Here is a 132,854-nt window from a genome sequence, read left to right as displayed (position 1 = left end):
AAATATTTCTTTTGTACTTTACTTTTTTTCCCCAAACATTTAATTTCAGCATATTTAGCATGTTCTTAGGAACAAAGTCTTTTTTAATAGGGAAGACAGGAAAACACTCAGGGAGTTTTGGGGTCTCTTTGTTGGATTTCTTGTTGGTTTGCGTTGTGGGTTTTGGTGGTTTTTAATCAGCTGTAATTAAGAATGTTACACTGGGTTAAAGAGCTCTAACACAGCGCTAAAGAGGATTAAATCTGATGGTTAAAAACTGATGTGGTGTGGATTACCACATGCCACTTGTGCTAGAACCATTTGGGTAAATTCAGGAGTTCACAGTTCGCTCAGCACAGGATGCTGGTTGTGGGAGCCCTCACAGAGCCATCACACAGGCCTAGCTACAAGGTGGTTATTTGTAATGAATGCACATAGAGTGGAAAGAAAGGACAAAAAGAAAAGGAAAAAACAAAAGACCATAAAGAAGTTTATACAAGCAGCTATAGATGCAGAACGCTGGCAAGCTGAGAGCTACGCTGCCACCAGTGAAGTTTGGCTTTTGCAATCCAAACAGCTGCTGCACCTAATGAAAGCACTCAAGTTTTAACTCTAATGAAAGCACTCAAGTTTTAACTCTAATGCAGTGGAATTACAGCAGTGCCTGTTCACCACGTGGTGAAAGGGTCTGTCAGAACTGCCAGTGCAAACCACTGTTGTCAGAGTTTTCTTTTCTGGAGACAGCCTCTGTTTTGGGTGCTGTGCTGCTCATCCAATTGGCTGACAAATGCATGTTTTTAAGCAAAGGAGTTCATCAGAGGGGCTAACTATTTCTGGAAGCTTTAAATACAAAGAGATGAAAAATGACCTTGTAATTAGCTGGAGAAATGAGAACGTCAGTGCACAGAAGATGCCTTTCTCAATATTACCTGACCAAGGAGAGCCTAGATTACCTTGGGAGATTAAGAAATACCCTTCTACAGAGGTTGTACCCAAAGGATATCTAGGATATTAGAAATCCTTGAAGAATACCTCAGAGGCACCAGGTTAGTCTCTCAAAAATCATTCTTTTGCAGGATTTTACTGACACTTTTGCTTGCAGGACCCTGGATAAAATGTGAGCTTGGCATTAGCAATTTGTGGAAACATGTCAGGGTGCAAGACCTTTGAAGCAGGTCCCAGAGGGACTGAGTCCCAGTCTGCTTAAGAAACATGGACATTCCTAAAAACAGGCTTGTAATTACCCAAAATTCCCAAGCCCAACTTGCTGGTGGTCAGGCTGCTTGGCTCACAGAGGATTCAAGGCACCATACTAGGGCTTAGGAACAGTATTTTTAGCCTCTGGCTCTGTCCAAGCTGTGTTACTTGTTGAGCCACAAGGGTACTTCAATATCACACAGGCAGCGTTAAATGAGAATGGACGTTTCTGAAACTGCCCCTATGAATGGGAAACCCTCCTGAATTAGTCAGAAGATAATGTTATGGCAAAGTACATCAGACCCTTTCTTTTAGAAAGGCTTAAGTCTTCACACCAGTGAATTATTTAGCAAGACTGATTTAGCCCAGTGGTTTGAGCAGTGACCTCTGATGCACAAAACTCAGCAGCAATGAACAGGAAGCTTGCAAGAGAGGTTCAGAAGAGCTCATCTGGTAACTCTTCTTGATCCCACAAAACTCAGTCCAGCCACTGGGTCTTAAGCAGATGGGGACACTACCATAACAGCTAGCCCTGGCCATACTGACTAGCTGGTTTATTGATAGAGTTGTAGATGATGGTGATGACACCTGGCATGAACATGGCTGCTGGGACTAGCAATAAAGCTTGACCCTGAATGACTCATGGAACCAGGTCTCTGCATGGCCGCTGCAGGACTTTATAGCAGCTGCAGAGAGGCAAAGGGGTTTGGAGTACCTCAGATCCATAAAAGGGCAGGAAAGCTCCCCTTTTGCTCCACAGGGCCTTTGCTTCTCTACAAGCTTGTAAGAGAGGAAAATAAAACAGTAAAAAAACCCCAGACACTACTTTCCTATCTCCTAAGAATCAATTCATTAATAAAGTTTCACAATGTTACAGTGAGAGGCATTTCATTAAATAATAGTCTAGAGCCTATCGACCAGAAATGTTTGACATCCATAGAGAGAGCTATGTAAGTGCAAGTGCCAGTATGGCTCTGCTTCCCCTTATGAAGACAATAATGTGGTTCTGCTTCTGCCCTCCGCTTAGCCCCTAAGGCTTCCATGGCAGTTTCTCAGGGTCCTCTTAACATCTGAACAGCCAAAGGAAAGACAGGAGTTGGCAAATAAACACTTTCCTACACTTCCACATGGGAAACACTTCAAAAGCCTTCACATTGGAGTTTACCTCAAGGGCATCACATACTTTGCAATTTAGATAAGTCATTATGCCCAGCCTTTGCTGAGCTCAGTGGAATGCCTGTTCATAAATCTGAAAGCAGAGCAAACATGGATGAGTGAATAAAAGAACAGATGTAACTTACCTAAGGATAGCTATGTAACAAAAGCTGCATTTATATATGTGAATATGAAATGAAGTAAAATTAGCCTGACACATTATATAATCTTTTAGCCAGGCACATAGATTTCCAGCAGTTCACCTCTGCTTACTACATCTCTGCCTTCTGCAGCGACAGGGGAACACTATCTGATGAGCTGTGCTCTTCCACTGGCATTATCTCTCAATTGAAAATCAAGCCATGGAAAAGGGCCATAGACTTGCTAGGCTTTCTGTCAGCCAGAGGAGCAAGGAGGGAGATTCATAGGATGTCGATGGAAAGTGGATGTGTTGCTGAGTAGTATTGTGCCGGCTGCTACAACAGTTATTTGATGTAAATGACTTTGTAAAGTCTTGTAAAGTCATCCAAGCCCATGCCACATGTGCTGGGTTGAGGCAGCCCCCTCTCTCCCCACCACGGGCAGGAATAAAACACTCAGACAAACGGATTGCAAAAGTGATGAAAGTTTAAATAGAAAGCAGTGAATATTACAGAAAACCCAAAGCGCAGTGACAAAGAAAGATCCCAAAGCAAACCCAGAGGCATCCCATTCCCACCTGAGGGTACACCCGAGACCCTCAGGGCTCCTTCTTCCCCCTCCCTCTGCTGGGCTAGTCTCAGCTGGCCAGGCCTGAGACTGCCCATCCCCCCGTGGCCTTGGGCCTAGCCAGGCCCAAAGCCAGGAGACATCTCCCCCAGTTACCGGCTGGCAGAGGAGGAAGAAAAGAGAGCGTGCTAGACTCCGCACTGGATCTTATAGTGGTGCAAAGAATTATGGTAGGAAATACACACTTTCCTGTGTCCATCCCTCTGGGCTGGACTTCTGGACACAGGAAGTGAACACACCAGGGGGGCACCCAGCTCAAACTGCAACATGCCACCCTTGTATTTCATACCATAATCTCTGCACCTAAACACATCATCAAATCAGAAATCTCCTGATGACATGTCCGGCGAAGTCCACATCTTCATCTGGGCGTCCTCTCAAACAGTCTTTCCTTCAAGCTCAAGTGTCAGTCCATTCCAGTTCTTCTCCTCTCATTTAATGGAGCCTCCCGCGATGCAGAGTTCACTCTTCTGTGGTGCAAGCTCTTCATGGATCCGTTGGACATCCTGGTCACCTGGAAAGAACCTCACAACTTCTCAACCAAACCTTTATTCCCATCTCTATCTACTCAGTGGCATATTTCCACCCCTGGGGCAAGCCAGTCAGAACAATCAGGGTCTGCTGCTTCTCCACCCCTCCAGGAAATAGCACGCTGAGCCTCTCTCAACAGTGCACGGACCTATCCAAGCCCAGTGCTGACCGCTTCCAGCCGCGGCCCGAGGCTCCACAGACGCATGCCACAGGTACACCGCCCCTCCACTGGGCGTTCGCGTACCGCAGATGTGGCAGCTCCAAGTACACAGCCCCACCCCGGGAGAGGAGGGGCTGCTCCACAACCTGCTGAGAAGAAGGGAGGTGGAGCCAGGTGCTAGGCGCCATTTTCGGAACTCGTCCGAAAACGTCGGGGAAGAGAACAGGGCTGGCCCCGCCGCCGCTCCGAGTGCACGGCCCGAGCCGCCGCCGCTGCCGCCGCTCCGAGCGCACGGCTCGGCCCTCAGCCGCCGCAGCCCGAGCATACAGCAGGGCTCCAGCCACCTCTACCGCCGCGGTACAGAATCAAAATCGCCTCCACCCCTCGGGCATTCAAACGGCTCCTCCAGCGAAAACCATAAACGCGTCCCCAGGGCCCTTGAGAACAGCTTTCGAACTGAGTTCCCGTTCGCCCTTCCTGGGTATCGGGAGCCGGGCTCGCCCGCTCCGCCGCGGCTGGCCCTACCCCGCAGCGAGAACGGACCTGACTTTGATCTGCTCGCCGCTGCCCCCTCCGCCACTTCACCCCCCGCCGCTTCTGCCGCTCCGCAGAGAGTAAAGGTGGAGGAGGGGCAGGTCCCGCATTCTTAAGCGATGCCCCAGTTCCGATGGTTAAGAGCCACCCCTGCTTGAAATAGCAGGAGGGGCTCCGTGCCACCGGCTACGCACCAGGTGCCCCCCCGCAATCCACGAGAACTCGCACAATCGCCCCAACAACAACAACACTTGAGCCCCAACTGCCAGAAAACCAGAACGACGCCCAGAACTAAATTTAAACTCTCTTATCTTTTGCAATCCGATCTGCAGAATGCACACAATAAACTCCTCTCCTGGCTGGCTCGCCAAGAATGTGGTGGGTTCAGAGGCAGACCCCCTCCCCACAACAACCATCCTCTGCTACCAAGAATGTGCTGGGTTGAGGCAGCCCCCTCTCTCCCCACCACGGGCAGGAATAAAACACTCAGACAAACGGATTGCAAAAGTGATGAAAGTTTAAATAGAAAGCAGTGAATATTTACAGAAAACCCAAAAGCGCAGTGACAAAGAAAGATCCCAAAGCAAACCCAGAGGCATCCCATTCCCACCTGAGGGTACACCCGAGACCCTCAGGGCTCCTTCTTCCCCCTCCCTCTGCTGGGCTAGTCTCAGCTGGCCAGGCCTGAGACTGCCCATCCCCCCGTGGCCTTGGGCCTAGCCAGGCCCAAAGCCAGGAGACATCTCCCCCAGTTACCGGCTGGCGGAGGAGGAAGAAAAGAGAGCGTGCTAGACTCCGCACTGGATCTTATAGTGGTGCAAAGAATTATGGTAGGAAATACACAATTTCCTGTGTCCATCCCTCTGGGCTGGACTTCTGGACACAGGAAGTGAACACAGCAGGGGGGCACCCAGCTCAAACTGCAACACCACAGCACTGGGAACTGCTCTTGTTCTCAGAGCATGCAGGCTCCCTTGTATCGATCTTGGCTATTCCTGAATTATTAGAAGGACACTGGCTCCTAACTTGTTCTCTTCCTGGGGCTGTGATGCAGATAGGTCCTTCGTGAATGCCTGGACCCGTTGTGAAAAAGGAAAGCAAAGGATGGGAAAGGAAGGGGAATTTTCTGGAACAGGGGTGGAAGTCTAACGTGCAACATCTAACATGCAATGGAGTCAGAAAAGCGCAGGTGCAAAAGGGAAATAGTATTAGTGGCCCTGATTCAGGCAGACTGAGAGTGAAGGAAACAAGAGCAACCAGATAGAAATGCAAAAAATGTTGTTACAGCTGGCCAAAGATTGGCTTCGTGCTGAGATTAGAGAAAATATAGTAAGACATTCTGGAAAGGATTAACCCAGAATCAGTGACAGCCTTGAAAGGGACAAGTAACTGTGGCAGAGGTTTCTAGCCTGGCACTGAATGAAGTTTTCAGACAGGGAGAGGAAGTTAGGAGAGTGAGCAGAAAATGAGATCTGCCCCATCAAATCCAAGGAGTCCCATTAATAAATTCAGCCCCACTGTAGGGACAAGAAAAACATGACAGCATTCACTAAACTCTTGGAGTAAGAGAGAGGTGACAGTGGGGGTTTGGTAGATATCAATACTTCTGCTCCCTAAAATCAGTCCCTCCCCTTGTGAGTCTCTGGTTCTTTATGCCTTACATACAGAAAAAAGAAAAGGTGCCCCAGGATCTTGGGGCATGAGGCCTGCATGGCTCTCAGCTACACTGGAAGGAGCAATTGCATCCTGCCCATTTCTCACCCTCCAGATACCAGCATCTAATATAAAGCTGAGCTCTTTAGTGACCACACACTACAGAGCTACACCTCTTGAACTCAGCTAGACCAGCCCTACAATATAAAACCAGAGGCTGTGTCTGAAGCAGACACAGAGTTTCAAGTTTGCTGTTCCACACCAGAAGGAAAGTTTCTGTACGTAAAGCGTGGGGTTTTCTCCCAGCTAAATCAGTTGCTCTAATAATAGATATCATCTATACACACAGTGCTTAGGCCACCACAGCTACAACAAAACTCTGCTAATGCTGTTGGAAAGGAGTGTTTTCTGATGGGAAAGGCTTTGGTCTATCCCACCAAGCTATAGGGTGTGATGAGTCACTGGAATCATTTTAAATAGCAACAAATCTGGCAACTGTGCAGTACATGTCCTAAACACTGGAATAATGTAGCAAGTTGGAGCTGCCTAGCAAAGGATTTTTCATTTGGAAAAAGAGTTGAGAGGTTGGACACAAAGAGCCAGAGACTTCATGGTTAAGGAGTCTAATGCTGCCTTTAGAGCGTTTGTGGAGTCAGACACTGATTGTGTTTCCAGCTTGTCCCAGAGCACAATCCCAAGATGGTTGGCAGAGACCATGCCTGGGTGTCTGGAGCCAGACCTCCTTCACCTTCTTTATTTCAAACTGCCTGAACCGTGATGCTGCAAAAGGGATTTTAAGGAGATAGACTCTAAAATGGTGTCTTTTACTGTGGCACAAGACTTTCAGCCGCTAGCAGCCATGGATGTTCTGGTTGTGCCAGCTGCTCCGGGCACTGTGGCACTGAACCTTTCTGCAATGCACATTTTGAAGGAGCCGCAGTGCATTTCACTGCAAGATGCCTATTTGGACTTAGCTCTGCCAAAGATCGCAGCTCCACCAGCTCTGTCCCCAGCCTGTCACTTGCCAAGCCCCTACAGGACACGGAAAACTGATTTTGGTTTGGCTGCTCAGCTCAGGACATCAGCTGCCTGTGCATTCAGCCCCTCCACCCGACAGGGAACGAGTGTGTCCGCAGCTCGTGTCTCAAAAGACAACCTGCAAGGAACAGGTTTTTCCTTTGGGGACTATAAACCATAGAAATGAGATTTTGACTCAGCACCACCATTTCAGTGAGTTCTTTTCAATGAGGAATTAATTAATGACACGTAGCACAGGTGCCAATAGCTATGGCTTTATTTATTTATTGTAAAGGCAGACAAGGTTGTGCCAGAGCACAAAACCTGGAAGCAAGGCACAACCCTGCAAGCTACCCACAACCCAAAAGCAGAGCCCAATCCCAAGCAGAGCGCAACTGACTTACCCTAAACACTCTATAGGAAACACAGTGGTACCGAAGATAGCAGAGTGGCAGAGCTGAGCCTCTCCCACCCGGGCAGGCGTCCCTGCAAGACCAAGTCTTGGTTTTGTGGGATCAGAGAAGCAGCAGCACTGCCAGTAGCGATCTTCAGTGTTTTTAAGAGTTCTGCATCCCAGGACGTGGGGCCAAGACATCACAGGAGCCTGGGGCTTGGAGCAGGAGCCCCTCCCATAGTTTGCAATTGTGTTTTGTAACTTCTCACCCTATTACTTCATGCGTGCAGCCCGCTCTGGGGGTCGTATGCCTCCTGCTCAGCAACATCATTCCTCATCTTCATCTTCCCCAGGTCCATTAGTAGTCAAACAAGGGCTTGAAGGTCTTTTGTGGTTAGCTCATGAAGCTGACACATTCAATACATTCCCATCCCTGCTCAGTTTTATAAACAGAGGAACCTACAGGTATGTGTTATGTGTTACTCTTAATTGTGCACCTGGGAGCTTCTGGTCAAACACCAGCATTCCCAGACACCCCCAGGCAGCTGGGTACAAACACCAGCATTCCCAGACACCCCCAAGCAGCTGGGTACTTCTAATCACACTCCAGTGAACTCTCTCCTGCTACAACTGCCAAGTGTAGCATGACATGTTTTGGTGCCAGCTGCCCATCCCGACTCTGCTCCACTGGCTCTTGAGCCTGCAGCCTGTCTGCCTTGAGGCAAGCCCAGCCAATTGCTGCAGCAAAAGACTGCAGACCCGAGACTGAAAAGGAACTCCCCTGCCCCCAGTGACATGGACTAGCTCTGCCAGGGAAATCTTCCTGCAGAGGCACGTGTGTCCCCTGATCAAACAAGAGATCACAGCTGGCCGCCATGGCCACAGGACCACTAAACCCCAGATTTGCCCTTGCTCTGCACAGAAGTTCAATGAATTCCAAGAAAACATTTCCCATGAGCCAGATTGTTTAGAGTCTTGGCAACAGGAGGTGATTTAAGTTCTGAAGAAGCTGATGCAGATTGGGGTCCTGATGTTTTCTTGAGCTTGGGCCTGGAGGAAGATTACTCCTTAACAGCCAGAATAGCCTTTTGGGCTGAGGGTCTGGATGCTCCAGAGAGGGCTGAACCAACTGAAGTGTGGGTACTTAGCCTAGCTGAACTGTCTGCAGCAGTTCAGGAGCTAGCCTGCGGTCAAGCCATGCATGAAAAGGGACTTTATGCTTTTCCTATGAACGCACCAATCAACCCTAAGAGACTTAACCCTGTCATTTGAGGCATGCCATCAGCTGTCAAAGAGCATAGGCTGAAACTGATGGGGCATGTTAAACAGGCAATAGCATGGAATAAGAAGTCAGAAGATTCCTGTGAGCAATTATAACCTGGAAAGAAATTTTGGTGGCCTCAGCTAGAACCAGGAGGGTCCTTGGCTCTCCGGACCGTGTGCTTTCTAGTGAGAAAAGCATTTTGGCATACACAAAGACAGCCATGTGGCAGCACCACATGGCAAGAAACAGAAGTGAGCCAAACAAAGGCATCCCCCCAAGCAAGCCTGTGCAGCAGCCTGGACCAGAATCGACAATACACTGGGGAAGCCTGGGAATACAATTAGTGCCAGAAACAAGACTCATCACCTGGGGACTGGTTCCAGCAAGCTCTTTCCTTAGGAATGCTGGAACACTTTTTGAGGTATATGACAAAGTGGGACATAAAATCCCTCATGCTAAAGGCCCTGAATAAGAGCCGTGAATGGAACTGAAATCACCATGGCAGCAGTGGAGACCACAGAAGCAAGAGTCCTCCTAAAGCAGCTCCACCCTCTGTTTGAAGCAGCCCATTCACACATCACCACCAGAGCCCCAAGGACAGTCCAAACTACTAAATAAAGCTGCTTCAGGCTGCTCTCATTGCCTTGCAATGGTCTGAAAATTTGGAGCCCTTTGTTTTAATCCCAACAGGACCAACCTAGACTGCCATTAAAATCCTCATTGATATTGGTGCACAAATCAGTGTTTTGAATATGCAGCAGGCAAAGAGAGTGGGAACACAGCCATCCTGCAGAATTAAAGTTAGTGGTGTAACAGGTACACCAATGTTTGCCATAAGGCTGTGGCTCGCAGGTGACAAGCATAGTACCATGGTGGACGTTACCTTGAGCCCTTACCCAGGAAAAAACTTAGGATTCAATGTTCTGGCCAGTAAAACGTGGTGTCTCCCTGATGGGTCTCTGTGGTCTTTTGGTTTCTCCAGCATGGGGGCAGAAGGGGCAAGGACACTTTGCAAATGTCTCCTGCTTTAGGCCAAGCTGGCATTATCTGCATTAACCAGTACCCCTCACCAGCAGCAGCCAGACAAGGCACCTTAGAAGTGAGTGCAGACCTGGGGCAGAAGCAGATTACCAGCAGGACACATTCATCTTGTGTCTCAGTCCGGAGAGGGAAAGAGACTCAAATTCTTTTGAATATTCCTGTGTTGTGAAATTAGAGGCACAAACGAGGCCAAAATATCAACAGCTAGACTATTGATTACATAAATGAAGTGGAAATGAGAAGGGGAGAGGAGAAAATAGAGAGGGAGAGAGAGAAGAGAGAGAGAAGAGGAAAGGAATTATATTACCACACCCCTCACCCCCCCCAAGGCAGTTTGAGTCTATGGAGGAAAGGTGCTGCAGGAGATGCTGGGTTTGTAGAGAAACAGTGCTGAGGCTTTGGCTGGAGAAGAGATGTGGGCCTCTAGGCAGCCTCTTCAGCTCCATGAGTTGCAGCAGGCAGAACTTAGGACACGGAGAGAGGGTTCAGTCTGCTTCTTCCAGGCTCCATGGCCTCTTTACTCTGGAGCAGCACTGTCCCAGGCTTTTCCTTCTCGTGCTTTCCTTCTCAGCGGCATGGTCCTTCTTCTGTGTTTTCCTTCATCTCCGTTTTTCTTCTGCGTTTTTCTTCTTCCAAGCCAGTAGTAGCTCAAGTCTTTTATACAGTTTTTAGTCCTTAAGTATGTGTCCAAGTATTGTCCCTCAGGCTGAGAGGGACCTGGGGGTGCTGGTCGACGGTAGACTGAACATGAGCCTGCAGTGTGCCCAGGCAGCTAAGAGGGCCAATGGCATCCTGGCCTGCATCAGGAACAGTGTGGCCAGCAGGAGCAGGGAGGTCATTCTGCCCCTGTACACTGCACTGGTTAGGCCGCACCTCGAGTACTGTGTCCAGTTCTGGGCCCCTCAGTTTAGGAAGGATGTTGACTTGCTGGAACGAGTCCAGAGAAGAGCAACAAAGTTGGTGAGGGGTTTGGAACATAAGCCCTATGAGGAGAGGCTGAGGGAGCTGGGGTTGCTTAGCCTGGAGAAGAGGAGACTGAGGGGTGACCTTATTACTCTCTACAACTACCTGAAGGGAGGTTGTAGACAGACGGATGTTGGTCTCTTCTCCCAGGCAAGCAGTACCAGAACAAGAGGACACAGTCTCAGGCTGCGCCAGGGGAGATACAGGCTGGATGTTAGAAAAAAGTTCTATACAGAAAGAGTGATTGCACATTGGAATGGGCTGCCTGGGGAGGTGGTGGAGTCGCCATCGCTGGAGGTTTTTAGGAGAAGACTTGACGGGGTGCTTGGTGCCGTGGGTTAGTTGCTTGGGCGGAGTTGGATTGGTTGATGGGTTGGACGCGATGATCTTGAAGGTCTCTTCCAACCTGGTTTATTCTATGTATTCTATGTATATTCTATGAATTCAGGGGCCAGGAAATCATCCTTAGGTAAATATCACAGTATCACAGTATAACTAAGGTTGGAAGAGACCCCAAGGATTATCAAGTCCAACCTGTTCCAACAGATCTCACGACTAGACCATGGCACCAAGTGCCACGTCCAATCTCCTCTTGAACACCTCCAGGGACGGTGACTCCACCACCTCCCTGGGCAGCACATTCCAATGACAAACGACTCGCTCCGTGAAGAACTTTCTCCTCACCTCAAGTCTAAACTTCCCCTGGCACAGCTTGAGACTGTGTCCTCTTGTTCTGGTGCTGGTTGCCTGGGAGAAGAGACCAACCCCTTCCTGGCTACAACCACCTTTCAGGTAGTTGTAGAGGGCAATGAGGTCACCCCTGAGCCTCCTCTTCTCCAGGCTAAACAATCCCAGCTCCCTCAGCCTCTCCTCACAGGGCTGTGCTCAAGGCCTCTCCCCAGCCTTGTTGCCCTTCTCTGGACATGTTCAAGTGTCTCGATGTCCTTCCTAAACTGAGGGGCCCAGAACTGGACACAGGACTCAAGGTGTAGCCTAACCAATGCAGAGTACAGGGGCACAATGACTTCCCTGCTCCTGCTGGCCACACTATTCCTAATACAGGCCAGGATGCCATTGGCCTTGTTGGCCACCTGGGCACACTGCTGGCTCATGTTTAGGCAGCTGTCAATCAGTACCCCCAGGTCCCTCTCTGTTTGGCAGCTCTCAGCCACTCTGACCCCAGCCTGTAGCTCTGCATGGGGTTGCTGTGGCCAAAGTGCAGCACCCAGCACTTGGACTTATTAAATGCCATCCCACTGGACTCTGCCCATCTGCCCAGTTGGTCGAGGTCCCTCTGCAGAGCCCTTCTACCCTCTAACAGACCAACATCTGTTCCTAACTTGGTGTCATCTGCAAACTTGCTGATGACTGAGTCAACCCCCTCATCCAGACTCAACCCCCGCATCCAGGTATCATTCCCCAGGAAATCTTTCTGTGCATTCCTGTGTGTTTGGGCAGGGGTCTGGAGGGGGGGGAGGAGGGTCTCCACCTCCTCCTTCTCCATCTACATGCCCCCACACTCATTACACATCAGGAAACAGGTGGTGAATCCATTGTCTCACCCTTTCCAGGGTACTTGATGGGTGGAGATAATCTTGTTTTAGGCATATTCCTGAAGGTGGCCTCGATCCATTGTTGTGAGGCCAGCTGTGGTCCAGTGATTGATGTGATCTTTGCACCTTCCAAGAGCCATTCCAGTGGCTCTGCCCAACATATAGCAGCTATTGTCTGGGCAAGCAGCAAGTGATTTTATCTTTGTTGAGTCACACAAGGAGAGACAAGCTTTTAGTCTCTCACACCTTGCAACTCACCAATGTGGCCAGTGTGAAAACATGATGGATGGTGGCGACTCACAGTTGATTAGCTACGGTTGAGTAACAAAGACAGCCTCTCTCACTGCAGCAGTCCCAAGCCTGACCTCTGTGTGACAGGCATTTTAGCTGCATCCCACACCTGGATGGCTGCAACGGACATCAAGGACACGTATGTCATGGTCCCACTGCGAGAGGAGGACAAGGCCCAGTTCGCCTTCATGCAGCAAGGTATTCAAGTCACATTCAATCGTTTGCTACAAGGCTACAAACATTCATCCACAATCACATAGTCTGCTCTAGCAGCTTTACTTGACACGGTCCCAAAGGTCAGTATTTATCAAGATATAGATGATATTCTGGTTGGGGGGAATGACAAGGCCCAGGTGGGCTCAGTAGCTGTAGCCACCTGGGAATTGTTAACCAACAGGGGGCTACACATTCCACCAGCTAAGTGTCAAGGCCCAGGCCAGGAGATTAAGTTTTGTGGCTCCTGGTGGGTAGCAGGTTCAGTAGCAGTGATGGAGGATACTCTGGAATCTCTTGTGAAGAATCAAACACCCAATGACAGAAAGGAGCTACCGAAACTATTGGGTACTTTGGGCCATTGGAGAAAGCATTTCCCAGGCTTCTCTGTAATAGCACGTCCCTTATATGACTTGCTGAAAAAGCATAAAGTCTGGGACTGGACCCCAAGGCATACTGAAAGCCTAAACATCTTAAAGGATGAGCTTCAGGCTTTTCAGAAGCTGGGCCCTTTGCATCCACAAGATGCCCTTTGGGCTGAATGGGACTTCTCTGAACATGCCTTTTGTTGTGGATATTCCAAAAGGGACCCAAGGGCCCGAATAGAGCCCTTCTATTCTCTTCAATGGCATTTAAAGACACTGAGAAAAGCTACTTGGAATGGGAGAGGAGACTCATTTCCCTTACTAGGGCTGTCAAAGAGGCAGAGAAGCTTCCTACTACACAAGATGTGGTAGTGCAAGGCCCTTTCCCTCTGCTCAAAGCAATCCTCAAGGGGACTCCTCCATCTGAGGGAATAGCCCAAAAGGCCAGTTTGAGGAAGTGGTGTGCCTGTTTGGCAGGGATTGGTCACCTCATGCTGTTGAGAGAAGGCCTGACCAAAGTATCCACATTACAACAACCAGAGAACTCAGACATAGCTCTGCTAGGCCAACCCTACAGGCCACTTGGACTTGTTGAATGCCATCCCATTGGACTCCACCCATCTGTCCAGTTGGTCAAGGTCCCTCTGCAGAGCCCTTCTACCCTCTAACTGACCAACATCTGCTCCCAGCTTGGTGTCATCTGCAAATTTGCTGATGACTGACTCAATCCCCTCATTCAGATCATCAATGAAGATAATAAAGAGGATGGGGCCCAGCACTGATCCCTGGGGGACACCACTGGTGCCTGGCCGCCAGCTGGCTGTGGCACCATTCACCACCACTCCCTGGGCTCAGCCTCCAGCCAGTTCCTAACCCAGCACAGAGTGCTGCTGTCCAAGCCACTAGCTGACAGCTTAGACAGCAGTTTGCTGTGGGGGACAGTGTCAAAGGCCTTGCTGAAGTCCAGGTAGACCACATCCACAGCCTGCCCCACATCCACCAGATGGGTCACCTGATCATAGAAGGAGATCAGGTTGGAGAGGCAGGACCTGCCCTTCCTAAATCCATGTTGGCTGGACCTGAGCCCTTGGCCATCCTTCAGGTGCAGTTATTGCCGCCAGGATAATGATGGAGAGCAGCTTGGCAGCTCCTCTGCCAGCTCTGTCAGCACCCTAGGATGGATCCCATCCGGTCCCCTGGACTTGTGAGTGTCCAAGTGGCTCAGCAGATCCCCAACTAATTCCTCATGGATTTCTGGGGCATCACACTGATCCCTGACCCCATTGCCCAGCTCAGGAGGCCACTGGTGCTGAACTCCTGCCCTGCTGTTAAACATTGAGGCAAAGAAGGTGTTCAGGACCTCAGCTTTTTCCTTTTCTCCACTCACAGTGTTCCCCTCCAGGTCCAATAAGGAGTGCAGGTTCTTCTTGCCCTTCTTTTTAGTGTTAATATATTTGTAAAAATGTTTTTTATAGTCTTTCACAGAGGTGTTCAGCTTCAGTTCCAGCTGGGACTTTGCCTCTCTTTTTTCCTACATAATCTAACATACCTGGAGAAGCCTTCCCCTCCTTCCAAAGGTGATACAGCCTCTTTTTTTCCCTTAAATCCTCCAGGAGCTGCTTGGTCATCCAGGCCCAGAGCCTTCCCCACCGGCTCATCTTTCGGCACATGGGAACTGCCAGTTCCTGTGCCTTCAAGGCTCCTGTTTGAAGGTTTGAAGCAGCTCCAACCCTCCTGGACCCCTCGGTTCATGAGGGTTGGTACCCAGGGAACTTTACAAATAAGTTTCTTAAAGAGGCTGAAGTTTGCCCTCCTGCAGTCCAAGGTGAAGGTTCTGTTGGTGCTCCTCCCTATCTCCCTGCATATTGAAAACTTCACTATCTCGTGGTCACTGCACCCTGGGCAGCCTCCCACGGTCACATCTCCCACCAGCCCTTCTCTATTGGAGAACAGCAGGTCAAGCAGAGCCTGACCCCTGGTAGGCTCGCTTAACAGCGTAACAGTCAGGAAGCTGTCCTCCATGCACTCCAGGAATCTTCTGGACTGCCTCCTCTCTGCTGATTCTTCTTTAACTCCTAATTCTCTTGCATCACTACAAATCACAACTCTAGAAATGCCCTATAAAGGGAAATTCTCCTGAATAACAGCACAGCAGTCTTCTTGAGTGGTGGCTTGGCCCTGGCCTGGAGGCCAGATGCCCATCAAAGCTGCTCTATCGCTCCCTCTCTTTAACGGACAGGTGATGCAGGGAATTAGGAATTAAGGAAGGATTGTTGATTAGGTGTAGCTGAGTGGGCAATATATATCCTTGACATTCATTGCTTGCAAAAACAGGATGAGAGGATGTGGTAGGCTATGCCCATCCTGGGGGTAGGGGGGGGTGGGGGTGTTTCCTCCCCTGGGAACCTGACTTGGTCTGTTCCACTTCCCCTCCTCCTTATCCAGCAGGGGTATAAGAGGGAGGAGAATTGCGGCCATTGGCCTCTTTCCTGCTGCTTTCACGCTTTGCAAAGGACTGGTTCTGTATCTCATAATTTTTTTTCCTTTTCCTTTCCTTCTCCCACCCTTCCTTGTTCCTTACCCTTGTGAACCCTGCCTGTCATTGTTACATAAATATATATATATTTTTTAAAGAAAAATTACTTGCCTCTCTACTTCCAAGCCAAACCCAAATTATTTCTTGGTGGATTTGCTCCCCTCCCTTCCTTCTCTCTCTCTGTTGGGGAAGGGGATTCTCAGCCTTGCCCCCATCTGAGCTTTTAAGCCCCAGTTAAGGCTCAAACCACCACAGAGGATATGAGATGCAAGGCCTCATTGTGAAAATGACGAGGCAAGGCTATCATCGCGATAAAGGAAGGAGAGGAAACAAGGTTACTGCGATAGGGGAGGAACTGCTTGCAAAATCAGCACGAGGAAGACCACCAAAAAGACCACCAGAGAACACTGCAAGTGCAAAGGGGCTTCAAGCTCATTAGAATATGAAGCAAGACCTGGCAGGGTTAAGAAATGAATATGCCTAGGCGGATTGTGACATTCACTGCAGAGGGAATAGGGTAATTGGTGTGACTGAAGTTGTGCATGCTGTGAAGGCACCATCCCCATGTGTCTCAGTGCTGAATAAAATCCAGACCTACTTTACAACTTTTGAGTTGTGAAGTTTTTCTGCAAATCGCAGGGCAGAGGGGAAAAATATAACAAAATCCAGGAATAAGACAGAATCAATTTAATAACAACAATAAGCAAAGGCAACAGACTGTGTGGAAGTGAAAGCAGAGAGAGATGTTGGCCTCTACTTCCCATCAACAGGACCATGGTTGGTCTTGGGCAGCAGGGCTCTCCAAGCTTGGTGGTTCCTTAGGAGGATAGATGCCAGGGACCAATCTCCCCCTTCCTTCTTTCACTTCATTCTCATATCTGAGCTGACCTCACATGGCATGGAACACCCCTTTGAGCAGGCTGGGTCAGCTGGCTCAGCCATGTCCCCTCTCAAGATCTTGACCACCCCACAGTGTACTCTTGGGGCAGGGAAATGTTGAAAGGACACAGCCTGGAGGCTTATTCACAGTAGCCAAAGCACTGCTGTTATCATCTGTTGCTGCAAAACACAGCAATAGAAGGCTGCTGTGAGGAGGATTAACTCCAGCTCAGCCAAATACGGAATGGATTTCCTTAATTTATAAACAATATGGCAAATATTAATAAAAATATTATTAGCCTTTTATTAATCTGAAAAATGCCAAAACATATACATAGAATACATAGAATAAACCAGGTTGGAAGAGACCTTCAAGATCATCGCGTCCAACCCATCACCAATCCAACACCGCCCAAGCAACTAACCCACAGCACCAAGCACCCTGTCAAGTCTTCTCCTAAAAACCTCCAGTGATGGCGACTCCACCACCTCCCCAGGCAGCCCATTCCAATGTGCAATCACTCTTTCTGTATAGAACTTTTTTCTAACATCCAGCCTGAACCTCCCCTGGCGCAGCCTGAGACTGTGTCCTCTTGTTCTGGTACTGCTTGCCTGGGAGAAGAGACCAACATCTGTCTGTCTACAACCTCCCTTCAGGTAGTTGTAGAGAGTAATAAGGTCACCCCTGAGTCTCCTCTTCTCCAGGCTAAGCAACCCCAGCTCCCTCAGCCTCTCCTCGTAGGGCTTATGTTCCAAACCCCTCACCAACTTTGTTGCTCTTCTCTGGACTCGTTCCAGCAAGTCAACATCCTTCCTAAACTGAGGGGCCCAGAACTGGACACAGTACTCGAGGTGCGGCCTAACCAGTGCAGTGTACAGGGGCAGAATGACCTCCCTGCTCCTGCTGGCCACACTGTTCCTGATGCAGGCCAGGATGCCATTGGCCCTCTTAGCTGCCTGGGCACACTGCAGGCTCATGTTCAGTCTACCGTCGACCAGCACCCCCAGGTCCCTCTCAGCCTGACTGCTCTCCAGCCACTCTGACCCCAGCCTGTAGCTCTGCATGGGGTTGCTGTGGCCAATGTGCAGAACCCGGCACTTGGATGTGTTAAATCTCATGCCGTTGGACTCTGCCCATCTGCCCAGCCTGTCGAGGTCCCTCTGCAGAGCCTCTCTACCCTCCAGCAGATCAACTCCTGCGCCCAGCTTGGTGTCGTCAGCAAATTTACTGATGATGGACTCGATGCCCTCGTCCAGATCATCAATAAAGATGTTAAAGAGCATGGGGCCCAGCACTGATCCCTGGGGCACACCACTGGTGACTGGCTGCCAGCTGGATGTGGCACCATTCACTACCACTCTCTGGGCTCGGCCCTCCAGCCAGTTCCTAACCCATCGCAGTGTGGTCCCATCCAAGCCATGGGCTGACAGCTTGGCCAGGAGCTTGCTATGGGGAACGGTGTCAAAGGCCTTGCTGAGGTCCAGGTAGACTACATCCACAGGCCTCCCCACATCCACCAGGCGGGTCACCTGATCATAGAAGGAGATCAGGTTGGTCAGGCAGGACCTGCCCTTCCTAAACCCATGCTGGCTGGGCCTGATCCCTTGGCCATCCTCTAAGTGTTGTGTGATTGCACTCAGGATGACCTGCTCCATAATCTTTCCTGGCACTGAGGTCAGGCTGACAGGCCTGTAATTCCCTGGCTCATCCAACCGGCCCTTCTTGTGGATGGGTACCACGTTGGCCAGCTTCCAGTCATGTGGGATCTCTCCAGTGAGCCAGGACTGATGAAAAATAATGGAGAGTGGTTTGGCCAGCTCATCTGCCAGCTCTCTCAGCACCCTAGGATGGATCCCATCTGGTCCCATGGACTTGTGGGGGTCCAAGCTGCTGAGGAGAGCTCCTATCACTTGCTCATGGAACAAAGGGAAACCATGCAGCTCCCTGGCTCCCTCTGCCAGCTCTGCAGGCCAGCTGTCTGGTAGACGTTCTTTCCAGCTAGTAAAAACTGAGGTAAAGAAGGTGTTAAGTACCTCTGCCTTTTCCTCATCCTGTGTTACAACATTTCCTTCTATGTCAACCAAGGAGTGGAGGTTGTCCCTGCCCTTCCTCTTGCTATTAATATATTTATAGAAGGACTTTTTGTTGTCCTTCACATCAGAGGCCAGTTTAACTTCCAAATATGCTTTTGCCTCCCTAATTTTCCTCCTACATGCCCTAGCAACCTCTTTAAACATTCCATGGGTTGCCTCACCTTTCTTCCAAAGATGATACACCCTCTTTTTTTCCCTTAGTTCAATTAAAAGTTCATTACACAGCCAGGCTGGCCGTCTGCCCCGGCGGCTCCTCTTCCGGCACATTGGCACAGCCTGCTCCTGAGCCTTCATCAGCTCTTTCTTGAAGCAGGTCCAGCCCTCCTGGACCCCTTTATTTTTAAGGGCTTTCTCCCAAGGAACCCTCTGAATTGTTTCCTTGAGCAACCTGAAGTCCGCCCTCCGGAAGTCCAGAGTGGAGGTCTTCTTGCTGGCCCTCTTAGCTTGACTGAATACTGAAAATTCTATTATTTCATGGTCACTGGCCCCTAAACAGCCTCCGACCACCACATCACCCACCAGCCCTTCCCTGTTGGTGAAGAGGAGGTCAAGCAAAGCCTTGCCCCTGGTAGGCTCACGCAGCACCTGGGATAAGAAGCTGTCCTCCATGCAGTCTAAGAACCTCCTAGACTGCCTCCTCTCTGCTGTGTTGAGATCCCAGCAGATGTCAGGCAGGTTGAAGTCGCCCATAAGGACAAGGTCAGGAGATCTTGAGACAGCCTTAAGCTGTCTATAGAATGCTTCGTCGACATCATCCTCCTGGTTGGGTGGTCTATAACAGACTCCAACCAGGATGTCTGCCCTACCGGTCTTCCCTCTAATTCTTGCCCACAAGCATTCAACCTGATTGTCCCTAATCTCTAGCTCAATGGCATCTAGTGCCTCCCTGATGTACATGGCCACCCCTCCACCCCTTTTTCCTTGTCTATCTCTCCTGAAAAGCCTGTAGCCATCAATTGCAGCACTCCAGTCATGTGAGCTATCCCACCACGTCTCCGTGATGGCAACTACGTCATAACTTTCCTGCTGCAACAAGGCTTCCAGCTCCTCTTGTTTGTTTCCCATGCTTCGTGCATTGGTGTACATGCACCTCAGCTGGGCTGCTGGTTTGGCCTCTGACCCTAGCTTACTGCCCCCAGACTCTTGCCTGAGGGGACTAGTTTCAGCCCCTCCCCCCTTCGAAACTAGTTTAAAGCCCTGTCGATGAGAGCTGCCAATTCCCTCCCCAGAATCTTTTTACCTTTGGGGGACAGGCCATTCTCATATACTGTGACCTTTCCCCTTCTTTGGGACAGATGTACTCCATCTGTTGCCAGGTGGCCTGGTGCAGTAGAAATTTTACCAAGATCAAAAAACCCAAAATTCTTTTGTCTGCACCAGCCTCTAAGCCACTTGTTGATTATGGCTGCTGTCCTGTTCCTTGTGGTATTCCCTCCTGCAACTAAGGGTATTGAGGAAAAAATTATTTGAGCACCTGTCCCCTCAACCAGATCTCCCAGGGCCCTGAAATCATTTTTGATAGCCCTGGGAGTTCTGACTACAACATCATCATTCCCTATCTGCATAAGTAGCAAAGGATAATAGTCAGAAGGCTGTACCAGCCTGGGTAGCCTTCTGGTAACATCATTAATTTGGGCTCCAGGGAGACAACAGAGTTCCCTATGAGATGGGTCTGGCCGACAAATGGGGCCCTCCATTCCCCTCAGAAGTGAGTCACCAATAACAATTACCCTCCTCTTTTTTTTGAGGGAGCAGGTCCTGATGCCAGGGGAGGGTTGTTTAACCTTAGGCTGTTTTGCCTTAGGCCGTTTAACCTTAGGTTGTTTACCCTTAGGCTCTTTAACCTCAGGGAGAACCCCAGATGGTGTGTCCTCTGGTAACAGGACCACCTCACCCTCGATCTCCAGTGCCCCATACCTGTTTTTCAAGAGCAGCGGGGAAGGTGTGGGAAGGCAAGGAGGTTTAACCTTGTGCCTTTTGAGAGGAACCTGTGTCCATTCCCCTCTGCTTTTTGGGTAATCAGCCTCTGCTGTGGGAGCCTGCAGAGCCTGCTTACTCACGTTCATATCTTTCCCCCTCTGGTTTATCTCTTTCCTCTTCATGTTCATCTCTTCCCTACATTCCCTTACACTTTTAAGACTAGCAACCTCATCCTTTAGTCTGGCCACCAGATTAAGTAGGTAGTCAATCTGCTCACACCTTATGCAAGAGTTACCCCTACTACTCTGCATCTCAAGAGCCAGGCTCCAGCACTCTCTACAGCCAGATACCTGGACAGCTACCTGCTTGTGTTCTTCCTCAGTCTGGGTCGACACTGACTTTTTTAGGGAGTTTTTGCTACGAGTTACTACCATGATTGTCCCTTACCACAGAACCCACTAGGAAAGAAAAAAAAAAAGAAAGAAAAAAAAAAAAAAAAAAAAAAAAAAAAAAAAAAAAAAAGCAAGCAGCGAAACCGTGACAATACGGGCTTCCCGACGAAAAGACCCTCGCGTGCGGCAGTAAAGCGCGTTTAAATCAGCCGGGGGTGACGTAGCAGTCACAGGCCCCAGCGGCGCGAAGAGCCGATTCCCGCCGACCTCGCGGCGTGTTCAAGGGACGTTCTCAGCTCCGGCGGCCCCAACAGGAGAGAGTCGGACGGTCCCCGGTGGCTGCAGGTCCCGGTGCGGTCCCGGCACGGCTTCCCGACGAAAAGACCCTCGCGTGCGGCAGTAAAGCGCGTTTAAATCAGCCGGGGGTGACGTAGCAGTCACAGGCCCCAGCGGCGCGAAGAGCCGATTCCCGCCGACCTCGCGGCGTGTTCAAGGGACGTTCTCAGCTCCGGCGGCCCCAACAGGAGAGAGTCGGACGGTCCCCGGTGGCTGCAGGTCCCGGTGCGGTCCCGGCACGGCTTCCCGACGAAAAGACCCTCGCGTGCGGCAGCAAAGCGCGTTTAAATCAGCCGGGGGTGACGTAGCAGTCACAGGCCCCAGCGGCGCGAAGAGCCGATTCCCGCCGACCTCGCGGCGTGTTCAAGGGACGTTCTCAGCTCCGGCGGCCCCAACAGGAGAGAGTCGGACGGTCCCCGGTGGCTGCAGGTCCCGGTGCGGTCCCGGCACGGCTTCCCGACGAAAAGACCCTCGCGTGCGGCAGTAAAGCGCGTTTAAATCAGCCGGGGGTGACGTAGCAGTCACAGGCCCCAGCGGCGCGAAGAGCCGATTCCCGCCGACCTCGCGGCGTGTTCAAGGGACGTTCTCAAAAGGTTCAATGTATGGTTCGAATATATTTGCAGTGGGAATGTGCAGGATTTGGGCAACTATAACAACTTAACAATTTTATACAAACCAGGAGGAATATAGCACAAAGAGAGAACCCCAGGGGGTCGACCACAATGCGGAGGGGGGACACACGACACACAGGACTCAACCAGAACCATTAAGCCAAAGAGGCAATGACCTAATTACTCACAGCTGGTTCCACCCAAGCAGGCAGTGCTGCTGCTGTGTATGAGAGGCTTTGGGGAGCTCTCCTGTGCCAGGCAGGGCAGGTTGCCAGCAGGAAGGCCACGCAGTCCCGGGGCTGCTCTGGCTTCAGCAGACAGCAGGCTGCTAATGACACTTCTCATGCTGGGCACTTGCTGTGTCCTGGGGAAACTGAGGCATGGCAAAATCCTGATTGCAAGGGGGAGCAGGCTTGGCTCTGACTCCTGAGCTCATGGCTTCTCTCCTGGCTTGTGGTGTTTAGGCTCCTGGCTTGTGGTGTTTAGGCTCCTGGCTTTAGCCCAGGCTCTGGACCAGGCACTTGAGGCAAAGCAACTTGAGGCAACTTCAAGACAGACAGGTCCAAGCAGGTTCAATTAAAGGAAGGCTTAAGCAAGGCCTGAGCAAGGCACAGTCAACTAGAAATCAGCCTGTATATAAATCTTGCTTGTGATTCAATTGGTCCAACAGGGCAACTGAAGCCAGCACACAGTTACCCAGTGAGAAGGGGTTCTGCCAGGCTGTGGCCATAAAAGGCAGAACCATAGGCCTGGAAGCTGTGGCCAGCACACTGCCCTTACCCCAGAAGCAGGGTTGTATACCAGACCTGCATGGTCCTGTCCCCTTTGTTCCTTTTCCTACGTTACCCTGACTTCTGCAGGAAGTAGGAAGAAAATTAGGGAGGCAAAAGCACATTTGGAGCTTAGACTGGCCTCTGCTGTGAAGGACAACAAAAAGTCCTTCTATAAATACATTAATAGCAAGAAGAAGGGCAGGGACAACCTCCACTCCTTGGTGGACACGGAGGGGAATGTTGTAACAAAGGATGAGGAGAAGGCAGAGTTACTTAATAACTTCTTTGCCTCAATTTTTTCTAGCAGGACAGAATGTCTTCCAGACAGCTGGCCTGCAGAGCTGGCAGAAGGAGTTAGGGAGCAGCATAGTCTTCCTCTGTTCCAGAATGGGGTAGTTGGTGATCTGCTTAGCCACTTGGATCCCCACAAGTCCATGGGACCAGACGGGATCCATCCTAGGGTGCTGAGAGAGCTGGCAGATGAGCTGGCCAAGCCGCTCTCCATCATTTTTCAGCAGTCCTGGCTCACTGGAGAGATCCCAGATGACTGGAAGCTGCCAAGGTGGTGCCCATCCACAAGAAGGGCCGGTTGGATGAGCCAGGGAATTACAGGCCTGTCAGCCTGACCTCAGTGCCAGGCAAGATTATGGAACAGGTCATCTTGAGTGCAGTCGCACAGAACTTAGAGGATGGCCAAGGGATCAGGCCCAGCCAGCATGGGTTTAGGAAGGGCAGGTCCTGCCTGACCAACCTGATCTCCTTCTATGATCAGGTGACTGCCTGGTGGATGTGGGGAGGCCTGTGGATGTAGTCTACCTGGACCTCAGCAAGGCCTTTGACACCGTCCCCCATGGCAGACTCCTGGCCAAGCTGTCAGCCCATGGCTTCGATGAGAGCACATTGCAATGGGTTAGGAACTGGCTGGAGGGCCGAGCCCAGAGAGTGGTGGTGAATGGTGCCACATCCAGCTGGCAGCCAGTCACTAGTGGTGTGCCCCAAGGATCAGTGCTGGGCCCCATGCTCTTTAACATCTTTATTGATGATCTGGATGAGGGCATCGAGTCCATCATCAGTAAATTTGCGGATGACACCAAGCTGGGGGCAGGAGTTGATCTGCTGGAGGGTAGAGAGGCTCTGCAGAGGGACCTCAACAGGCGGGGCAGATGGGCAGAGTCCAAGGGCAGGAGATTGAACACATCCAAGTGCCGGGTTCTGCACATTGGCCACAGCAACCCCATGCAGAGCTACAGGCTGGGGACAGAGTGGCTGAGAGCAGCCAGGCAGAGAGGGACCTGGGGGTGCTGGTTGATGGTAGACTGAACATGAGCCTGCAGTGCGCCCAGGCAGCCAGGAGGGCCAGTGGCATCCTGGCCTGCATCAGGAACAGTGTGGCCAGCAGGAGCAGGGAGGTCATTCTGCCCCTGTACACTGCACTGGTTAGGCCACACCTTGAGTACTGTGTCCAGTTCTGGGCCCCTCAGTTTAGGAAGGAGGTTGACTTGCTGGAGCATGTCCAGAAAAGGGCAATGAAGATGGTGAGGGGCTTGGAGCACAAGCCCTATGAGGAGAGATTGAGGGAGCTGGGGTTGCTTAGTCTGGAGAAGAGGAGACTCAGGGGTGACCTTATTGCTCTCTACAACTACCTGAAGGGGGGTTGTAGACAGGCAGAGGTCAGTCTCTTCTCCCAGGCAACCAGTACCAGAACAAGAGGACACAGTGTCAGGCTGCGTCAGGGGAGGTTAGGCTGGAGGTTAGGAGGAAGTTTTACACAGAGAGAGTGATTGCCCACTGGAATGGGCTGCCTGAGGAGGTGGTGGGGTCGCCGACGCTGGGGGTGTTCAGGGCGAGGCTTGACAGGATGCTTGGTTGTATGGTTTAGTTGATTAGGTGGTGTCGGATGACAGGTTGGACACGATGACCTCGAAGGTCTCTTCCAACCTGGTTAATTCTATTCTATTCTATTCTATTCTATTCTATTCTATTCTATTCTATTCTATTCTAAGTAGGAGGGAGAGGGGGCCCATGTCTAGACACCTCAGGGTCTGTCTGGGTTTGTGCTGAGGCTGTTTAGCCCTACCATGACACAAGGCCAATACAGTAATCTTTGCTAATTTTCCTATAAAGCACTGAAATTTGGTGGGTTTGTTTTCCCTGTTACTTTGCTTTATGAGTGAGTGTGGTAGGTTGAGAAGCTGATTCTCCCACCACAGGCAAAAATGAGACTCAGACGAACAGATTGCAAAAGTGGTGGAAAGTTTAAATGGAAAAGCAGTGAAAAATTTTACAGAGAACCACAAGCACAGAGACGAAAGAGAGATCCCAAAGCATACCCAAAACCATCCCATCCCCACCTGAGGGTACACCCAAAACCTCCCAGGGCTCTTTCTCCCCCTTTGGCCTTGGGCCTAGCAAGGCCCAAGAGAGGCCATGAGGCAGCTCACCCCATTACCAGGTAGTGGTGAAGGAAGAAAGAGGAAATGCAGGACCCCCCTCTGATGTCTTATAGGGGAGCAGGACATTATGGGATGAAATACCTGGCTTTCTGTGCCCACCCACTGGGCTGGACCCTCTGGGACATCACAGGTGTGGCTTGTGTGGCGGCATCCAGCCTGAACCACCACAGTAAGCCAAGCAGTTTATCTTGTGACCAAACCTGAGATTGCAGCTTTTCACTTTCCCAGCATTTTTGACTGTTTCCCTACTTCCCAAGTTTCTGACTTTCCTAAATTGTTTCCACTGTGTTGTGTATACCTTTTGTGTAAGTAATCAACCACCACTGAGTATGATGATAGGATCACAGAATGTTAGGGTTTGGAAGGAACCTTTGAAGATCAAGTCCAACCCCTGTGCCAGACCATAGAACCCAGCACAGGTTACACAGGAACACATCCAGATGGGTCTTGAAAGTCTCCAGAGAAGGAGACTCCACAACCTCTCTGGGCAGCCTGTTCCAGTGCTCTGGGAGCTTCACAGTGAAGAAGTTTCCCCTCATGTTGAGGTGGAACCTCCTGTACTGCAGTTTCTATCCATTGCCTCTTGTCCTGTCCCAGTGTGCAACTGAGCAGAGAGAGCCTGTCCCTGTCCCTTGCCTCTTGACACTATGCTCAGATATTTATAAACATTTATTAAATCCCCTATGTCTTCTCTTCTCCAGCCTCTCCTCATAGGACACATGCTCCAATCCTTTAATCATCCCTGGTAGCTCTCCCTTGGACTCTCTCCAGCAGATCTCTGTCCCTCTGGAACTGGGGAGCCCAGAACTTACCTTCCAGGTAAGGTCTCATGAGGGCGGAATAGAGTAGGAGGAGAACTTCCCTGGATCTGCTGCACACACTCCTCCTAATGCATCCCAGGATCCCATTGGCCTTCTTGGCCACAAGGGCACATTGCTGTCCCATGGATAACTTGTTATCCACCAGAATTCCCAGGTCCTTCTCCACAGGGCTGCTCTGAATCTGTAAATAAGTTCTGGTGAGATATTTTTTGTATTAGTAAATAATTTTTGTATTTCTGTTAATATCTTTGCCTGATTGTTAATATAAAATTAATAACTCGTAGCACCATGCAGAAACCAAGGGGATTCATCTCTGACCAAACTGATACTTCTCTAAACACACCTGAGGTGGTGAATTGGATTAATTCAGAAAAAATAAGGCTACTAATGCTTGATAAGTGGGATGATCAATTAATAAAAGGAATTAATTTATTTTATTAATAATAATTTTTCCGTGCCAAATGTTAATTGTTGAAGAACAGATCCAAACGGCGAGGCACGAAAGACTCGCAGCAATCAGTAGGATTGATAAGCAAGCTTCCCCTTTGTTGTTCCACACTTCATTATTTGTAGTCTTATCTTATACATAGCTAATTTTATTCTAATTTAACACATGCTATTGGTTTCTCTCTAAAAGGTTACATCATTGTTTTCACTACTCTGTGGAACTTTTCTACTCAGTCTAATTGCTCTTTTTCCCAGCTCTTGTATCCTCCTTATCTTGTTTGCCTCTTCTCAGAGGCAGCTTGACCTTAGCATACCAAGCAATTAGGACTTTCCCACAACTCCTACCCCATTGCTATGTTTTCAACAGAAAGTCCTTCAAGGCCTAACTTGCACAGGTGTTCCTGGGACTCATGTCCTTTTTGCTTAAACCAATCCCCAACAATTAATAAACTTATTTACAATTTGTTTAGGTTCAGATATCCAGTGGGGAATCACTTACACAAAGCGTTGGTAATACTAATGATGTGAACACTTTAGATAGAGGAAGGATTCGATCTAGAGTAACTACACTCCTGATATCAAACTCAAAGTTGAAGGGAGAGTGAGGAGCCACAATTCCTGATTCAATAACAAGGTGGGTCTCCTTGGCTCCCTGGTGGAGCAAAGGCAGAGGGTGAGAAGGAAATTAATGTCCAATATGCTTTATGAAGTCAATAATCAGAATCACTTACAAAGCAATATTCAGTCCAGAGATTCTGAATCAGTCCAAGACCTGGTGTTGAGAGCAGCGGGCAGGAAAGTTTATAATCCAGAATTCTGCTCTCAGTATAATTTTGAAAAGCCAAGGAAAAGTAAAAATAGGATCCAAGCACATTGCCCAACACTGAAAGCAAAACGAGTACGCGTGGTGGATGCTGGTGGAGGGGGATGGGCGAGTAGCACAAACCTCGCTGGCTGGAGACCAGAAACAAAGGAAAAAGGGCCAGGGTACTGAAGAACCCCTCTATTTAACTGTTTTTTTGAAACAAAACTGACTGGCAGAAAAGTGATTTGAAACTCAGCCAATCACCTTCTAGGCATCAGCACAGCGGTGAGTGGTCAGGATACCTGCCAAGCAGGTTTGGCTGGCTTTTTACTGGTACATGTTTCCTTTTGTCTATCTCCCCCAGCTTCTTAGGGATCTTACTGAAACCTGTTTTGGGCCTAGTCATGTCCAACCAGGACAGGTGGCCAGGGGCTGAGGTTCCCACAGGGGTTCAGGAAGCTGGTGTGGCCACAGGGGACAAAGGGCACCCCCTATTGAACCCCACCAGGGCATCCTAAATCCTTCTCACAGCCTGGTCCCACTCACCCACAGGTGCCCACTGTGCCATGTGTGGGCCATATGTGGGCCAGCAGGACAAGTGTCCTGGTTTGAGGCCAGACAGATGTTTTATCACCCCAAGAAAGGGGCAAAAGAATGAGACTCACACAAATGGATTGCAGAAGTGATGGAAAGTTTAAATGGAAAAGCAATTAGTGTTTTACAGAAGCTACAAAGCACAATGACAAAAGAATCCCAAAGCACACAGAGTCCCCTATAGCACACCCAAAGGCCTCCCAACCCCTCCCTTCTCCTCACCTCAGGGCATACCCAAAATCCCTAGGAATTCTTCCCCCCCATTGCTAGGCTGGTCTCAGGCTGGCCAGGTCTGAGACTGCCCGCCCTCCCCCCATGCCCCGGCATTAGGCCAAGCCAGGCCTAAGAGGCCTTGAGATACTGCCCAATAGGGAGCATCTCCCACGAGAGAAGAGAGGGAAGACAGAGGCAGAGAAAGACTTTGGGATGGATTTGTAGGGCACAGGATCTATGGGTAGAAATAGGCTGCTCTGGACACCAGAGGTGTAGCTTGTGTGGCAGTAACAGGAAGCACCTAAACTGCCACAGCAAGGAAGGGCATTGAAGTCCTTGCTGCCAACAGCATGTGGGTGCTGCAGGAACTGAGGGCTGGTCAGCAGCAGAGCAGCAGCTGCTGCAGTGCTCACAGGGCTCATATTGGTGTAGTGCCCTTGGGGCTGGTTCTAATGTCACAGAATTGCTGGTTCTGGGTCCTGGGCAAGGCAGCCTCTGGGAGAGGGGAGCAACATAATGTGCTGGGTTACACCATCCTTGATGGGGGCTCAAAAGAACCCAGCCCCCAGGTGGACAAAAGAAACTTGATCCCGGTGGGCAGAGGGAGAGATCTGGTTTTCCCCCTCCCAGGAGGAGAGGTCCCCTGGGTCAAAGGTGGTCTATTCCACTCCCCCTTCCTGTCCAGTAAGCCTATTTAAGGAGAAGACCTCTTGATTCTTCCTCTTTTCCTCTGCACATCAAATGTTTGGAAGATCTCTCTGCTGGTGCTGCTGCCCGACCTAGCACATGGCTGACTCCATTTTGGCTTCCAGAACTGTATCCACTCTTCCTAAAGAACTGAATCCATTTGCATCCAGGGACTCTAGTGCTAGATGGGCCTGGGTTTGTGTATTTTTTCTACTTACCCTTTTCCTAATACCTTTGTAACTTTCCCTGCTACTGATATGCCTATATTTTGTTTAAAAATTACCTTCTACTTCAACACTGATTGCAGACCATTTCTTGCATGAATTTACCTCTCCTTTCCCCTACCTGATTTGTTTTACCTTACTGGGAAAGGGAGAGAGGGAGGAATCTCAATCTGGTATCATTTGGCATATTAGACTCTGGGTAAAGCTCAAACCAGCACACATAGAATCATGGAACATTTTGGGTTAGAAGGGACCTTTCAAGCTCATCCAGTCCAACCCCTCTGCAGTTAGCAGGGACACCTTCAACAACAGCAGGTTTCTCAGAGCCCCAACCAACCTGATCTGGAATGGTTCCAGAGATGGGGCATCTCCCACCTCTGTGGGCAACCTGGGACAGACTTTCACCACCCTCACAGTCTTTCTTAGATCTAGCATGAATCTGTCCTGTTTTAGTTTCAAACCATCACCCCTTTGTCCTGTCACAAGAGGCCCTGAGAAGAAGTTTGTACCCAGCTTTTTGCTCAGCCCCTTTAAGCGCTGCAAGGCCACAAGAAGATCTCCCTGGACCCCAACTCTCTCAGCCTGTTCTCAGAGCAGAAGGCTTCTAGCCCTCTCAGCATTGCTGTGGCCTCCTCTGAACTCTCTCCAACACCTCCATGTCTTTCTGTGCTGAGGGCTCCAGAGATGGATCCTACTCTGCAAGTAGAGTCTCAGCAGAGCAGAGAGGCAGAATCCCATCCCTCCACCTTCTGCCCACGCTGCTGGGGATCAGCCCAGGACTTGTCTGGCCTCTGGGATGGAAGTACACATTGCTGGCTTTTCATACACCAGCACCCCCAAGCCTCCTTCTGTGGGGCTGCACCGCTGTATTAGAAGAACTAAGGTCATTCACAGCAGGGAAGATGTCACCCCCTCCACTGAATCCAAGTGTGATCACAACAGGACCAGTGAAGAGCGCAGTCCAGTGAGCTCTTCCAAGATGGGATTTAGAGCCTCAAGCATCAGCCTCAAGAAGGAGCTGGGATTCTAGAGGTTGGCGGAGATTTAGAGTACCACAATCACAAACTGCAGCTCTTTGAAGGGTAGCTTCAGAGCTGGTGCAGCTGTTCTGGATAGTGGGGGAAAAAAGCAGGTGACAGGAAGAATGGCAAAACATGTGGCTTGGGAGGTGGAGGCTAGAAATGAAGGGAATGAATCACCCCCCAAGGGCAGTGCTGTGATGCAAGAGGGCACTCAGAGGGAGACTGGCCCAGCCCATGGATTTCTCTATCAAGGAACAGGCAGGGAGGATGGAGATATATCAGTGAGGGTGGTGAGAGATTGCAGTGAATTTGGAGAGAGGCCTGGGAGTCTTCAAAGGAAGAGGTGCAGCTATGAAACACCATAGGCAGGCTGTGGTGGGGACCACTGAGGGCATTGGCAAGGCTGAAAGCCCTCAGCAGAGATGACCTCTTCATCACCATGGCTGTGGCCATTGTCTCTGCAACCAGAATGTAGCTGAACTTTATTCACAAAGACCTCACTGCCCCCTTGCCCCACCCAGCAGTGTCACACCATAGACCTGCTCGAGGCATTGCACATCCTCACATCCCACTGCCCCAGGAAGAGCCCTGAGCCATGTGTGGGGGACAGGATCTCCCTTCTCTGGAGCTGAGGACCAGGACTTGGTGCTTTGGGTTGAGAAAACCCATCCATATTTGCTCAGCATGAGAGCAGCTCTGGCATTGTCCTGCCCTCCCTTCTTGCTTCTTGCTTTCTGCTCTAAGCCCCTGGGGAAGCTTTGTCAGTGGTGGTCCTCAGTGGGACCCATTAAGGCTCCGGCAAACTTTGCAGCTTGATAATGACCTCCTGAGAGGTTTTTTTAAGCTTCCTTTCAGTCTGCAGTCACTGACACAGTGAGGCTGTGGGTGCAGGACACTGCAGCTGTAGTTCCTGGAGGTATCTCCATCTCAGCAGCTGATGTTCAGCTGAAGGCTCCTGGAGTGTGCACACAGAAGGAGGACCAAAGCCCTTCAGTTCCATCATGTGAGCAGCAGTGAGCAGAGCTGGGTAGTGCACTAAGAGGAACCTCATGGGGTTCTACCAGGGCAAGTGCAAAGTCTGCCCCTGGAGTGGGACAGCATCCAGCAGCAGCACACAATGGCTCTGTAGGAAAGGTCTTGCTGGCCACCAAACTGACCATGAAGTTTGAACCCTTGTGGCAAAGGTCATCGTGGGGGATGATGGTCCTTCACTTCTGTGATGGTGAGGTCATATCTTGGGGGCTGAGTCCATTGCTGGGCTTCAAGACCCATGATGCTTTGCTCCAGCCAACACTTTCCCTTGGAATCTGGAAGGACATAAGTATGGCATGGAAGAGCAGCAGCAGATTTAACCCAACCCAGGACACTTGGGTTTTGGTTTCCATTGTCATGGACCTGTCCTTGATAAGCCAGATCCATTGGGATTTGGTGGGATTAACCTGACCAACTGGGAAAACTGGGTCTTCACCAACAAGCTGGTCAGACCTCTGTGGAGAGCTTGAAACTGGACTTAGGGAGGTGCCACCTTCTAGGAGAGGCAGGTTGACCTTGGCCTTTCCTGTTCCTGACCACCCATGGAGGCCAATGTGGGAAGCTCAGGCCTTCCACTCTTCCACCACCGTGTCTCTGAAGACCACATGAGCCCCATGGTAGCCCCTGGGAACCCATGGCACCATCCAGGTGCCCTGCACCAAGATTTTGGGAACAACATGAAACCAAGATGGGACTAAATGATGTTTAATGATGCAGCAAGGGTGAGGAGGGACAAGGTAGGACAGAAACCATCAGTGACGGGCAGAGGGACGCACAGAAGCACCTCTTGACCAACACTGGGGTGGTAGAGAAGCTCCAGCTCCAGTTGGTCAACTCAGGACAGGGGTAACAGTGCTGGGGACGTGGCCATGGGCTTGCTCTTCAGCTTCTTGCTGTGGCTTGGCAGGGTTGAAGGGATGAGGACACTTGAGATCTCCTAGTGGTCAGTGGTGGGTCCAGGTGAGAGCTTCTCACCCAAGTTCAGGAAGAAGAGGAGAAGGATTTGGGAGGTTTGGAGGCTCAAGCTGCAGGAGCAGCTCATGTGTGGATGTTGGGATGTGGGGTAGATGTTTCCTCTCTGTCCACCAGTGAGGACAGTGTGAGAAGGAGACTAATGGCTGCCTTGGGCTGGTCTCTGCTGGCCATATGCAGGGACATGGATCTGGCTGGTCCTGGCAGCTGTCCTCCAGACAGAGAGGATGTTCTTGACACGAATATCTTGGCCCAGGGCATCCGTGAGGCTGTCCACAAAGTCATCAGAGACTTGATTGTCCTCCAGGAACCACCTGAAGGCATACTTCAAGCTGGGGGCAAGACAGAGCAGGGGGTGAGTCAAGATGGGATGGATGTTCCAACATGCCCAGGCATCAGGCATGGCCAGTGTCGGCTCTCAGCTCTCTTGGTCAAGACTGGTAGTCAATGGTGACCAACACTGCTGGTCAGTGGTGGCCAAGGTTGCTGATAAATGTTGGCCAAGATCTCTAGCCAGTGGTGGTTCTCAGTGCTGGCCAACATTGCTGGTCAATGGTGGTTCTCAGTAGTGGCTCTCAATAGTGGCCAGCACAGCTGGCCAGTGATGGCTCTCAGTGCTGGCCATGGCTGCTAGTCAGTAGCAGCCAACATTGCTGATCAGTGCTGGCTCTCCCAGGTGGCCAAGGTTGCTGGTCAAGAATGGCCAACATCTTGTGCTAGAGGCCACCCTGAGATACCTCCAATGGCATCAGAAGCCAACAAGGCAGCTGATGGTTGGAGAAAGGAAAACCCTCTTCCCATCAGGGGTGATGCTACCCTGGGACAGGCCCCTGCAAGATGAGCATCTCCAAAGATGTAGATCCACCAACAATGAACAAGATGAGGCCTTGAGGCCTTCTGCCTGGAGCAGAACCCTGAGCAGAGAACTCCAGAGGTCTCTCCCTAACCAAACCATCCTGAGATGCTCTGACTTCTGCCAGTGCTCTGACAGTCCCAGGACATGACCTGGACTTACTCATGTTCAGGCTGCAGGTTGGACAGTGCCACCATGATCATCTCATGCAGCTCAATGAGGAAGAGGTCGAGGTTGGTGTTGGACAAAGCCAAGGCCAAGTCCTTCACTTCTTTCACATCCAGCTGACCTTGGAACTCCTCAGGGACCAGGTAGAAGGGATCCTGCAAAGACCAAGCAGCTTCATCATCAAGGACACCCCAGCACACCCCACCCAGATGGCTCCAGAGGTCACATCTGGTGGAGAGAGAACCACAGCCCCTCTTGGGTCCTTGAGCCTCTTATCTGGGCCACCAGAGAGCTTCAAAGGCAGAAGCCAGGCTTGAAAGTACCCAGAGAAGTGAATTCTCATTTGACCCAGGGAAGGGATGAGAGGAGGATGTCGCAATGCCACCTGGTTGCGTTGTCCTATTTCCTTTCTCCTCTGGGGTGCCAAATCTATCTCCTCCCCTCCTCCTTCATCTGCCTCACCTGGTTCATCTGCACCAACAGCATGGACCTGCGAGCTGCCAGGACCTTCCACAGAGACAAGATGTGCTTCAGCTGGGTGTTGGGTACCACCTGAGGAAGAGGGACAGAGAAGGACCTTAACTCCTGGAGGAGGACATGTTGGGCCACCAGCATCTCCTGATGGCTGCACCTCAACTGTTCAGTTCAAACGTTCGGGTTAGCACATCTACAAACCATCACCAATGTCCCCCATGGAGGTGTCCCAGGCCATCTTCAGTGCCCAAGGTGTCCCCAGAGGTGGCTATGGCAGGAAGACCTGCCAACATCTAGCCAAGCTTTTGAACCCTCTCGGGTGTCCAGGATCTTTTTGCTCTGAGCAGGAGACCCCCAACCCTCTGTGGACTTGGAGCATGAGAAGGTGGTGGAAGCCATGGGAGGTGAAAAGCTTTGCCCAGAGAGGCAATAGGGTGATGAAGGCACGAAGGTCCTGCCTCCCACCCCACCCCTTGCCCCTTGCCCACCGGCAGGTCCTGGAACTGCTTGGCATTGGTGTCCATCCTCAGCTCCTGACGGACATAGTTGGGCAGAGGCTGCTCTGGGTCACCACCTGTCACAGCCAGGAACTCAGCAGCCATCTTCAAGGTGGCCAAGGCCTTGGAGAGGGCATTGACCGAGCGAGCTTCTTCCATGATGCGCTTCTGCTGGTTGATGCTGAGCGGCTCCTGCATGAGAACATCAACGCTGGGACCCAGTGAGGGCTGGGAGCACCACAACATGATGTCCTGCCAGAGTCCTTATCCCCCTGGAGCAGGAGAACTGGGTCCTACCAGGTCTCCAACCCTCTACTTGAGTTGGGCTTTGGGTCTTCCTGCATGGCAGCCTGGTCTCCAAGGCCCCATTCTGTCATGGGATATGAGGGGAGACCTCAGGGTCGGATGGAGAAGACCAATGGCTTGCTTCTTACCTGGGGCAGCTGGTCCTTGACTTTCATCTTGGTGTCCTGAAGGGTACTCACATTGTTGAGGGCAATGGATGGAGCTGTCTGGAAAGGGTTTGAGACAGGTGGTCATGAGCCTGCCTGGGGTCACTTAACTGGGGCCAGCAGAGAAGCTCAGCTGGGCAGGTGTGGGTCCATGGAATGGCCCCAAAGGTTCTGCAGGAAGTGGATGATGGCATCCTGAGTCTCCTGTGGAGCTGTGGAGGTCAGGGGAGGACTCTGATGGATGGGGTAGGGATCTCCATGGAGGAGATGCATCATCACCTCCCTCTCAAGCAAGGTGATGGAGCAAGTCCTTTTAGAAACCATTTTGAAGACCAAAAGGGTCCAGCATGGGCTGATCTCCACATTTAGGAGAACATGGACACCTGCTGGTGCAGGACAGCCTGGTTCTGGTGTCCTCAGGTCCCCCTTTCCCATCATGTCCAGGCTTTAGTTTCAAAGAATGGAGACCAACAGCCCAGCCAGAGATGTGCTCCACTAAGGTGGTTCAGACTCACACTTTGGACCCTCTTGAAGTTCTTGGAATAACTGCCAGCTCCTCAAACCAGGCAGACAGCTCCTTTCCAGAAGACAGGGATGGAGGGCTTCACCTCTCCTCTCTGGTCACCATTTCATGACCAGAGAAGTGGTTTTCTGACTATGGGAGTCCTTCAAAACCCAAGGAGCAGAGATAGATGCAGAGCAGGCGTCTGCCAATGATTCTGGTTGAGTCTGGTGGCTCTAGAGGAAGCTGGAAACAGACCCCAAGGCCACTTCTGGCCTGGGACAACCCAACTTGGCCACTGCTGAGCTCACCTGGCTCTTGATGATGGGCTTCCCGCTGATGAAGCGTTGAACCACTTGGCGCTGCAGCAGCTGGAAGTCGAAGTAGGTCGTCTTGGTGCCATCCTCCTCTATCTCATACTGCAGGTTGGCCAGGGCCATGGTCAACAGGTCACTCTTGGTGATGGCCAACACAGAGGAGGGCTTCACTTCTTCTGCTGAGATGGACCTGGGAGGGAGAAGGTTGCTCTGTGTGGTTGCAGCGCCTCTCACCTGATCCTTCTCTGCCACCAAGGACCTGCTCTACTGAACACCAAGCCACCAAGACCTTCCAACATCACCATCTGGCCACCACAAGTCCCCTGCAGGTTGAACACCAGCCCTGGAAACCTCTCATGGTGAGTGGAAGAGGTGGACAAGACACCAGCTGAGCAGAGGAGGACCTACCGTTGCCTCTCCCTGGTGACCCGCGCAGCCGTGTCCACACAGCTGTTCTGCAGCTGAATGAGGAATGTGGTCACCAAGTGGCTGATGGAGAATTGGGTGGGGAGGAGGTTCAGGATGGTGGTGGTGCTGGTGTTGATCTCATTTGGTGAGAGGTCTGGCTTGACAGTGATGCCTGAAAGAGGGTGGGAAAGGTCTTCTGCTCACTATGGATCCATGAGGAAGTTCTCCCTATGTGGTGGTTGATAGCCTAAAACTACCATGCCCTATCGCTGAGGCCTTGGCCTTTCCAGGAGGCTTTTGTCCCTTGGGAGGGTTTTTAGAAGGTGGAACAAGCAAGGTGGGCAGCTTTGCTTGAAAGGGTGGTGGCAGAAAGAGGCTCAGCTTCAGAACATCTCCAGAAGAATCATGGAATTGTGGAATGGTTCAGGTTGGAAAAGACCTTGGAGATCACGGAGCCCAGCCACAGCCAGGCCACCACAAAACCATGTTCCTCAGCACCACATCTCCATGGCTGTGAAACCCCTCCTGGAATGGGAACTCCACCACTGCCCTAGGAATCATGGGCCAAGCCTTGACAGCCCTTTGGGTGAGGACATTTCTCCTCATGTCCAACCTAAACCTCCCCTGGTGCAACTTGAGGCCATCTCCTCTTGTCTCATCACTTGGGAGAAGAATTCAACCCGCCCCGTCTCCAGCCTCCTTTCAGGGCGTTGTAGAGAGCCAGAAGGTCTCCCTTCAGCCTCTTTTTCTCTCCGCTGAACATTGCCAGGTCCTTCATCTGCAGAAGAAAGGGCCAACAAAGAGGGCCATGATGCCCTGAGGGTGACCACGTACCTGAGCTGGGTGGGTTCATCTTGATGTTGCTCCAAACTTTCCGGATGGTCTCTATGGCTCTGCTGAATGCCCAGCGTTGGTCCTCTGTGGACACAGAGAGAGGAGAAAGGAGCCCCATCAAGGAGCCATCTCAGGTCTAAGGATGACTTCTGACAGACACAGCACTGCAGGTATCACATTGGGCTTCAGGACCATGTGTGACATCAGCAGACCCCATGAGTCTCAATGGGCTGCTCCTGGGCTGGCTCCACCACACAAACTACTGCAGCAGCTCCTCAGTGGAGCACCTGGGTGCTGTCCAACACCCACATCCCAGCCATGGTGGCACCCCATAATGCACCTGAAAGTTCAGGCTGGTGCAGGAACTGCTGGACTGTGTAGTCTTCTCCTATGTGGCTGCTCTGGAAGAAGTGGATCAGGGTGTTCTGCAGGCGCAAGACGTCAGGCAGATGTTGGACATGTTGGATGTTCTCAAGCTGGAAGACAATATCCAGAGTGACTCAAAAGACAAGGATCCCACCTGGAGGAGGACCTCATCTTGCTTGGATGCTCCAAAGAAATGTGGAGTGGGGTGGATAATAGTTGTCCCAGTGCCACATGGACACCGCCCAGACTGACTCTACCAAGTTTTGGAGGGGAGGAGATGTTCCCGCAGCCAACCTTGGAGAGGAGCTCCAGCAGGATGGGGTAAGGATTTCCAGTGCCTCCTCCATCTTCCTGCAGCAGGAAATGCATCAGGGTCTGGATGGTCATCTTCTGTTCAAACCTCCACATGCAGGCCTGGTTGATCAACCCCTCAGTTGGGAGGTCTTGGAAAGGTGGTGTCTGGCCATAAGCTATTTTCAGGAGAAGGCCGGAGCCATGGGGACCTTCACTTATCCTCTGCTCCTTGACAGAATTCAAGATCTGCTCCAGTTCCTGCAAGAACCCAGTGGTCATTAGAGGCCACCCCATGTCACCCAAGCAGCCCAAGGGCCATTCACGAGGTCTTAGGGTAAAGAAAAGCAACCAAGGCTCTGGAGAAGTTGGGGGCATGAGGAGAACTTGCCAATAAAGAGACAAGGACAGAACCACCCAAGGAGAAACCCACAGGTGGTGTTCTCCAAGGGAGATCTGAATTGGCTTCTAAAGCCTCCAAGAAGCCAATTCTCTGCAGGATACCACACCAGGATGAAGTCCCAGCTCAAAACTGAGGGCACAAATCTCTTCTCTTCCAGGTGGGAACACCCAGAGCTCAGCAGATGTGTCTGGACACGGACATAACCACCAGCAAAGGTTGGTGTACCTGGAAGAAGGGCTGAGCCAGGGCTTTGAAGGACATCTCCCATTCTTCTCGGTCCCTTTTTTCAGGCAGGATGCTCAGGGCTACACTGCTCTCTGCAGAAGACACAAAAGAGGACTCTGTAGAGCTCATGTTCTGACCAGAGCTTGCTTTGACTTCTTGACAGGGAGGAGTAAGAGGATGTAGAAAGAGGACCAAAGAGCAGAAGGGATGCCACAGATTGAGTCCACTGTCTCCCAAATTGCTTGTGCCCTCAAGTTGGTCTGGCCTAAGTGCTCAGGGTCCTCATGGTCCTGCTGGTGACCTCCTAGAACTTCCCAGCATCTCCCTACCTGTTGGGTCATTATACTCTACCTGCTGGGTTGTCTTCTTACCAGTTTCCCAGGATGGAGACTGTCCCAGGAAGGAGGAAGCCATGACACTGGTCTTGGTTAAAAGCCAACCACCATGAACCTGCTGGTTACTCCCAGAACATCTCCCTACCTGCTGGCTTGTGCTTGCTGAGCTGCTGCAGAAAGAGGTGGACAATCAACACAGCATCCTCTGTGTTCCTGCTGAGAGCTTCTGCCAGGCACTCCATGTCCTTCTGAAGGTGGCCCCAGAAGAAGGCTTCCACATTCTCTGGTTTCTCCTTCATCAGGTCTAAAACTGCCTGGAAGATGTGACAGGCTCCACCATAAAGCTCTCCAGAATGCCTCCCTCCAAGGCTGAAGTCTCCTCAATGGCCTGATGTTGGTTGCTCACCTGTCTGTCAGTGGAGGTCCCCAGCAGAAGGGTGGAGTGGAGCAGAGCTCGTGTGAGACCGACACAGGCAGGTGACAGGGACCTCTCCAGCTCATTTCTCCTCATGGTGGGGCTTGCCAGGATGTAGCCCTTCTCTGTTTGATCTCCAGTGCTGCAGACAGAAGGAGCCATCACCTACTGCCTCTTTGGCTAGGCCCCATGGGATGTAAAGACCTTTGTTTAGGCCAGCCTCAGGTCCTCCACTGGAGGGTTGGGTGGATGGGTTGGAATTCTGGGACAGTTGACTTACATCTTCTTCTCCTCAAAGCCATCTGTAGGATTGTGCCTGATTCCCCCAACAGCAGCTCCACACTTGCATCGCTTCACTTCTGTGGGACGCCCACACTGCAGTTGGACACAAGAAGGTGGAGTGAGAGAGAGGCTTGGGTGCCAAGCCAGGTGCTGGAGGCACCCAGCAAAAGCTGAGGGCACCTAAGGAGTTTCCACATCCTCCACTTAGCTTTCTGTCTTAGAAGAGGCATTAACAAACCAGCTAAACCTCTTTGGCCACTGCCCTCCCTCCTCCTTCCCCAGGCAGGGTCCTGGCTGCCCTGGAGGATCCAACAGGCAGGGGCTGTTCAGGCTGCCTGGGGGAGCACAAGCTGAGCCCTGTGCCTCACGTTTCACATCACCTCTAATGCGTGCAGTTCCTCTTCGTGAAGCGGTGTGCACTGTGCCTGCCACAGAGCATTCTGAGATGCTTGGCTGGACATGCAGAGGGCATCTGCCCTTGGGCTGTAGCCTTTCCCAAAAGGCATTTTATGGAGGATGATTTGAAAGCTCACAGCCTGCTCCTTAATGGCAGCAAGCACCTGCACTGTGCTCCTGTCTTTACACTGTGACAAGCGCTCATACTGTGCTCCTGACCTCAGACTGTGACAAGCACCTGCACTGTGCTCCTGTCTTTACACTGTGACAAGCACTCATACTGTGCTCCTGAGCTCAGACTGTGACAAGCACCTGCACTGTGCTCCTCTCTTCAGACTGTGAAAAGCACCTGCAGTGTGCTCCTACCCTCACTCTGAAACAAGAACCTGCACTGTGCTCCTGTCCTCAGACTGCGACAACCACCTGCACTGTGCTCGGGTGCTCAGACTGCAACAAGTGCCTGCACTGTGGTCCTGTCCTCACACGGTGACAAGCACTCGAACTGTGCCCCTGTATTCACACTCTGAGAAGCACCTACACTGTGCTCCTGTCTTAAGAATGTGACAAGCACCTGCACTGTGCTCCTGTCTTCAAACTGTTACAAGCACTTGCACTGTGCTCCTGTCCTAAGACTGTGACAAGCTGCTGCACTATGCTTCTATCCTCAGACTGTGACAAGCACCTGAACTGTGCTCCTCTACTCAGAATGCACCAAGCACCTGCACTGTGCACCTGTCCTCAGACTGTGACATTGACGTGCACTGTGCTCCTGTCCTAAGACTGTGACAAGCACCTGCACTATGCTTCTATCCTCAGACTGTGACAAGCACCTGCACTGTGCTCCTACCCTCACACTGTGACGAGCAACTGCACTGTGCTCCTGTCCTCAGACTGTGACAAGCACCTGCACTGTGCTCCTGTCCTCAGACTGTGACAAGCTCCTGCACTGTGCTCCTGTCTTCAGTGACAAGCACCTCCACTGTGCTCCTGTCCTCACACTGTGACAAGCACATGTACTGTCCCCCTGTCTTCATACAGTGACAAGCACCTGCACTGTGCTCCTGAATTCACACTGTGATAAGCAACTGCACTGTGCTCCTACCCTCACACTGAAACAAGAACCTGGACTGTTCTCTGGTCTTCAGACTGTGACAAGCACCTGCATGGTGCTCCTGTCCTAAGACTGTGACAAGCTCCTGCACTGTGCTCCTGTCCTCAGACTGTGACAAGCTCCTGCACTGTGCTCCTGTCCTCAGACTGTGACAAGCTCCTGCACTGTGCTCCTGTCCTCAGACTGTGACAAGCTCCTGCACTGTGCTCCTGTCCTAAGACTGTGACAAGCTCCTGCACTGTGCTCCTGTCCTAAGACTGTGACAAGCTCCTGCACTGTGCTCCTGTCCTAAGACTGTGACAAGCTCCTGCACTGTGCTCCTGCCCTAAGACTGTGACAAGCTCCTGCACTGTGCTCCTGTCCTAAGACTGTGACAAGCTCCTGCACTGTGCTCCTGTCCTAAGACTGTGACAAGCACCTGCATGGTGCTCCTGTCCTAAGACTGTGACAAGCACCTGCATGGTGCTCCTGCCCTAAGACTGTGACAAGCTCCTGCACTGTGCTCCTGTCCTAAGACTGTGACAAGTTCCTGCACTGTGCTCCTGTCCTCAGACTGTGACAAGCTCCTGCACTGTGCTCCTGTCCTAAGACTGTGACAAGCTCCTGCACTGTGCTCCTGTCCTAAGACTGTGACAAGCTCCTGCACTGTGCTCCTGCCCTAAGACTGTGACAAGCTCCTGCACTGTGCTCCTGCCCTAAGACTGTGACAAGCTCCTGCACTGTGCTCCTGCCCTAAGACTGTGACAAGCTCCTGCACTGTGCTCCTGAATTCACACTGTGATAAGCAAATGCACTGTGCTCCTACCCTCACACTGAAACAAGAACCTGGACTGTTCTCTGGTCTTCAGACTGTGACAAGCACCTGCATGGTGCTCCTGTCCTAAGACTGTGACAAGCTCCTGCACTGTGCTCCTGTCCTCAGACTGTGACAAGCTCCTGCACTGTGCTCCTGTCCTAAGACTGTGACAAGCACCTGCACTGTGCTCCTGTCCTCAGACTGTGACAAGCTCCTGCATTGTGCTCCTGCCCTAAGACTGTGACAAGCTCCTGCACTGTGCTCCTGTCCTAAGACTGTGACAAGCTCCTGCACTGTGCTCCTGCCCTAAGACTGTGACAAGCTCCTGCACTGTGCTCCTGCCCTAAGACTGTGACAAGCTCCTGCACTGTGCTCCTGCCCTAAGACTGTGACAAGCTCCTGCACTGTGCTCCTGTCCTCAGACTGTGACAAGCTCCTGCACTGTGCTCCTGTCCTAAGACTGTGACAAGCTCCTGCACTGTGCTCCTGTCCTAAGACTGTGACAAGCTCCTGCACTGTGCTCCTGTCCTCAGACTGTGACAAGCTCCTGCACTGTGCTCCTGCCCTAAGACTGTGACAAGCTCCTGCACTGTGCTCCTGTCCTCAGACTGTGACAAGCTCCTCCACTGTGCTCCTGTCCTAAGACTGTGACAAGCTCCTGCACTGTGCTCCTGCCCTAAGACTGTGACAAGCTCCTGCACTGTGCTCCTGTCCTCAGACTGTGACAAGCTCCTGCACTGTGCTCCTGTCCTAAGACTGTGACAAGCTCCTGCACTGTGCTCCTGCCCTAAGACTGTGACAAGCTCCTGCACTGTGCTCCTGTCCTAAGACTGTGACAAGCACCTGCATGGTGCTCCTGTCCTAAGACTGTGACAAGCTCCTGCACTGTGCTCCTGTCCTAAGACTGTGACAAGCTCCTGCACTGTGCTCCTGTCCTAAGACTGTGACAAGCTCCTGCACTGTGCTCCTGTCCTAAGACTGTGACAAGCTCCTGCACTGTGCTCCTGTCCTAAGACTGTGACAAGCTCCTGCACTGTGCTCCTGCCCTAAGACTGTGACAAGCTCCTGCACTGTGCTCCTGCCCTAAGACTGTGACAAGCTCCTGCACTGTGCTCCTGTCCTAAGACTGTGACAAGCTCCTGCACTGTGCTCCTGCCCTAAGACTGTGACAAGCTCCTGCACTGTGCTCCTGCCCTAAGACTGTGACAAGCTCCTGCACTGTGCTCCTGTCCTCAGACTGTGACAAGCTCCTGCACTGTGCTCCTGTCCTCAAACTGTGACAAGCTCCTGCACTGTGCTCCTGCCCTAAGACTGTGACAAGCTCCTGCACTGTGCTCCTGTCCTCAGACTGTGACAAGCTCCTGCACTGTGCTCCTGTCCTCAGACTGTGACAAGCTCCTGCACTGTGCTCCTGTCCTAAGACTGTGACAAGCTCCTGCACTGTGCTCCTGTCCTAAGACTGTGACAAGCTCCTGCACTGTGCTCCTGTCCTAAGACTGTGACAAGCTCCTGCACTGTGCTCCTGTCCTAAGACTGTGACAAGCACCTGCACTGTGCTCCTGTCCTAAGACTGTGACAAGCACCTGCATGGTGCTCCTGTCCTAAGACTGTGACAAGCACCTGCATGGTGCTCCTGTCCTAAGACTGTGACAAGCTCCTGCACTGTGCTCCTGTCCTAAGACTGTGACAAGCTCCTGCACTGTGCTCCTGCCCTAAGACTGTGACAAGCTCCTGCACTGTGCTCCTGTCCTAAGACTGTGACAAGCTCCTGCACTGTGCTCCTGCCCTAAGACTGTGACAAGCTCCTGCACTGTGCTCCTGCCCTAAGACTGTGACAAGCTCCTGCACTGTGCTCCTGCCCTAAGACTGTGACAAGCTCCTGCACTGTGCTCCTGTCCTAAGACTGTGACAAGCTCCTGCACTGTGCTCCTGCCCTAAGACTGTGACAAGCTCCTGCACTGTGCTCCTGCCCTAAGACTGTGACAAGCACCTGCATGGTGCTCCTGTCCTAAGACTGTGACAAGCTCCTGCACTGTGCTCCTGTCCTCAGACTGTGACAAGCTCCTGCACTGTGCTCCTGCCCTAAGACTGTGACAAGCTCCTGCACTGTGCTCCTGCCCTAAGACTGTGACAAGCTCCTGCACTGTGCTCCTGTCCTCAGACTGTGACAAGCTCCTGCATTGTGCTCCTGTCCTAAGACTGTGACAAGCACCTGCATGGTGCTCCTGTCCTAAGACTGTGACAAGCTCCTGCACTGTGCTCCTGTCCTAAGACTGTGACAAGCTCCTGCACTGTTCTCTGGCCTTCAGACTGTGACAAGCTCCTGCACTGTGCTCCTGTTCTAAGACTGTGACAAGCACCTGCACTGTGCTCCTGTCCCAAGACTGTGACAGGCACCTGCATGGTGCTCCTGTCCTCTGACTGTGACAACAACCAACACTGTGCTTCTGTCCTCTGACTGTGACAACCACCAGCACTGTGCTCCTATTCTCAGACTGTGACAATGACATGCACTGTGCTCCTGTCCTCAGACTGTGACAACCACCAGCAATGAGCTCCTGTCCTCAGACTGTGACAAGCACCTGCACTGTGCTCCTGACTTCACACTGTGACAAGCACTCGAACTGTGCCCCTGTATTCACACTCTGACAAGCATCTACACTGTGCTCCTGTCTTAAAAATGTGACAAGCACCTGCACTGTGCTCCTTCTTCAGACTGTGACAAGCACCTGTATTGTGCTCCTGACTTCAGGGTGATTCTCTCTTTTGTTGTAGTGGCAGTGTGCTGCCATCTACCAAGCTCCTCTGCAGCAGCTCCTCTCTGTTACTCTTCTTGAGTTTAGGAATTTACACTCTTGAGCTATGCCTGCCTCTTGGATTACAAATCACAAGGCCTGGTTATTGTTTCATCCAGCAAAAGTTCTGTTGCTGAACAGCTCAATGGTTCATGAGGAAGTGAAGCTAATTTACCTAATGTTTGTGAGGTTCACCTCTTTCCCTGTTGCTTAGCTCCGCTCAATGCCCAGGGCTCCATCCTGCGACCTGAGGCAGCACTGCCTTTGTTTTCATGCTTGTAAGAGTTTCCAATTTGTTCCTCTGTATTCCAAGTGTTTGATTTTCCTAGGCTGTTATTCTACTGTTTATTAGCTTCCTATCCTGTGTGCTCAGCCTGCCATGGGCCAGGCAAATGAACTTCATCAGACTAACTTGGGAAAATCATTTGTGACATCTATTAAATCATGCTCAGATTTTATCATATTTCTGGCTTATCATCTTGATCATAAACTACACCACTTCCTACATGGGGTCTCTGTAATGGCTAATGAGAAGTCAGGAGGAGATGGAAACACCTCCAGACCAACCAGGTCCTTCCTACAGCCAGCAGCATGAGTGTAGGCATCAGCTTGGGGTTGAGACTAACCAAGACCTGGAATCACCTGCTTGGCTCTACTGCTGTCATGAAGAGACACGAATCCCAGATCCATTTAGGTCAGTGCATCACTGGGAGAAGAACCCAAATGGCTTGGAGAAGAGCCCACCTGGCTTGGAGAAGAACCTACCTAGCTTGGAGGATGACCCAGCTGCCTTAGGGGAGAGCCTAGCTGGCTTGGAGAAAAACTCAGCTGGCTTGAAAAGGAGTACAGCTGGTTTGGAGGAGAACCCAAGTGGCTTTGAAGCCTTGCAGCTGCTCTTGCACCTGAAGGACCCTCTGGGAGTCAAAAGAAGACCTGAGCAGCTCATCCCAAGATTGGTGGAGATTGCAGAGATGCAAGAAGCAATAGACAGAGCTACAAAGCTACAAAGCTCCCCCCCAGAGACACTTACCTTGGTGACAACCCAGAAGGTGCCGCACTGACAAGCTAGGTGTGCAAGAGGACATGGTCAGTCAGTCATCTCCCACCACTGCCTCCAGCATGGGAATGTGGCCAGAAGCTCACCAAGAAGGTGCCAGGCCTGACTCCCACCTCCTGCCTTCCAGCCCCACCATGTGCCTCCCACAGACCAAAGGGACCCAAAGTTGCTCCAGCAAGGTGGAGATCATGAAGGACTCAAATGAAGGGGAGAGACGGCCCTCAGAAGTCTTTCATCCCTTCCCTCCATCCCCTGCTCCATCTCAAGTAGCTTCTGGTGGATCCTCAGCATGCACCAGAACAAGGAGGTCTCCCAGTACTTACTCCAGATCTTGTCTGTAGCACCAATTTTCCAGTTCTTCTCATCAAAGAGAAGGTCTCCAGGCATGGTGGGGAGGTATGACCCCTTGGAAAGGAAAGTGAGAGGTGGAGTAACCATCTGCCAAGCTCCTTCCCACCTAGCTGAGGAACAATTCTGTTTCTCAAGCAATCAGAGGGAAGAATAGTTCTCCTTGATGGCCACTGTCATCAGGGGGAAACTTCTGGTGAAGGAATGAGGACCAAGTGAGGTCCATCAGACTGGGAGATATGAGGCTGGAGTGACCAGGAATGAGCAAAGTCTCCAAGAGAACCAATTATTGATGAGTTTTGACTGTGGGCCTCAACTTGTTGTGGGCCAGAAGTTGTCTTAATGGGAAGGGAGAAGACCTAGAGGTGGCTGATGTCTCCATTCCAAGAGAAGCAGCAGGAGCTCCTGGTTGGCTCCTCAAATAACACAAACAGGTCCTGCATGGGCAGGCCCCAGGGGAAGCCCAGCTCAGGAATGAGCATCTCCACCACCATCTGAATGGTGAAAGACCTTTGGTAGAAGAAGGCTGCTCAAACTGGGCTTGAAACAACCTAATCTCCACCAACTAAGCTCTACTAGGCCCCCAGCTCCCCTTGAGCAGAGAGATGGACATCTCCCACAGACCACCCAGATCATTCCCATTTGAAGCAGAACAGGATGGAAGGTCACAGTTGCTTCCCAGCTCAAGGAAGGAGAGAACAACAACCCACAAAGCAACAAGCTGACCAGCACACAACCTGTCTGCTGGGACACGTTGGTCCAGGACAGTGGCCTGGGGAGATCTGTGTCCCTCAACCTCATAACTCACCTTCACCACGTCAGGCTTGAAGCAGATGTTCTTCAGGAGGTGAGTGATGGGGCTGGAGGACAAGGCCAGGGTGAGTGCAGTGTGGAAGACCACCTCCAGCAGGCCTGGGTCGTCTTTGTCACCCAGTGCATCCATGATCTTCTTCAGTTTGTCTTCCAGCAGCTCCTCTGGGACTGGTGGCAGCTGGAGGATGTTCTCCATTTGTCTCATGACAGCCTAGAGAGGTTGAACCAGACACAAGGGAAGGCAACCAACAAGTGAAGTCCCCAGGAAGGGTCTTCTGACTTCACCACTGAGGTTCAGAGGCCATGAGAATCCTCATTTGTATCTCCTGGCAGCAGGGAGCCCCCCACAGCTTTTCACCAACACAGATGGAGACCTCCTGCTTCCAGGAAGGTGCAGACCAGCAAATGGTTCCAGAGCAACCAACAGTCCCAGAGCAACCAACTGTTCCAGACCAAGCAATGCTCCCAAATCCCCCAATGCTCTCAGATCAATGAATGGTTCCAGGCCAGCCCCCAAGCAATCCTCCACAGGTACTCACTGCCAAGCTCTGGTTTTCTGAGGACTCTTTGTTCTTCAGCAGGTTTTGCACTCTGTCCAGCGCTGAGAACATCAGCATGGTGTTCGACCAGGCACTTCTGTCCTGAAAGCCACAGAGGGACATTGTCTCCCTCATGCACAAGTGAAAGGGCTCCAAGAGGAGGCTGGCATCACCCTTTGAGGACCCACCTCAGCTCTTCTTTAGCTCAACCCACCTCAAAACCACTCACCTGGGAAATGTCCACCCCTTGGGGTAAAATCCACTTCTCCACCTGAAGGATCTTCCACATGGAGGTCAGTCCATAGATGTCACAGAGGTTTCTGATGAGAAACACCTGAGGCCACAGAGTTGGAGCCTTAGCAACCAGCTTCTTCATGGCATCCACTACGTCTTGGTCCTTCTGCTTCTCCTGGGCAGAGGGTGAGCTGGGATCTGCAGTGGGGTAGGAGGTTTCTCAGGCCCCACAGGTGGCACCTCACCAACAGCTCTTAAGGCTGCAGGAGGACCATATTTGGTTTGGCTGAGCTGGAGTTAATCCTCCTCACAGCAGCCTTCTAGGGCTGTGTTTTGCAGCAGCAGTTGATAACACAGCAGTGCTTTGGCTGTGCTCCAAGCTGTGTCCTTTCAACATTTCCCTGCCCCAAGAGTACACTGTGGGGTGGGCAAGATCTTGAGAGGGGACATGGCTGAGCCAGCTGACCCAGACTGGCCAAAGGGGTGTTCCATGCCATGTGAGGTCAGCTCAGATATGAGAATGAAGTGAAAGAAGGAAGGGGGAGATTGGTCCCTGGCATCTATCCTCCTAAGGAACCACCAAGCTTGGAGAGCCCTGCTGCCCAAGACTGACCATGGTCCTGCTGATGGGCAGCAGAGACCAACATCTCTCTCTCTGCTTTCACTTCCACACAGTCTGTTGCCTTTGCTCATTATTGTTATTAAATTGCTTCTATCTTATTCCGGGCTTTTGTTATATTTTTCCCCTCTCCCCTGTCCATTTAAGAGGGGGAGTGATAGAGCAGCTTTGATGGGAATCTGGCCCCTAGGCCACGGCCAAACCACCACAAGAACCTAGGTTGTAGTAGGACCTAAGCTACAGTAAGACCAGAGCTGTAGTAGGACCTTGGTTATATTAAGACCTAGGTTGCAGTAGGATCTAGGACTGTAGTAGGACCTAGGTGGTAGTAGTACCTAGGTTGCAGCAGGACCTAGGCTGTAGTACAACATAGGCTGTAGTATGACCTAGGCCGTAATAGGACCTAGGCTGTAGTAGGATCTAGCCTGCAGAAGGGCCTAGGCTGAAACAGAACTTAGGTTGTAGTAGTACCTAGGTTGTAGCAGGACTTTAAAGGCCCTCCAGTTCTCCACAGCTTGGAGACCTTCAATCTGGAGACCAAAGAGTTGGGAAGTTTCTCCAGCCCAAATTCCATTGTCATGGAAATTCCTTTTTTCTTGTGTTCCAGCAGAACCCCACCAGGTTGAACCTTTTTTTTGGTGGGACTTGCCCAAGACCTTCTGCTGTGAGCCCAGGCTGAAGGACTCACCGGAGAGCAGCTGCCTGCCCAGTGTGGTGGCCACGTGGCTGATGGAGAGGCGCAGTTGGGCGATGGACTGGAGAGTGTTAATCCTGGAGACCTCGGCTTGGCAGAAGGTGGAGAGGTCCATGGTGGAGAGGCAGCTCTGGGCAAGCTCTCTGACACCTTCTTCATCAGAAGGATGCATAAAATCCTGTTCAAAGAGGCAGCTTTAAGAGCCTGAAGGTGGGTTCTGACCTTGGATCACAGGATCACAGTGTATCAGAGGCTGGAAGGGAACTCAAGAGATCATCCAGTCCAACCCCCCTGCCAAAGCAGGATCACTTAGGGTATTCTGCACAGGAATGCATCCAGGTGGGTCTTGGAAGTCTCCAGAAAAGGAAACTCCACAACCTCCCATGGTAGCCTGCTCCAGGGCTCTGTCACCCTCACTGTAAAGAAGTTTCTCCTCATCTTGAGCTGAAATCTTCTCTATTTAAGTTTGACCCTGTTGTTCCTTGGCTTCTTTCTGTGCACCACCCAAAAGAGCTTGGCCCCCTCCACTTGACCCCCACCCCTCAGCTACTGATAGACATTGATCAGATCCCTCTCAGCCTTCTCTCCATACTAAACAGCCCCAGGGGAGATGCTCAAGTCCACAAATCATCTTCGTGGCTCTCCCTTGGACTCTCTCCAGCAGATCTCTCTTTCCTGAACTGGGGAACCCAGGACTGGACATAGGATTCCAGGTGTGGTCTCAGCAGGGCAGAGTAGAGAGGTAGAAGGACCTCCCTAGCCCTGCTGGACACCTTTCTTCATGCACCCCAGGACCCCATTGGCTCTCTTGGCCACCAGAGCACATTGCTGTCCCATGCAGAACTTGGTGTCCACCAGTACTCCAAAGTCTTTCTCCATAGAGCTGCTCTCCAGCAGGGCAGCCTCTGACCTGTCCTGGTGCCTGCTGTTATTCCTTTCCAGGTGCAGGATCCTGCACTGGTCCTTACTGAACTTCATGAGGTTTGCCTACAGCCAGCTCTCAGCCTGTCCAGGTCACACTGGATGGCTGCACAGCCTGAGGGGTGTCAGCCAACCCCCCCAGTTTTGTATCATCAGGAACTTGCTGAGGGGACTCTCAGTCTCCTCATCCAGGTCGTTGCTAAAGGTATTGAACACAACTGGGCCCAGTACTGATCCCTGGGGAACACCACTGGCCAGAGGCCTCCAAGTTGACTCTGCCACTGATAACAACCCTCTGACCTCTGCTGTCAGCCAGTTTTCAATCCATCTCCCAGGCCAGCTGTCTGTGACACATCTCCAGAGCTTTTCTACGAGGATGTTATGGGAGACAGTAACAAAAGCTTTGCTGAAGTCAAGATCTGTGACATCCTCTGCTCTGCTCTTCCCTCCTCCAGCCAGCTGGGCATCATTTCACAGAAGGCTATCAGATTGGTCAGACAGGATCTCCCCTTGGTGAATCCATGGTGGCTACTCCTGATAACCTTCTTGTCTTTCATGTGGTTAGAGATGACCTTGTTGCTCCTTCTTCCTTGTGTCTTCTCCTCATCTTCAAGGTGAGGCCTTCCTTGGGATTAAGAGGCTGGGGGCTCCAAGTGATGATGTCTGTTGGGATTCCCATGATGTTCAGTAGGAACCTAATGAAGGTTCATTCAGAAACCCATGAAGCTCAGCCAGGGAAAGTGGAGAGTCCTTCACCTGGGGAGGCGCAACCCCATGGACCAGTACAAGTCAGAGGTTGACCTGCTGGGAAGTACATCCATGGAGAGGGACCTGGGAGTGCTGCCAGTTCACCATGAACTGAAAACATGGCTAAGAAGGCAAATGGTCTCCTGAAGGGCATGAATAAGTGAACAGAACATGAGTGAAGTTCTGCTGCCCTTCTGCCCTGCCCAAGTGAGGACACAGCTGGAGTGAAGGGACCAGTTCAGAGCTCCCCAGTTCAAGAGGGACAAGGAGCTACTGGGGAGGGTCTCTGAAGGTGATGAGGAGTCTGGAGCATGTCTGGGGGTACTGGTGGAGATGAGGCTGGAAAAGGGCAGCCTGAGAGGGACCTTCTCAATGCCCAACAACATCTAAACATTCATGAATAGGGCCAGACTCTTCTCAGTGGTGGCCAGGGACAGGACAAAGGGCAACTGGCACAAGCTGGAATTCAGGAGGTTCCATCAGGAGAAACTTCTGGGCTTTGAGGCGATCAGAGCCTTGGAGCAGGCTGCCCAGAAAGGTTGTGAAGTCTCCTTCTCCAGATTGATTCCAAACCCACCTGCTCTAGATGGCCCTGCTTCAGCAAGGAGGTTGGACTGGAAGGTCTCCAGAGGTCTCTGCCAACCCAACCATGCTGGGATTTGGTGACTGGGCACTCACCTCCAGGCAGTGGATCACCATGAAGTAGAAATGGTCTCTGCTACTTTGGTTGGGCATCTTCTCCTCCATCTGGGACAGGTACTCTTCCAAGTGAACCTTGACGCTGTTGAACCTAGGACAGAAGAAAGAGAGAAGCATCAGCACCCAGGTCACCAAGGGGGCTCAGCAGCTGGGTTTGGGGGCAAGCTGGAGGCTGACCTGCATCTCAGCAGCAGCTTCAGGAGGGAGGACTGGATGGTGGGACTGGTGTCCATGCACTCCTCGAAGGGTGACAGCTCGCTCTTGGGCTTGTAGACTGGGAAGGAAGGATAAGCTGGGTCAGCTGATCTCCAAGGGCATGAGGTCAGGGCTGGGTGGGGTAGGACCAAGCTCTCCTACCTCTTTTCCCTGCTTGCTGCTCAGGGCTGGGTTTGCAAGCCACAAACTGGATCAAGCGTTGGATGATCTGGGCTGATGGAGCTGCTTGGTCTCCCAAGAAGTAGACAGTGAGGAACTCCAGGAAGAAGGAATTGCACTTCCTCCGGAACTTGTTGTGACAGGCAACGGCTTCCCTGGAAGCCAGAAGGAAACCAAGACCTGTGGTCAATGTCCAACCAAGAAAAAAAGTCATCATCACTGCTACTCTCTGTCTCTGCAGGACCCAAATCAAGGAGATGAGATGGTTGCTGGTTGAGGCAACTTCATCTTGTAACTATGTCCAGCTCTGGGGTTTGCAACATAAGGACATGGACTTGTTGGAGTAGGTCGAAATGAGGCCATGAAGATGATCAAAGGGCTGAAACACCTCCCCTGTGTGGACAGGCTAGGAGAACTGGGGTTGTTCAGCCTGCAGAAGGCTCTGAGGGGACCTTCAATGGTCTACCAGTACTTAAAGGGACCTTCAGGAAAATGAGGACCCTTCAGGAAGGATGAGGAGGGACCTTCATCAGGAAGTGTAGTGATAGGACAAGGGGTAACAGTGTTAGGTTGAAAGAGGACAGCTTTAGGTTAGATAAGAAGTTCTTCACCATAGTGGTAGTGAGACACTGGCTCAGCTTGCCCGGAAAGGTGGTGGCAGCCTCATCCCTGGAACCATTCAAGGTCAGGCTGGATGTAGCTTTGAGCAACCTGCTCCAGCTGAAGGTTGGCTGAGCCCATGGCTGGCAGCCAACTCTTGATGTTCTCCCTTCCAACCCAGACCCAATGCTCAATATAAAGACACTGGAGACAGGCCAGATGTTGGCCAACACGGAGGCACCTCGTGGCCTCGGAAGCTGTGGGTGTGTAGTCCACTGGGAAGTGCTCCTTGCAGATCTTGCACTGCCGGTTGGGCCACTCCAGGATGCAGGGGGTGCAGAAGATGTGGCCGCAGGGCAGCTCTGCCGGCTCCGTGATCTCCCGCAGGCAGCTCTTGCAGTCCTTCACCCCCTTCCTGAGGGACACCACCAAGAGAAGAAGTTGATTTGAGGAGGAGCACGAGGTTGGGTCCTGCCTAATGCACACCCTGGGGTGTGGGGTGAAGCTGGCTGAACATTTTTGCTCAGCCCGGTGAGCAAAACCACAGCAACCACTTCAAGAACCAGCAGCTTCTAAGCTGCCTGAGGACCATCCCACCCTGGTTGTGTGGTGACGATGGCTGGGTGAAGGGGGTGGAGAGCCTGAGTGCTCAGAGGAGCTGGTTTCTTGGGCACCACATCTAAGAGAAGTTACTCCAGAGATGGTCCAGCCATCACCTCCAAGACAGGTTCTCACCCCTTGACTCAATGAGGTTCACCCCCACCCTTAACAAATGTCACATGGATGGAGGAAGACCTCAAAGTCAACTCTTTCCAGGTTGGACTTACACCAGGTAGACAACATCAGCGTTCTTGTTGCATTGCTTCAGCACTTTGGTCACCAAATCAAAAGTCTTCTCCGGCTCAAATCTTGGCATTTTGTGGAGCAGCTGGGAAAGCCAAACACATGGGGCAAGGTCAGCAGGAACATCTCCACACTCTGTGGAGGACACCCATTAGGGGATGTCAGTGCTGCAGGGACATGGGGCGAGAGCAGAACTCAGCAGATCCATGCTGGGATGTCTCTGTGTGGACCTCTGAGGGTAAGAGACCTGGGTCAAGCCTTTAAGCCCTCAAAGAAGCCCCCCTTGATTCCAAATCCTCCCTTTGGGTCCTGAATCCAAAGTGCTTCTCTCTTGGCTGGTGTGTCCAACCTTTTCCCACCTCCCTATAGCTGGGACCAGAGGTCTCCTGGATGAGAAGAGCCCTCCCAAGCTTCACAGCCAGCAGCTGCCCCAGGACCTACATTCCAGAGGAAAATGAACTGCTTCACCACGAGCTTCAGGAGCTTCTCCTCTATCTGCGTCTCGTTGTGCAGCAGATGGTCAATCAACATGTAGACAATGTTGGTGCAGGTCCAATCATGCCTATAAATTACATCCCAGAGGATCCCACTTAGGTTGGACTTCCAAGATCTCCTGAGGTTCCCTTCCCACTGGTACTTCTGTGACCATCCCAGGTAGCCTGTGGCCACTGGAGGACTTGATGACCTTTAAAGGTCCCCTCCAGCCCAAAGCACTCTGAGTCTATGACCCAAGACCTTCTGAGATGGCATTGGAGGGAAGGAGACATGGCATAGTCTTCTCTAGGCAACTTGTTTCACCAACTCTTGGGTCAAACTGAAACCACCAGCCCATTTCTGGTGGAGAGTGTCTATGGAGACACTTCCTTGACCCACCCCAGAAAACATTTTTGGCACCATCAAGCATGAAACAAAGTTCCACCAGAACTAAGCAACTGGATCATGGAGAAACATCCACCACATTTTGGGGGGTTTTGCGGAGCCACTTTGCCACCATCTTGTGCTACTGAGTGGACAGTTGGAGGAGTTATGAATCCAGAAGAAGGTGGCATCCCCTTAAGCCCTCAAGAAGTTTCCTCACACAACTGTCAACAGAGGAGTAACTCAACTTACAACACAGACTCCAGGAGCTGCTGCTGCTTCTGGTGCAAGTGAAGCTGGTGGTTGTCCAGACTGACCCATTCCACCCAGGGCTTGATGGACTTGACACTTTTGAGCCAGGCTACACAAGCATTAAAGGGCAAAAGTCCATCTTCAGTGGGCTGCAGCTTCCTCAGGAGAATGTTCAAGGCATCAAGAGTCACAAACTGGAACGAGATTGGCAAAGAGCCCAGGTCAAGGTCTGCCCACACTGCTGGGTGGCACAGAGGGAGGAGACACCACAAGGCCTGCTGGGACAGGACAAGAGGTGATGGTTTGGAACTAAAAGATGGAGATTCAGATCTATGGAAGATGTTCTTCACAATGAGGGGTTTCAAAGCCATGGAGATGTGGTGCTGAGGGACATGTTTTGGTGGTGACCTGGCAGTGGGGGTCAACAGTTGGACTTGATGATCTGAAAGGTCCCTTCCAACCAAAACCATTCCATGATTCTTAGACAGACATGGACCTGTTGGAGCATCTCCAGAGGAGAGGCACAAAAATGATCAGAAGATTGAACTCCCTTTGCTCTGAGGCCAGGATGAGACAGTTGGGGCTGTCCAGCCTGGAGAAAAGAAGGCTTCTGGTGACCTTTCAGTGGTTAAAGTGGCCAAGCAGAAGACTGAGAGAAACCTTCAACCAAGCTGTCTAGGGACAGGACAAGGGACAATGGGAAGAGGGGGCATTGAGGTCAGACACAAGGAGGAAACAGTTCATGGGGAGGTGGTGAGACCCTGGCCCAGGCTGGCCAGAGAGGTGGGAGATGCCCATCCTGGGACCATGGCAGGTCAGGTTGGTTTGGGCTCTGAGCAACCTGCTCTGGTCCCTGATGACTGCAAGGAGGTTGGAGTAGATGGAAGGTCCCTTCCCACCCAAACCATTCCATGACTGTGGGTAGATGAGCACAGGCAAGGCCAAGATGGAAAGAAATGGACTCTGAAAACCAGGAAGGGCTTGGATAAGTCTAAACATGCCTTGGAGAAAGAATCATGGAATTGGTTTGGTTGAAAGTGACCTCCAAGATGATCAAGTCCAATCGCTGACCAACCACTGCCAGGTCACCATCAAACCATGTTCCTCAGCACAACATCTCCATAGCTTTGAAACCCTGCCAGGGATGGGGACTTCACCACTGCCCTGGTAATCCTGGGCCAAGCCTTGACAACCCTTTGGGTGAGGACATTTATCCTCATGTCCAACCTAAACCTCCCCTGGAACAACTTAAGGCTGTTTCGTCTTGTCCTATCTCTTGTTCCTTTGGAAAAGACATCATCTCCCACCTGGCTCCAACCTCCTTCCAGGGAGCTGTAGAGAGCCAGAAGGTCTCCCTTCAGCCTCCTTTTCTCCAGGCTGAACATGCCTAGGTGCCTCCACCACTCAAGAAGAAGGAGTCACTGTGTGGGGGGAGCAGCTTTGACTTGCTGCTCTAAGCAAAAAAGCATCAGAGGAGGAGTGTGGACATCTCTGTGTGCATGTGACAAGATGAGGAGCTGGAGCACAAGCCACCCACCTCTAGGGTCAAAGTGTCTAAGGGGATGGCAGCTGACCCCCCCCAGAGTGACATCATCACAAGGATGTCACACTAATGCCACAGTCTGTCATGAAACCATTGAGACTGTGAAGACCATTAAGATCCAAAGCCCTAGGGGAAGGGTTAGGAGACAAACACAACCCTCTACTCACCATTTCTGGTGGGTCCTTTTCATACATGGCCTGCAGCTCACTCACAACAGTGTCATTGCTCTTGGCTATGTCAACGAAGAGCTGGTAGTCATCTTGGAGATAGAAGTGCTCCATGTGAAGCCAGATTGGAGAGAAGTCCATCTCCCCCTTGCCCAGGGAGGAGCAGAGTTGGCCAGCATTCGCCAAGAAGACTTTGGAGAGGATCTGAAACAAACAAAGTATCATTCCTGCTCACAGCAAAGCCAAGAGGACTCAGCCCTGCTGTGGTGTCCACCACATGATTCTTCCTCACCAAGAAATGGTGAATCAAGACTGAATGTTCATAGCCGTTGAGGTGTAGCCCCAGAAGGCTGATCAAAACATCAGATCTGGACAGGAAGGGTAGGACTAGGGCCAACTGGCCAGGGTCTGTTGAAGATGATGCTCTAGCCAAGACTACTCACCTCGTAGACAGCCAGGTCCTGCCCAGGAAAAGCCATCCTGAGGAAGTCGTTGGTGTAGCAGCGCAGGACCTCTGGGTTGCTGCCACCTGGCATCAAGTTGCTCTTGATGAAGCTGTGGTAGAACCTGGCCACATCCTCTGTTGGCTTCTGGGGTTGACCTAGAAAGGACAAGGATGAGAGTTATGGCCACTTAGGAGCAAATGGTCCTCCTTAACATTGAGTTGGACATGTGGCCAAGTGCAAGCCATGGGTGAAGGGGATTGATGCCTCCACTGGAAGAGGAAGTATGAGGCAGAAGAGATGAACAAGATGAACAAGGATGTTCTGGGGCAGCTGAGTGAACGCCGTGGTTCCTCTTCCTAACTGGAATTGGATATGGGGCAGCTCTGCTGGGACAAAGCTCCCTCTGGAAAGTCTTGATGTTACCTTCCATGTGATAGACCTTCTCCCACACGTCATCCAGGTAGGCCTTCACAACCCAACTGAATGGGAACTGGCAGGAGAGGGAGACATTGGGGTCTTTGGTCATTGACAGCACAGGGATCTTTGCATCTAATCTCCTGGAAGTCAACAGAAAGAAGCATTAAATTGTGCAGCAGACCACAGGTGTCCAGAGATGGACCACCTCTACGAAGCTCCCAGGTCCCACTGATGTCTTTAAAGGAGGTCAGAAGCCTGGGGGAAAAAATTTAGTTGGGAAGTGAGGGAAAACTTGGTAAGAGAAGGGAAGGGCCTAATTTGGCCAAACATCTTAAAGCAACAGAGATGTTCTGGTGCCAGCAGGTTGACACCCTAGACCTTCCATGACTAAAACCATCTGCACCTCCAGCAGGAGCTTCTGGTTGACTGTGGACACCAGCTTCTACTGTCCTAAAGGAAACCAGCACACTGACCACTCACAGCCCAACTCTTACTTCCAGGAGTATTTAATTGTGAGGAAGGTTTCTTCTTGGAACATCTGGAGCCAGAGGTCTGCTAGGGGAGAACCTTGACAGATGTGATTCAGGTTGTTGTTGGCGTCCACCACAGCGAGAATTTGGGCAAAGATGTTGGCCACAATGTCTTCCAGGTGCATCCAGAGGGCTTGTCTGCAAGAGGAGATGATGTGGTTTATCTCATGGCTTCTCTGCCTCCCACCAAGAAACCCACCTCTGACCAGGAATCACCATGGGTCTGGAAGACCCAGAAGACAACCCAAACACTTCTCAAGGCTCCCAGTGTTGGACAGCCAGGCTTGACAGGGTGAGATGCTGCAATGGGTTGTCCAGAGAGGTTTGGATGTCCCATCCCTGGGAGTGTTCAAGGCCAGGTTGGATGGAGCTTTGAGCAACCTGGGCTAGTGAAAGGTTGCTCAAACTCATGGCAGGAGGGTTGGAACTGGATGACCTTTAAGGTCCCTGCCAACCCAAACCATTCTATGATCAGGTTGCTCAGAGCCCCACACAACCTGACCTGGAATGGCTCCAGGGATGAGGCATCTCCCACCTCTCTGGGCAACTTGGGCCAGTGTCTCATCACCCTCACAGTGATCTTCTTTAGACCTGCACTAAATCTTAATCTTTTAGTTTCAAACCATCACCCCTTGTCCTGTCCCAACAAGCCCGGCTGAAGGTCCCACCCCACCTTTTCTGTAGCCACCTTGAAGTACTGAAAGACCTCAAGAAGGTCCCCCTGGAGCCTTCTCTTCAGGCAGAACAACTTCAACTCTCTCATCTCGGCCTCACAGCAAAGGGCTTCCACCCTCTGGCCATCTCTGAACCTTCTCTAACAACTCCCCGAGTCTCCTGTGCTGAGGACTCCAGAGATGGACCCAGCAGTGTGGGTAGGGTCCCACCAAGAGCAGAGCAGAGGGGCAGAATCCACTCCCTCCACCTGCTGCTCATGCTGCTGGGGATCAGCCTAGGAGCTCCTTGGCTTTCTCAGTCACCTCATGTCCACTTTTTCACCCACCAGTACCCCCAAGTCTTCTCCACAGGTCTGCTCTCCAGCCTGATTGGCACTCATGGTTGCCCCAACCCACCTTCCAAACCGTGTAGAACCTCATGAGGTTCTCATGGTCCCACTTCTCCAGCCTGTCCAGGGCCCTCTGGAGGAATCACGCCCCTCAAACATGTCAACTGCATCAGTTAGCTTGGTGTCACCTACAAACCCCCTGAGGTCACTTGGTCTCACTGTGTCCTTAATGAAGGGGTGGAAGAGAATGGAGTATATGGTCCCAGCCTGGACACATATGGAAGAGTATGGAAGATACGGTGCCAGAATGGACCTCTGAGGGACATCACTTGGTCTGGGCTTGGTCTTCAAACAAGGTGTCTCACTCTGCACACAGCAAAACAAGGTGAGATGAGGAAGGTGGCCTACAGCCAACCCTACCTGAAGGAGGTGTCCTCCAGGATGAACTTCATGGAGAGTGCCTCACGGAAAATCCACCTCTGAGGCTCCTGGGTTCTTTTCTCTCGCTCATGGAGGAGGACACAAATCCTCTTCTTCAGGGTGGTCAGAAAGAGGCTGGAAGCTAAGCAGAGGACAGTGCTGGTTAAACCTCTCCTGGTCTTCATTTCCAAGTAGGAGATGGGCTGGAAGGAACCTTCAAAGGTCATCCAGTCCAACCCCACTGCAGTCAGCAGGGACATCTACAACTAGAGCAGGCTGCTCAGAGCACCAAACAACTGGACCTGGAATGTTTCCAGGGATGGGGCATCTCTCTGGGCAACCTGGACCAAGGTCTCACCACCCTAATGTTGAAGACCATCTTCCTTAGATCTGGTCTAAATCTTCATCTTTTAGTGTCAAACCATCACCCCTTGTCCTATCACCACACTTTCCTGATGAAGGTCCTACCCCATCTTCCCTGTAGCCACCTTGAAGTACTGAAAGACCTCAAGAAGGTCTCCCTGGAGCCTTCTCTTCTCCAGGCTGAACAACCCCAACTCACTCAGCCTGGCCTCACAGTAGGTGGTTTCCACCCTTTGATCATCCCCATGACCTCCTCTGACACTGTTCCAACAGGTTCATGTCTCTCCTGTGCTGAGGAACCTTCAAGGCATTTTGGTTGCCACAACCTTCCACCTAACCACCACCCACCCAGGATCTCTTTGTCAGTCCTATGTGGAAATCAGCTTCAGTTGGGAAGGGACATCCAGCTGGGATCATCCACCAAGGTCTGCAGCAGAGCTTTGTGGCTTAGCACAGATTCCCACCACATCTCAGGAACTGTGCTGGGAGGTGAAGGAGACCCCATCCAACCTCATCCTCTGGCTCTTGAGCCACTTCTCCACCCACCACAGCTTTGATGGACACCAGAGCTAGCTCTTAATCTCTTGGTGGTCTTCCTCCAACCACACAACGAGCAAGAAGGAGCCACTTTCCCCTCACACCTGTGTCACAGTAGGGTCACACAGGCCCAGCACAAATCCAGACAGGCTTTGATGTGTCTAGACATGGTCCCCCTCTCCCCCCTCCTTCCTGCAGAAGTCAGGGTAACATGGGGAAAGGGACAAAAGAAAGGCCCCAGCGTGTCTGGGTAAACAAGTTTCCTTCTGGGGTAAGGGCAGTGTGCTGGCCGCTGCCTCTCCAGGACCAGGCCCATGGCTCTGCCTTTTGTGGCCACAGCCTGGCAGAGTCATTAGATGACTGACTCATTAGGTAACTGTGTGCTGGTTTCAGTTGCCCTGTTGGCTCAATTGAATCTCAGGCAAGATTTATATACAGGCTGATTTTTAGTCTCCTTGCCTTGCCGTTGCCTTGCTTGCTTGGACCTGCCTTGCCTCAAGCTGCCTTGCCTCAAGCTGCCTGGTCCAGAGCCTGGGATGGGAGCCAGGAACCTACTCACTGCAAGCTAGAGAAGCCTCGAGCCTTAGGAGCTGGAGCCAAGCCTCTCTTCCCCTTGCAACTGAGCCATGCCTCAGTTTCCCCAGGAAGATGCAGGAGCCTGTGGCAGTAACAGCCTCGTGGCACCACCGTCCTGCTGAAGCCAGAGCAGCCCCGAGACCGCGTGGCAGTCCTGCCAGCACCCAGCCGTGCTTGGCGCACGAGAGCGCCCCCAAAAGCCTGGATGGCTAATACCCAGCAGCAGCACTGCCTGCTTGGGTGGAATCAACTGTGAGTAATTCATTAATTGCCTCTTTGGCTTAATGGCTCTGACTGAGTCTCCTGCCCTGTGGTCGAGAGCCATATTGCTCCTGGGCATTCTCTTTCCCTGTTACTCCTCCTGGTTTGCTTAACATTGTTAAAATTGCTGTATTTGCCTAAATTTTGTACATTCCCACTGTCGATGTCCCAGCCCTGCAGGGAGCCTGCTGAATACATTCTGGGCAATTTTTCATAGGAGTGAAAGGTTATTAATATTTTTATTAACAGCCATATTGCCATATTAATTTCATAAACCCATAACAACCTACCAGCGTTCCCCGGGCAGCAGAGCAAGTTGTGAAGGATCTGGATCCTCTCTGTTGGGCGCTGGCTGTTGTCCTTCTTGTCCTCCAGCTGGATCACAGCCTTCTGGATGCTCCCTTTGATCATTGCATCCATGTTGAGGAACTGTGGCTGGAAAACACCTGGAGGTCACTTGGTTGCTCCATGCTACTTTGCTCTCATTTGCCTGGGGACGCTTGCCCAGGGACATCATCTCCTCCAGAGCTTAGCATGGTGGTCGCCAAGGTCTGTACCATCTCACCATCCCTTGGCCTTGCTTAAGTCAGACCCTGGAGCAAGGACAGGGTCTGGGAATTGTCTTTGTGCAAATTGCTCACATTTGGGTTAGGAAACCACCACCCTACTTCAATCTCTCAATGTGACCCAGGAAGACCTGGGACAAGGTATCAAGCCCAGCAAGGACCTCCAAAAGTTGGTCCTGAAAGTCCTCTTGATGCCCAAGATCCTACTCTTGATGAGGAGCAACCCCACTAAAATGAGGAGAAAACAAGAAGAAAAAAGTCCTACATTTTCCTGGGGGTGAAGTCCTGACTCGGTGAAACTCCCCATGGAGGCATCATATGGAGAACCTGAAACCACAACCAACCACACAGCTCAGCCTCCAAAACCCCAGCAAGAGACACATCCACCCACAGGAGAGGTTGGGAGCACCCTGACCATCAACAAGGGAGAAGTCAAATAGGGCTGTAATGGAAACCAACCCAACAGCTTCTTGACAACATGAGAGCCTCAGGAGCAGCTGGTTGGAGAACTCTAAGGGACAAGATGGAGGCAAGGAGACACCCAGGGCCGGCCTGCAGTGATGGATCACAGTACATTAGAGGTTGGAAGGGACCTCAAGAGATCATCAGGTCCAACCCCCTGCCAAAGCAGGACCACTTAGGGGATCAAACCATCTCTGGTTCAACTTAACCATCTAGTTGAAGAATGGGGGGGCTCGGTGTGGAGGTCTTCAGCAGCACAGCTCCCCAACTGCTGCTCCACCACCACAGTTGGCCCATCAAGAGGCAAAGGCTGAGGTGCTATGAAGACCTCAGAAGCAGCAAGTGTTCCTGGGACTACAGCTTGGGACCTGCTGGATCCAGGAGCATAATTCTCCATGGGTGGGAGGTTAGGGGGTGGAACAGTGAGTTTCTGGAAGGGACAGCAGTGGGGGGTGGCTTTGTGGTGAGAAGCTTCTTACCTCTTGGGAGCTGCTGAGAGCTGCTGGCAAAGATTTCAGCAATGGTCATTTTGGAAAGCTGGCCAAGGTTGGCCTTAAAGTTCTCTGGAGGCATCAGGACATCCAAGTGGATGGACTTCCACTCACCTGGAGAGGCAAGAGGATGGATCAGAACATCTGCTGTCTTTTGGAACATCAGTCACTGAGCTTGGCCACACAGATTGATGATGGAAGAGATCCACCAGCACGAGATGGAAGATCCACCACTTCACGTGCCTTCCCTGTAGGTGATTGTAGGTGTTTGTCTTCTCCTCCCACCACCCTTTTCCTGACCCAAAGGATCAAGAATGACCTTACCACTGTCAAAAGCCAGGTAGCTGCAGCCACCCAGGACTCGTGGGACTTTGGTGATCAGCACCACATGCAGGAGATGGGCATTGGTCGACCTCCTTCGCTCATCTATGATGCAGTACCTGGAGGCAGCACAGAAGATCAAAGTTGGTTCCTTCCAGATTCAGTCATAGAATTATGGATTAGTTTAGGTTGGAGAAGACCCTTGAGGTCATTGAGGCAAATGGCTAACCCATTACTGCCAAGTGACTACTAAACCATGGCCCTCAGCACCACATTTCTGTGGCTTAGAACCTACTCCAGGGAGTCCACCACTGACCTGGGCAGCTTGGGCCAGGCCTGGTGTGGTGGGTTAAAACCCATTCTGCGGGTATTTTACCCTCCCTGCAGGGCATTTCCCCCCTGGGAAGCTGAGTCTGTTCCACTCCCCCCTCCCTGCCCAGCTAGGGTATAAAAAGGGAAGATGTTGCTGCCCAGAGAGAACACCCCTGCCCACTGCAGGCTTGAACTCACAGCTTTTCCATTAAGAGTCTTATGTGCTACCAACTGAGCCACATGGTTCCCCCCCAGTGTTTTTTATACCCTAGCTGGGCAGGGAGCGGGGAGTGGAACAGACTCAGGGTCCATGTTCCAAGGGTTCCTCTCCCTCCCCACCCATGGCTGCAATCATCTCAGCCTGCTTTCCTGGTGGTTCCCAAGTCTTCATCCCAAGAAGACTTTCCTCTGGTCACTGTTGTTATTGCTAGTGGACAATAGTATCCTCCCTACTCTAGTCATGAGGTCTGTGGTGACAGGTTGGACTCGATGATCTTTGAGGTCTCTTCCAACCTTAGTGATACTGAATACTGAATAAGGACCTGAAAGGAGGAAGACGGCAAGAGGAAAAAGAAAAGGAGGAGGATGGAGAAGAGGGAGGAGGAAGATGAAAAAGGAGGATGAAGGAGAAGGGGGAGGAAGAGGAAGGAGGAGGAAGGAAGATGGAGGAGTGGGGAGGATGGAGGAGGACAGAAGAATAAAGAGAAGGATGAAGGAGGAGCAAGGAGGGAAGAAGGAGGAGGATGGTGGCAGAAGAAGAGAAGAGGTGGGAGAAAGAAGGAGGAGAAAAGAGGCAAAAAGGATAAAGGAGGAGTAGAAGAGAAGGAGGAAGAACAAGAAAGAAGGATGAGGAAAGAGAAGGAAAAAGAAGGAGGAAGAAGAAGGAATAGAAAGGAGCAGAAAATAGGGAGATGAAAGAAGGGTGAGGGAGGAGAAAGGATGAGGAGGTGGGAGGATGAAGAAGAAGGAAAAATGATGAAGGAGGAGGAAAGAGAAGGAGAGAAAAGGAAGGAGGAAATAGGAGAGGAAGGAGAGAAAAGGAAGGAGGAAATAGGAGAGGAAGGAGGAGGAGGAGAAGGAAGGAAAGGGATGTGGAGGAAGAAGGAGGATGGAGGAGGAGGAAGCAGGACAAAGAAGAGAGCACAACAATGGATGAAGGAAGGAGGAAGAAAAGATGAGGAAGAGGAGGGGATGAAGGCCACCTGCTTACTTAGCACAGGCCAGGAGCCGTTTGCTGCTCTGTGGCTCGTCAAAGTGAAACTGCACGAGGAGCAACCTCTGGTCCTGGGGGTCTCTGAAGAAATCCCTGCAATGAAACAACAGCCTCTTCAAAATCTTCTCCTGGGAAGCTCTTACCCTACCCAAAGCCCTGAGAGAAGTGGAAATCACCCAGGAGGTTCAAGAACTGAACTTCTGGAGCCCACCTGAGATCCTGGCGGAAAGCGTGCTCGGTGTCAAACTGGCTGAGGAAGAGGCAGTGGATGGTGTCTGGGAGGTTGAGGGTCTTCTTCAGAACTTCTAGATCCTTTTGGTTGAGCAGCCTGGCATGGGTGGAGACCTGCAGTAGAAAGGAGAACTCAAAACTGGTTGTCCTGGTGCCTCAAATGGGTGATATTTTGCAGGGCATTGCCACTGGAGTTTGGGGCTCATCTCCAGGCAGCCAGAAAGTGACTTGAGGACCTCAGTTTGAGCCAGAGCTGAGCAGACCTCTGGAGGAAGGTCAGAGTCTACCCCAGCTGCAGATGACCATGAAGGGAAAGGTGGTGGACACGAGCCCATCATTAATTGTTGGCTGCTTATCTGGCCAGGTTGGATTGATAGGTGAGGTCAATGGGAGTCACCAAGGCCAAGTGCTGGTCCTGCAAGCCCATGAGGGCTCCAGGTTTTGGGCAGAGTGCCTGGAAACTGCCTGCTGGAAAAGGACCTTGTGGCAATTTTAGGCTGTGCCTAGGAAATTTTCTACAAATCTTGAACAGAAAGTACTAGAATGTAAATAAATTCCCATTGGCTGTGAAGGGAAAACAATGATGAGGTCCAAACAGTCTCTGGCTTGGAGCTGAGCATCAAGTGAGTTGTGTGCACTGAGCCCTGTGCTTTGTTTCCTTTGCTCAGGCAGGGACTGCCTGCTGCTTCTGCTGCCCTGCTGGCCTTGGAGGCATTCCTGTCTTGTGGCTAAGTACTAACCAGTGACTCTGCTTCTCTCCTTTCTTCTCTTGTCCCATGTACAGGGGTGTAGTGGTTTGAGCCTTAACTGGGAATTAAGAGCTCAGATGGGGGCAAGGCTGAGAATCTGTCCCCTGCTCCCTCTTCCTCCCTCCCAACAGAGAGGAAAAAAAAAAGAAAGGGAAGTAGCAAATCCACCAATAATTTGGAGTCAGCTTGGGAGTAGAGAGGTAAAGAGTTTTCTTTAAACGATAAATACATATATATAACAGGTAAGGTTCACAAGGGCAAGGAACAAGGATGGATGGGAGGGGAAAAAAAAGAACAAGAATACAAAACCAGTCTCTCTCTCTGAAGAGGCACAGAGGCAGGAGGGAGAAGGATCAGGCCCCACCACGTGGCAGAGGAGCAGGAAGGCACCTGCAGTAGCTCTCGCCCAGGAGAGGCAGGAGTCAAAAAGGAGAGCTAATGGCTGCAATGTCCTCCCTTTTATACCCTAGCTGGGCAGGGAGGGGGAAGTGGAACAGACTCAGTTTCCCAGGGGGAAAACGCCCTGCAGGGAGGGAAAAGCACTTGCAAGCCCTCCACCCTGTTTTCAGGATGGGCGTTAACCCAAGGGGGAAGTTGGGGGGAGCCAAGAAGCTATTGGTAACCCCCTGGTTTTGTCCAGGGGGGTTCTTGTGTTGCTTATAAATTGTAAATATATCTCAATATTGTATATTTTGTACATATTCTTTGCATTCCATATTTTAGATTGTAGTTTTGCTTGTAACTACAGCTTCATTTGCTTTCCAACTGAGCTGGTCTGGCAATTTTATGTTGGGGAGGAAATTCAACCCACCACAGACCTGGAGATGGTGGTCAACAGTAGCTGGAGATGAGCCAGCATGTAACCATACAATCATAGAACCAATAAGGTTGGAAAACACCTCAGAGATCATCAAGTCCAACCTGTCACCCAACAGCTCATGACTAACTAAACCATGGCTTCGAATGCCACATCCAGTCCCCTCTTGAACACCTCCAGGGACAGTGACTCCACCATCTCCCTGGGCAGCACATCCCAATGGTAAATAACTGTGAAGAATTTTCTCCTCACCTCCAGCCTAAACTTCCCCTGGCACAGCTTGAGACTGTGTCCTCTTGTTCTGCTGCTGGGTGCCTGGGAGAAGAGCCCAATCCCCACCTGGCTACAACCTCCCTTCAGGTAGCTGTGGACAGCAAGAAGGTCTCCCCTGAGCCTCCTCCTCTCCAGGCTAAGCAACCCCAGCTCCCTCAGCCTCTCCTCACAGGGCTGTGCTCCAGACCCCTCCCCAGCTTTGTTGCCCTACTCTGGACACGTTCAAGAGTCTCAATGTCCTTCTTAACATGGGGAGCCCAGAACTGGACACAGGACTCAAGGTGCAGCCTAACCAGGGCTGAGCACAGGGCAGAATGACTTCCTTGCTCCTGATGGCCACACTGATCCTGATCCAAGCCAGGATGCCCTTGGCCTTCTTGGCCACCTGGGCACACTGCTGGCTCATATTCAGCCTACTATCAACCAGTACCCCCAGGTCCCTTTCTGCCTGGCTGCCATCCAGCCACTCTGCCCCCAGCCTGCAGCACTGCCTGGGGTTGCTGTGGCCAAAGTGCAGCCCCTGGCACTTAGTTGTGTTGAATCTCATGCCCTTGGACTCTGCCCATCTGCCCAGCCTGGCAAGGTCTCTGTGCAGAGCTCTCCTACCCTCTTACAGCTCAACTCCTGCCCCCAGCTTGGTGCCCTCTGCAAACTTACTGATGATGGACTCAATCCCCTCATCCAGATCATCAATGAAGATATTGATCAGGCTGGGGCCCAGCACTGATCCCTGGGGGACACCACTAGTGCCTGGCTGCCAGCTGGATGTGGCACCATTCACCACCACTCTCTGGGCTCAGCCTCCAGCCAGTTCCTAACCCAGCTCAGAGTGCTGCTGTCCAAGCCAGGGGCTGACAGCTTGGCCAGGAGCTTGCTGTGGGGGACAGTGTCAAAGGCCTTGCTGGAGTCACGGTATCACAGTCTCACAGTATCACCAAGGTTGGAAGAGACCTCAAAGATCATCGAGTCCAAGCTGTCACCACAGACCTCATGACTAAACCATGGCACCAAGTGCCACGTCCAATCCCCTCTTGAACACCTCCAGGGACGGTGACTCCACCACCTCCCTGGGCAGCCCATTCCAATGGTGAACAACTCTCTCCGTGAAGAACTTTCTCCTTACCTCCAGCCTAAACTTCCCCTGTCACAGCTTGAGGCTCTGTCCCCTTGTTCTGGTGCTGGTTGCTAGAGAGAAGAGACCAACCTCCTCCTGGCTACAACCACCGTTCAGGTAGTTGTAGAGAGCAATGAGGTCTCCCCTTAGCCTCCTACTCTCCAGGCTAAACAACTGTGACCATTTTAGGCTGTGCCTTTAAGAAAGGGACAGTTACTGGAACACTCTGTCTGAATGTAATGAAAACAAAGATAAAGTCTAAACGAAGGTCATTGTAGATTGGTAGCATGCAACTTTAAGTTTTAGTTCAGTTTGAATCTTTCTCAGTTCCAGTCTGTTCTGCTTCTGTCTCTCTCTGAGCAACTAGCCGGAGCTGACCTTGGATGACAGATAAGAGAAGTAATCCTTGCATGTGTGTTCAGCCTAACAAGAATTTCATCCTTAATAATTACCTTTCTCTCCCTCTCCAACCCTTTTTGGGGAAAAAGGGAGGTGGGGGGAGAGATGGGGTACAGGGGGGGAACCCTCCTCCTCCTCCGGAGGGAGTTTTGTTCTGTATTACTTTCTTTGCTGTATATTTCTGTATATATTGTAAATACTGTATATATTGTGTATACATTCACTGCATTTCATCCTGCTTGTAAATATAGCTTGAATTCATTTTGCTTCTCCGACTGAGTTAGCTGTGGTTTCTTTTCTTTGTGGGGGAGGGAGAACGGAACCTTCTCTCACCACCACAACCCCAGCTCCCTCAGCCTCTCCTCACAGGGCTGTGTTCCAGACCCCTCCCCAGCTTTGTTGCCCTTCTCTGGACACCTTCAAGTCTTTCAATGTCCTTCTTAAACTGAGGAGCCCAGAACTGGACGCAGGACTCAAGGTGTGGCCTAACCAGTGCTGAGCACAGGGGCACAATGACTTCCCTGCTCCTGCTGGCCACACTATTGCTGATGCAGGCCAGGATGCCATTGGCCTTCTTGGCCACCTGGGCACACTGCTGGCTCATGTTTAGGCAGCTGTCAATCAGCACCCCCAGGTCCCTCTCTGTTTGGCAGCTCTCCAGCCACTCTGCCCCCAGCCTGTAGCTCTGCATGAGGTTGCTGTGGCCAAAGTGCAGCACCTGGCACTTGGACTTACATAGAATACATAGAATAAACCAGGTTGGAAGAGACCTTCACGATCATCGCGTCCAACCCATCAACCAATCCAACACCGCCCAAACAACTAACCCACAGCACCAAGCACCCCATCAAGTCTTCTCCTGAAAACCTCCAGTGATGGCGACTCCACCACCTCCCCAGGCAGCCCATTCCAATGTGCAATCACTCTTTCTGTATAGAACTTTTTTCTAACATCCAGCCTGAACCTCCCCTGGTGCAGCCTGAGACTGTGTCCTCTTGTTCTGGTACTGCTTGCCTGGGAGAAGAGACCAACATCCGTCTGTCTACAACCTTCCTTCAGGTAGTTGTAGAGAGTAATAAGGTCACCCCTGAGTCTCCTCCTCTCCAGGCTAAGCAACCCCAGCTCCCTCAGCCTCTCCTCGTAGGGCTTATGTTCCAAACCCCTCACCAACTTTGTTGCTCTTCTCTGGACTCGTTCCAGCAAGTCAACCTCCTTCCTAAACTGAGGGGCCCAGAACTGGACACAGTACTCGAGGTGCGGCCTAACCAGTGCAGTGTACAGGGGCAGAATGACCTCCCTGCTCCTGCTGGCCACACTGTTCCTGATGCAGGCCAGGATGCCATTGGCCCTCTTAGCTGCCTGGGCACACTGCAGGCTCATGTTCAGTCTACCATCAACCAGCACCCCCAGGTCTCTCTCAGCCTGACTGCTCTCCAGCCACTCTGACCCCAGCCTGTAGCTCTGCATGGGGTTGCTGTGGCCAATGTGCAGAACCCGGCACTTGGATGTGTTCAATCTCCTGCCCTTGGCCTCTGCCCATCTGCCCAGCCTGTCGAGGTCCCTCTGCAGAGCCTCTCTACCCTCCAGCAGATCAACTCCTGCCCCCAGCTTGGTGTCATCAGCAAATTTACTGATGATGGACTCAATGCCCTTGTCCAGATCATCAATAAAGATGTTAAAGAGCATGGGGCCCAGCACTGATCCCTGGGGCACACCACTGGTGACTGGCTGCCAGCTGGATGTGGCACCATTCACCACCACTCTCTGGGCTCGGCCCTCCAGCCAGTTCCTAACCCATCACAGTGTGCTCCCATCCAAGCCATGGGCTGACAGCTTGGCCAGGAGTTTGCTATGGGGAACGGTGTCAAAGGCCTTGCTGAGGTCCAGGTAGACTACATCCACAGGCCTCCCCACATCCACCAGATGGGTCACCTGATCATAGAAGGAGATCAGGTTGGTCAGGCAGGACCTGCCCTTCCTAAACCCATGCTGGCTGGGCCTGATCCCTTGGCCATCCTCTAAGTGTTGTGTGATTGCACTCAGGATGACCTGCTCCATAATCTTTCCTGGCACTGAGGTCAGGCTGACAGGCCTGTAATTCCCTGGCTCATCCAACCGGCCCTTCTTGTGGATGGGTACCACGTTGGCCAGCTTCCAGTCATCTGGGATCTCTCCAGTGAGCCAGGACTGATGAAAAATAATGGAGAGTGGCTTGGCCAGCTCATCTGCCAGCTCTCTCAGCACCCTAGGATGGATCCCATCTGGTCCCATGGACTTGTGGGGGTCTAAGCTGCTGAGGAGAGCTCCTATCACTTGCTCATGGAACACAGGGAAACCATGCAGCTCCCTGGCTCCCTCTGCCAGCTCTGCAGGCCAGCTGTCTGGTAGACGTTCTTTCCAGCTAGTAAAAACTGAGGTAAAGAAGGTGTTAAGTACCTCTGCCTTTTCCTCATCCTGTGTTACAACATTTCCTTCCATGTCAACCAAGGAGTGGAGGTTGTCCCTGCCCTTCCTCTTGCTATTAATATATTTATAGAAGGACTTTTTGTTGTCCTTCACATCAGAGGCCAGTTTAAGTTCCAAATGTGCTTTTGCCTCCCTAATTTTCCTCCTACATGCCCTAGCAACCTCTTTAAACATTCCATGGGTTGCCTCACCTTTCTTCCAAAGATTATACACCCTCTTTTTTCCCTTAGTTCTATTAAAAGTTCATTACACAGCCAGGCTGGCCGTCTGCCCCGGCGGCTCCTCTTCCGGCACACTGGCACAGCCTGCTCCTGAGCCTTCATCAGCTCTTTCTTGAAGCAGGTCCAGCCCTCCTGGACCCCTTTATTTTTAAGGGCTTTCTCCCAAGGAACCCTCTGAATTATTTCCTTGAGCAACCTGAAGTCCGCCCTCCGGAAGTCCAGGGTGGAGGTCTTCTTGCTGCCGCACTTGTTGAATGACACCCCATTGGACTCCGCCCATCTGTCCAGTGGGTCAATGTCCTTCTGCAGAGCCTTTCTACCCTCTAACTGACCAATATCTGCTCCCAGCTTGGTGTCATCTGCAAATTTGCTGATGACTGACTCAATCCCCTCATCCAGATCATTAATGAAGATATTGATCAGGCTGGGGCCCAGCACTGATCCCTGGGGGACACCACTAGTGCCTGGCCGCCAGCTGGCTGTGGCACCATTCACCACCACTCTCTGGGCTCAGCCTCCAGCCAGTTCCTAACCCAGCTCAGAGCTGCTGTCCAAGCCAGGGGCTCATAGCTTAGCCAGCAGTTTGCTGTGGGAGATGGTGTCAAAGGCCTTGCTGAAGTCCAGGCAGACTACATCCACAGCCTGCCCCACATCCACCAGGCAGGCACCTGGGCATGGAAGGAGATCAGGTTGGTGAGGCAGGCCCTTCCTGAATCCATGCTGGCTGGACCTGATCCCTTGGCCATCCTGCAGGTGTGCAGGTGCCTGCCGGGCACTGAGGTCAGGCTGACAGGCCTGGAGTTTGCAGGTTCCTCCATCCAGCCCTTCTTGTGGATGGGCATCATGTTGGCAGCTTCCAGTCATCTGGGACCTCTCCAGTGAGCCAGGACCGGTGGTAAATGATGGAGAGTGGCTTGGCAGCTCATTTGCCAACTCTCTCAGCACCCTAGGATGGATCCCATCCAGTCCCATGGACTTGTAAGGATCCAAGTGGTCAGCAAGTCCCTAACTACTTCCTCATGGATTTCAGGGGTAATACACTGCTCCCTGACCCCATCAGGAGGTCAGTTATCCTGGAGTCCTCCTGCCTTACTGTTGAAAATGGAGGCAAAGAAGGTATTTAGTACCTCAGCCTTTTCCTCATCTTCAGTTACAACGTTCCCCTCCATGTCCAATAGAGTGGAGGTTCTTCTTGCCCTCTTTGTACCATTAATATAGTTACAAAAATTCTTTCTGTTGTCCTCAACAGCATTGTTCAGCTTAAGTTCCAACTGGGCTTTTGCCTCTCTAATTTTTCTCCTACATGATCTAACAACATCCTTAAGCATATCATGAGTTGCCTCCCTGCCTTTCCAAAGGTGATTCAGCCTCTTTTTTTCCCTAATTCCTTCAAGAGCTGCTTGCTCATCCAGGCCCAGAGCCTCCCCTTGGCTCATCTCTTGGAACATTGGGACAGCTGTTCCTGTGTCTTCAGGAGTCTTCTTGAAGTAGGTCCAACTGTCCTGGACCCCTTTGTTCTTGAGGGCTGCTATGCAGGGGACTCTCTGGATTAGCTGCTTAAATAAGCTGAAGTCTGCCCTCTGGAAGTCCAAGGTCAGGGTTCTGCTATTGCTCCTCCTTATTTCCCTGCATAGTGAAAACTCCACTGTCTCATGGTCGCTGCACCCTAGACAGCCTCCTACCATCACATCTCCCACCAGCCCTTCTCTACTTGAGAGCAGCAGGTCAAGCAGGGCCTGACCCCTGGTAGACTCACTTAACAGCTGCATCAGGAAGCTGTTCTCCATATGCTCAAAGAACCTTCTGGACTGCTTCCTCTCTGCTGAGGTAAGTTACCAGTGGATGTCTGGCAGGTTAAAGTTGCCCACAAGGACAAGGTGGCCACCAGCACTGTGACTTGTATCAGCAATGGTGTGGCCAGAACCAGGGCAGCAATTGCCCCCCTATTTTGGGCACTGGTGAAGACCTTGAGTCCTGGGTTCAGTTTTCGGTTACTCACTCCAAGAAGAACATTGAGGAGCAGCAGGAGAGGAGAAGAAGGAGAAGGAGAAGGAGAAGGAGAAGGAGAAGGAGAAGGAGAAGGAGAAGGAGAAGGAGAAGGAGAAGGAGAAGGAGAAGGAGAAGGAGAAGGAGAAGGAGAAGGAGAAGGAGAAGGAGAAGGAGAAGGAGAAGGAGAAGGAGAAGGAGAAGGAGAAGGAGAAGGAGAAGATAAGAACATGAAAAACAAGAACAAAGAGAAGGTTCTAGAGAGCTTGTGAGAAGTATGTGAGGGACGTGGGGTTGTTCGGCCTGGAGAAAAGGAGGCTGAGGGAAGACCTCAGCGCTTTAGATAACTCCCTGAAAGGAGGCTGGACCAAGGTGGGAAGGTCAAAGTCTTCTCCCAAGGAATAATGACAGGACAAGAGGCAATGATCTCAAGTTGCACCAGGGGAGGTTTAGTTTGGATATGACACCCAGAGGGTTGTCAAGCCCTGGCCCAGGCTGCCCAGGGCAAAGGCGGAGTCCCTCTCCCTGGAAGTGTTTCAAAGTAGTGTAGATGTGGTGCTGAGGGACATGGTCTGGTGGTGAGCTGGCAGTGCTGGGTCAATGGTTGGACTTGATGACTTTGAAGGTCTCTTCCAACCAAACTGATTCTGTGAGGTAGAGGGAGGACATTAACCCATCATTGTCCTGCCTTAACCAAGACCATGGGGCCACCACGCTTGCAAACAGCACCCCTGGGTGCTCCATAGCCAAGCCCCAGTACCTGCAGGCATGTCCCAGTGGTGGCAGTCTCCTTGTTGTGCTGCTGGTTCATCGCCTCCCGTAGGAGGTTGGCCAGGCTGTTGTGCTTCTGCTTGAAGAAGTAGAGGTCCTGGATCTCCTCAGTGTTCTCCAGCGCAGAGTACCTCAGGCGCAGGATGGAGTCAGGAGTGGCACAGGCCACCAGTTTGCTGGTGGCAGTGGACAGGACCATGTCTCCACAGCACTCGTAGACCACAGAGCAGGTGTTCTGGGAGCACTCCAGCACAACGGCGGCCGAGGTGTCATCGCTGAAGCCAATGAAGACGTCGTGTTCCTTGGGGACCGGAGCACGGGACTGGGCCACCAACACATCAGGCCTCTCCATACGGACAAACGACCCAGCCCATCTCTCCAGGTCCCTCTTCAGGTCTTGCTGCTGCCAGCTGAGGATGGTATTCATGTCCAAGCAATGCTTCTCCAGCCTGCTCAGCAGTGGGGTGGGGAACTGGCTGTAGACCACTTTCTTCTCCTCGATGACTATCAACCGGAACTCCTCCTTCACACGACTCTTGACCCGATGGGTTCCTAGGCCAAGGTCAACATAGTAATTGCCCCCCAGGCTGACAAAGCATTGGTTGAGGGCGTCATAGAGGCTCTCATACAGGTTCTGGATGTTGAGGAGGACAACAGGTCGGCCGATCTCCATGCAGATCTTCACCCGGTTGACAGAGCGGCACACCTGGGAATAATCCTGATCCCGTGGGAAGCCGGAGCCAAAGATGATGTCACAGTTGCCAGGGTCGATGAGCCTCATCATCTGGATGATCTGGAAGGCAGCATTGTTGGTGGTCAGCAGCAGCAGGTACCTGGACATGAAGCCTGGCTGCTGTGTCCCCAGGTTCTCCTGCAGCAGACGGATGCAGCTGGTTCTTGCCACGTTGGTGAGGCGAACGTCACTGATGCAGCCCTGGAAGATCTCCAGAGGGTCGATGTCTCCTGAACCTCCAAAGTTTCTCTGGATGGCCTTGACCAGAAGCTCCTCTTGGGTGCTGCATTTCATGTCCCGCATGTAGGACACAACCATTTTGATCAAGCTGTAGAAGTCCCGAAGCCCAAAGAACTCCATCTTCTGCCTGGCCAGGACATTGCAGTAGAAGCTGGCCAGGATGGGGAACAAATACTCTATTCTGTGCAAGTGAGGTTGGTCAGCACAGATGCCCTTGGCTGTCTTCACCAGCTCTTCTCTGCTGGGTTCATTCCTGAAGACCAGGAGACCCCGGTTCATTTTGGCAGGGTCCAAGGCCCAGTTGGAGATGCCCACAAAGCCAACTTTCTTGTAAGCCTCTGGTTTCTCATCGTCAACACACCCGTCCTCCAGAAGAGGGTGGAGAGTCTTCAAGGGCATGTCAGGCGAGTCTTCAGCCAGACCAATCTCATCCAGCAGGACCACGGACACAAACTCATCCAGGTTCCTGCCCTTCTGGAACTGAGCACATTGCCGGAAGGTGGAGATGATGCCTTCAGGTTTGGAATAGGGGCTGCACTGGAAGGACACCAGCTGGACCACTTTGCATCTTTTAAACAAGGGGCTTCTGGCTGATGACATCCCTCCCATGGCGTCAACGGCGATGGTCTTGGAGAGAGACTTGGAGCTGCCTGGCTTCCCAACCAGGAAGAGTGGAACCCGGAGGTCCATGCAGACAACCATCATGAAGACGTTCTCCCGCAGAGCGCTGTTGCAGGCGGTGGCCTTTGGGATGGACAAGTTATCAAGGAAGACCTCTTGGCACAACTCAATCTCTTGCTGTAGCCATGCCGCGGGGACCGGGAAGCATTTGGCCACCTCCTCCAGGTACTGCTGCCGGCTCTCCAGAGACAAGTAATAGCAGGTCCCCACAGAGAGGACCAAAGCCCTTTGTGCAGGGTCTAAGGTTGGTTGCTTTCCCCTCTCGCCGTGCCTCTTCTGATCCATCTGCTGGAAGAGCAGGTCCCGCAAGCCATAGAACCAGAGCATGATCTTCATGCAGCGGTCGATGTCTCGAAGGCTGGCGACCCTGCACTCGTCCTTCCTCTCTCTCAGGAACTTCTGGGAGGTTGAAATGACACTGGTGAAGACCTCCAAGTTTCCAGCCAGGATCTCCTTCCCCACGGCAGACCTCACGATCTCCCTGATGTACAGGTTTTGAGTCTTCACGTTCAGTTCCCCGAAGTCCCAGACCAGGGGGACCAAGCTGGGGGGGAGGGGCTGCACCCGATAGACCAACTGCCTCAGAGGGATGTACCCCAGCTTCTCCGGGGTGTCTTCACTCCGGACTCTGTAGCCCAAACCAGCTTTCTCCAGTTTCTCAATGGTCTCCTGGCTGTGTCTTTTGTAGGGGTTGCAAGCAGCCACCACTTTCAGGCAGCTGGTGGTGATCTGCTCTCCATTGACGCTGCGGTCACACAGGACTTCCTTGATGGCAAAGATGGCTTCCGAGGTGTTGGCTTCATCAAAGAAGAGCACAGTGTCCACGTTGTGCTTTGTCCTGTTGTCACATGCCAGCTTCATGGCCTGCCTGACCTTCTCCTGGACGGTCTTGGAGGTGGTGCCACCGTGAACACGCACCACTAGCATGTTCTGAACCTCCTTGCCTGCCTTTTGCAGGTTGCACAGGAACTCCACCAACTTTGTCTTGCCACATCCTGTTTCACCCATGATGATGACAGGGATGCCACACTGGAACCGGAGGTAGATGGCCAACATCTTCATGGTGTTGTCCAAGGTCAGCTGGTAGGAAGGATCTGGATCATTCTGGCATTCCACGCCAAAGACTCTGCAGAGGGTCTCCAGCTGCTCCTTTCGAGATAAGGTCTCAAATTTCCTATTGAAAGGAACCTTCTGGAGGACCAAGTTCCTGTACAAACTTGGGCTCAACACGTTGGTCTCCAGAACAGCCTGGGAGTAAGCATCAATGGCATCGAAGTTCTGGTTGATGTGGAACCCCAAGAACTCCATGGAATGACCTCCAGCGTGGAAGACGACGTAAGGATGAGAATCCTGCTCCCACCTGCGTCTCAGCTGGTACCTGCTCAGGACATTGTCCACCACCCTGCTCTGCTGCCTCGGCACACTCTCATCAGACATGTTGAGGGAAGGCATGGCAAAGTCCTTGGACATGGCGACCATGAACTTGACGACGAAGGATTTGAAGCCACGCAGCTGTTGTAGGACCAGCTCGCTGCAGAAGACTGATTCCTCACACTTCATTAGCTGGAAGTTCAAGAAGTGGCTGAAGTTGCTGAGCTCGGTCCAGGAGGGGTCACTTCTCCCACAGAATTCCATCAAGCACCCCAGGCATTCCTTGTCTGTCCCTTGGACACTTCCAGAGACAAAAGAGAAGTAGTCAAGGTCTCTCTTCTCTTTGTATCTTCTCAGGTATTGGTAGGACCTTTGGAAGGCTTCACTCTTGAGCTTATTGCAGTCAAAATATTCCTCCCTCAGATCCTCAGAAGGGACAGAGCTGGGACGTCCCAGCATGGTGAGAACCCGCAGTGGTGACACACATTCCACAGTGGGAAAAAGATCCAGGAATTTCTCTTCCATTTCAATGGACATCTACAAGCAAGAGGACACAAGTCACCACCAGGACCCCCAGGACCATTCCCCAACTGCCCACATTCACCTACATCTCCAAACTCCCTTCTTTGCCTCTCCTCCTAGTCACAAATGTTTGGTCAATCTGGGGAGGAAAAAAAAATGGTAGAAACATCATAATTTCTCCAAGAATATTCCTGAAAGCAGGAATCTCTGTCTTGGCCAACATCCTGTCTTGACTTGGGTGATCTTGTTGTCTCAAACACCCTCTCCTGCTCCACTAAATCCTTTTGGAGATGGAAGGACCTAATCCAAGTCAATAGTCAAGGTATGGTGAGGAACTACAGACGGATGATCAACCACTAATGAATGTGGGGGTTCAATTCCCACCTTGAGTGACCCCAAAGCATGCCTCAGGTGCAAACTGGTCTTCAAGATGTGTGTCAGGTGGAAGCTACAGCAAAACTGGGATGAAAAAGTTTCCTTTTCCCACCAAAACTCTTGAGTAGAGGCCCCTGAGCTCTTGACAGAGGCACACTTGACCTGCTTGCTTCTACCTAGGTAAGACATTGTCCCACTAGAAAGAGAAGATTCTAAACCCTCCAGTGCTATGGTGGAGACCTCAGAGCTGAGCTGATTGATTCATGCTCAACCTTAAGGGTTCCTCCAGACCCCACCAAAGTACCTCCTGCTTCTTCGTGCTGCTGACACCGCTCCCTCTTGCCAGGTACTCAATCAAGTAGAGGTGAGAAGGTTGACACTTCCAGACCATGCCATCAGGCCTCTGGATGTGCCGCAGGATGCAGAGGTCAACCAGAAACCGGTAGAGACCCTTTGATACCTAGCAGAGTGGAAGAAAGCAACCCAAAGCCACCCACATGAAAATGGATTCAAGGTCCACCAAACCATACTCATTGCTCTGGTTGGGTTGGACTTGAGGTTCCACCTCCTCCTTGCCCCCACTCTGGTCACCTCTGTTCCAGCACCGCTTGCCCACTTGAAGCACTCACCACTGGAGACACGTCAATGTGGAAGATGCTGGGCTGAGATTCAGTGGTGGATTCCCTGATGGAGAAGAGCTCCTCCACCAGGAACTGGAAATCAATCTCTGACTCCATCAGCCTAATGGTCTTGTGAAGTGATAGCGTGCCACCCAACTTGGCATGGACCTTCTTAATGGTGGTCTCCACAAAGAGAGACTTCCCTGAGGAAGGGAAGAGATGATCATGAGTCTACCCTGAAGCATGAGCCAGCAAGGTGTCATGGCCAAGAAGGTAAATGGTCTTCTGGAGGGCACAAAGAAGAGTATGGGCAGCAGGTCAGGCCCAGGGAGGTTCTTCTGCCCCTCTGCCCTGCCCTGGTGAGGACACAGCTGGAGGCCTGGGACCAGTTCTGGGCTTCTCAGTTCAAGAGGGACAAGGAGCTGCTGGGGAAGGTCTCTGAAGGTGATGAGGGGCCTAGAGCATCTCTGGGGGTGCTGGTAGGGATGAGGCTGGAGAAGAGCAGCCTGAGAGGGACCTTCTCAATGCCCAACAACATCTAAACATTCATGAATAGGGCCAGACTCTTCTCAGTGGTGGCCAGGGACAGGACAAAGGGCAACTGGCACAAGCTGGAACCCAAGAGGTTCTGTCAGGAGAAACTTCTGGGCTTTGAGAAGCCCAGAGGTCTCCTTCTCTAAAGAGATTCTAAAACCACCTGGATGTGATCCTGGACCCTGCTGGAGCTGGGTTAGACTGGATGATCTCCAGAGGTCCCTTCCAACCCACCAGGTTGCAATTTAGTAATTCTGCACTTGGATGCAACCCAAAGCACAGACATCTCTCTCCAAGGTGTCCTACCTTGCCTTCTTGCTCTGAGGTCCTACTCAGACCGCTTCTCTCCAAACACTCACCCATCCCTGCTCGCTCTGAGAAGACAAACTTGATGTTCTGCTGATGAGGTTCCTCAAAGGCTTGGGCAACAGGGGCTGTCCCACTTGGCACTTTGAGATGCATCTTCAGGTAGCTTTGGATTTCCAGCTTGTTGTAGCATGGGAAGGTCACCTTGTAGGCATCAAAGGCCGTGGTGACATAGGAGCTGTGGGCTTTGGCGTTGCAGAAGATGAGGAACCGGTAGCTGGGGATGCTGGAGGATTGCACCAGGCGGAAGAAGTGGAACTCGAGTCGTTCAGAGACTTTGTAGACCAACTTGTCAGCCCCCAGCAAGCAGAAGATCTTCTGCTCTTGAGAACCTGGGGAAAGAGCTCTCCTGACGAGCAGCTCCACCTCCTCCTCCTCCGTGTCTGGAGTGCACACCAGGACCTCATCATAGGATGGGAGAGGAGCCGCCTCCGTGTGCCTGTAGACCGACAACATGCTGGGTAACATCTCCTCCTCCTTACACATGATGAGAAGAGGCTTCCCCTCTTCCAAGCCAACAGGCAAGCTCCTCTCCACATGGGTGGTCTCCAGAGCCACCAGCCGCTTCAAGGTCTCCCCCAAAACATCCACCCCAACGTATTTGTCAGACACCAGGCCAGAGAACTTTTTGCAGTAGGCATCCCAGAGCAGGATGACCTTGTCAGAGATGGATGGCAAGCTCTCAAAGGAGGCAGCCACCTCGTCCTGGGCCAAGGTGCTGAAGAACACCTGGCCAGCATCTCTGTGCTCTGTCTTGAACTTCCGCTTCTTCTGCAGGAAGGCTTCTCTGGCCTCCTCGTACGAGGTGCTGAGCTCTTCCACCAGTTCCTGGTTGTCTCCGTGCTCAAAGGCAAACTCCATCAGCATCTGCTGTGTGATGGGCGAGTTGCCCAAGCAGCTCTGCAAGGCTGCCTTGGCCACCACCTCGTCGTAGCCTGACTCGGCCAAGCTCTTGATCAGCTGGGGGAAGCAGATGATGTAATCGTGCCAGGTGACCAACTCCTCCTCTCCTGCCAACGTCTCCACAGACTCCAGAGGGGTCATCAAGGCATCCTCCAGGGCTTGTCTGACATCTTCTGCCTTGATGTCGTGCTTGATGGAGGAGAGCATGATGAGGACCTGAGGCTCCACAATGCCTTTCTGGACCCTGGCCAGTTGGCTGCATAAATAGAAGAGCTGTTGAGCAGTGAAGAGGTTGAGATGATAGTAGGTGTCCCTCTGAGTCTCCAGGTACTTCTTCCACTCTCTCAAGCAGTGCTCCATTGCTTTAGAGAGGCTGCCCAGCTCCTCCAGGAGGGGTTTGGTGCTCTGCACAAGGATCTCAGCAATGCCAAACTCAGTGTAGACCTTCACATGCTGCTCAGGGTTGCAGTAGATCTCAGCCTTCCAGCCACTGAAGAGGACATTGCCAACACTGAGAAGCTCCAGGTACAACTTCCCAATCGTTTTGACTTTTTCCAGTATCTGTCACAAGCCAAAGACACAAGAGGGAGATGGATCATGTCCTGCAGCATCTTCTCAAGGTCAAACTGTATCCAGAAAGCTCTGCAGTTGCAGGCTCCTCAGTATAAGAGACATGGACAGGCTGGGGAGGGACAATGGCAAAGCAAATGGAGCTTCATCCAGCTGTGTGGTTGGTGACAGACTCAGGGTCTAGGCTTCTGAAATCATGGACCTGCCTCAGAGAAGAAATTTGAACTACCTTTGAGAAGCCAACCCTTGAGAAGTTGACAAGAAGCTGGATGTAACCTTGGGAAGTTGTTTGCTGTATAGCAAGACGGATCTGCCCTTGAGAGGGCAATAATGTCTTTGCCAAGAAGCTGCCCAGACCTAAAGAGAGGTTTAACCTCACCTGAGGAGGGCAAGGGGCTGGAGTTTTGACCCATGGAGAAGAACCAGGAGCTGCTGGTGGTAGGTTGAGAAACATCCATGAAGTGCCCAAAGGACTTGGGACACATTGCTCTAAAAGGGTTTGGATTGGAAGGCCACCAGTCCTCAGCAACCAGGTCAAGAGCGGAAACATTGTGGTTGGTGCTTTCTGGAGGATGCCTGATCAAGAGGAACCTCTGGATGAAGCCTCCTGTCTTGGTGTTGAGGCTCACAGGCTCTGAACCTGCCAGAGGACTTCAATGCTGCCAATGTCTGCTGGAAAAGCAGCACAGCAAGATGGAAGAAGTGCAGAAGACTCCTTGAGAGAGTCAAGGATCCTTTCTTCACCCAGGTGAAGGTCTGGAGGAGAAGCATTTCTGGACCTGTTGCTCACCAACATGGATGGACTAATGAAGGAAGTCAAGATTGGTGCACCCCAGGCTGCAGAGCTCACGGCATGGTGGAACTCACCATCTTGAGGGTCACTGGCCAAGAGAAGAGGAGAGTCAGGAGCTGAGATTTTAGGAGATGGATGGAAACTCCTGGGACCCTGAGGGGTAAAGGAGCTGGATGGAGCTGGCAGATCTTTGAGGGTAGGGATGAGGTTGAGAAGGCCAAGGCGTGTCTGGGACTGGAGGAATGAAGTTCCTCTGAGTGTAGAAGACCAGGCACAAGGTCCCCAGAAGAACCTGAATGGACTGAAGTTGCTGTCTACAACTACCTGAAGGGAGGTTGTAGACAGGTGGGGGTTGGTCTCTTCTCCCAGGCAACCAGCACCAGAACAAGAGGACACAGTCTCAAGTTGTGTAGAGGGAAATTTAGGCTTGGTCTTAGAAAGAAGTTCTTCACAGAATGTGGGATGGGCTGCCTAGGGAGGGGATGGGGTCAGTATCCCTGGAGGTTTTTAGGAAAAGCCTGGACGAGGCACTTGGTGCCATGGTCTTGTTGACTAGTTAGGGTTGGGTGATTGGTTGGACTTGATGATCTTGGAGGTCTCTTCCAACCTGGTTGATTCTGTGATTCTTTAAGCTCATGAGACTTGACTCTGCTCAAATGAGGCCCCAGCTGGAGCAATGTGCCCAGTTCTGGGGCCCTCAGAACAAGAACCATGGTGGCCACCAGCATCCTGGCTTGGATCAGCAATAGTGTGGCCAGCAGGACTAGGGCAGGAATTGTTCCCCTGTAGTGGGCACTGGTGAGGCCACACCTTGAGTCCTGGGTTTGGTTTTGGGTTCCTCACTCCAAGAAGGATATTGAGAGGCTGGAGCAGGTCCAGAGATGGACAACGAAGCTGGGGAAGGGTCTGGAGAACTTCTGAGGAGCATCTGAAGGACCTGGGGTTGTTCAGCCTGGAAGAAAGGAAGCTGAGGGGAGACCTTCTAGTGCTTTACAACACTCTGAAAGGAAGCTGGGCAGAGGTGGGGATCAAAGTCTTCTCCTAAACAATGGGAAAAGAGGAAACAACCTCAAGATGCTCCAGAGGAGGTTTAGGATGGACATGAGGAGAAATGTCCTCACACAAAATATGTCCAGGCCTGGCCTGGGCTGCCCAGGGCAGTGGTGGAATCCCATTCTTTTGGTGCTGAGGGACATGTTTTGGTGGTGACCTGGCAGTGGGGGTCAACAGTTGGCCTTGATGATCTGAAAGGTCTCTTCCAACCAAAACCATTCCATGATTCTAAGACAGACATGGACCTGTTGGAGCACATCCAGAGGAGAGACACAAAAATGATCAGAAGATTGAACTCCCTTTGCTCTGAGGCCAGGATGAGGCAGTTGGAGAAGAGAAAGCTCCAGGGAGACCTTCTGGTGACCTCTCAGTGCTTGAAGTGGCCAAGCAGAAGACTGAGAATGACCTTCAACCACGCTGTCTAGGGACAGGACAAGGGACAATGGGAAGAGGGGGCATTGAGATCAGACATAAGGAGGCAACAGTTCATGGGGAGGTGGTGAGACCCTGGTCCAGGTTGTCCTGGATGCTGGGAGATGCCCCATCCTGGGACCATGGCAGGTCAGGTTGGTTGGGGATGCTCTGGTTGCGATGTCCCTGCTCACTGCAGGGGGGTTGGACTGGATGACCTTTAAGATTGTCTCCAACCCAAACCATTCTATGATTCCTCATAGAGGGCAAAGGTCTTGGATGGGCCACTGGGCACCACAGCTGAGGAACAATATCTAAGGAAGCAAATCCCACTCCTTGGGAAGTGGACATAATCCAGGAGCAACACTTCTGCTCATGGAAGGTCAAAGCTGCAGGTCATGGATGAGTCTTCTGGAAATCATCTCATCCCATCCCATCCCATCCCATCCCATCCCATCCCATCCCAAGCTCAACAGCTGCCGGTCTCCCAGGGGATGTTGGTGCTGCACCTCCAGGAACCGGTTGGCCTCTGCTCTGCCCTCCTCGACCTTGGTGGCAATCAACATGAGCTTGTTCTGCAGCTCTGTGAGCTGAGGCAATTTGTACATCCTGAGCCTGTGCTCAGCTGGAGACTTGCAGTCCTCACTGCCACCCCGCAGCTGCAAGGAGACACAGTCCTCAAGCGCAGCCTGGAAAGGAGAGCAGACAACTACCATCAGCATATGGACCCTCTGGGTCAATTGGAGCTGGGACACCTCTGTAGCTTCCTTTGGGGGAAGGAGAAGCCCATTTGCAGCTGAAGATGGCCCAAGTACAACGGGAAGTTGGGGGCACCAGCTGCAAAGCCAACACTAGGTCTCCTGGCCACCTGCCAAGCTCAGCAGGAGCCGAGGTCAAGAGAGATCTCTTCTCCTAGCAGCATTGAAACCCCAAGTGGACAAGAAACAAGTTCTTGGAGAACATCTACCTTGAACTTTGGAGGTGCTGAGATGGTGAACACTCCCTTTCCATTGATGCTTCTGGCTTGAGAGATGGAGGAATGTTCCACAGAGCCATGGACTTCGTGGGCTGCCCGGATCCACTCCCGGTTGTCACAGGAGTCTTTCTGCAGAAGGAGGACCCAAGGGAAACCCAGTGACCAGCTGGAAGGATGCTGAGCACCATTCACCCACCCCAAATCTGACTTGTCACCAAAAAGCTCCATGAAGTTCATTCTTGGAGCAGGGCTTGGAGGATTTGACCTCAAACTGCTCATGGTTGTCACAAGAACCTTCTGCAGAAGGATCTGAAGGAAACCCAGTGACCAGCTGGGAAGACACTGAGCATCACTCCCTCACCCAAGGGTGCTGCAGATGGGGTTGCTATGGTCCTGAGGAAACCCAGCCCCACAGCTGGACCTAGCTAACACCCCAGAGCATTGTCTCCTGGTGAAGCTCTTCAACCCTGCTCTGGTTTTGGTGGACATAAGGTCTCCAGTGACCTCCTGGAGCACAACCACAAGAGAGTCTGTTCTGTCCAGTTCTGAACCAGGTTCTGGAGTCTTCCACCCTTGGAGATGCTCAAAACCCGGGTGGACCATGAGCTTCCTGCCCCATTTGAACTTGTTTTAAGCAGGAGATGATGACCTCCAGATCTCCCTTCCAACCTTAACTCATCTGTAGGCTCTAGAAGCCATTTCCTCCTATCCTGGACACCTCCTGCATCTCATCCAGTTGCCACAAAGTTGTGTGAGATCATTTGAGATGTTCTACCAAGCTTCCACTTCAAAGAGAGCCTTTGCCCAAGTCCTGTGTCACATCTGCCATGACCACCTGGATATCCTGAGGACACCTTCCTCAGTGGCATCAGGCACCTAGACCTGAGCAGCTCCCCCTCACAGCAGATGCTGTTGCTGTATGCAGTGGAGGACATCTTTGGCAATGATCTGCAAGGAGGGACAGGGAGGACCCGTGGCCAGTTTGCTGCGGAAGCACAGCTGGGAGGAGTGGGTGATGCACCACAAGGTTGTGCTGCCCTTCAGCAAGATCTGGCCACAGGCTGGAGGAACCTCATGAAGTTCCCCTGGGCCAAGTGGAGGGTCCTGCACCTACTCCTGCACCTGGGGAGGAACAAACTCATGGACCAGTAGAGGTGATCTGCTGGAAAGCAGCTCCATGGAGAGGGACCTGGGAGTGCTGGTGCACAGCAAAGTGGCTGTGAAGACCAATCATATCCTAAGGGGCATGAAGAAGAGTGTGGGCAGCAAGTCCAAGGAGGTTCACCTGCCCCTCTGCCCTGCCCTGGTGAGGACACAGCTGGAGAACTGGGACCAGCTCTGGGCTCCTCAGTTTGAGAGGGACAAGGATCTACTGGGGAGGGTCTCTGAAGGTGATGAGGGGGACTTGAGCATCTCTGGGGTGCTGGTGGGGCTGAGGCTGGAGAAGAGCAGCCTGAGAGGGACCTCAGTGCTCAGCAGCTTCTGAAGGTTCATGAATGGGATCAGACTCTTCTCAGGACAAAGGGCAACTGGCACCCAGGAGGTTCCATCTGGAGAAACTTCTGGACTTTGAGGAGTCCAGAGCCCAGAGAGGTTGTGGGGGGGTCTCCTTCTCTGGAGAGCTTCCAAATCCACCTGGATGTCATCCTGAGGTCTGGGTCACCCTGCTGGAGCAGGTGGGTTGGGCTGGATGATGCCCAGAGCTTTCTTCCCTCCTCCACCATGCCAGGAGTTCAGGTTTGTGTGACTTTTGGAGATGGGAGATGGAGACTCACCAGCTTCTTGGTAAGCTTGGGGTCTTTGGTGACAGCTTCTGTGACAAAGGCCACAGCTGCCATGAACTGCTGGAAGCCAGCGGTGGGACTCAGGTCGTAGACAATGGGGGCGGCAGCAGCCATGGCCTCACGGAAGATCTGCACGCGGTCGATGTCCAGGTCGCTCTCCCCAGCTGAGATGGAGGCCAGCTCCACAAAGGCTGGGATCTCCGACTTGTCTAGGGCAGGAACCAAGGAAAAAGGGACAAAGACAGGACAAAAGTAGAGGAATTTCTCTGCTTGATGGGACCTTGGGTTGAGCATGGGGATGGAGAAGGATGAAGTGGTCAGCCTTCTCTCTGACGGTTTCCTCCCACCGTTCCAGCCCACCTTTTATGATGGTTTTAATCCAGGAGATAAACTCTTTCCTCGTGCACTCCAGAAGTTCCTCCAAGAAGTCCAGGACTGGCTGGGGGATGCCACTCAAGCTTTGTTGAACGCTCATGAGGTCTTCGGTCATGCAGTCGAGTTGCTTCCTCTGGAATTCCTGCTCCTCCTGGACAACCAAACAGACAAAAGTCAATCTTGGGTCTGTTGGGAAGAAAACCATGGAACCATGGGATCATGGGGTGGGTTGGAAGGGGCCTTCAAAGGTCATCTAGTCCAACCCCCTGCAGTCAGAAGGAACATCTCCTATTAGAGCAGGTTGCTCAGAGCTTCATCCAGTGTGACCTGGATTGGTTCCAACCTGGTCTTGAATGTGTCCAACCTGACCTGAAGGTTGGAGCCAGGTGAGGATTGGTCTCTTCAAGGGACCAAGTGACTAGACAAGAGGAAATGGCCTACAGTTGCTCCAGGGGAGGTTTAGGTTGGACATGAGGAGAAATGTCCTCACCCAAGGGGTTGTCAAGGCCTGGTCCAGGCTGCCCAGGGAGATGGTGGAGTCTCCATCCCTGGTGACATCTAAAAGCTATGGAGATGTGGTGCTGAGGGACACAAGTTGGTGGTGACCTAGCAGTGGTGTGTCAGTGGTTGGACTGCATGACCTTGGAGGTCTTCTCCAACCTTAGTGATTCCATGATTCCAAGAGGGCCAATCCAGAGCCCAAGGTGTCTCCTACGTACGTATCTCGTCAGGTCACTGAGAACCTGGAAGTCTCCCTCCAGCTGAAGCTTCTGCCGCAGAGCATCAATCACTTTGGCTGTGGTCACCACCTTGGAGAGGGTCAAGTAGTTCTCAATCCTCTTCACTGCCTCTGTGACCCAAGCAGCTTCTCCACCCTTCTGCCCTTCACTCTCCTCCATGACCAGAAACTCCTCCAGGAGCTGATCTTTCATGCCCAGCAGCTTCTCAAACTGGCTCTGCACCTCCCCAAGGGTGATGGAGAAGTCTCTGAGGGCCATGTAGGTCCTCTGGAAGTCGGTGATGGCTGGTTTATAGATCTTCTCCTGAACATCTTCTACAGAGAAGACTTGGTCTTCAGGGCTTGTGGCTTTGCCTTGCTCTGCTCTCATCTTCCACAGCCTGAGGAAGCATTGGCTCCTTTCCACCACGGGAAGCTTCTGCATCATCTGGCTGTACTTGGAGAGGACATGGGAGCCCATCTCGCTCCTACCATCGATGGAGAACCTCTGCACCACCATCTGCTCCCTGAAACTTTCGCTGTCCCCGATGCTTTTCTCCATGGCACTTCTGTCCACTAAACAAAGTGGGAACAAGAAGGAGGAACCCATGGCATGGGGCTATCAGCAAAGACAAACCTTGAAGTCAAGAGGGTCCCACCCATGCTGAAAGCCTTTGCTTCAGGAGACATCTCCCCACTCCAGAAGCACAGAAGCAGCTCCATTAGCCCAACCGCTACCTTTGATGATGTCCTCAATGCCACGGCACAGGCGGAGGAAGGAACATCTCTGCTGCTTCTGCTCCTCCAGCTGCTCAAACTCTTGTTGCCTGACCTCTAGCACTGTGGTCATTGATTTGCAGAAAGAGGGATCTGGAGAAGGAAAAAGAGCAAGGAATGAAGAAGAAACCAACAAAAAAATGAAGAAAGTTGATTCTTGGAGCAGACTTTAGAGGAGCTGTCCCCAAAAAGCCACCTAAAAGATCCATAAAGGTCATTCTTGGAGTACTTGTCCTAAACCCACCAAAAAGATCCATAAAGTTCATTTTTGGAGCAGGGTTTGGAGGAGCAACCTGATCTAGTGGAGGATATCCCTGCTTACTGCAGTGGCTTGGACTAGATGCCCTCTGGAGGTCCTTTCCAACCCAAACCATTCCAGGATTGTATGAGTTGCCCTAAAAACCACTAAAAAGATCCATGAAGTTTCCTCTTGGAGCAGAGTTTGAAGGACTTGCCCTCAAACCCACCCAAAAATAACCATAAAGTTCATGCTTGAAGGAGAATTTGGAGAAGATCCACCCAAACCCACTAAAAATATTGTTGAGGTTGCTTCTTGGAGGAGAACTTGGAGAACCTACCATCAAAACCACCCAATATGTCCTTCACGTTCATCCTCACAGCAGAATTTGGAGCTCCTCCTGCCCTGCAAAGCCACCCAGCTTTGAAAACCCACCAGAGATGGAAGGTCTGTCCTTACCACAGGTGCACACCAGGTCCCTAAAGGACTCCTTCTGCTCTAAGATCTCTCTGAGGATGCTGCAGGGAAGGTCCCCCAGGAGAAGAGAGTGTCCCACGAAGCTGGAGAGTGTGAACACCTGCGCCAGGAGGAGCTTGGCGGCGTCACTGATCTGAACTCTGCACATCACCTCCCACTCGTCTGGAAAACAGACCAAGGTTGGGGAAGAGCCAGGAGTGTCCTTCTCCTGTCCTTCTCCTGAAGGCATAACCTGGGGGAGAGCCAGTTGGTGAAGATCTGCAGCCCCACCAGCATGGAGCACAGATGAGTGGTGGCTTTCTAGCTCAACCATCCCAAGTAGCATCTTGGAAAGCATCCAAATTTCCTTTGGGAAACTCAGGTATCTCCTCCTGCCTGAAACAAACCATGGAGACCACCTGGGAAAGCAGGGAAATGACCTAGGACACCAAGAAGACCACGGAAGAAACCATGGGGACCGTCTAGGAAAGCACAGGGACCAGCCAGGAAATTTTGGAGACCACCTAGGAAAACATGGAGACCAACTAGAAAGCCATGAAGAGCAGCTGGAACACCACGGGGACCACCTAAGAAGGCATCGAGACCACCAAAGAAAGCATGGAGACCATGAGATGAAACCAAGACATTCCCCACCCCTGCAATGAAACCAAGATGTTTTCCATCCAAACCAAGACGTTCTCCATCCCTGCAATGAAACTTCCTTTTCCTACCATTTTGGACAAAGAAGAGAATTGTTTTCCCCCTCTCAACTCATGTGCCCAAGAAAACCAGAAGGTCCCTGTGCCCAGACCAAGAGCTTCTCCAAGAAGAGCACCCAGAGGACACTCACGGACAGCAGAGATGAGGTCACAGACCCTGATGCTGAGCAGGTTTGCAAGGACAGGGCCGGTGGTGTCATCAAAGCTGTCCACACTCCTCAGCTTCTTCACCTCCCAGCACATCTTCTCCACCAGGACAGAGAGTACTGAGACTGCCTTTGGTTTCTGGGTCTTGGAGAAGGTGGAGATGAAGGTTTTGAGCAGGGCTTCCTGGAAGGAGGCAAAGTGAGGCCCCTCTGGGGGCTTTGTGGACACCTGGCTTCTTCAAGAAGACCTTTCCCACTTCTCCTAACTCATCCCCTATTGGGACAGGTTGGTTAAGTGAGATCTCGAAGCCTCCAGCAGCCCAAGGGTTGGTGGTGGGTCTCCTACCTCAGATTTGTCAAGGTCTCTGATCCACTGGATGATGTGGCTGGTGAAGCACTGCTCCAGCTCTGTGTCATGATTGTTCTCCTCCTTCAGGAAAGCTTGGTAGAACTCTACCAGGTGCTTCTCAGGGACCTACAGCAAACGGCAGCTGCTGTCTAGGTCCTCACCAACCTGCTTGAGTTCCACCACCACTACCAAAATGGTGACTGGGGCAAAAGCCAGCACGGCAAAGACCAGGAGCATCATCTCCCACCACCTGCAGGGTCTCCAGGACTCACCTTCTGCAGCCAGCTCTCAAACATCTTCAGGATCAAGACCTTCCAATCCCCAGTCCACTCCGTGGAGAGAATCTTCACCGCAAGCAGCTCCTGCCATTGCTGTGGAGGAATAGTCCAACCCTGAGCTGACCTTAAGGCACACCAAGGGTTGTTGGCTAGAGTTGGACTCTGGGTCTCCTCACTCACATCAATGTTGTTCAGGAAGGCTTTCTTCTCCGTGGGCATCTTCTGGAAGGACTTCTCAAGCCATGGCTTGGTGATGTAGGACAGCTGGGAGAAGCTTTCTCCTCTGTTATGCTCCTGGAACTTCTGGAGAAACACCAGAAACACCCAGTCCCCAACTGGTGGGGTTGGAAAGAACCTCTGGAGATCATCCAGTCCAACACACCTTCTCCAGCAGGGTCACCCAGAGCAGGTTGTCCAGGATCACAATGTCCTGGTGAATTTGGAAGCTCTCCAGAGGAGATCCTCAAAGTGGGCCCCTCAAAGTCCAGAAGTTTCTCCTGATGGAACTTTCCAGAGACAACCTGAACCCTCAGGAGAACCTCAAGAGCAGGAGAGGCCTGGTGGTGACCTCAACACTGACCAGGGCTGGTGGTGATCACCCACTGGTAGGGTTGGAAGCGACCTCTGGAGACCATCTGCTCCAGCTCTACCTGCTCCAGCAGGGTCACCCAGACCTCAGGGTCTCAGGTGGGTTTGGAAGCTGTCCAGAGAAGGAGACCCCAGAACCTCTCCGGGCTCCTCAAACTCTGGAAGTGGAACCTCCTAGGTTCCATTTTCTGCCCATTGCTCCTTCTCCTGGCCCTGGCCATCACTGGCCACATCCTCTTGGACCTTCAGATGTTGCTGAGCATTGAGAAGGTCCTTCTCAGGCTGCTCTTCTCCAGCCTCAGCCCCACCAGGGATGCTCCAATCCCCTCATCGCCTTCAGGGACCCTCCCCAGCAGCTCCTTGTCCCTCTTGAACTGAGGAGCCCAGAACTGGTCCCAGAACTGTGTCCTCACCAGGGCAGGGCAGAGGGGCAGGAAAACCTCCTTGGCCCTGACCTGTTGGCCACACTCTTCTTCATGCCCCCCAGGAGACCATTGGCCTTCTTGGCCATGAGGACACCTTGCTGGCTCATGGTCAGCTTGGTGTCCACCAGCTTCTTCTCCATGGAGCTGCTTCCCTGCAGGTCAACTCCAAACCTCTACCAGTCCGTGGGGTGGTTCCTCTCCATGTGCAGGACCCTCCACTTGTCCTGCTTGAACCTCTTGAGGTTCCTTTCCACCCAACCCTGCAGCCTGCCCAAGGTCTCTGAGATGAGGTCATAGAGGAGGGAAGTCTCCAGGTCTTGCTGAAGAGCAGCAGGACCTTCTGGTGGACCAACCACTCCTCCCAGTTCTGGATCAGCAGCAAATTGGCCAAGGCTCCACCCTGTCCCTTCATCAGGGTTGTTGCTGAAGATGTCAACCAGGTCTGGCCCCAGTCCTGACCCCTAAGGATCATCACAAGCTCCAGGCCTCCAGCTAGATCCTGTCCCACTGGTCACAACCCTCTCAGCTCTGTCTTTCAGCCACTTCTCAGGCCACCTCGTGTCCACTCCTCTGACTACCCTTCCTAAGCTTTCCCAGCAGGACCTTATGGGACCAAAGCTGACAAGAGTGACCCAGAAGCTCTTGGTTCTCCTCAGCTACAAGCAGGAGATGACAGAAGCCACCAATCTCATTCTCACCTTACTGGCTGGCAGGATGTCCTCTTGGCCATTAAATAGCTCAAGCATCTTCAGCATGGTCTTGATGGTGTGGAAGGACCTCTGGTCCTTCAAGAATTGTATCAGCAAGAGGTGGATCAAGTTCAGACACTGCAAGATCTCATCCTCCATCGTGGGACTCATTGGTGGCTTTGGAGACCTCGATGAGCACCTGTGGACACGAAGAAGGATTCATCAACTTCATGTGGTTCCTTTTACAGTTGCCACCTGACCACAGCTGCTGTCTGCAGCTGGGAGATGTGGGCAGGTCTGCAGGACCTTGTGGTTCTCCATGCTCTCCAGCCATGGTGGGGTTAAAGACATCTCAAGAGGCAAACCAGGACAGCCACCTTTTTCCTGCTCCACCCACCCCTTCCCAGACCCTTCTTGGAGCTGTCTCCTCTCAAGAAGCTCCAACTCACAAGCTCTGCAGCCAGGTGTCCATCCTGGAGACAATGTTCTCCAAAGCCAGGTTCAAATGCTTCTCCTGCAAAAGAGGAGAGAAAGATGGTGAGGAGCCCTCTGCTCTGACAGCAGAGGACCTTCAATGCTTGTCCTCTTGTCTGGTCCCAGCATTCAGCTCTGACCCCAGGTTTCTACCATGACATCCTTCAGCCCTGCTGAACATCTCTGAAGGAACCAAATCCTTGTCTTGATGCATGGTTAAATAGCCCCATCACACCCCACAGAGCAGACCTCCCACCAACCAGCTGTTCTTACAGTCACTTGCAAGGAGCCTGCTTTGCTGTCTATGATGTGTGTGTGCAAGGCCTCCAGGAGGAGTTTGAGTGGAAGGAGAGTGCCAGGCAAAGCACCCTTGGAAAGTTTCTTCATGCTGACCATCAGCAGCACCTTCTCAGCCAGTGGAGGGCATCTTTCAATCAAGGTCTTGTGAGCAACTATCATCTTCTGGATTTTTCTAGGAGAACAGGTCAAGAACATCAGGTAGACTTTGGAGGACCAAGAGGGATATGTTGCTGGTGTTTGAGATAGCACCATGAGTGACAGACACTGTGGTGACCCACAGCCAGGGTGGCTGAGGGCTGGAAGGAGGAGGCCAGGTTGGACAAGGCTTTGAGGAATATGATGTAGCAGAAGATCACAGAATGGGTTGGGTTGAGGAGAATTAGAATTGAGTTAGGTTGAGTTTGCTTGGGAGAGACCTTCAAAGATCATATGGTCCAGACCCCTGCCACGGACAGGGACACCTTCCCCATTATTTGTAGTGGGCAGGCTGGACAGGGCTTTGATATGACCTAGTGGAAGATCACAGAATGGATTGGATTGGGTTGGGCTGAGTTGGGTTGGGTTTGGATTGAGTTGGCTTCAGTTGAGTTGAGTTGGGGTTGGGGTTGGGTTGTGCTGGGTTTGGGTTGGCTGGAGTTGAGTTGGGTTGAATTGAGTTGGGTTGGGGTTGGCTGCATTGGATTGGGCTGGGTTGAGTTAGATTGGGTTGAAAGTGGCCTTCAAAGACCATCTTGTCCAACCCCCAGGGCAGGGGACATGCCAAGGAGAAGGGGCTTGGGAAGCCACCAAGCAGAAAGAATGAAGAGTTGATGACCCTGATCCTACTCCAGCCTTTCAGACCCACCTTTGCTTCTCTTTGTCTTGCCTGAGGTAGATGAAGACTTGCTGTGGAAGGTGTCTTAGGGGAAGGGGGTCCTCTCCTGGCTCCTCCTTCATGGCATAGAGCAGTGGGACCAACCAGATCCACAAGGTGCCCTGAGTGGTGCTGTGACACATCTTCTTCAGAGCTGGAAAGTACTTGCTGAAAAAAGAAAGGTGCAGAGAAGTCCAACCAACCCCTGGGATGCTGGTGGGACACATGTCCCAACATGGCATGGAGTATTCTCCAAGAGTTCACAGCAGGGTTCATCCTGCCTGGAAAGAGCTTGGATGGACCCCTCCATAGGCCAGCCAGTATCAGAGGTGTTGGATGCTCTTCAAGGTGTCCAGAGAACTCAGGATGGAGTCACCAGGTTGGAAACCACCACCTTGGAGTTAGGAAGCTTGGAGGACCCTTGGGACAGCACATGGCACCCAAAGTGCTGTGTGGGGACAACCAAGCTGAGGCCTGGACTTCTAATGGTGGTGTTGCTCCAGAAGAGAAGGTGGAGGCCAATGGGATGAGGGTCACCAAGATCAAGTGCTGGGTCCTACACTTGGGTCACACCAGCTCCCCATGCGTGGGGCAGACTGGCTGGAAAGTAACTGGCATGAAGGACCTGGTGGCCAAGGTGGCCACCAACATCTTGGCTTGCACCAGCCACAGTGTGGCCAGAGGGCCAGAACTGTCTACCTGTACTGGGCATTGGTGAGGCCACACCTTGAGTCCTGGGTTCAATTTTGGGCCTGGTTGGATGAGGCCTTCAGCAACCTGATCTGGTGGGAGGCGGCCATGGCCACGGCAGGGGCTTGGCACTGGATGGTCTTTAAGGTCTTCTCCAACCCAAACCATTCTGTGAATCTATGAAAGTTCTAGAGAACTTCTGAGGAGAAACTGAGAGACCTGGGGTTGTTTGGGCTGGAGAAAAGGTGGCTGGGGGGAGACCTTCTGGCATTCTACTTCTCCTAGAAAGGAGGCTGGAGCTGGGGAGTCAAAGTCTTCTCCCAAGTGATGGGACAACAGGAAATGGCCTCAAGTTGCCTCAGGAGAGGTTTAGGTTGGACATGAGGAGAAATGTCCTCACCCAAAGGGTTGGCCAGGCCAGGCCCAGGCTGCCCAGGACAGTGGTGGAGTCCCCATGCCCAGAGAGCTTTCAAAACCATGGAGATGTGGTGCTGAGGGCCATGGTCTGACCAGGCAGTGCTGGGTCAGTGGTTGGACTGGATGGCTTTGGAGGACTTCTCCAGCACAATCCATTCCACACCAGCTCTAAGTTACCTTTTTTCTCTCAGTGCCTTATATTTGTCCTCAGTAAAGCTGAGGGCCTGGAGGTCATCTTCAGCCTCAGTGATGGAGGCTGGTGAGAGGCTGATCTCAAAGCCAATGGAGATGTGGAAAGCAAACAGGATCTTGAGAAGTTCTTGCTCCTTCCACTTGGGACACTTGATGATCCCTTGTAGGAAGTTCCTGATACTGTTCCTCACCTAGAGAAGAAGGAGGAGGAGAGGACATTTCACCAGGCTGGCCAAGAAGGAGCTTGTTGGCTTGAGCTTGACCATCAAGATCAACCTCCAAACCAACAGCTGAGTTTGGACTCATCCAGCAAGCCTGGTGGGAGAAGCTGCTGGTCCTGGTGCCTTGTGGCCATCCAGCAAGGTCCTACATGGCTTCATCTCTCCAATGTCCAAGTCATCCCCAAAACCTGGAATGCTTTTGGTGGGAGAAGGCCTTTGAGGTCACTGAGGCCAAGAGTTGTCCCAGCACTGTCAGGTCACCATCAAGACCCCAGCATCTCTAGGCCAGTCACTTGAGAGTACTCTGGAGGAGAACTTGGAGGGGTCAGCTGATAACAACCTGGTCCTGCAGGAGGTGTCCCTGAGAGTTGGAACTGGATGATCTTCAAGGTCCCTTCCAACCCAGCCCATTCTGTGAATCTATGAAACCAGGTCCCTCAGCACCACATCTCCACAGCTTTGAAACCCCTCCAGGAGTGCTTTCCACCACTGCCCTGGGCAGCCTGCACAACCTTTTGGGTGAGAATATTTCTCCTCATGTGCAACTTAAACCTCTCCTGAGGCAACCTGAGGACATTTCCTCTTGTCCCATCACTTGGGAGAAGGCTTTGATCCCCACCTAGCTCCAGCCTCCTTTCTAGGAGAGGTGGAAAGCCAGGAGGTCTCCCCTCAGCCACCTTTTCTCCAGCCCAGACAAGCCCAGGTCCCTGAGCTGCTCCTCAGAAGTTCTCTAGAACCACCATTTCCTCCTCTGCCTCCTCCTCTTCTTCACCCTTCTTTGGACACCCTCCACCATCTCAATGTCCTTCCTGGAGTGCAGGACCTCCCCTAGGCACCTCTCCAAGGGTTTTGGTGGCCTCTCACCTCCTCCATGTTGTCGTAGAACTCATTTTTTTCTCCTCTGTCCATGTCCCAGAGACAGATCCTGGTGCTGGCCCTGAAGCCCTCAAGTCTCCTCTCCATCTCCTCAAGGGAGCTCCAGGAGATGGGGCGAGCCAAGAGCTCACGCTCCAGATGCTCCATCTGGGCCTTGTAACGTGAGCCCTTGGAGGGCAAGAAGGTCTCAAGCAGGGGGAAGCTGCTGCTGGCGAAGCTGCTGCTGGTGAAGCTGCACTCAATGTGCTCAAAGAAGGTCCAGGTTCCTGGGGCCAAAAAAGGGAATTTAGGGACAAAGTGGAGACACCAATGCTGGAGAACCTCAGAATAAACCAGGGTTGAACATGGATCAGCCTCCCACCAGCAGTGATAGTCCACTCTGGTCCAACATCTTCATCAGTGACCTGGATGATGGGGCTGAGTGGACTCTGGGCCAGTTTGTTGATGACATCAAACTGGGAGGAGTGGTTGGTCCACCAGAAGGTCCTGCTGCTCTTCAGCAAGACCTGGAGACTTCCCTCCTCTATGACCTCATCTCAGAGACCTTGGGCAGGCTGCAGGGTTGGGTGGAAAGGAACCTCAAGAGGTTCAAGCAGGACAAGTGGAGGGTCCTGCACATGGAGAGGAACCACCCCACGGACTGGTAGAGGTTTGGAGTTGACCTGCAGGGAAGCAGCTCCATGGAGAAGAAGCTGGTGGACACCAAGCTGACCATGAGCCAGCAAGGTGTCCTCATGGCCAAGAAGGCCAATGGTCTCCTGGGGGGCATGAAGAAGAGTGTGGCCAACAGGTCAGGGCCAAGGAGGTTCTCCTGCCCCTCTGCCCTGCCCTGGTGAGGACACAGTTCTGGGACCAGTTCTGGGCTCCTCAGTTCAAGAGGGACAAGGAGCTGCTGGGGAGGGTCCCTGAAGGCGATGAGGGGATTGGAGCATCCCTGGTGGGGCTGAGGCTGGAGAAGAGCAGCCTGAGAAGGACCTTCTCAATGCTCAGCAACATCTGAAGGTCCAAGAGGATGTGGCCAGTGATGGCCAGGGCCAGGAGAAGGAGCAATGGGCAGAAAATGGAACCTAGGAGGTTCCACTTCCAGAGTTTGAGGAGCCCGGAGAGGTTCTGGGGTCTCCTTCTCTGGACAGCTTCCAAACCCACCTGAGACCCTGAGGTCTGGGTGACCCTGCTGGAGCAGGTAGAGCTGGAGCAGATGGTCTCCAGAGGTCGCTTCCAACCCTACCAGTGGGTGATCACCACCAGCCCTGGTCAGTGTTGAGGTCACCACCAGGCCTTACCATCTGCTTTGATCTCCTCTGGGGGTACTGCCATGACACGATAGAAAGGACCTCTCCTGCTCTTGAGGTTCTCCTGAGGGTTCAGGTTGTCTCCAGACAGTTCCTCCAGCTGGCAGCTTCTCTGCTGGCCGTGGAGCTCCCGGAGGTTGATGATGGCATATCTGTAGAGGATGGGAGGCCCTTGCAGCTGGGCCAAGGGGATCCTGGCGCTGCCCAGCATCACTTTGTCTCTGGAAGGAAAGAAGAAGCTTTGTTGAGGCTGACCACCAAAGTCAACCTTCAATCCAGCTCTCAAGGTGTGCTTCGTCCAACAAGACATTGCTGGCCCTCAAAACCTCATGGAGATGGTCTCCAGCTATGCCAAACAACCAGAGGGACTAACAAAACCACCACCCTTGGATCTTCACTTGGGAGAGCCACCACCATGCTCTCCAGCTCCTCCAGGACATCTCCACTTGGAGGTTCACCTCTAGGAGGACCTCCAAGAGAGGTTCCTCAGCCCAAAGCTGCAGATCCCCAAGGACAGCCCCAACAGCAACATCTCCTCAGCTTAAGTCCCACCAGGGCTGGGGTTACTTTTTCTCCTTCATCCTGGCAAACTCCTGGCAGGTCCCAGGTCCCTTGTAGATGACAACACAGATCTCGGAGCCTGCCTCCAGGCTGGGAGCTTTGGAGAGGACAGCCACAAACTCCAGGGTCATGGTGGCTTGGGCTGGTTGAGGTCCACCAAAGAGGTAGGGGTTGGTCTGGCAGCTGTTGGAAGAAGAGGTGGTGAGTCCCCATTGTGTCCTTCTGCCACCAACCCCACCAGCAGCTGCCCCCCACTCACAGCCATTCCAGGGGAGTCCTGGCCGTGGTTGCCACCAGCTGTGTGTCACTTGGCACCCTGTGGAGGACCTCTTGGTTGCTCTGAGGTGTTTGGAGAAGACCTCAGAACCAGCAGCCACCAATCAGTGGTGGAGAGAAGATGAGGAAGGACCTCCTGGAGGTCTCAGCACCAGCCAGGGTTGGGAGGTGGGGGAAGAAGAGACCTAATGATGTCCAAGGTGCTTCTCCTCCCACCACAGCCACTTCCCCCAGGGAGCTGCTGGAGCTCCAGCTCTCCAGGTCCAACCCCAAAAGCCTCCAGAGATGACCTCCCACCATGCAACCAACCTGGTGGAAGGTCCTGGGCCTTCTCTGATGTGGTCATCTGCAAGCAAGGAGAAAGTTTGGGTCAGCACTCCAGAGAAGGTGACGAACCAAGGTAGAAATGGAGGTCCACCATGAAGAAGGAGGTTCCTTGCAGCTTGGCCATGGTCTTCCTGGGAGAAGAACCTCAACCCCCACCAAGACTGAGACCTTCAGTGTCCTCCCAAGCTCCAGCAGTGCTCTGGGGACAGGGATGGGGAGGCCAGGCCAGCTGGTGGCAGGGTCCGTTGTGTCTTCTTCTCCCTGGGCAGGTCCCAGGGGAAGCCCAGGAGGCCTCTGGGTATGGTGTCACCAAGAGCCTCCACCACCCAACCAGCCCTGGGCACTCAACAGGACTCATGGGCAGAAAAGACCAAGGAAAAGCCCTCACAGGTACCTGCATGGGTGAGGTTCTCCTGGCTGGTCATCTCCACCCTCCAGAAGTGACCTTGGACCTTCTCCTGGAGAAAGGGAAGCTGGCAAGAGGAAGCTCAGAAGGTGAGAGGACCAGAGAGACAAAGGGGTAGGCAAAGTTCTTCTTCTGCCCCTTCGCACCCAGAGAGCATGGAGCTCCAGACTCCAGCCCACCAACATTCACCTGCCATGGAAACCTCAACCCTTGGCCTCCAAGAGCTTGGGCCCTGAACTTCAAGCAGTGGTGGACTCACCAAAGTCCTCTGAGGCTTCTGCTCCCAGGTGGCCAAAAGTCCTGCTGGGTGGACACCAGTGTCCAGCTCACTGTCAGTCACCGGGGTGCAGCCCAGGAGGCTCTCGTGGAGCTGGACCTGAGCTTGTGGGGGAACAGCAGGAGGCTGAGAAGGAGAACAAAAGGACCAGGAGTCACCAGATCCTCTGGAGACCCTTTGGAGCTGTCTGAGAGCTTCTGGAGAACCTTTGGAGCCACCTCAGAGCTTCTGGAGACCCTTTGGAGCCACCTCCAAAAGGCTTTGATGTGGCCAGGGGGAGGAGGAGGAGCTTCCAGTACAGCCCCAGTGCTCCCAGTTCTGCTCTCTGGGTCCTCCCAGTGCCAGTCCACTGCTGTTCCACTCCCTGGTTACTCCCAGTATTCCCAGTATGGCCCCAGTGCTCCCAGTGTGACTCTCCTGGTCCTCCCAGTGCTCCCAGTACTGCCCAGTGTTCCCAATGCCATTCTCTTTGTCTGTCCAGTGCTCCCAGTGCCACTCCAGTGCCCTCAGTATCATCCTCAGTCTCCACCTATTGCTCCCAGCATGGCCTCAGTGATTCCAGTATGACTGTCTAGGTCCTCCCAATACTCCTACCCAGTATGACTCTCTGGGTATTCCCAGTGCCACTCCAGTACTTCCAGTGCCACTCTTTGGCTCCTCCCAGCAATACTCCAGTGCTCCCAGTATCTATTCTTCCAGCCAGTACCACCAGTGCCATCCCAGTGCATCCCAGTAGCACTCCAAGGACCTACCCAGTACTCCTAGTATGACTCTGGGTTGTCCCAGTCCTCCCAGTATTGCCCCAGTGCTGCTTTCTGCATCTTCCCAGTGCTCCCAGTCTAATGCTCCCAGTTCCACTCTCTTGCCACTCCCAGTATTGCTCCCACTAGGACTCTCTAGGTCCACCCAGTGCTCCCAGTGCCAGCCCAGTGCTGCCCCAGTGCTCGCACTGGGGGAGGCTCCCTGGCTCCTCCAAGAGCATTCAGGAGCATCTGGGGGCTCCAACCACCATCTGGGGATATTTTAAGCTCATAAAGACCAATTTAGGAACATTTTGGACTCAAAGCCACTAATCTGGGGACATCCTGGGCTCAAACCACCCACAGCATCCTGCTGGCCAAGTGGGAGAGTGTGGATTTGCTGGGTGGATGTTCAGTGGATAAGGGATGGGATGGGTGGTTGCATCCAGAGGGTGCTGCTCAAGGGCTTGAAGTGCAGCTGGAGAGCAGTGCCAGGGCTGTCCCTCAGGGGTCCATGCTGGGACCTGTGCTGCTTGATAGCTTCACCAGTGCTACATGCAGTGGGATCGAGGCCCAGCAGCAGTGTGCAGGTGGCACCAAGCTGAGTGGTGCTGTCCATGTGCCAGAGGGACAGGAGGGCATCCAGAGGGACCTGGGCAAGCTGCAGAGGTGATGCCCAGGTGAACCTCCTGAGGTTCAACAAGAACAAGTGCAGGTCCTGCACCTGGGCTGGAACAATCCTCACTGTCAGTACAGGCTGGGGGAGGAGGTGATGGAAAGCAGCCCTGAGGAGAAGGACTTGGGGGTGCTGGTGGGGGAGAAGCTGGACAGGAGCAGGCAGGGGGAGCTGGCAGCACAGAAGGCCAAGGGCAGCCTGGGCTGCATCCAAAGCACCATTGCCAGAGACCCAGAGAGGGGATTCTGACACTTGGTGTCTCTGAGGTCTCTGGTGAGACCTCACCTGGAGCACTGTGTCCAGCTCTGGAGACCTCAACACAGGAGGCACATGGACCTGGTGGAGAGGGTCCAGAGGAGGCCACAAAAATGATCAGGGGGTTGGAGCAGCTGTGCTATGAGGACAGGCTGGGGGAGCTGGGGGTGTTCAGCCTGGAGAGGAGAAGCCTCCAGGGACACCTGAAGGGGCTACAGGGAGGCCGCAGAGGGACTGCTCCCGAAGGCCTGCAGGGACAGGACCTGGGGCAATGGCTTCAAAGAGCAGGTTGAGATTGGATGTGAGGAACAAGTTGTGCACCAGGAGGCTGTGGAACACTGGAACAGGCTGCCCAGGGAGGTGCTCGGGGCCACCCCAGGGGATATCCAAGGGGAGGCTGCACAGGGCCCTGGGCAACCTGCTGCGGCTGAGGATGTCCCTGCTGCCGGCAGGGCTTGGGCTGGGTGCGCTGCGGAGCTCCCTTCTGGCACACAACATTCTATGATTCTGTGGTTCAGGAACATTTCTGGGCTCAAAAATACAAATTAAGGAGACTTTGGGATATTTTTGGCTAAAAAACCCTTATTTAGGTACATTTGGGGCTCAAAATAACAAATTCAGAAACATTTTGGGCTAAACAAAAAAGAATTAGGAAAATGCTGGGCTCATGCCCACCAATGTGGGCACATTTTGTGCTCCATTTTGTGGGACCAGCTCAGCTGCACTCAGGGACCAGTTTGTCCCCTCCCCCCCCCGACCCTGTTGAGCACTTCTGGGAAAATCGATTGGAAAGTGAAAGTCAAAGGGATGGGGGGAGGGGGAGGGGACAATGTCCAGGCATGGCCCAGATTACAGCCTGGGAGCACTGGGGGGCACTGGGGTTAATGGGGAGGCTGGGGCTTAACAGCACCAATTTAGGGACCTTTTTGGGCTGAACACCAGCAGTTTAGGGACATTTTAGGCTCAAAACCACCAATTCAGGGAACTTCATGGCAACCTCACAACCACCCCCACCCCCCACCCCCCCCCAACATTCAGGAACCTTTGGGACTCTGAAATTCCTCTTTAGAGGCTTTTGGGGACAGAAACCTCAGTTTAGGGACATTTTGTACACAAAAACCACAATGTGTGGATGATTTGTGCTCAGAAATCCCAAGTAGAGACTCAAAGCCAGTTCAGTCCTGTTTGAACTGGTTAAGGCACCCTCACACCCAGTGAACGCCCAGTTCAACCCCCCTCCATCCCAGTTCAGTCCCAGTTAGCCCAGTTCAACCCCCCTCCATCCCAGTTCAGTCCCAGTTAGCCCAGTTCAATCCCCCTCCAACCCAGTTCAGTCCCAGTTAGCCCAGTTCAACCCCCCTCCATCCCAGTTCAGTCCCAGTTAGCCCAGTTCAACCCCCCTCCATCCCAGTTCAGTCCCAGTTAGCCCAATTCAACCCCCCTCCATCCCAGTTCAGTCCCAGTTAGCCCAGTTCAATCCCCCTCCATCCCAGTTCAGTCCCAGTTAGCCCAGTTCAACCCCCCTCCATCCCAGTTCAGTCCCAGTTAGCCCAGTTCAACCCCCCTCCATCCCAGTTCAGTCCCAGTTAGCCCAGTTCAACCCCCCTCCATCCCAGTTCAGTCCCACTTTGTCCCCTGGTGCCACTCACTTCAGCCTCCAGCTGGGGATGGACCTCAGGCTGTCCCCACTGCCTCTTCCCAGTCCAGCTCCAGTTCACCTCAGTCAGGGACCAGCTCAGCTGCACTCAGGGACCAGTTTGCTCAGTCCCCTCCCCCACCCCCCCCCCCCCCCCCCCCCCCCCCCGCCACTTCCTTCCCCTTTTTTGAGCATTTCTCAGAAGAACGATTGGGAAGGGAAAGTGAAAGTGATGGGGGAGGGGAGCAAAGTCTGGGCATCACCCAAGAAACAGACCGAGAGCACTGGGGGGGCAATGGGGGGGCACTGGGAGTGCTGAAGGGAGCCAAGAAGAGATCTGGAAGCTCGGGGGGGCAGGGAACTGGGAGTGCTGGAAAGAGCCAGCGAGTCTTAATGGGAGCACTGGGATGGCACTGGGAGTAGTGGGGACATTTGGGCTCAAAGGCAGCAACTCAGGAACACTTTGGGCTCAACACCACCAATTTGGGGGCATTTGGGACTCAAAGAGCAGTTCAGGGAACTTCTGGGCTCAGAAATTCCCCTGGGGGAGTTTTCAGGACTGAAAGCTCAGCTTAGGGAAGTCAAAAACATCAAACCACCAATCTGGGGACCCTTGGGCTCAGAAATCCCAAGTAGAGACTCAAAGCCAGTTCAGTCCTGTTTGAACTGGTTAAGGCACCCTCACACCCAGCACAACCTCCTTTAGCCCAGTTCAGTCCCCCTCCCTCCCAGCTCAGTCCCAGTTAGCCCAGCTCAGTCCCCCTCCATCCCAGCTCAGTCCCAGTTAGCCCAGTTCAGTCCCCCTCCATCCCAGCTCAGTCCCAGTTAGCCCAGTTCAGTCCCCCTCCCTCCCAGCTCAGTCCCAGTTAGCCCAGTTCAGTCCCCCTCCCTCCCAGCTCACCTCCTGGCCTGCAGCAACAGACCTCCTGCCAGTGCGGCTGTGCTGCTGAGGCAGCCTGGGGCAGCAGCACCTGGGGAACGATCAGCTCTTATCTAAACTGAAAAGCAGTCAGATATTTCACCTTTGGCATGGCAAAATCAACTTCATTAGGTGCACTTTGGAATCTTGAAGGGAATCACAGAGACACAAAGAGCTCCTTCGGGCTCATGACAGGAACCTCAGGCACTCAGAGGAGACTGAAGAAACTGCTCAAGAAGTCAGAAGCAAAACAGAAAGTTCCTTGAGGTACTAATGGGTCTCACTGAGGCTTTTTACTGCCAAAGCCGCCTCAGGGACTGATTAGAGCAGCTCATTGGAGGCCATGACTGCAGGGAGACAAAGGCAAAGTGCAGGGCAGCAAAACCTGGGTTTGGTTTACAGAGCACAAAGGCCAAGCCCTGAGCAGAGGCCCTGGACAGGCAGATCCTGTCCTCACGTGTGGGTCAAGGTTCTTCAGGGGCAGTGGGGTATGGGGTTTGTGATGCTGAGTGAAGGGCAATAGGAGAACAGTCCCAGGGCTTCCTGGGGAAGTGCAAGGAGGCACTGAGGCCCTGCCAGTGCCTTAGGACAATGTCTCCTCACAGGCCTGGGTGGCAGATGGTTGTCATAGCCAAGGGGCACAGCCTTGGGTTCTCTTGATCACTCCCAGCACTGGCAGTGCCCTTTGCCATCTCCACCACAGACTGCCCTACACTGTCCCATAGCTGCTTCTGCTTCCCTGCAGGCTCTAGACCGACCCTCATCTCACTTCCCCACCTTGGCATTTCCAGACCTTCCCTGACACCTGTCCACACTCACACTCTGCTCCTTGGAACACAAAGAGATGAGCTGAGCTCAGACTCCTTCTGAGGAACTTCTCCTACCACAGCACTCCCCTTTGAGAGAGCTTTCTTGCTCCTCATGTCCAGTCCCCACCTGCCAAGCTGCACCATGTGGCAGTGGTCCTCTCTCCTGCTGCTTCCTATCTCCAAGCAAAGCTCCATCTGGGAAGCACCCTTCAAGCAGGCACCCACCCATCAGCCTTCCTGTGGCCTTTCAGCTGAGCAGGCAGAAGTGGCCTCACCAGGAGCTCCCAAGGCTGCTGGCCTTGCAGCTTCTCAGACAGACACCACCGAGCCCTGTGCCTGCTGCTGTCCCATCAGGTACTCAGGCACCAGAGACCTGGCAACCAATACCTGAGCCCCTTCCTGCAGTGAGGCCAGGTCCCTCGGCAGAGGGCACCTCACAGTCACCGTGCCAGCCAGGTGCCTTCTGCTGGCCTGGCAGAGATGCTGTCAGATGGCAACTTGAAAGCTCATCTGCCAGCCAGGAGCTGCCCTATCAGCTCCTGCAGGCAGAACTGACCTCACAGTCTCTTTCCCAGCCCTGCTCCTGCTGGTGGCCAATCCCCTCCCGAGGCAGAAGTCACCTCACTGACCCTTCACAGTCATTGGCTTCCTAGTGACCTGTGAGTCCCTGAGACACAACTGACCACGTGATCCCACACCCAACCCTCACCCTCAAAGGCTCACAGGATGTTAGGGCTTGGAAGGGGCCTCCGAAGATCATCGAGACCAACCCCCCTGCCACAGGAGGACCACGGGAACACATCCAGATGGGTCTTGAAAGCCTCCAGAGAAGAAGACCCCACAACCTCTCTGGGTGGCCTGTTCCAGTGCTCTGGGACCCTCACAGTGAAGAAGTTCCTCCTCACACGGTGAAGAAGTTCCTCCTCATGTTGAGCTGGAACCTCCTGTGCTGCAGTTTATATCCACTGCCCCTTGTCCTATCACAGGGTGCAGCTGAGCAGAGCCTGTCCCTGTCCCCTCCCTCCTGACCCCCAGCCCTCAGATACTTAGAAACATTTATTAAATCCCCTCTCAGTCTTCTCTTCTCCAGACTGAACAGCCCCAGGGCTCTCAGCCTCTCCTCATAGGGCACATGCTCCAGTCCTTTAATCACCCTTGTGGCTCTCCCTTGGACTCTCTCCAGCAGATCCCTGTCCCTCTGGAACTGGGGAGCCCAGACCTGGATGCAATATTCCAGGTGAGGTCTCAACAGGGCAGAGCAGAGGGGGAGGAGAACCTCCCTGGATCTGCTGCACACACTCCTCCTAATGCAACCCAGGATCCCATTGGCCTTCTTGGCCCCCAGGGCACATTGCTGTCCTATGCAGAACTTGCTGCCCACCAGCACTCCCAGGTCCTTCTCCACAGGGCTGGTCTCCAGCAGATCCCCTCCCAGCCTGTACTACTGCAGTTTATTCTTCCTTCACAGGTGCAGGTCTCTGCACTTGGCCTTGTTGAGCCTCATCAGGTTTCTCTCTGCCCAGCTCTCAGTCTGTCCAGGTCTCTGAATGGCCTCACAGCCTTCAGGTGTCTCAGCCAAGCCTCCCAGTTTGGTATCCTCAGCAACTTTGCTGAGCAGACTCTGTCTGTCTGTCTGCCCCCTCATCAGCATCATCGGTGAAGATGTGGAACAGGACCAGACCTAGCACTGATCCCTGGGGGACTCCACTGGTCACAGCTCTCCAGCTGGGCTTGGCACCATTCACCAACACCCTTTGGGCTCTATTTTGTAACCAGTTCCTGATCCATCTCACTGTCTGCTCTTCTGTTCCACACCTCCTGAGCTTACTCACAAGGATGGTATGGGAGACAGTGCCAAAAGCCTTACTAAGATCAAGGTAGACTACCCTCCTTGAGGCCAGACCCTGAGCAGATCAAAGTTTCATCAAACCCATCTGGTAGATTTCCTGCCAAGGATTTGAGTGGAGAAACCTTCCTCAGAGGAGCTGCTGGATCTGTCCTGGTGATTTGTGGAAGGGGTCCCTGCACATCATCCTGTCCGATGACCCCGCTCAAGGCAGGGTGAAGCAGATGGAGTCTCTCAAAGGCTCTGCCCAGTTTGGCCTCATCCCCAAAGGAGCTGCACAGACCCTGGGTCAGATGGTGCAGGGAGCTGATGAAGACATTGCACAGTGCTGGCCCAAGGGCTTGCCCTGAGGGGGATGTCACCAGGAAGCATCTGTCAGGAGGACTCTAAGCTGGCGACATTTGAGCTTGATCTAACAGCTGGCTTCCCATCCACCACCTCATCCATTTCTTCAGTATGGCTTTAAAGATACAATGGGAGACCATATCAAAGCTCTGGCTAAGGGGCAGGGACAAAACTTCCCCTTCTTTCCCCTAACCATATGGGTTCAGCAATCCCTCTCTTGAGCTGCAAGAGCCTGCAAATGGCTGCAGGGACTGGTGAGAGTGACCAGACCGGAACTTGCCCCATCCTCCTTCTTGGCCTTCCTGAGGATGCCTTTTCCAAGGACCCAGAACCTCTCTGATGGCTCTGTACACATTTCAGGGCACAGTCCAGGAAGGATGATGTGAGCAGACAGGAACTGTTGCAAGGAGCTTGACAAAGACACTTGAGATCAGTCTGGCTGGGGCAGAGTTTGTGCTGCACTCACACACAGAAAGGTCAGGGCTCTGTCAGGTGTCCTCATCTGAACTGGCCTCATGGACTCCTGATTCACCCTGGGATGTTTAGAGAATCTTTCCCCATCACTCACACAGGCCCTGCACTGCAGCAGTCACAGGGTCTCCCTGGCCTCCTGCTGCCCCTGCCAGAGGCTGGGAGGCTCCTCCAACCTCCGGTGCCTTGGCTGTTGGTGTTTGTGCTCACTCAGGTTCCCCTCACCCCACACACGATGCCCCTGCCGACATCTCACCTGCACAATGCAAACAGGCACTGCTGGCCTCCCATGGAGGGACAAAGAACCTATCCAAGCTGGGGTGTGGGGCCAGTGCTGGAAGTGGTGGGTGTGAGAGACTAGCCCAGGATGACTGCCCTGGGACAGCTTCCCCAGGGTGTGCAGCGAGCACAGGCACAGGTCAGACCCTGCTCTGATGCTCTTCAGGTCTCTTGCAGGAGACACACTGCTGTGTGCCCCATCCCTGCACGCTCACACACTTCAGCCCTTTCCCTGGTGTGGGACAATTCCTTGGCCATGCTCTTGAGGGAAACTTTAGATGAAGACCTAAGCCTCCAGACACTGCCCTGAGCAGATCACCTCTCTTTGTGGAACTGCTCTTGGGGGCCAGCTCAGTCACAGAAGTGCTCATGGCCTGTCCCTGTGTGAGAGTCTAAATTCCTTGTATGACTCAACAAAGATAAAATCACTTGCTGCTTGCCCAGACAGTACCAATCCTGGATGCAAATCACCTTGCGATTGCATCGTGATAACACTGGACTGCAGCTGGCCTATAACAATGACCCAAGGACCCAGCCATCACGCCTTCAAGACAGCTATCAGATACCCCCAGGAAGGGAGGGTGATGAGTCAATGGACTCTCCACCTGTCTCCTGATGTGTGATAAGTGGGTAGGCAGGGAGATGGAGAGGAAGGAGGCGGAGCCCCCCCCCCCCAATCCAGACCACTGTCCAAACTCACATGAATACACAAAAAGACTTCCTGGGGAACAATATCTGGATACTTATGATTTCCTGGCTCCTGAATTCCTGAGGGACAATGCTTGGACACATACCTAAGGACTAAAAACTGTATAAAAGACTTGACCACTACTGGCTCAGGAGGAAGAAAAACACAAAGAAAAACGCAGAAGAAGAAGCATGCCGCTGAGGAGGAAGGAAAAGCCCGCGACAATGCTGCTCTGGAGAAAAGAGGCCGTGGAGCCTGGGACAAGCAGACTGAACCCTCTCTCCGTGTCCTAAGTCCCGTCTACTGCAACTCATGGAGCTGACCCAGGCTGCCCAGTGGACTTATCTCTTCTCCAGCCAAAGCCTCAGCACCCTTTCTCTACAAACCCAGCATCTCCTGCAGCACCTTTCCTCCACAGACTCAAACTGCCTTGGGGGGGGTGAGGGGTGTGGTAATATAATTCCTTTCCTCTTCTCTCTCTCTCTCTTCTCTCTCTCCCTCTCTATCTTCTCCCTCTCCCCTTCTTATTTCCATTTTCTCTATGTAATAAATAGTCTAGCTGTTGATATTTTGGCCTCGCTTTTGCCTTTAATTTCACAACACAGGAATATTCAAAAGAACTCAGTCTCCTTCCGTCTCCGGACCGAGACATTTAATTGGCGTAGTCGGCAGGATTCCCGTGCAGTGAAAGTATCACAGCAAAACTCCTGTATTTCTGAGCACCCCGAGAGGTGTGTGTGTGTCTGAGACGTACTCTGAGTACGAAGTGAGTGCGGAGTCCAGATTCGCGTTTTCACTCTCCCGCGAGGGAAGTGGCCGGAGAAGGACGAAGCGAAATTTTCAGAGAGACTGTGTGGGAGTTCTCGAAAGCTTTAAATGTGTGTGCTCTCGCGAGGAAGGTTATCCGGGGTACAAATGTTGATTTTATAATGTGGCTTCCTCGAGAATCCTCTCTACCCTGCTTTACATGTGTGTGCTTTCCCAGGGAAGACTAACTGGGGTACAAACGCTGATTTTATAGTGTGGCCTCCCCGAGGATTCTCAGTACCCTGTTTTGGGAAACCCAATTTTGGTGCTATTTGTAAAGTGTGTATTGTCTCAGGGATAGTGTGGCTTTCCCGAGAAGCCCAGTATTGAAGCAAAAGTTGAGTAACTTCTGCTGGTGTGTGTTCTCTCCGAGAAGCAGAGTGACTCTTCCTTAAGAATCACAGGCTTCTTGTCCTGGTGCAGCAGAAAATTTGAGGTACAAAAGCTGAGAAGCTTTTGCAAGTGTGGGCTCTCTCAGGGAAATTGTGTTAACCTCCTTGAGAAGCCCAGGTTGGTTGGTTGTTTTTTTTCTTGTGTGTGACCTCTCCTGAAAAATCTATTGTGCATTTTTCCTGGAGAAGATTATTTTGGAGTAAGCTTTTAAAGGTGTACGTTTTCCAGGGAATATTTTGTTGGTACAAACAGTGTTTTTGATCTGACTCCCTGTGAAACTTAGTGCCCTATTAAGAAATGCTTTGTGAAACAAAAGAGATGGCCCGGAGTGAGAGGCTTTTTAACCTTTTAGAAGCTCACGGTGCCCGCCCATCTGTACAGGTACTTGACTGGGCCCGTGAAAATTGGCGTAATTTCCAGAGTGTGGCTGATAGAATTGTGGCTCTGCAGAAAGATGCAAGAGCAAAAGCCGGAAAAGGCAAAGGTTTTATCTGTGCGGTTTTAGGCGCCTGTTTAGTTGCTTCAGTGAAGGAGAAAGAGGAATGACATCAGCGAGACAATACAACTATCTCCTCTTTGCAGGACTTAGTTTCGTCACTACAAAGCCCTGTTGCCACTTTGAAAGACGTAGTGGCAGACCTTAAAATTCAATTGGAAAAGGAGAGGAGGCAAAATTCGTATTTGGACTCAAGACAGGGTGTGAATTGTGATAGAGTGGGATGTACATCCTGATTGGTTTTGTCCATCTGATTAGTTTTGTCCATAAAACCTTGCTCTGTGTGCATGGGCCCGCCCACGGGGCGGGACCAAGGCTGTCATCTGGGGAACAGCTGAGGAGGACTGCCGATCTTCACCAACAGGAGGCAGGGGAGACCTAGAAGAGACTGAATACACATGCGCAGAGTAGAGCCACGAAGTTTCGAGAAGGAGGGCGTCAATCAAGAGGAGAAAGGTTATAAAGGGGGACGGGAACTCGACGTAAGTGCGGCAGTTGCGGAGCGGAGACTCCCCTGTCGTCCAGCGCTGTGTTTGCTCCTGCCTTGCTACTTAATAAATTGTCAAAATTTTCTATTCGGTGATGTATTTTGTTTAATAAAATTCTATAACAAATTTGGTGCCGTGACTCGGATGCAACTTAAGTGGTTGGGCTTGTGACCATTCCAAGGAGGCGCCCCACTTGATTTTTTTTAGTGGCCTTGGTGGTCCAATCTCACCCTGGTTGTACCGACGAACCTAAATTCAAGGTACAGGAGCAAAGGGAAGCCGGCAGACCCTATAAACTTTGTGCACAAAGGTCCGGACGAAGACGCGGGATGCGTGAGTAATTGCGGGAACCGTTCGGTCTGGGTCAGGGATCCTGGAGTTGCAGTGACTGTGTGAGTGTGAGAGGGGAACCGGCAGCTCGGATTCCCCAAGCGAGTGTGGACCCTCAGTAGTGCGGTTCTCATTGCTCGCGAGAGCGTGAGCCACGAAACAGGGGAAGCGACTGAACATCGATTGATTGAGGGGTACTCCAGAAGAGGGGACAAGGGAGAAGCAAGTCCTTAACCCTTATAGAACTTCCCCCGATACCCGGGGACAGTCCGTTAGGATTCATGTTGGAAAATTGGGGACATTACCCAAATATTAAAAACAAGACGAAGGAAAAAATTATTCACTACTGTGCGGTTATTTGGGGAGGGAAAGAAATCTCCCCAAATGTTTTGTGGCCAATGTTTGGGTCATCGGAAGACTGGGTGAAGCTGAGACTTAATCTGTGGGTGAATGATAAAACTCAGGTAAATCAGGAGGTGAGAGATTAAACATAGAAAGGAGGAGGAGGAGTCATTAATTCTTCCTCCCCCAAATAACCCCCCCCAGCTTGGTTCTCCTTAAACCCCTTCCAAGCGCCTCTCCTGTGGGCCTCACCGCGGCCATCGCCGCTTTAAGAGCGTTCCGGCGCCCGCCCCCTCCCCCTCAGACACCTTTAAGACGGGACGAGGAGAGTCAGCGCAGGCAGGCTAGGATAATGGTAGCGGTGATTAAGGAGGCTGAAAAGGCTGGAGCTTCTTACAGGACGAGATCGGGTGGGGGACAAAGGCGGGGAAAGGAAATGTCGGCAGAAAGGAGAGAAGTTAGTGTGTGTTATTACTGTGGGGAAAAAGGACATGAAAAAGAGTTTCAGGAAGATTAGAGGGGTCAGGGGCTCTATTTGCTGGGGACCCAGAGACATCAGGAGCCCTTGATAAAATTGAAGATCGGTCCCCAGCAACAGGAGGTTGAGTTCTTAGTGGACACCGGGGCTGAAAGATCAACTGTGCAAAAATTACCAAAAGGGAGTAAGGAAGGGGCTCAAGTAGTGGGAGCTAAGGGCAAACCCTTTATGGTCTCAGGAATAAAGGATGTGTTAATAGATAGGAGTAGGAAACATTTTGCTAGTTCCAGAAGCGGATTTTAATCTGCTAGGTAGAGATTTAATTATTGAGTTAGGTATTAAGATAGAGGTAGTGAATAAGGAAATAAAGATTAGACTTTGCCCCTTAAGGGTGGAGGATGAGGCAAGGATTAACCCAGAGGTCTGGTACACCCCTGAAAGTGTTGGAAAATTGCTGTAAAGCAATACCCTGTTTCCCCTGAGGGAAAGAACCATTGCTCGTTTTCCAGTGGTAGCTAAAGAAGTAGGGATTATTTTGCCTTTGAATGGGAAGACCCTATCTCACATCGAAGGCAGCAGTTGAGGTGGACAGTGCTTCTCCAGGGGTTTACAGAATCCCCGAATTTGTTTAGCAAATCTTACAGGAATACCAGACCAGGGAAGGGGTGGTTCTTATCCAGTATGTAGATGACTTACTCCTTGCCGGTGACACAGAAGAAGTCGTCCGTGAGGAAAGTATTCAGTTATTGAATTATGAGTATAAAGGGATTAAAGGTATCAAAGGCCAAATTACAGTTTGTTGAGGAAGAGGTGAAGTATCTAGGGCATTATCTTAGAAAAGGGGAGAAGAAGATAGACCCCGAAAGGGTAAAAGGAATTTTAGAGATGCCAGCTCCCAGAAATAAAAGGCAGGTGAGGCAATCATTAGGGCTTGTTGGATACTGCCGACAATGGATTGCAAATTATAGTGCAAAAGTAAAGTTTCTGTATAACAAAATCAGGAAGGATTATTGGAATGCAGTAAAGAAGATGAAAACAGTTTGGATGAATTGAAGCAGGATTTGGTCAATGCACCGGTATTGAGCTTACCGGATACAAAGAGACCCTTTTACTTGTTTGTAAATATAGAAGACGGAACTGCGTATGGGGTACTAACCCAGCATTGGGCAGGGAGAAATATTGCTTGACTCCCCCAAATTATCTTTGGAGGTAACCGCCCTAGCTTGATACAGCAGCAGAATATTTCCCTCTGACATCATCAGTGTAAAGTGGAAGTTGGTTCCCTATCGGGTGCATTCCCAGTAATTAGAAGACCTCTTTCTGTGTGAACATAAAGATTTGGGAGGAAAGAGGATTGATAAAGTCACAAGGAAAGGGCCTAATACATCGGGAATTGCTGAACTCTACACTTACAGCAGGGAATAAGGTGCGGGAACTGCGGGAGATGTTGTAGACTGTGTATGCAAGGATCCAGGATATGAGGATTGTCCCCCAGAGACAGAGGAACCTCCTCCATGGAAATTGTACAGTTTTAAAATGGGTTTACAAGAAAACCTAAAAGGGGAATGGAAGCTTCTGGGTAGTGACAGGATAGTTTTACCCAAACCAGTTGCTATGGATATTATGAGGAAGATACACAGCACAACTCATTGGGGGTCGCAGGCACTTGTTGATCAATTTACTATAAAATATATGTGTTTTGGGGCGGATGATCTGGCAAAACAAATAGTACGGGGATGTATCACCTGTCTGAAGGTTAATAAGGCTGGCCTTAGACAACCCCTGAAGGGAGGGCGGCCAGCAGCAAAAAGATACAGGTAGATTTCACTGAACTACCAAAGAGTGGGCGATACAAGTCCCCGGTATGGTGTGGTGGAATCTATTGATTCAGACAGAGGTCTGCATTTTGTGTACGGAAACTATGGCTGCTTTGGGAATTTGATGGTATCGCCATACCCCATGGCACCCACAGAGTTCGGGACGAGTAGAGAGAATGAATGGGGATGGAAACCAAATTGTCATGGCTAAAGTGTCTGCCTCTGGCCCTGTTGAATATTAGAACACAGCCTAGAACTGATCTGGGACTTTCCCCTTTTGAAATGCTGTATGGAATGCCCTACCTATCATCCAGTACTAAAATAACAAGACTTAAACATTTATATAACAAATTTGATGAGGTATAGAGAACAATTGTGGAAGAAAGGGGCTTTGGCACAAAGGGCCCCATTGGACCTAAAATGCACCGCATCCAACCAGGAGATTGGATACTGATTAAGACTTGGAAAGAAACTACCCTAGCTCCACGATGGGAGGGACCTTACCTTGTAAGGGATGGACACATGCTAGCAGAATTAAAGGACCAGTGCGGGGACCAGACCAAAAGGAAGCCTTTGATTCAGGACCAGAGTGGCAAGTAACCCGAGGACCAGGGGACTTGCGGCTTACTATACATAAGAAAAAGAACTGACCTGAGTCAAATCCCATCTGTATTTGTTAAAACATTGAAATCTAATATTTTGTAAAGGGCAAAGGGTGACATAACCAGAAAATCCCTCCATAATCCTCAAACCTCTGTAACAAATAACAGAGACAGTTATTCTGGGGACTCCTGAAGAATACTCTTGCTGCCGAGAAGATGACACCCCTCGTGGCTCGAGGCACCCGAGTCGACGAGTGAGGCAGAGGAGTAGAAAATAGTGGAGATCAAGAACCCCTAATAATCATTTAAAGCAGGACCATGGAGTGGATTTTTGATGTTGTAGACCCTTATAGTCCTTACAAGTGGTTTTGGTTATGACTAATACTGACCATTGTAATCAGATGTTAAATGTGCCCTGGTTTGAAGGGTGCTGGTTATGTTATTATATTAGGCCACCATTTTATGAGGCTATTGGAGTTATATAATAGACAAAACAAATCAGGATGAAGACAGAGGGGGAATTGTGATAGAGTGGGATGTACATCCTGATTGGTTTTGTCCATCTGATTAGTTTTGTCCATAAAACCTTGCTCTGTGTGCATGGGCCCGCCCACGGGGCAGGACCAAGGCTGTCATCTGGGGAACAGCTGAGGAGGACTGCCGATCTTCACCAACAGGAGGCAGGGGAGACCTAGAAGAGACTGAATACACATGCGCAGAGTAGAGCCACGAAGTTTCGAGAAGGAGGGCGTCAATCAAGAGGAGAAAGGTTATAAAGGGGGACGGGAACTCGACGTAAGTGCGGCAGTTGCGGAGCGGAGACTCCCCTGTCGTCCAGCGCTGTGTTTGCTCCTGCCTTGCTACTTAATAAATTGTCAAAATTTTCTATTCGGTGATGTATTTTGTTTAATAAAACTCTATAACATGAATTACCTGGAGTTTGCCCCTATGTACCCTCGGGCAGAATTGGCAACAGCTAAGGAAGCTGCTGTGCATGTGAGACCTCTCATTAAAACTGAAGTTTTATATGAGGATGGGGAAACTACCCCCACTGTCACAACTAAAGATGCACCTTTCTCCTACACTGTGCTGGCCAAAATTCGTAAAGAGTTTGCACGCTCTGCTGGGGAGTCTGAGGTGGAATATGTGTGGCGAGTGTCAAAAACTGGAGGTGATCAGATTATGTTAACAGCAGCTGAAGCCATGGGCTATTGGGGTGATAACGTTTTTCTAACCACAAAAAACAGGAGTGGATCCTGGAGCCTTACCCAGCGAGCTGCCTATGGGGCAGGGGGTTTTGATCCAAAGGAGAGAGGGGAACCTGTAGTTCTGCAGGGAGGGATGAATCAGATAATGGAGAATGTGCAAAAGGCTGCATGCCTGCAAATGATCTATGAAAGAGAACTAAAACATCATTTTGAATCCCCCCTTTCTCTCCTGGTGGATGCAAACAGAATGACTCCTTTGATAAGGGGTCTCCCTGACTCGCTTAAAATAAGAGGTATCCAGCTCCAAAAGAAATAGCTAATACCCCACTTTCTTCCAGGACATGGGAAGATTTGGGAAGGGAGTTATTGGACTATGCCAGGCAGTATAATATTCCTGAGGAACTTAAAAAACCTCAAACTAGAGGCTTGAGACATGTGAAAATGATTCACCCACCAAGCCCCCAGGGCCAGTTGCGCCGTATTCCTAGTATCACAGTATCACAGTAACTAAGGTTGGAAGAGACCCCAAGGATCATCAAGTCCAACCTGTTCCAACAGACCTCACAACTAGACCATGGCACCAAGTGCCACGTCCAATCTCCCCTTGAACACCTCCAGGGACGGCGACTCCACCACCTCCCTGGGCACCTGGCTAGGGGCAGGGAACGCTTGAATACCCGGCAATATTGGTGGGGGGTGGGTCAGAAGAAAGGTATTCCAAAAGAAGTGGTTGATGTGATATCCACGAGGCAGTCAGAAATCATTGTGAAATGCTGGCCTGAGCCTAAAAAGAGGGCTGAGGCCACTGCTCCTCTCTTTGTGAGGCCATTTGGTGAGGGGAGGGGTATGCCCCGCCCCAGGCAACTCACTTCTCAGTGGTGAGTGGGGGGTGAAGCATGAAGTCAGAAGATCACCCAAAAAATTGTAGGTGGTTCGGGCAAAAAGCTTTTGTTTGTGTTTAACTTAGCTTTGAGGGTACCTGAAACAATCAACGATACTTACAGGCCCATTCAAAGTAATTACTCGAACTCTTTCAGGGACATCACCTGAGAGGGTGACTATGGGAACCTGGAAATACCAGGTTTGTATGTTTTAAGGTTGTGTTTCTTATTTAAGCTCTAATGCTAAAAATTACCTGTTATTTAAGTTATAATGCTGAAGACTACCCCATGTATTGTCAGAAGGACTTGTCTTGTTACAATATAGAAGACCTCTCAAGTTTTGCATCACAGAAGACATCTCTTCAAGGACTGTACTTTCCATAGCCCCGCAGACATTCAGATCTGGATGGAAGCTCTCACTTCAATTCCAAACTGAAGGACTGACGGGGTAGGGGGGTATGGGTTTGTTCTCCTGGCTACCAGGACAAACAAGGATGCTTTCACCTTGTGTAATTATCTGTTTTAATTTTGTTCTATTTTGCTAGTATTGTTAATCTTTCACCTTGTGTAGTGTCCAATATGCAATTTGTGTCTAATGATGGTGTACAACACCTCTATCTTCTCCCCTTCTTATTTCCATTTTATTTATGCAATAAATAGTCTAGCTGTTGATATTTTGCTTTTGCCTTTAATTTCACAACACGGGAATATTCAAAAGAACTGAGTCTCCTTCCCTCTCCGGACCAAGACACCCTGCCTGCGGTCACAGGGCTGCATACAGCAGAGCCATGACCAGGCTGCCACAGCACTCAGGCCTTAGACCAACACACGGGATCTGAAGGAGAGTGTAGAAGTGGGAAGAGAGGAGCCCTGGAAGAACAAGTGCTGGTGCTCTCTGGCAGAGCTATTGTGCTGGGACTCTTTTCACCTCTACCTCTGAAGAGATGAACTGTCCCTGGAACTGCAGAGAAGGCTTGGAGGAAGGATCTCAGGAAAAGACAAATGGTTACAGAAAAGCCTTTCTGTGGTTTAACCAAACAAGGAGCACAGCTCCTGGGACTCAAACAAAGCAGGGCAGGGATTAGAAAGGGGATGACAACATTATAAATAGTAAAAATCACCCTCCCCAGGTCCACCACCACCAAAATACAGAAGGCAGGCACAGCACAGCCTGCACTGAGTGGCATCAGAACTGCTCTGCAGAAGGCAAACTGCTCTGCTTCTGAAGGCATCCAGTTTGCTCAGGGCAGCCTTCAGCTCCCGGTTCTTCAGGCTGTAGATGAGAGGGTTCACTGCTGGAGGCACCACCGAGTACAGAACTGCCGCCACCAGCTCCAGGGATAGGGAGGAGATGGAGAGGGGCTTCAGCTAGACAAAGATGCCAGTGCTGAGAAACAGGGAGACCACAGCCAGGTGAGGGAGGCAGGTGGCAAAGGCTTTGTGGCGTCCCTGCTCAGAGGGGATCCTCAGCACTGCCCTCAGATCTGCACATAGGACACCACCACGAACACAAAACATCCCACAAATGGAAAGGCACTAAAAGCAAGAAGCCAAACTTCCCTGAGGTAGGATGTGGAGCAGCGGAGCTTGAGGATTGGGGGAATTACACAGAAGAACTGCTCCACAGCATTGCCCTGGCAGAGGGGCAGGGAAAATGTATTGGGTGTGTGCAGCAGAGCAGTGAGAAAGCCACAGGCCCAGGCAGCTGCTGCCAGGAGGACACAGACTCTGCTGCCCAGGAGGGTCTCCTAGTGCAGGGGTCTGCAGATGGTAGCGTAGCGATTGTAGGCTCTTAACTACACACAGAGAGATTACAGTGTGTCAGAGGCAATTCAAACAGAGGCCTAAGCTAAACGTTGTGCTTTAAACTGAATGTTAGTGAGTGCAAGGCAAGTGAAGGACACGCCGTGCCTTTCTTTGGAGCGGGGTTAATAGCCAGGCCGAGGCAGGCAGCTGTCGCACGGGGCTGGCGCCCCACGGCTGGCTCTGCTACGACTCCGTTCCGGCGCGGGCGGGGGGGCTTCCTCTGGACGGTGACTGCGGCGGCAGCTTCTCCCACAGGGGGCGGGGAGGGGATGAACGTAACGTAGACCTTTGCCAGTCGGCAGGCTCCATTAGCAGGACTCGGCTGGCCCCCTTGGAGCGGCCGGGAGCGGTCCTGCAGGGCTGGTCCTTGGACTGGCTACGGGCAACGCCGTACTGGGCACAGGCTCCGCGGACCACATCCAACATCCAGCGAACAGAGCCAGCCTCTGCCTGAGGCACCGCCGAGCAAGGGAACCGCGGCAGCCCCGTGTGCCCCGCTCATCCAGCGCAGCTGCAGCCCCGCAGTGAGGACATCGCTCTGTCCAGCCGGCAGCTGTCCTGGTTGAACCCCACGAGCTGCGGAGGCAGTCGCCCCTCCCCCTCGTTTCGGAGCCATTTTGCCATGCCCTGGCAGCAAGGCTTTTCCCCGAGCAGGAAGATCTTTCTTAGGCAACGTGCTCCACGGACTAATACAAATGCCTCCAAGAGTTTCCTCTGGAAGGCACCATGTTGCCTTTTACAAGCTAATTGCTTGTGGTAGGCATGGCAACCTGGTTCGGGGGGGAGGGCACGGCAGCCAGACCCAGGCTGCTCGGTCCATCAGCACCAATGTGGTGGACGGCAAATGGCATTTATTGCTAGGTGTTACCACCTTTTATAACCTGGGATTACAATGTCATATCCGTCTGCTTGCATCATGACCTAGGCATCATTGGCTACTAGAAACACCTTATCTTTCCGTACAGCGCGCAATCTTCCGGCCGCCAGCCCCTAGCTACCCACATTTCCCCCTCCTTATGCTTAACTAAATTAGTAAAAAAGAGATCCTAAAAACTCTATTCCAGTGTTGGATCCTTCCAGTGTTAGTATCTTATCACAGTCTTAAAAAAAAATATATCCTACATCTATATAAAAAATATACAACACTCTATGCCTAAATAAACAGACTAAAAAAAAATAAAACTTTATTTTAAAAAGTTATTAAAAGTTATAAAAATATAGTTTCACACAAAAAAATATAAGGCATACTAGGCTAATAGTGTTCAGTGCACTCTAGGCTAATAGTGTTCAGTGCATAGCTAAAAATAGCTAAAAAGTGCTAACCAGTGCTCTTCTGTAGCATCTGGTGAGTTTCTACTAACATAGTATTGACCTTCTCCGACCGGCTCTTGACCAAAGACACGAGCCTGTTCAATATACAAGGTCCAAAAATCACTGCCATCATGATCATTACAAATGGCCCTGCTAGGGTAGATACCAGGGTGGTGAACCACGGAGAATGATTAAACCATGATTCAAACCACATTGTTGGGCCTCCCTTTCTTCCTCTTTTCCAAACCGTCTCTGAGTTTAGACATAGAATCTCTGGCAACTCCAGTGTGATCCGCATACACACAGCACTCCTCTCCTAATGCAGCACACACTCCCCCTCGTTGTAAATACATGAGATCCAGTCCTCTGCGGTTCTGTAAAACTACTTCTGACGTTGATCTCAAGGACTTTTCAAGGGCACTTATCGATTGTTCAATTCTAGCCAAATCTTCATCTACTGCCGCTCTCAGAGCATGGAATTCTTTACTTTGCTGTACCAACCAGGTTACTCCAGCAGCTACTCCTGTTCCCCCTAAAGCTATTAACATTGCTATTGTTAGTGCGGTAAAGGGTTCTCTTTTAGACAGGTGGTGGTCCAAAACGACCTGCACGTCATAGACAGACTCTGCAGAGTGATAAAAGATTTTGGGGACTACTGCTACTTGTACACAAAATTCTAAAGTTTCATCAAAATAATCTAAGGCTAAACAAGGTGTAACTCCAACAGTGGAATAGACCCACTTACTGTTTTCAGCTGGTAATAACCATTTTGCAGGTCTTCTGAGCTTATCAGATCCCCTTCCATCATTTAGACACAGTTTTCTCTTCTCCTCAGGACCCTTACTCCTCTCCCTCTCACCTGTGTTAACCTTATTCCTTGCCTCTCTATCTTCCATTTGCATTGCGCCGGGTTGACATCGTCCACGTACCGGACAGGTGTTGCTATTCCCACGGCTTCATAAAAAGGTGGCCTTATCCCATAGCACAGCCAACAATGTTCTGTAGGATTTGGATTGGTTCCATTTAACACAAAATAACTAACCTGTATTAATTTCCACAAAGATTCCTCCCCAAAGCTCTCGTCCAAGGCTGGGACAGTTGGAGTTGCTGTTGTATCTCTTAAGTGGTTTGAAGTGCTTATGGTTAGGCTTTTGGTGTTACTCTTAGATTCTACCTTCAAAACTTGGTTAGGACCTATGGGCACAGGATCATTTTCAATTGGCTCCTTCTTAATAGTAATCAATCCACCTCTGTCCTTCCCTGTTTCAACGTACCGAAATCCCCAACTTCTCCCTACAAGCCAGCTGGGGTTCTGAAACTGGATGACATTCAAGCTCCACGTCTTACGATCCCGCACTATAGTGTGAAATCTTCCCTGTGCATCAAAAGCACCCTCCACTTGTGGTCTGCATCTAACGGGATACCGAGCTACATTTAAATAAGGGTTGAGGGGCTCTGTAATCCACGTGGGGGCAATTGTCTCACAACCCCAGCATGCACAAAAATAGTGTCCTGGCTGATTGCAATACAATTTTCCGGGGTTGGAGCTAGGACACATGTAAAACGATGGAGATTTGCTGTCACATGCTCCCTTTGCCTTAACTAGCTCACACAGTGTAACCAGAAAGCTAGGAGCCCCCACCGTTATTGTGGTTCTCACGACCGATCGATCCCCTCGAGGCAGTATCCATTTGAATGGTTGATGGTCACTGCGGTAATCTGATTCCGCCCGCCCTACAGCAATAGGTGCTAGAATCAGGATCACACAAAGGCATCGAAGCCCTCTTTTGTGGGGGTTTTTCTGCTGTTGTCTGGGTTCTGCAAGTATTGGTCTCCCAGGCTTGGATGGAGTGTCTGCTGGCTCGTCGGGCTCTCCTGACAGCAGGATACACGGGTCACGGGGGCGTCTGATGATCCAATCCTGTGAACAGAAACTCACAGTTTTCATTAGTTTTATTCTGAAGATCTGGTTTGATAGACTTGAGTGGACACCATTTAACTCTCCCATCTGACTGCAGCATACCCTCACCCTGTCAGGACTAGTTTCCACCCCTGTTCCCATTCTCCCAGCTCATTCCTAACTGTAACTGACGGACCCTCTTCATTGCTCGAGTGGCCCAATGTTTTTGGGCAGGGCTATTCACCTCCTCCCCCCTGGGAAATTGGTTTTTGGATTTCAAGGTCTGATTTGCTTGTTCCACTATGGCCTGTCCCGTGCTGTTATATGGGATGCCATGTGTGAGGGTGATGCCCCATTTCAGAGCAAATGCTTGGACTGATTTGGACACAAAATTTGGGCCGTTGTCTGTTTTGATCTGATTAGGAACATCAAGCCATGCCATAGCTGTCAGCCAATGTTGGATGGTTGCTTTAGAATCTGTCTTAAGATGCTGGGTAGCTACAATCACCCCGCTGTAAGTGTCTACAGTGACTGCTAGCCATGCTCGAGGTTTCAGCAGCTGACAAAGCGTGAAGTCCGTCTGCCACAGCTCCGAGGCTTTGAGACCTCTGGGGTTGACTCCACTGGACCACAGTGGTGCTTTCTGACAATGGGGACATGTAGCCACCATGTGTTTGGCATCAGTGGCTGAGATCCCACATCTCTTCGTTAGTGCTTTAGCTCCAATGTGGAGAGACTCATGTAGCTGATGGGCGTCTCTGAGTGTCCACACTCCTTTTGCAGCGGCGTCTGCTTTGTCATTGCCTGTTTGGAAGAATCCTTTAATTGGGTTGTGGCTGTTGACATGGATGACTGTTATGGTGCCCTTTCTAGAAAAGAGTGCTTCTTCCAGCATCAGGGCTGCTGTGGATGTTGATACGCCAGGCCCTGACATGGCCAAGCAGAGTTTAGCTACAAACAGTGAATCAGTTACTATGTTGAGATGTTCTGTTGGGAACAGTCCGCATGCTAGCACTACGGCCGTCGCTTCCAGCTGTTGGACTGAAAGGGCACAGTCAGTCATTCTGGTGCAGTGCCACTCCTCACCTGACAGCCATAATGCTACCGCGTTGAGGTTCCTGAGGACACGTCTGTGAAGACCGTTGGCCCCGGTTGGGGTCGGTCCATGACCTTCTGTGGGAGGTCGATGTCGACAATTGCCAGCATTTGAGTCCAAGGGGGCTTTGCAGCGTACTGGACTTCTCCACCAAATCCGACGAGGGCTATGGCTAGGTACTCTGACATGGCCACTGATTGCCTGGGAGCTGTTTGCGGAAGGGTAGGTATATCCTGGTGGGTTCGATGCCTGGATGTCTCAGGGCAAGTTTTCTGCCTTTCATGCTGAGGTTACCGAGGCACTCGACTCCTGGAGAGAATGCACGTGACGGTTTTCCCAGGACTATCCATTGTATTGGTTGGGCTTTGCCAGGGGGGCCCTGGGCTAGTGCCCCCACTCCCCCACCCTCTGTGAAATGTACACACAGATCGAGTGGTGCATCGGGGTTCCACCTGGCTAGTGTGCATGAGGATACCTGTTGCTCAATGAAGTCAAGGGAGTTCGTTGCTTCCGTTGTCAGGGTTTTTGGTTCCCATGGGTTCTTTCCTTTTAGAAGATCATACAAGGGGGCCATGGTTTCAGGAGGGATCAGGACAATGTTACGGAGCCACTGCAAGGATCCCACTAGCTGCTGCGTGTCATGGAGTGTTTTGATGTCCCGACGGATTTTCACTTGGGGGGGGGGGGGGTGTACATAAGAGCTTGTGATCCCCACCCCCAAAAAGCTCACACATGGCCCTTTCTTGATTTTTGAACACAGCCCTGTGAGGAGAGGCTGAGGGAGCTGGGGTTGCTTAGCCTGGAGAGGAGGAGACTCAGGGGTGACCTTATTGCTCTCTACAACTACCTGAAGGGAGGTTGTAGACAGGCAGAGGTTGGCCTCTTCTCCCAGGCACCCAGCACCAGAACAAGAGGACACAGTCTCAGGCTGTGCCAGGGGAGGTTTAGGCTGGAGGTTAGGAAGAAGTTCTACACAGAGAGAGTGATTGCCCATTGGAATGGGCTGCCCAGGGAGGTGGTGAAGTCACCATCATTGGAGGTGTTCAGGAGGAGACTTGATGGGGTGCTTGGTGCCATGGTTGAGTTGATTAGGTGGTACTGGATTAGTTGATAGGTTGGACTCGATGATCTTGAAGGTCTCTTCCAACCTGGTTTATTCTATTCTAACTTTCTCCCTCCTAGTGGTTTGTAATCCTGGGAATTAGGAGTCAGGTTTGACTGCAATTGCACTCACACAGCCTAGGGGCCTGCGGCCCACAGCCATGGTTCTAGATCTTCTTCATGGCAATTACAGAGGTCTACCTGCTCTTGCCTCCTTCCATCCGCACCTCTACTCTGCTCAGGTTATCTTCCCTTCCCTTCCCTTGTCCAGGGAGGTTTTACCAATGTCCCTTCCTGACATCTTTCTGGTTTGTGATGTTTTCAGGCAAGGACTACTACTGCTCCTATTTTGATACTAGAACTCGATTCATGACCAACTTTAGGCCCTCCATTTGAGGTACCACAGTCCATTCAGTGGGTGGATCCACAGGTCCTTTACCTCTGGTGGTGTGTGTTATCCTTCCTGGGCCCTCCATACTGCAGTCTCTGTGGTAAGCAAGACCTGAACTGGACCTCCCCGTTGGGGAGAGAGTGTTTGTTCTTTTTATCACAACCCAATCTCCTGGTTTAAATTCATGGATTTGGAAATCTAAAGGAACTGACTGAGAGAACATCCCTTGAGCCCTTCAATGTTGTAAAGTTCTCCCAGTTGTTGCCACATGATTTCTGATGTTCATCCTTTCCTAGGGTGATAAAAACGACATGGGCCTTGGCTGTGTCCTGATGTGGAGCAGGGTTCAATCATTAATTGGCTACTCTCCCTGAGCTCTGTGGGTGCCAAGGGCCATGAAGTCCATTAATGCTTGGACCACCTTCGATGTGAAATGAGTGCCTCGATCAGACTCTGTCCAGTTCACCAACCCATATCTGGGAATTACTCCTTCCAATAGCATTTTAGTTACTGCATTGGAGGTTGCTCTGGAGACCAGCACAGATTCCACCCAGTGTGTCAAATGATCCACCAGGACTAGGAGATATTTCCATTTGTTCATTTGAGGTAATTGGGTAAAAACTGCTTGAACGGCTTAGAATGGGTGTAAGGATGTGGTACATCCCCCAGGGATGGGGCAAGGGGCACAGACTGGAACCCAGGAGGTTCCATCTGACCAGGAGGAGAAACTTCTTTCCTGTGAGGCTGCTGGAGGCCTGGAGCAGGCTGCCCAGGGAGGCTGTGGGGTCTCCTTCTCTGCAGAGATTCCAACCCCCCCCTGGCCATTGTGACCCTGGGCAAGCTGCTGTGGGTGCCCTGCTTTGGGAGGGGGGTTGCACTAGATGATCCCCAAGGGTCCCTTCCAACTCCAGCATGCTGGGATTGTGTCAATCTGCATCTTACTGAGGATTCATCTGAGGATTCTTACTGAGGAACAGCACCACAGGATGCCACAACGTGGAGCCTCTGCTGGCCCCAGCAAAGCCGGGGATGGCATCTCCTACTTGGCACTGAAAGGAGCTCTCACTGTTCCCTGGTGGCTCCCAAGCAGGGTGTGAGCAGCAGGGAAGGCAGAGACAGCCAGGCTCACCTGGGGGCAGAAGTGGGAGCGGGCCTCAGGAAGCGCAGGGCCTGCCCCCTGCTGCGGCTGGTGATGGTGGAGGTCACGGCGCAGGGGGTGCCCACGGCACAGAACCCAACCTGGATGTGGTGCCCTGGGGCAACTGTAGGCAACAAGAGAGAGAGGTCTCAGCGTGCAGGGAGATCCTGCTGCCCCCCACAGACACACAGGGCTCCAGCTCTGCCTTCTCCAAGCCTTCCTTCCCCTGGCACCACCAGGACATGGCTGGGCCTGGGCTGAGATCACAGTGCCAACTCACCTCCAGCTCTGCACCTCCCAGCACCCCCCAAGTCCTTCTCTGCAGGGCTGCTCTAGGCCCAGCATGGACCCTTGAGGGACACCACTTGTCCCCAGTCTCCATCTGGACGCTGAGCTGTTGGTCACTACCCTCTGTCTGTCATCACCATCCAACCAATTCCTTATCCACCAAGCAGTCCACCCACAGAGGACACAGAGGATCAGATGTGCTCTCCACAGCACCCCATGGGCTGGCAGGCCTCCTTTCAAAGGTCCTCAGTCCAAAGCTGCTGGCCTGCAAGCTCCTTCCTTGGCAGGACTCCTTCCCTGGTGCTCCCAAGCAAGGCTGCTCTGCAGGTTACAACAGGGGTCAGCAGCTGGCTGCTAAACCTGGGCCAGCCCTGTGCTGGCACAGCCTGAGCCCAGCCGTGGAGGTTCCTGTGCCCTGCTGCAGCCTGGCAGCCTCTCCTCTTACCCTCGATGCTGTCCTCCTCCAGGCTGCTCTCAGTGAGGTTCTGCTCCTCCCTGTCTGCCACCAGTTCCTGGATGTTGTCCAGGCTGAAGTCATCCTCAGAGCCTTCCCCCAGCAGCCTGATGGTGGTCTCAGAGGGGTTGTCCAGCACTGCCAGGTGGAGCTTCCCTTCCAGGCCTTGGGCCAGGGTGGGCTTACAAACCACCTCCAATTCTGCTGCAGGAGCAGGGGAGCAGTGTGGAGCTTCCTCTCTGCACAGAGATGGAGAGCAGGGACAGGTGAAGCACAGCAAACATTTCCATGCTCCAGAAAAGGAACAGGAGCTTGAAAAACAGCTGCCCCTAAGCACAGCTTGGCTCACCAGTGCTTCCAGACCCTCCTCCCATGTTCACAAGGCTGTGACACCACCAGGACCATCCCTTAAGCTCAGCTCAGCGCTCAGCTCTGGCTCAAGCTTGAGCCAGCCAGCTCCTGCCTTAAGCAGAGCTGAGTCAGAGTGCTTTGGGCTTTTGCTGGCTGGCTGTGGGCTCAGGGGCAGCCTCCCTTCAGGCTGGGGACTCCCCATATGCAGCAAAGACCTCAGATACTCCACTGAAGTGGTGATAACCCCCCCAGGACTCAGCCCACCATGTCCATAAGAATGGAAGAGCTTGCTAGGAGGAAACCAACCCTGCAAAGAGTCCCTGTGCATGGGTACAGAGAGCCCCAGGACACCAACTAGGGCCAACAGCTGGTTGCTGCTTGGCCAAGCCAGCAGCAGGACAGGAATTCTCTCGGGGGGGGTAAGCACATCTCATGGGTGATGAATTCACCTTCTCCAGCAGAGTCCTTCATGCCCACAGCTTGGTAGAGGCATTTGGTGGTGGGCCTGGCTTTCAAGAAGAAAACTCCCTCTTCATCCAGCAGATCCAGCAGCACCTGGGAAAAGAGCAGGACCAGAGTGGGGTGGGCACAGCATGGCCCAGGGCCTGAGCCCACACTGCTGCTGTTCCACCACAGGGAGCCCAGTGTGCTGCCCCCCTTCCAACACAGCTCTGAGCACAAGGCTGGAGCGAAACCAGACCAAACCCAGGGGTCCAGACATGCTGGGAGGTGATGGAAACAGAACCAGACAGGACAGGAGGGCCCAAAGTGATGAGCAAAGGGGAACTAAGCTACAGCTGAGGCTCATTAGAGCCTGGTAAAACAGGAGCAGACACAAGCCAGTGCCACCAGGACACCAGGATGACATCCAGCCCAGCCAAAAGCTGAGGAGACTGGGGAAGGCTCCACCCTGACTCTCTTGAGTTGTGTTTCCCTGAGAAGGTCTCAAAATCCCCTTTCCCAGAGGAACTCCCTTCCTGGACAGCAGAAGTCAGCCAGGGGCTTCCAACAGACTTTCTGAGGCCCCTTCTCAGGGTGTTCCCTGAGGCAGGGAAAACACAAACCCCAGGGGTGGGTCAAGGCTGGCAAGGACAGCAGCAGAGGTTGCAAAGGAGGTAGAGGCAAAAGTGAAGGGCTGCTCAGAAAGGAGCCTCTGCCCACTGCTTTGCCACAGCAGCAGGTCAGGAGGTCGTCCTCCTGCCACAGAGGGGCTCTGAGCACAAGCAAAGGTTGTGGGCACCTGCCCACCCCCCTGGCTCTGCTGGGCCCTCTCCTGCCCAGCAGCAGCCTTGTTCCCAGAGCAGAGTGCCCTCAGCAGCTGCTCACCTGGGCAGGGACAGGGCCAGAGTTGTGCAGGACCAGGGGCAGCTTCTCCCAGGCCCCCGGGGCAGCCTCCTGAGGAGCAGCAGAGGCTTCCCTCTCCTGTCCCTCCATGCCGGGCACAGGACCCTCACCTCCGGCAGCTTCCCCTCGCCGCTGAGCTTGGAGCTCAGGCTCTGTGCTCTGCCTGCTGCAGGAGAGGGGCAGCAGAGCCACTGCTGACTTGGCAAGCAGTGAGGCCAGGGCCACTGCTGCCCTTGCCCTGCCTGGGGCTCCTGGCCCCCAGGACACAGCTCCCCCTTGCCCCTCTCCTCCCAGTCCCAAGAGGAATCTGTTCTACAGAGCCAGAGCCTCCCAGAGCACCAGCTCAAACCACTGCACTCATGGAGCCCTGCAGGGCAGCAGAGACAGGAGGAGGGGACAGATGGCACAGGGCAGGCTCCCTGGCTTGCTGAGCTGAGCCAGAAGCAAGGAGCATGAGCAGAGCAGGAAGAAGTGTCCAAGCCAGAAGGGACAAATCCCAGCAGGGAAGGTGAGCTCCAAGGAATTGCTCCTTAGGGCAGCAAGCTGCTGGATCTGGCCCCAGCTCGGCCACTAAAGGGCTGGGCAAGGGCAGGGCAGGCCCAGGACAACCACAGGGCCCAGGGCAGAGGAGCTGGTGTCTTTTAGAGGGGATCCAATGGCTCCTTTAGCATCAAAGATCTCCATGCACCCCAGGAGATCCACCAGATCACCTCCTGAGCACAGAAACAAGGAGGCAACAAGAGCAGCTTTGTCCTTGGCAATCTCCAGCTCAGCTGGAGCTGCACAGCTCCATTGCTCCCTGATTCATCCACTCCCTGTTGGTTCCTTGGGATCAGAGAAGCCTGGAATGGTTTGGCTTGGAAGGGACCTTGAAAGCTCAGCCAGGCCAAGCCCCCTGCAGGCAGCAGGGCCCTTGGCAGTTTGCTCAGAGCCCCAGCCAGCCTGACCTGGCATGGTTCCAAGCATGGGGCAGTTTCCACCTCCCTGGGCAACCTGGGCCAGTGTCAATGTCCCACTGCCCTCACAGCCACTGCTGCAGGCTGCAGCAGGACACTGACTTCCCTGCTTTGCTGGATCTGGGAGCTACAGCTTCTGATTTCTCTGGAGCATCTCTGTCAGCAGGAGAGGCTGAGAGCCCTGGGGCTGCTGAGCCTGGAGAAGAGCAGCCCCAGAGGGGATCTTGGAGGTGAGGGTGCTGGAGGCTTAGAGTAAGCTGCCCAGAGAGCTTGTGGAGTCTTCTCTGCAGAGATTCCAACCCCTCCTGCACTCTGGGATCCTGGGCAAGCTGCTGTGGGTGCCCTCCTCAGGCAGGGCTGGGGCTGGGTGATCCCCAGAGGTCCCTTCCAAACCCCTCCGTGCTGGGATGCTAAGCACTCTACCCAAGGCTACTCAAAAGAGCTTGAAGCCATCAGGAAGGTTCCTTCCCAAGCTCTCCTGAGGTGACTTACCTTCTCTGGACATCAAGGGAGGCCTCCAAAGTGCAGTGGTAGCTCTTCACTTTCTGTGGAGTGAAGGTGTCAGTGGCAAAGGCCTGGGAGCAGCTGGGCACACACTGGGTCCGCCTCAAACACCTGGCCAGAGCGAATCTGCAGCTTGGGGGAGCCCAGAGAAGGCTGTCAGGAGGAAACTTCTCTCCATGTGCTGCTGTCTGAGCCATGCATGGATCATGAGGAATAGCCCCAGGCAGCCAGGCCCCCTGCCTGCTTCCCTAGTCAGGCTTCTTCCATCTCAGGGGGTGAACCCAAAGCAGTGCTGCCCCAGGGGGCTGCTGTCCAGGAGTGCAAAGCTTGCTTTGAGCACTGGGCAGACCCCCAGCACAGATGGGAGGTGGGGACTGCATGGGGAACCCTGCAAAGAACCTGCCCCTGGCCTCTAAAGAGAAGGGCAAAGAGCAGGGAGCCTCAGGAAATCAGAGAATGGCTTTGGTTGGAAGAGGCCTTTAGGATCATCAGCTCCAACCCAGCACTGCCAGGTCACCACCAAGCCATGGCCCTCAGCACCACAGCTCCACAGCTCTGAAATCCCTCTGGAGATGGAGACTCCACCTCTGCCCTGGGCAGCCTGGGCCAGGCCCTGACAACCCTCAAGGGAAAGAAATTGCTCCTGGTGTCCAACCTAACCCTCCCCTGGCACAACCTGAGGCTGTGTGCTCTTGTCCCAGCACTTATTCCTTGGGAGAGGAGACCAACCCCACCCCAAAAGGGTCTGCTTCGAGCCCTGGCTCCAAGTTGAGCAAAAGCTCCTCCCCTGCCTGTGCTTCCAAGAGATGTTCAGCAGGGCTCAGCTCTCCCTCCAAAGCCCCAGGAGCCTGGAGCTAAAACCTTGCCTGGGACACACTGAGTGCAGCCCAGCTGTCCCCTGCCCTGAGCTGAACTAGGCTGGGCCAAAGGAAGCAAGGAAGCTGGAGAGCAAGGCAGATGTCACACAGCCTTCAGAGACTCAGCAAGGCCTCCTGTCCTTCCCTTCCTGGGGCTGGGTTTGATGAGAGGAGCACACCCCAGGGGATTCTGTTCCCATTGCAGCTCCTGCAGCGTGCCATGGCCTGGTGCCCAGCCAGGACCTTGGTGAAGATGAACTTGTCCTCATCTGTGAAGAACACTCCCTGCTCCTCCTGCACTCTCTGGAGGAGCTGGCAGAGGTTGCTGCTGCTGCAGATCTGATGCCCCTCAAAGATGGCCTCAAGGTCATCAGCCAGGAATGCTGTGAGCAGAGCAGAGGGAGGGCTGAGGATGGAGAAGCCTCCCTGCTGACCTGACCTGCCCCTGCTGGCCTCTGAGAAGCCCTTTCTGCCCAGGGAGCTGCAAACCCAGCCCTGGATGGGGGAGCTGCCTGTGGGGATGGAGCTCAGGCACCCTCACTCTGAAAGGCTTTCTTCTGCTCCTTCCATGCATCCCTCCCAGCCTCTCCCACTGGTGGAGCTGTGAGGATGCTGAGATGGAAGCTGAGGCTCAGGCTGTCTGCTCTCTCCCAGGACTGAGTGTGGGTACTGAGTTTGGGTGCTGAGCAGCAGCAGTCTGGCCACAGGAGCCTGTGGAAGGCAGGACTGGGCCAGCAGGGTGTAGGGGATGCCCTGAGGGTTGTCCCTGGGGTCTCTGTGGCTGATGGTGATGAGCAGCTGCTCCTGGCATGGCCCTGGCACCCCCCCAGTGCAATCCACTGTCACCAGCTGCTGGTCCCCAGCAAGGATGGAGCCAAAGGCAGGGGACACTGTGAACATGCCCAGGGTGAAGCCAGCCTGCAGAAAGAGTCCCAGCAGAGGCTGATGGCCAACAGCCTCCCCCTGAGCACTCCAGCAAGGAGGACCTTGGCCTCCAGCTGGTCAAGCCTGAAGCAGAGCCAGGGCCTTGGATGTGCAGAAGCAGCCTGGCCTCACAGCCTGGGGAGAGAGCTCCACTGGACTGAGTCCTTGAGGTGGGAAGGGACCTTCCAAGGTCAGCCAGCCCAAGCATCAGCACTCAGCAGAACAGCTGCAGGCACAGCAGGTGGCTCTGAGCCCCAAACACCCTGACCTGAAGTGGTTCCAGCAGTGGGGCACCTACCCTTCCCTGGGCAATTGGTGCCAGGGTCTCACCACCCTCAGTGTCAAACCTTCTGGAGGTATGAGGAGGTCAGCCAGGGGGCTTGGAGGAATCAAGGAGCAACATTAACTGACTGCCTAGTTAAACCTCCTGGCTTTCCTCTTTCAGCTCACAGGGGCCTGGGCTCTGGGCCAGTTTCTGCCCTGGGGGCACAGGGGATCCCCCCTGGGGGCACAGGGGGTCCCACCCCGGCAGAAGAGCCAAGGGGAGCCTCTGCTCATCTCACCTGGGAGCTGGAGCAGCATTTGGATCCTTTCTAGGAGCTCCAGACAGCTGCAGTGCTCCCTGCAGGGCTGCAGCAGCACAGCAGCACCCAGAGAGCACATCAGGCTGCCCAGGAGCCCAGGGCAGCACCAGGCACAAAGCAAAGCTCTGCTGCAGGCAGGGACAGCACAGCCCCAGGGCACCTGTGAGCAAGGCTCTGCCTCAGCATCAGCTCTGCTGAGCCAAGGCTGTGGGCAGCATTTGGAGGTCACAGCTCCGCTCCCCACTCACTCCTCCAGGGCCTGCTGAGGCTGACACTTCTCCTGGGACCTGAGCTGGGCTTCTCCTGCCCCAGGAGGAGTTTGACACCTCTCCAAGGAGGCACTGAGCACCTCCTGCCCAAGCCCAAGAGCCTTTTAGTCCTGGAGCTGTGAGGTGTGGGATGGAGATGGGGAGAGGACAGTGCAGCAAAAGGGTCTGAGGCCAGCCCAGGGAGAAGCAGAGCAGGGGACAGAGGAGTGCCAGAGGCCCTGGGCTGGCACCACAGAGTATGGCAGAGCCCTGCCCTCCTCCTGCCACCCCTCAGGCCCAGCACTGGCTGGGAACCAAAGCTCAGCCTCTGCAGGGGGCAGCCAGGGACACAGGGCTGCTGCAGAGACCTGGGCACCACAGCCCTGCTGCAGGCCACTGCTCTGCAGCTGCCTTCTGCAAGCAAGGAGCAACCCAGCCACAGGCAGCAGGATCAGAGAACCTTTCTGGCTGGAAGAGATCTTTCAGCTCAAGGCCAACCATGCTCCCATTGCTAGGTCACCCCCAAACCATGGCCCTCAGCACCACACCAATCCCCCAGGGATGGGGACTCCACCACTGCCCTGGGCAGCCTGGACCAGGCCTTGACAGCCCTCAAGGGCAAGAAATTGTTCCTCATGTCCCAGCCCAAACCTTCCCTGACACAACTGAGGTCATTTCCTCGTGGTCCATCACTTGTTCCTTGGCAGCAGAGACCAAGCCCTGCCTGGCTCCAGCCTCCTTTCCCCTGAAAGAGAGACAGAAGATCTGCCCTCAGCCTCCTCCAGGCTAAACACCCCCAGGTCCCTCAGCTGCTCCTCACAAGACTTTTGCTCTAGACCCTTCACCAGCTCTGTTGTCCCCCCTGGACCCACCCCAGCACTTCAGTGTCCTCCCTGCAGTGAGGGGGCAAAAGTCATTGCAGTGCTCAGGGTGTGAATCCAGCACCCAGTGCAGGGTACACTGCCCTGCTCCTCTTGGCCACACCATGGCTGACCCAGGCCAGGATGCTGTTGGCCTGCTCAGCCACCTGGCCACAGGCTGGCTCAGCTTCAGCCTCTGTTGCCCAGCACCCCAGGTCTTTGCTGGGCGTCTTTCCAGCCACTCTTCCCCCAGACTGGAGTGTGGCAGGGGGTTGCTGTGACCCAGGTCCTGGACCTGCCACTTGGCCTTGATGAACCTCATGCCATTGGCTTGGCCTTTGATCCAGCCTGGCCAACACTGCTGCCAGCTTGGGCCTGTTTGCAAACTGACTGAGGCAGCCTCCATGTCCTCACCCAGGGCACTGACAGAATGTTCAGGAGAACTCCTGGGGGCAGGAGTTGATCTGCTGGAGGGTAGAGAGGCTCTGCAGAGGGACCTGGACAGGCTGGACAGATGGGCAGAGGCCAAGGGCAGGAGATTGAACACATCCAAGTGCCGGGTTCTGCACATTGGCCACAGCAACCCCATGCAGAGCTACAGGCTGGGGTCTGAGTGGCTGGAGAGCAGTCAGGCTGAGAGAGACCTGGGGGTGCTGGTCGACGGTAGACTGAACATGAGCCTGCAGTGTGCCCAGGCAGCTAAGAGGGCCAGTGGCATCCTGGCCTGCATCAGGAACAGTGTGGCCAGCAGGAGCAGGGAGGTCATTCTGCCCCTGTACACTGCACTGGTTAGGCCACACCTCGAGTACTGTGTCCAGTTCTGGGCCCCTCAGTTTAGGAAGGAGGTTGACTTGCTGGAACGAGTCCAGAGAAGAGCAACAAAGTTGGTGAGGGGTTTGGAACATAAGCCCTACGAGGAGAGGCTGAGGGAGCTGGGGTTGCTTAGCCTGGAGGAGACTCAGGGGTGACCTTATTACTCTCTACAACTACCTGAAGGAAGGTTGTAGACAGACGGATGTTGGTCTCTTCTCCCAGGCAAGCAGTACCAGAACAAGAGGACACAGTCTCAGGCTGCACCAGGGGAGGTTCAGGCTGGATGTTAGGAAAAAGTTCTATACAGAAAGAGTGATTGCACATTGGAATGGGCTGCCTGGGGAGGTGGTGGAGTCGCCATCACTGGAGGTTTTCAGGAGAAGACTTGACAGGGTGCTTGGTGCTGTGGGTTAGTTGCTTGGGCGGTGTTGGATTGGTTGATGGGTTGGACGCGATGATCTTGAAGGTCTCTTCCAACCTGGTTTATTCTATGTATTCTATGTATTCTATTCTAACTGGCCCCAGCACTGAGCCTTGGGGAACACCACTGGTGACCAGACACCAAGTGGAGTTAGCTCCATCCACTGCAGACAGCAGAAGGAAAACCAACCCCAGGGGATCAGAAAGAGAGCTCCTGGCTCAGTGCTGAGGAGATTCAGCCCTCAGAAGGTCCTAGAGTAGAGAAGGACACCAGGTGCCCCACACACTGCATCCAGCTCCCTGCAGTGAGGCTGCAGAGCCCAGCTGCTGGCAATGCCACCAGAGCAGGGCTGCTGGGGAGCACAGGGGTGGAAGAGCTGCTGGCACTCAGAGCCTCACCCTGCCTTGCTGCCACCCAGAAACCTCCCCTTGAGAGCTGCAAATGGCAAGGCACCTCCTGGCCCAGGAGATCCCAGCCTAGAAAGCAGCCAGGGGCAAGCAAAGCCTGGCCTGAAGAGCAGAGCAGGATGCTGAGCTCCTCACCTCTGAGTGCTGATGCTGTAGGGAGCCTCCTTGGGCTCTGTTTCTGCCCTTGGATCCTGCAGCTCCTCCCAGACACTGCTCTCTTGGCAATGTCTGCTGGCTCTGGCCACTGGCCTGCCCCCTGCCCCTCAGCCTGCTCAGGGCTAGCTGAGGCATCTTTTTAATTTGAGGAGTTGCTGCAGGAGGAGACTAACTTCTAAGCCTTCTTTTGAGCCTCTGTGACCAGCACCACTCAGCCCTTTCCCTCTGCTGCCTGCTGCTCTGCCTCTGCACGTCTTGGCTTCTGCTTTTGCTTCTTTCTCCCTGCAGCTCCTCTTCTCCTTCACCTCCTTCTCTTCGCCCTCTGACTTGTCCTCAAGATGTCTTTTCAGCCTTGATTGCTGCTTGCTGACTTCAGACACCTTTGTGCTTTCCCTTTCCCGGGGGGCAGCATCTTTACCCCTGGCTGGCTTCTCTCTCTCAGGCTTAGGTTTCCCTGGGGCCCGGCCGAGCGCTCCCAGCTGTGGTTTCCGCCTCGCCTGCAGCCTCTCTTGCTTGGCTGACTCTGCTTTGCCAGCCTGTGCTGCTTGCTTTGCCTCAGCACCAGGCTGACCCTTCCTGTCTGCTGCCAATTCTGTCCTCTGAGCTTGCTCTGGAGCTCCAGGGGGATGTTGGAGCCTCCTATCAAGTGTGGGATCCCTGAGGACTCTTTTGAGACCACGCTGTGGAGGACTTGGGCAGGGTTGGTTCTCCTCAGGGTGCACAGCAGTCTGAGCAGGGCCTTTAGCTGCCAGATGAGCTGCCTGTGCTGCTCAGCAGGGGCTGGAGCTGCAGCTGCAGGAGATGATCCTTGCTGAACAAGAGAGGCAGCCTGCAAGACAGACAAATCCACCACTGGGCTGCCTGGCACAGCTCTGACTCTCAGCTGCTCAGATCCTCTCTGCAAACCAAAGCCACCAACAGAAGGGCCTTGAAAGCTGTGAGGTTCAGCCACTGCACTGCTGAGGAGCCCTGCACTGCTCATTACCAGCACTGCAGCCATGCAGCCCCCTTACAAAAGATCCACTTCAAGCCCAAGGCAGAATCAGGGCCACAGAGCAGCACTGCAAGCTGTGTCCCTTCACACAGGGCCTCACTGCAGCCTTCCTGCTTCTCCCCATCCCTCCTGCTCCAGGCCACTCAGCTGCCCAGCCCCTGATACACTTTCCCTCTTTCTGCCCTTCTGAGGTGCTTGGCTTTGCCTCCAGCTGGCAGCACAGCAAACCTTCAGGTACAAAGGCAGAGCCCTGCAGCTCAGCTGCCATCTTCAGAGGGTGGCATCGACCCAGCCTGGCCTGAGGAGGCAATGGACTTGACTGCCAGCAGCCAGGCCTCCTTGTCCTGCCTCAGAAGAGAGAGTGGAGGAAGTCTGGCTTGCTGTGAGCCACAAGAAGGGCTGGAAGAGGAGGAGCACAGGCAGGGATCATTGTGGAGGCAAACTCAGGACCTTTTTTTGCCTCCATTTTGAGGGCAATTCTTAGTTTTGAGGTCACCAAATCCTGCCCAAGCCCCCCAGGTGAACTGGC

At 52.5% G+C, this 132,854-nt stretch overlaps 4 protein-coding genes across 4 annotated transcripts; all 4 read right to left on the bottom strand.

The window, feature by feature from the left end:
- Positions 1-32,883: 32,883 nt before the first annotated feature.
- Positions 32,884-55,864, bottom strand: LOC128899163 (E3 ubiquitin-protein ligase RNF213-like). Its single transcript, XM_054177505.1, has 28 exons — positions 55,562-55,864; positions 55,119-55,322; positions 53,409-53,602; positions 52,740-52,860; positions 52,283-52,383; positions 51,697-51,870; positions 50,838-51,010; positions 50,658-50,754; positions 50,460-50,571; positions 48,108-48,291; positions 46,796-46,998; positions 46,567-46,668; positions 46,023-46,238; positions 45,190-45,271; positions 44,840-44,874; positions 38,710-38,804; positions 38,421-38,571; positions 38,160-38,328; positions 37,680-37,771; positions 37,055-37,312; positions 36,735-36,870; positions 36,395-36,478; positions 35,561-35,732; positions 35,147-35,342; positions 34,316-34,393; positions 33,873-34,073; positions 33,373-33,462; positions 32,884-33,065 (listed from the first exon to the last, which is right to left on the bottom strand). Exons 1-28 carry the CDS (start codon positions 55,652-55,654, stop codon positions 32,901-32,903), a joined length of 3,978 nt encoding a protein of 1,325 aa, XP_054033480.1. The 5' UTR covers positions 55,655-55,864; the 3' UTR covers positions 32,884-32,900.
- Positions 55,654-60,561, bottom strand: LOC128899118 (E3 ubiquitin-protein ligase rnf213-alpha-like). Its single transcript, XM_054177362.1, has 6 exons — positions 60,503-60,561; positions 59,962-60,106; positions 57,935-58,076; positions 56,476-56,649; positions 55,893-56,121; positions 55,654-55,719 (listed from the first exon to the last, which is right to left on the bottom strand). The coding sequence occupies exons 1-6, from the start codon at positions 60,542-60,544 to the stop codon at positions 55,654-55,656; spliced, it is 798 nt and encodes a 265-aa protein (XP_054033337.1). The 5' UTR covers positions 60,545-60,561.
- An 11,407-nt stretch (positions 60,562-71,968) lies between these two features.
- Positions 71,969-84,572, bottom strand: LOC128899117 (E3 ubiquitin-protein ligase rnf213-alpha-like). Its single transcript, XM_054177361.1, has 8 exons — positions 84,356-84,572; positions 83,987-84,204; positions 82,203-82,340; positions 81,745-81,924; positions 77,499-78,969; positions 76,615-76,808; positions 76,290-76,445; positions 71,969-75,625 (listed from the first exon to the last, which is right to left on the bottom strand). The coding sequence occupies exons 1-8, from the start codon at positions 84,483-84,485 to the stop codon at positions 71,969-71,971; spliced, it is 6,144 nt and encodes a 2,047-aa protein (XP_054033336.1). The 5' UTR covers positions 84,486-84,572.
- Positions 84,573-84,642: 70 nt separating this feature from the next.
- LOC128899116 (uncharacterized) lies at positions 84,643-108,273 on the bottom strand. Its single transcript, XM_054177360.1, has 21 exons — positions 108,028-108,273; positions 107,140-107,223; positions 96,898-97,041; positions 96,627-96,705; positions 96,215-96,251; positions 95,636-95,812; positions 95,060-95,289; positions 93,990-94,042; positions 93,765-93,944; positions 92,665-92,870; positions 91,372-91,548; positions 90,501-90,699; positions 90,203-90,267; positions 89,763-89,952; positions 88,046-88,354; positions 87,771-87,899; positions 87,371-87,608; positions 86,563-86,742; positions 85,827-85,958; positions 85,031-85,664; positions 84,643-84,658 (listed from the first exon to the last, which is right to left on the bottom strand). Exons 1-21 carry the CDS (start codon positions 108,271-108,273, stop codon positions 84,643-84,645), a joined length of 3,705 nt encoding a protein of 1,234 aa, XP_054033335.1.
- Between the last annotated feature and the right edge of the window lie 24,581 nt (positions 108,274-132,854).

The sequence above is a fragment of the Dryobates pubescens genome, chromosome 40 (genome assembly GCF_014839835.1).
Source record: "Dryobates pubescens isolate bDryPub1 chromosome 40, bDryPub1.pri, whole genome shotgun sequence".
NCBI lineage: Eukaryota > Metazoa > Chordata > Aves > Piciformes > Picidae > Dryobates > Dryobates pubescens.
The sequence above is the reverse complement of the archived record's forward strand: the minus strand, read 5'-3'. Positions and strand labels throughout refer to the sequence as shown.

Coding starts and splice junctions, on each gene's coding strand:
- LOC128899163 (XM_054177505.1), bottom strand. CDS start 55,654: ATGCCAGGTGGCAGCAACCCAGAGGTCCTGCGCTGCTACACCAACGAC. Junction 46,999..48,107: donor GGGCAGGCAGCTGCTCTCCG/GTGAGTCCTTCA, acceptor ACCCCACTGCAG/ATCCCAGCTCACCCTCTGCC. Junction 35,343..35,560: donor GTCACCAGGGAGAGGCAACG/GTAGGTCCTCCT, acceptor TCTCCCTCCCAG/GTCCATCTCAGCAGAAGAAG.
- LOC128899118 (XM_054177362.1), bottom strand. CDS start 60,544: ATGGGGAGTTTCACCGAGTCAGGACTTCACCCCCAGGAAAAT. Junction 60,107..60,502: donor GACTTCACCCCCAGGAAAAT/GTAGGACTTTTT, acceptor GGTGTTTTCCAG/CCACAGTTCCTCAACATGGA. Junction 56,122..56,475: donor ACAATTAAATACTCCTGGAA/GTAAGAGTTGGG, acceptor GTTGACTTCCAG/GAGATTAGATGCAAAGATCC.
- LOC128899117 (XM_054177361.1), bottom strand. CDS start 84,485: ATGACCGAAGACCTCATGAGCGTTCAACAAAGCTTGAGTGGCATCCCC. Junction 82,341..83,986: donor CCAAGCTTACCAAGAAGCTG/GTGAGTCTCCAT, acceptor CTCCTTCTGCAG/AAAGACTCCTGTGACAACCG. Junction 76,809..77,498: donor CTCAGAGCGAGCAGGGATGG/GTGAGTGTTTGG, acceptor TCCCTTCCTCAG/GGAAGTCTCTCTTTGTGGAG.
- LOC128899116 (XM_054177360.1), bottom strand. CDS start 108,273: ATGTTCAGTCGCTTCCCCTGTTTCGTGGCTCACGCTCTCGCGAGCAAT. Junction 97,042..107,139: donor TGTACAGATGGGCGGGCACC/GTGAGCTTCTAA, acceptor TCTCCTTCTCAG/CCTCCTGCTGTTCCCCCACA. Junction 92,871..93,764: donor TCTACGACAACATGGAGGAG/GTGAGAGGCCAC, acceptor CTTCTTCTCTAG/GTGAGGAACAGTATCAGGAA.